We start from the raw sequence: 128,924 nt of genomic DNA on the forward strand, positions 1-128,924 counted from the left end.
GGTTTTATTTCTTCTCTTTTTAAATACTTAAGGTGAATGGTGAGGAAACCTTCGTCCTAACAAAACATAAGCCCCAAACAAAAATAGAATAATAAGCAAAATAAAAGTAAAATAAAAATAACGCTCGGACTTGGTTCCTTACAATGTTAATATAAAATGATAGATAATTATTAATCCTCGATCATCTGTACATTTTTTACGTCAAAAGTGCGCAAGTAAATAAACGAAGTTTACTACAATTTTTTTTGTTATAAAATGGATAATTTAAATGTTTTAATATAATTGTTTTTTTCTTTTTAACTTTTTTCACCCTGTGAGCACTAAGAGCTTTTAGCAAGCCCATTAAGAGTTCGGCCAGGCTCACAATGGAGCGGCCGGGTGGTGAGGGACGGGAGCCGACATATCCGGTCGGACCATCCCCGAAAAATTCCTGGGGATTTTTCGATCCGTCCGGATTCGAATCCGGGTCCCCAGAACGGTAGGCTGCCACCTTGACTGCTCGGCGCTCACTTACTATTATTAATGATGTCAAAAATTTCAAATTACAGAGATCTAAGTGCCGTTTCGATGTTTGCAGTTTAATTATAAAAATAGGCACATAAACGATTCATAAAACAATATGTAACATAGTAAACATTTGTTTCCTTAAAAATAAATAAATAAAGATGTCAGAAACAAGCTAACATTAATAAAATTTTTCCTTTCCGGCAAGGTGACCCGAAACCATAAACATCTAAATGGAAGGAAATCAGTAATTATTTAACCACTAGGCGGTGCTGCAACTTATAAATCTTGTCGTGTGACGGGAGACGGCATGATAAGCTGTTCTACTTGTAAGGTGAGTTGTTTACAAATCCCAATAACCAAATGTAAGTTAGCAATTGATATATTTTTTTTCTTTTTAATACATATGTATATTTTATAAACTTATACCCATAATATTATCATCAAAAATTTAGTCAAATATGTTTAAAAGGACACAGAATACGTTGGAAACAGAAATTATCAATAGGGAAAGTACAATTCTGAACACGTGGTAGTTGTGAACATAAAACTATAATTTTTGGAAAGATTACGTTATTCATGCAGCTTGTACTCAATTGACTGTATATGATACAGCATTGGAAGAATATATAAGAAGTACTGTACATCCATTTATGGTTGTTGAAGATGAGTTCAATTGCAGTTCTGAATAAGGCAGTGAGATATCAGAGCTGTGGACCGTGCCCATAGGAATGAAAAAGTCAAAGGAACCGACGGGCATGGTCTACTGCTCTGCTAGGGTCCTGGCCTCCTAGTTTGGAGCTCCAATTGACAATTGTTTGTTCAGCTGGAAAAATATTGATTGATAGAGTAATCAATTGGTCTTATTCTTCCTGCTAAAAGAATAGCTCAATAGCTTATTGTGATTTCAAACTTAGATTACCTTATCTTGGTTTTAGTTGTAACATATTTCTACATCTTATCTTTTTATTTCATTCTGACAAGAAACAGACTGCATCTTGCCAATATTGACTGTATCTAATAAAGTGTATATTATATTATATCTTGTTATAGTTGGAAATATTGCAAATTATAGCACATGTTTAAATTCAGTTTCTAAGATATTCAGAAATGAAAAGATTTAAGCTATTTTTTTCTGGTTTTTTTTCTTTGTCATGCCAACAGCTGTTGAGTGATTGATTGATTGGTCTAGCATGATCGATATTTTCCAATTTTCTATTTTTGTTATTTTTATTATGTACAGTACATATTAATTTAATTGTACAGATTAAGTGCAAAGATGTCATACAAATTTATTTCTTTGCATTTTGTACATCATGCTAACTGTATACATCATCATTTAATAGCAAGAATCTATTTGCATGTTTATATGCTATTAATATAAAATAACTTCATAAATTTTTTGAATTTTGTGTTTTTTTTTTTTAGAAACATACATAATTTCAATGACTTTTTGTAGTGGTAGCTAGCATACAATCTTTGTATCATCTTTGTGCGTTTAATTTTCTTTGTGGTCTGTTTAAGATATGTATTTCTTACATTATTGATAATCAATATTATAAACATAGAATTGTTATGATTCCTTCATACTGTACTAGTTTTTCACAATTTTTTGTTTCAGCGGTGACCTCATTTTATTGCTGAAAGTTGGGACATTACCCGGGAGTTCAGTCCTCCTGGAATTGCAGCCTGTGATAGTTAAAACAGGAAACACAAACAGATAAAATAAATTAAAATGCAAGGCCTAGTTCTATGTAACTAACTACAGATCATTTAAATCATGCTAATGATTTTTAAAATATATATAGTGTGGTAGTGTGTATTTTCTTTTATAAGTAGTTCCTAAATAATGTTAAACATTTTTTGTAATGATTCTTTTTACAAATTAATGTAAGTTCATAAATTAACTATTAATAAATCAATGTCATATTTGAAATTTTTTTTAGCATTAAATTTAGCTTAAGTTTCCTTATGACTTTGCAGGGAATATTTCCTGTTTATATTTAAACAGTATTCTAGTAAGCTAAAATTTGATATGTTTGGTTAACACAAAATAATAAAATATGTTTGTTTTTAAATTGTCAGTAGTACTGTTATCTAGAGAATATGAACATCCATTAACTTGAGTAAGGCCAAATGATCTGCTGTTTTCCTCTAGACAAAATTATTGAATATTAGATTATTATCATAATAGCCATATTATAGAATGATATAATCCAGCAGATTGTTTGGTCTTTGTAGATGATGTCTTCTATAAATATGAGATAAGATTGTGTATTTAGAGATTACATTTATATATACTCAAAACTAAATTTGATTAAAATATTAAAACCACAAGACTATACTCTATGATATATTGAGATGTTTTGAAAATATAAAATTTTGCAAAAGTTTGATACACAATACATAAAAGAAAATAAAATAATAGAAAAAATTGCAGTATGTAAAATGAGCCTGAATAGAATATAGTATAGTTACTTAATAGATGTCAACACAGTTCACATTTTTAAAATATAAATAATAGAAAAACATAAATAGAACACGTTATAGGAAATACCTTATTGCACAATTGACCTTATTAAGCATTGAATTGCAGTTGCACTGTGTGTAATAAAATTGTTTTATTCTTTTTTGTTAAAAAGTATATGTATTAAGTTTTAATTATTAATGTCATGTTGTATTTATTCTGGGGAATAGAATTAAACAGAACTCAATACAGGGCAGAGCTGAAGAAGTAAAAGTGCTAGCCTGGGATTGAATCTGAGCAGATTGAAGAATCCACTGGTCTGTCCTAGATATGTTAGCCTCATCCCTTGCTAGCTGTTCCAATAATATACCTAACCAAGCTCATAAAACTTAGGCTGTGGAAAAAACATGCACTTAAAATATTCAGGTCAAAAAATGAGAAATGAAGGAGAAAAACAGTTTAATTACTGTAAAAATTAAATCTTTTTTACAGGAACTAAATTATTTCTTACTTTAATTCAATAAGGAAATCATAAGATGAAAATTATTGTTAGAATTAGCAGAATGAAAAGACAGCTTTAATAATAATAATGTGTATCTTATTAATAAAAGTACAGTAGAGCATCGATTATCCGACCCCCGATTAACCGACCGCGTTCTAGTCGGCAAATTCAAATGTCCGCTAGTGATGTGGCGCTACAATATTTGGTTATGTCTTGGCTACTTTAATATTATTTTTGTTAAATTTTTGCATGTTTTAGCTGACAGCACTGGCTAGACCATGAAAGGGAGACTAGTATTTAAACCAGGCCTAATACACTATACTAATAATGTATTTTTTCATACTTTTCGGTTATCCGACCAACCCCAGTCCCCAATTGAGTCGGATAATTGATGCTCTACTGTACTTTTATTTTCATATACAGTATTGATAATGTAAAGAAAATGATTTAAAATTCATTTTTTAAACTATAATTTAATATATTACTCAGAGATGTTTAACTTGCAAGCCATCAAATTTTACCATAAATATGGAATTAATTTTAATTTTAAAAATATGTTAGATTAAATTTATATAATTGTTTATCTAATATAATATAGTTCATATGCCTTTAACCCACTTACTTAAAATGTTTGAGTAGAAACAGACTTCTTACTGAGAAGTAAATGGTACAGTTTTATTTTTCTTCCAATAATTTCTTCTTGTTTTTCTGTTGTTACCAGAAAAATATGAAATAATGAAAAAATCAACTAAATTATATTTTACAAGCCATCAAAATTTGATGTACACCTGTGAAATAAACCAGCATACAAATGAATCATTTGAAAATGCCATCTGGCTATTTTTGAGAGAGGCTATTCATTTGCTTACATTTTAAACTGTTGTATGTTGTCTTACTGTTTATATATATATATAAACACCAATTAACCTGATCTTTAAGGTTAATGCCAAATGATTTCTGGATTATATTGAGCTTTAATTATAGCCCAATATAATCTGCCAATCGTTTGGTTCGTTTGGTATTAATCTTATTATTTGTTTTAAAATTTTTAGTATATGGTTCAAATAATATATAATGCTAACATCATTTTTATATAGGAGTGTTTTAAATTATAAATTGCATTGTGAAGTGATATGAGACTGTGGTGCAACTTTAACGGAGAGTGGTGGGATATCCTGTTTCTACCTTTTGTAACCCAGGCTCTATGGAAACAGAAGTATCCTGACGAGAGGATTGATTCATTCCCTGTGTTATCAAACTTTTGGTTGTTGAAAATTTTATAATTTTGTAAAACTAAAAGTTTGATTTTACACAAACTACAACATTTATTTATCAGTGTAAATGTTTAATCATTATTTATTTAAAAACTCCATACATAAAATTAATTTTTAGGAGGAGGGATAACATTAATTACTTTGATTAATAAATTATATTTACACCAAATAGACTCAAGTGAGTTGTTGTTGAATAGTTTATGAATTCTATCAGTCTGATCATTATAAATAACATTATTAGTACAGATAACTTTATTAGAAAATGTTGATAGACACAAATGCTTAAATTCCTCACAGTCAAACATATAGTGGTTCAAAGTTGCATTTCCATTATTGCAATAAGGACATATTTCTGATGAACATAGATCAATACACAAGTGCTTCCACGTTAAACAAAACTTGTTAAGGCAAATCTGGATGATCATTTTTTTTTAACTATAAATGGTAGCTGGTAATAATAGATGTAAAAACACTGGTTGTTGTCTAATATTCCTGAGTACCATGAATGATACTTAGCCTTGAGAACCCTGTCACCTTCTTCTCTCAGGAAAAGATTGTCAAACTCTGTAAAATTGTATTTTTATAATATTTTAAAACTTTTGAGGATGAATCTATTAAAGAAAGTGAGATACCTATTCTATTAAAAAGACTCTCCAGTTTTGTGAACGAACTATAATTTAGTGATCTGGTCAATGAAAACTACTTCAAGGTTAGATAAGCCTTGTATTCCAAAGAGGATAGGTCAGAAATTATGTTTCTCAAAAAGTTTAAGGTTAATTTAACAAAATGTTTCCAGGGAAACTCAAGGCCCAATTCAGATCTAATTGCGTATAATGGGGTCGACCTCTCAAGACCAAAAAGACTGCGATAGAACATCAGTTCAATAGAGTTGATGTCATCAAAACAAAAAGGCTTCCAAAATGGCAGACCATAAGACCAACTTGAAGTAAATAGAGAAGCTGCTAGTTTCTTACACAAAGCCATACATCTGTTCTTAACCCTTCTCAAGATATTTATTTTAGAAAATGCTTTACCTTTAACATAAGAAGTATAATTTAGGAACGAGCCAGTAGCTGAGAGATGGATCCCCAAATATGTAATTCATTAACAATACTAATTACTCTTCCATTTACAAAAAACTTATCAGCCTTTCTCGGCCTTCCACCATGTCTAAAAGTTATTATTATCGACTTGAATAAATTTATATGCAAACCCAAAGTAGAAGATTAATTAAATAACTTGTCCAATTTCCTTTGGGTAGTGGATAAGATCATGTATTGTCAGCAAATTGAAGTAAGTGGACATCATAATCACCCAAGGAGATGGAATCTTTACTTAAATCATCAAAAGCTTTTACCATATCATTTACATAGCAAATTAACAGTATTGGACTTAAGGAATCACCTTGTGGTAAACCCTTTTCTAATGAAAAAGCATCAGTAAACCCAGCACTAATGGAAATCCTTGCTTTTGGTCCTGAAAATAAACGTTGAATTATATCAATAAACTTGTCTGAAATCCCAAGCATTCTTTATTTTGATAACAAAATCTTCAAAATGACAATATCAGTCTTTTACGTAGTCTATAAAGACAGCAAGTAAACGTCTTTTCTTTGAAAGTTGTCTACAAATGGAGTGGAGAATCAGAATATTGCTCAAATGCTCTTTCGAGGTTGGAAAGCGAATTGCACTGGTTGAATCAAGTTCTGCTTTCTAAGCCATATACTCAATCTATTTACTAAAATAGATGTGAAAATTTTTCTAACTAAAGGTAGCAACAATATTGGGCGAAAGTTAGCAGGCTCGTCTATTGGATCTTTTTTATGGATAACCTTAATTTTTACCTCCAACCACAATTCCGGAACTTTAGCAGTGTCATAAACCCGGTTAAATAACTTAACCAAATAAGGAACCAAAGTAGTCCTAGAGTAGACAATTAAAGACGGTGAAACATTGTCTACCCCAGGAGCAGAGCGGATTTGCATCTTTTGAATCACTGTATTCACCTCTGAATCAGAGATGGGAAGGTCTAAAATAGGATCCACAACAAAAGAAGCCATTGGTAATGGCAAAATTGGGGATAAATACGATGTGTTTAAACTAAATAAGCATTGATAATAAACCAATCTGTCAAGGAGATCTCTTGGTCTGGTATACTCCTAACCAGGGGTGATATTCAGCGGGTTTGCACAGGTTCGGCCGAACCCATTGTTAAAATTTTCAGTTTTCTGAACCTTGTTAAACACACGGAACATTTCTCAGTGGTTTTGTTTTTTTAAAAATATATATCAAAATATACGTATTATACTCTGTAATACTACTAAACTAGAGCCTTATACCCCGTTTGCACTGAGCATTTCAATCTAGATTGTGAACAAACTCAAAGAATTTCTCTACAGATTTCCTTAGTAAAAGTTTGGTAACAGTAACTGAAATCATTGACCAAATTGTAGCGAATGATCCGGATTTTGAAAGGAGTGCAAAAGCAAGATGAGGTGTTTTGGATGCAATCTCCTGCTACTGACATTTGCTTAATGAAAGAAAAGGAAGTGACAAGTGACAGTATATGACTTCATAGCAAAAAAATCAAGAATTTCAGAAGAGCCAGGACCTTCATTGCAAAAAATGAACTTTAGATTTCTATGTGCATATGTTTGTGTTATTTAACATATATTATAATGCAAATTAATATAATAACTTAATAAACAAATTTTACTTCAATTTTATCTTTGGTCGCGTGTTCCCCTTTCCCTATTTACTCAGTGTTAAAATGACCTCATTTAATGCTGTTTCATTTAGCACTTTGTCATCTAGGAACACATCCCCCCCATTAAGCAGGGTCTTACTGTACTTACTGTTTTTCTCATTATACTCTACAATTTTAGGTTCAGGTCAAGAGCAGATCCTAACTATGGCAACCTAAAATTGTAGGGATTTTAATATTTGAGATGTTCATTTCCCATTTTTCATAAATTCACAAATCCATTGTATATCAATTTCTAATGAATATATTATAAATAAATTATATTTTGTTTCTTTATTTCCTTTATCTGCCATATTTTGATCACTTTCTAGTTGTCTAACATTGCCCTGTGATTACTAAGAGGTCCTTTTTTAGCAAGTCTATTATGAATTTGGCCAGACCATAATGGGACAGCTGGATGGTGAAGGACAGGCCTGACATATCTGGACAGACCAATCCCTTAAATTCCTAGTTTTATGATTTATCTGGATCAAATTTCAGGTCTCCCAGAATGGTAGGCTGCCACTTTAACTGCTTGGTCATTTGGTTGTCAAATAAACAAAGGATATAGGTTCATTTCATTTGAAATGGACTATCGTTGGTTTGCTTAACTCTTTAAACTCTGAAAAGTTATTCTTCCTATATACCGGATACAAAATTCTTTTTACCCGTCAGATTAATGTTTTGTGGTGGAGGATTTGTAAAGCAAAACCAGTCAAGCAACTTTGCCTTTAACTGATTTTGACACGAATATATTAAGGCAATTTTGGCCAATCTTGTGTTCAAAGAGTTAAGCTGTTTTACTAAGCAGTAGTCTTTCTACATGACAATTGTGCAAAAGTTATAAAATCCTTTCACTGTGAATTATATAAAATGGTCATAAATAATAAACCTCTACATGCATTTAAAATTTTCAAATGTAGACCTTATATTGCAATTATAAAGTTTGTAGATTTATTGAAATCATGGAATTCTAAGTAATTTTGATAATTGAGTTATTAGAGAATTCTATGTATTCCTGTCTTGGATTGTCAGAAAGCAGTTCTATCATCTGACGGTAGTAGTTGCCAGAGAGACAAGCAAAACACTTATGCATAAAATTTGTTGCCCTGAATTTCTGTTAAATTTTACTGTTTTTAAAGCCCTCCATCAATTCTGATTCGCGTATATCAACTCCAGTTTAAGACATTGTTGGATTTATTTGTGGATTTTTTTCTTATCTTCAGAGTCTACTTGTAACTATATAACTAACAGCAAACTTTAATGTATATACTTGTAACCTGTTTATTTGAATTTCAGAACAAATAAATCAAAATGTTGTTTAACATTAATTAGAAGAGGGTATATGTATATAATTTAAGCTAGATTTGCTCTAAATAATGTAACAAACTCATTATGAAAGGAGGTCTAATAATGTTAAAGCAGATAAAAAATCATTTAGATATTGCATTGTGTTTTCATAATATAAAAATAAAGAAAATATTAAAAGAAGTTGTGTGTTTTAATTAAGAAGCAAAAATCAATAAAAATTGTTAGAAATATTAAAGAAATGAACAAAAATTTGTTTATGTAATCCCTTGTTTTGTATTTTGATCACTTAAGACTGTCGATAATGTAGAACAGTAATTCCAAAACTTTGAAAAGTTGTGGACCCTTTTATGAAAGATATTTTGGCAGATCCCTACTTTCAGCTGTTAGCTTTTAGTCATTAATTAATAAACTACAATAATAATGAGCAATTATTTATTGTGACATTGTCACAATGCTGGACTGCAATTTTTAATCATGTGTTTTTAAATTTATTTAATTTAAAATATATGCTCTCCACCTCAAATTAGTAGTCTCTTACCCCTGTACATAATACTTTTTCTGTTAGCAAGCACTGTACATCCTTCTTTTCCTGTTAGCAACAGTCATTTCGTCATCTATCTAACTCCTTACAGGGAAAAATTTTTGAATTCAAATAACATGATTTCTGGTTCTTATCAAAAGTTCATATACAGTTAAATAATAATTTTAAATATGTGCTAAGTAATAAAATAAAAGTATTTTTAGAAAATGGGCCTGGGAAAGGGAAGACAAGGAGGAAGTGTTCTAGATAGTAGTTTCAAGGTCATTTGATCTCACCTATTAGTTTAACTTTTGAAAAGATGTACAAAGGGTTAGGAATCATAAATGCATAAAAAGGTATAAGAAGATATATAACTGAATGCATTCATCCTTACTTGCCATGGCTAAAACTATACATTAGTTCTATAATATATATATATATATATATAAAATAAACTTTTCGAATCTAAACACTAACTACATGTTATAATTATTAAATGTTAAATTTAATACTGCAATGGATAATAAACAATAATGTGTATATTCACATTTTTCAATTGCTCACTTGAAATTAACTTTATACAATGCTGCTTTTTCCAGATGGAAAATTCAAGTAGTCCCAAATTGACGGAATTCTGTCATAATTTGGAGATTTCTTGCAATTCTAATGTCACTTTGGTGGCACCAATAGATGAAGTTCTGGATGTTTTCCAGAAACAATATGTGAATAGAATTTTGTATTTATTAAACTATAAAGTTTAGCCAGAAAACAATATTTTATAGTTATTTTAACAAGCAACTAATAAGTTCTGTAGTGAAGACATTAGAATCAACTACCTACAGACACTTTGCAGTGACTTTGCCTAACTTCTGCATAATCTTTCAAATGCACTTCACTATAAGCATGTATAGATTATTTGTTTTTATGTGGGAAAAACAAACTGCATAAGGAAAGAATAGAGTACTGTAAAAATGGAAAATGTACAACTTACAGTATGTAACATTACAAGTATTTAAGAGACAAATTATACCAAGATGGAAGGTATAATTGAGCAATAAACATGGTTAAAGAAAAGACAGAAAACAGCACTTTATAAATAGTAAAATAGCATTTTTAAAAGACGAACATTTTTTATATGATCATTACAAACTTTAGATTGCTAGTGGAATATATACAGGAGCTTCTCTACTTACAAACATTCAACTTATGAACTTTCAGACTTGCAAACAATTTGACCGTATGTCTAAAATTTAAATTTTGCATGAATTCTAAAGTTCTATTGCCAGTCATGGGATGGTGCCAAAGTCAGTCTTTAGCCAGTAATAAATAATAAAGTTTTAATAATTAATATTGATCTATTTTTATTTTTTTGTTTTTGCACGAATTCTAATGTTCCATTGCCGCTGGTGAGGTGACATTAAAGTTGGTAATGATGGAGTGAGTTTTTTTGCTATTGTTTGCAATTTTTATAAACTTTTACGATTGGTGTTTCAAATATGCATAAAAAACATGATAGTAAATCTAGCAGTGGAGGTAAATGCAAGAAGTGTCACCCTATTACCGTTAAAATTAAACTCAACATTATAAAACTAAGGGCATTAGATAAAAAAACCATGTTTGAAACACCTGCTACTAAGCTGTAGCAAGCAGGTAAATGAGCATAATGTATTCTATTAAGTACATTGAAGACAAATCAAACACCAACAATACATGGTTATTCTGTATACGGATGTACTTTTTAAGTTAATTTTCAACTTAAAACAATACCTCAGGAACTAATCTGTTTGCAAGTAGGGGAGCACCTGTATTTTAAATAATGCATATTGTTGTTTCAAAAAAGAATTTAATATCAGAAATTGGTTGTATGTAGTTAATATAATTATTTTTAGTGATTTCTTAATAATATTTTACAATTTAAATTCATTTTAGCAGTTTAATTCAGTTTAATAAAAATGATAGTTTAATGTTTATAAAAAAATACTTTGCAATTACCTGTGTGTAGTTTTTTTTTTTTTCTAATTACATTTCCTTCTTTTGTAGACAATTCAAGGACAACTAAGGTAAAGATAGATGTAAAACTGAAGAATGAGTTTCTTTTAAATAGTGCATTTATTAAAGCTGTTATTACAAAATTGCTTTATTTAGTTGTTAAGATGTGTAAATATTGTTAAAATGTTATTTATATATCTTATTAACTAAATAAATATTTATAAAACAATAGTCATCATCCAAACTTTATTTCTCCTAATATTTTTACTTGAATTTGAAAGTAAATTTAAAGAAATTGAATCCGGTTATTTATCTATAATTACCCTGTTTATTAGACAATACATTTTTCAAGAAAAGTATAGATTTATTCGATTAAGTTCTCTGGAATTACAAATAATGAAGATATTTTAGCATTTGATTTTAATATATTAAAGAAGTTAAAAATATATAATTATAGTAAATAAAAATATAAATAATAATTAAATGTAATGTAAAAATTTACTGAAATGTAACATGTTGCAATTGAGCTAATCAAATTCGTTGTGAAATATTTTAACGACTTAGGCACATTGCCATAATTTAAAATGTATCCAAAAATCTGCAACGTCCCTACTTACAGTTCAAGATCTTTTGATAGGTAAATGATTAATTCATTCCTATTATAGTCTGTTGAGTTTTCGTATTTAGTCAACCGTTTATTTGAATTAGAAGTATTTTTATTCATGTTTATTGTTTGAATAAAAATAGTTTTTATTTTTTATGAATAAAGGTTAAAAATTATTTAGTGTACAGCTGAACTTGTTTAAGAAATTTAATTTTTTTTTTAATTTTCAAATGAGCTTCATTATTTACTTTGTTTTTATTTGATTAGAAAATGGAGATTCTCCATTTTGTTTTATATATTATATTTATTGTATTGTACAATTATATATTGTATTATATATTATATATAAAAATATTGTATTTAAAGATTGGTTTGTTAATGCATCGAAAGATTTGCAATGATTTGTAATTGAAATATTCAAATAATGAGACATTTACAATATGAACTGTAGTATTACTATATCTATTGAATAGTAAGAGATAAAATTGGGGCTATTTTAAGCACTTTTGGGACCTCAGTCTAATTTCTGAGATATTGACAGATACAAAACAAAATATAATACGAAATGAATTTGTCCCTGGAAAAGGATATCAATTTTGATTTTTCTTATTAAAAACAGTATAAAATTATAGGATCATAAACCTCAGAATAAGTCCAACAGGAACCAGGTATCACTTTTTGAACATTTTTGGCCTACCCTGAAGGCTTTCTTCTGCAATGTTAGAATGAAGGACTCTGGAGTAGGCCAAAAGCCTTTGAAAAGTGATATTTGGTTCTTGCTGGACTTATTCTGAGGTTTGTGGATTTTATAATTTTATATTGCTTTCATTCAATTCAGACATTGAGGAATTCTTACTTATTAAAAACATATGTTAAAGCACTATTACAAATTCTATATTTCTTGTTTGTTAATTCTAAAGGTGGAACTATTTTGTAAACACTAAAATTAACACCTTCCTCTCAATTTTCAACATTCACTGATTAAAAACGAATGTTTTTTGGCTACATGCAGTAGCCTGCATCAGGTTAAGCATTATACGTTAAATATAGAATCTGCTTAACCTGACACGGGCCACTGAATGTAGCCAAAAACATTCATTTTCAATCAGTGAATGCTGGAAATTGAGAGGAGGGTGTTAATTTTAATATTTCTTCTTGTTTGTTATTTAAAGATAAATTGCAAAACTTTATTTTTCATGACCTTAATCTTAACATAGTTTGAAGGCAGATGGTTAGGTAGGTTGTCATTATCGATCCATTGTCGATAAAGGTCTACCATGTCTCTCTCCTCTATCACTCTCATCAGAGTTGATACTTCTGTATTCGGCATCTACTTGCAATCTTTAAATTGACATCCACCTTCCCTATAATTTAGGAACCAAATATGGAATGATTATTGCATTTTATTGTTATATATATGTTACATGTCCTTTTCATGAATTACATTTGCATTATATGGAATGTTCTTCAACTGGCTCTTGGTGGGTTGTCTTCAGAAAACTAAGTAAAAGGGAAATGAAAAAAGGTTGAAGATAAACTGAGAGCATTTTTCAGCACATTCTTTGAATACAAATAATTTAGTTGCATTTTCTTAAGGGAAGAAGGCTTTGGTCTGGTATCTTGCTCACCTGAGAAGGATAAGTATCTGTTTGCAATGAAAGCCTTGCAGCCAAACAGTACCAGTCCTGATTCTCATAGGTTGCACTCCAACAAACTGACTAATCTCATTTATATATTTTGGTTTTGAAGAGAGAGTTATTAAACAGAAGTAAAATTTTTATTTCCTTATTAACTTGAAAAATTAGATTTATGTATTCTGTTATGAAAGATATGATTGTAAAGAAAACAAATGAAAATTATGAAATAATATCATACCATGTTTTAATACCATTGTGATTAGAAAACGTTCTTCATAAATGAATATTCTATTAATAAATTTAAGGATAATTTTCTCAAATGACCTTCATTTATGTTAATTCATACGTCTGTCCTGGTATACAGCTGTGAATACTGAATGAAGATAATGAATAATAATTTTAAATTAATGTCTACTAAATTACATTAAGTAAAACCTGTTCAAAATAGAACCTGAATAAGACACAGACCTGCCAAACTGGGAAACATGTTTTGTATGTGTGATTCTGGCTTACCCAGGTTTTACTGTAATATATAATAAAAACTGTACAATAATATAAAACAGTTATGTTAATTATCTGACAATTGTGAGATGTACATCAGTCAATACAGTAAGTGTCAGAGTTTCATCTCCATCTGCATTTAAATTTCTTGTCTACTACCTCTAGGAAATGTTATAAACAAAAATGGAGAGACTGCAACAGAGAAGGCATTTTGTGTTCTGCAGTTTGCAAAGTTGGAATCTCTCATTGCTGTGCAACATGAATAATTTTCAGGGGCTGTAGAATTACGGCTGCTATGGGAGGAATGACGATGGATGTGCCATGGCAAGTATTCAAGAATAACTATGTCACATTTGAAACTGGATGTTACTAAGTTATAATTAAGATACAATGCTGCTAATATCCAGCAATAAGCTACTTTACATTTGAGTATCTGTTGGTCGTGTGACATGAGGTGCACACGTTAAGAAATTATGATGGACAAGTGTGAAACTTAGTTTTTTGACGTTTAATGCACTTTACTTTGGATAATAATTAACATAATTATTATCCGAGAATGAATAATTGCAACAATTTTAAAATAGTAGCATTCTTGTACGTTCTTTGGAATTAAGCATAGGGAACTTTTCATACAGGGACACTTTTTCCATCAAAAAGTGTTCCTGTATGATAAGTTATATATGAAGTCCTCAGCAGTGGCGTAGCGTGGGTGTCAGCCGCCCCCTTATTTAAGTATTTTTACAAGATATAATTATGTATTGTGAAATTTTGCCGCCTCCTATAAGTGCCGCCCCTGCCGCCCCACTACGCTACGCCACTGGTCCTCAGTTGTTATATATAACAGAGCTGGGAAAGTATGACAATTGGTCAAACAATGACCTCCCTCTTAAGATTTCTATTTTTGGATTCTGGACCTTGAAATGTCAAGAAATGCAAAAAAATTTGAGGGGTTTTCTGTATGGTTGTTAGTGTGTGGGGGGACACAATTTTGTTCCCCTCTTTGAAGCTTAAGAACTCATGTGCTTTTTATCACAATTCTGAAATTTTCAGGGAGGTTTGTTTATTAGGGGAATCGATACTATTAAGTTTTGATGGTTAAAGGTTGACAGGGTGGGGGTGATAAAGAGGTGGTCACATATCATATCTTGAGTAGGATCAGACTTAATGACAATTTTACATGTTATTAACATTTACAATTTTTTTAAAATAAAACTTGTCCCTGTTCTCAAAATTAAGCTTTTTGCCATTTTATAACAATTAAAAATATAAAAGTTTATTTAATAAAATATCATAACAGATGGCACAACCACAAATTTTAAATGTTGCTAGGAAAGTTAAGCAACTCATTGCTGGATTTTTTGTTTTGAAAGATGAAATATATTATCATTAAATGAAGTTATATTCTCTAAAATTTATAAAAAAGATTTTATATTTTGAAATATTTAAGATGTATTAATTTTATATGTTAATATTATGGCATATAGATTTAGGATTATAATTTAGGAAACAATTATTCACAATTAAAATTAGCTTAAAAAATTTAATGCTACTATTAGAACTATTAGAATTTGTTTAAGGAAAAACTTGCATGAAGTAATTAGTAAATTTATTATTTTTTTCCTATTCCATAAATCTCATTAATTATACATAGAGAAAAGGCAGAACTTGATAAGACAAAAATAATCATTATTTATTATCTAAAGCTTTTCCTTTTAATAAATAGATAGATTATTATCATTCATTTGGAATTAACAAAAGCAGCAGCTTTAAATTTATTTGAAAATGAATTAATTATATTAAATTAAAGATGACGGATTTGAAAATAAAAAATAACAATAGTTTCATTTCTTTTTACTTAGTATATTCGTTACTTGTATAACAATAAAAAACAGGATAGAAATTTATTGCAAGATGTTAAATATTTAGAAGACAAGGAAAAATTTTGCTGTCTTCTTTTGGGTCCTTTTCGATCACAGGTGTTCAAGATCACAACAAAGTCCATCTTCTATTTTAGGCTTTTTTTGTGCTTTATGTGTAAAATTATTAAGTTTTTAGTGTCAGTATAGTTTAAAAAGTGTAACAATAAAAATCAGGATGGAGTAACAACCACATAAGTTACTAATACCAAATGATCTGCCCAATTTTATCATGCTATATTATGGCTAATTGACATGGATACAAAGCAATTTGGTTAGAGGTAGGCAGTTAATCTACCATTAATTTATTTATAATTATAATTATTAAATTTCTCATTTTGTTTTGGATTAAATTTCTCAAATTGCTTTATTTTGGATTATTACTTAGCCTTAATATAGCCCAATAAAAATCTGGTAGATCTTTGGTATCGGGGTGGAAATTTGCTAAAACGGTATTTGTAATTTGAAGATAAACACAAATTTTGGAGTCTTTAGTTTATCCTTTTCACACTAGAAATATAAGCTAACACAATAGGCCAGTTAAAGTAAAGACACAAAGTTCAAACTTAAGCAATGGCCTAGTTTCCTTTACCAAGGTCTAAGTGATTGCTTTTGACATGATTAACAATAGTTTGAATTAGTCAACCATTTGCTTGAAGCCATAGATTAGTTGGCACAAAGGGTCATCTAAGCTTCAGTTCAGGTTAGATCTCATTTATCAAAGATGCTCAATTGAGTCACCCTTCCTATAGTGTGAAAGGGATAAATTGTGAAAACTCCAAAAGTTGTGTTTTTTAACTACAAATATTTATTTTAATCTGTTATTAAAGTGTTTGTTAAAAAGTTTGGAAATTAAGAAAAAAATCATCTATTTTTGCTATTTATGTAGTTTGATTTTTATAGCAAAATTCTGAATTCAAATGCCGAGGTTTTTTCGTTTTTTGAGCTCACAACTTCTGCACAATAATCAGAAGTTGAGTTAATCTCTAAAGATCAGCAATTCTCAGTTATCGATCCACAGAACAATTAAACTGAAACATGTGGATCACTTGTGCCCCATCCACTTGTTATCCTGTTAATATCATTTTAAGTAATGATAAATTGTTGCCAAAATACTTTATCTGGTAATCTAATGCAAGAGATATGAGTGTGTAAAAAAATGGGAAAAGTATGATGGTCCTTTGACTAATGGAATCATTTTCCAAGATGCAATTCTATGCCATTTGGCCAATCTTTTATTCCAAAATGTTCTAAATTATTTAATTAAAATTTTAAAGTTGGTTTCTAATTAGTATTCTCAGCACAAGATGGTTGCTTAGTTACCTATTTTTATTAAAACTAGTCATAAAACCTAAAAACCAGCAATTTTTTAATAAGTGCTAATGTTTTCATCTGTGTTTAATGGGCATCATCAGGAACAAAATAACACCTAAACACTGTGTTTAGGTGTTATTCTGTTCATGTATAGTTCCAGTTTACTTGTGCAGTTGTTGATTTTTTGGGCATTATCAGGCAAACTAATCCCCCAGCTGCTGAAATAACTGGGATTGCCATGTATGTGTAAAGAGGGGAAGGAGAGGATAATAAGACTTGTAGTTCAAAGAAAGACTTCTGTGCTGTAGGGAGGGAGTCAACATTGCTAAAATTAATAGCAGTAATATTGCAGATGGCCTTATATATTATAGGTCCTTCACTCATTTGTTGGACACATGCAATTCATTGGACCCTTAAATACTTATTGCCTTAAATATTTAAGGCAGTTGTGTATATATATATATGGATTCAGGTTGTTTAATATATTTATATAGAAAATACGATTTTACTTTTGGGCTTAATCAGTCCTCTAATGAGTATTCTTACCTGATGTAGATCAAAGCAATGCTTTTCATTACATTTATGCTATTTTTGACTTAATCAAAATAATTATATTAAATTTAATAATTTAATATTTCAGGTTTAATACAGAAGAAAATTAAAATGCCAACAGAGTATTTTAAGGTATGTCAGTTTAATTAAAAGCATGGATATTTAAGAAAAAATTATGCTATTAATTTTCTTTTTAAATTGCAGGTTTTACAGACGGCTCGGAAGGCATTTGCTAGTGGTGTAACGAAACCGGTCAAATTTAGATTACAGCAACTCGAATCACTTCTTAAACTTTGTGAAGAAAACGAGGAAAAGTTAATAGAGGCTGTTAAAAGAGATTTAAAAAAAGTACTAAATTTAATGATTAATAAATGATTTTTTTAATGATATAAAGACTAATAAATGTCTTTTTTTTTCTAGTCGAAAATTGAAATTAGACTTACTGAATTGGAATATTTGAAAAATGAAATTCGAGGGGCTATTTATAACTTGACTGAATGGGTGAAACCACAATCTGTAAGTACTAAAAATGCCTCTAATGTTATTTAAAAAAAAATGATGATCAGCTTAATGAAAGACCCAATTTCCATACATGAATATATTTACTAAAGCCCAAATACTTGATGGCTGGATGACTAAAGTGGTGAGGGGATCAGCTGACTGCCTGCAATCAAACTTCTTATGGGTGGTCTATTTTGAAGATATTGGACCCCATCCCTCATCACCTGGCCATTTCCATTATAGGCCTGGCCAAACTCATATTTGGATACGATTAAAATACTATCTTTGTGTTGACAAGAACATGGACATTCACAGAGGGGGCAAATGGGGCACTTGCTCCTTCCTAGAATTGAGTAAAAAATTTCAGAAATTATAATTGCAAAACTGAATAAGATATGTAACATTACACCCTCAACCATGAGACACTTTCTCTTTTTGTATAGGTGCAGTACTGTAATTTATAATCTACTTGTGGGGGGAAAAGCCCCAAAAATTAAATACATCAGTAAATTTAAGTAATTTCATTTTTTTATTACTAGAGGAATTGAGTGTATTTTTACCATCCAATTTTATTATAAACCACATTGACATTATATACTTCGACAGCTGACATTTTAAGGCTTATTTGTAAAAAATTTTGTTTGATTCTGTACAACTGTTTTTTTTTCCTGGGTGTCCCATCAAATTTGGAAAATCGAAAGCATCATTTTCGGCGTATTTTGCTTTTTTATAACTAAAAAAATCAAAATCAAACAAGAAAAAAATTGTGGTACATGTTTGGAGAAGATGTGCTGAGAGAAGAAAGACAGTGCCAAAACTGGTTTACAAAATTGCGTTCTGGCAATTTTAATATCAAAGATACACCACATTCTGGATGGCCATTTGAAGCCAATGAAAACAAAATAAAGGTACTGATTGAAGCAATCTGCTGTATAACAACACATGAAATCACTAAGAGATTAAATCTGTTAAATTGAACTGTTTATTATTACTTAAAACAAATTGGTTTCATTTCAAAGCTCGATATGAGTTCCACATGTTATTAGAGATGCTCTCTATGGTAGGATTTTAAAGAAGTTTGTTTTTGAGCTTTCACCAGACAATTTAACAATTGATTCAAAAGTGTACTGCCATCGAGTAAACAAATTCAGTAATATCATCAAACAGAAAAGGCCAGAATTGATCAAGGAACAAAGTGTAGTGTTTTACCATGATAATGCCAAATTTCACACAAGTTTGGTTACTGGTCAGAAACTGTTATAGCTTAGATGGAATGTGTTATCACACCAACCACATTTGCCAGATCGGGCACACTTAGATTATTACTTGTTCCGGTCTATACAAATTTTTTTTAACTGTAAGACATTTACTTGACTGTCAAAAATCACTTGGATCAGTTTTTTGTAAACAACAATCAAAATTTTTATGAATGTGAGATCATGCTACTACCAGAAACAATGACAACAGGTATTTGACCAAAATGGTCAATATATAATTTAATAAAATATTTATTTATTATAAGAATGTTGCGTTTATTTTTCTATGGAAAAAACGAAATTACTTTCCGAACAACCCAATAACTATTTGTCTCCAAGCTTTGTCCCTCCTGGAAAATTTTCTGTGAACACCCATCACATTAGTCAAAAATAAAAAAACTCAAATACTGTATTGATTACTAAATAACTAAACATATGACCCAAAAAAGTCTGCATTGGATATGTGGTGATTTGGTTCAATTTAGGAAAAATTTTAATAATAATAAACCAAAAAGTCTTGCATTTAGATATTTAGTTTAATTTAGTATGATTTTTAAATTCAAAAAATAAGTGAAATTTTTTTTCTATTATAACAGTTTACTGATCAGAATAAAAATTACTACACTGGTAAAATGCACAAATATTCAATGGACTAAATTGATGTATAAAATTTTAAAGACTAGAAAAATACATGATAAAAATCCTAAAAATATTGTCATATGTGGTGATAATTTATCATACAAATGGAGTTTAATTTATAACTACATTTCTTTTAGATAAGTGAAGAATAAAACTATCATTCAGTTTTAGTTAGAAACAAAAATAAGACATCTTATATATCTGAAAATTTAAAAATAGTCAAACCTTAATCAAACTTAGTACCTCTAAATAGCCCTACCTTATAAATTGCCAATGAATGAAGCTTATAAATACTGTATATCTTCATAAATATTAAAGAACACTTCAGTATCTATGAATTGCTAAATATACAATTTTATATGACAAATGATATTTTTATTACTAAATTATGTGGGTCTCAAACTTGTTACAAACCACATACCATTATCATATATCATACTGTATGTAATTTTTATCTTAATACTTTGGTGTAGTATTGTACTTGATTTTAGTGCGAGCTTCAGAGACGAATAAATGGTGTCTGCACTCACTGATTGACTAAATTATTGTAATCTTCGTATTGGAAAGAAATAAGATATATGAAAGTAAAATTAAAGAAACTCTTTGAAAATTTAGTTTTATTCACAAAATATTTTTTTGTGAATAAATTAAACTTGGAAACTTGCATAATAAATGCTGTGTCATTTAAGGAGGTCCAATTTTATGTGGGGAAATCCTGTAGCAAATTTTAAAATTTACATATCGATAATTTTGAAATAAACACGTCAGTAATGGCTGAAAATTTTTCTAAAAATCGGAAAATTAGAGAAATGTAATATTAATGGTTTGTAAGTATATCTTTTTGGAGCAATACTTTTTCTTAATTTACTTTTTCATTTGAATATTTTAATTTTCATAATTTCAAAACTTTTTATAAATTGTTTTATTTTGTTTACAGACTGAAAAGAATCTCGTCCTGCTTATGGATGACAGTTTTATACATTCTGAACCATTTGGAGTAGTATTAATTATAGGACCTTGGAATTATCCTGTACAGTTATCACTTGTACCTTTAGTTGGAGTAATTTCTGCTGGAAATTGTGCAGTTATTAAACCATCAGAAATATCAGAAAATGCTGCAGAAGTATTAGCAGAACTACTTCCAAAATATTTACATCAGGTAAATTTTATAGCATTGGTTGACAGGATTAATACTAATTTCCAATTTTTTATAAACTGACTACATTGTTTTATTGGAATGCTAGAATATTGTGAAGTACTCGAGGGGACCTACAAAAATTTTTGTTAAAATGAAAGTTTGTTGTAAAGAAAAAGTGTATCTAAATTATTACGAAGGCTATTTTTTAAATAAGGTCCGTTTTTTAATAAGAAGAAAAATACTGTAAATATCATTAAAATATATTTTTTTCCATATTCTACATACTTTTATCTACTTTTCTACATAATTTCCATTTTGTTTAAACATTTGTCATACCGCTCAACAATTTTTTGAATTCCGACTTCAAAGAAATCTGCCACCTGTCGAGAAGCCCAATCCACGACTGCAGTTTTCACTTCTTCTTCGTCGTTGAAATGTTGACCACCAAGGAACTCCTTTAAGTATCGAAACAAGTGAAAATCACTGGGTGCAAGGTCTGGACTGTGTGGATGATCGTATCGAGTCAAAACGATAAAGTACTGTTTAATCTTTTTGTTTTGTGATCGTCAGAAAGCAGTCTTGGAACGCACCGAGAAAACAATTTTCGATAATTCAGTTTCTCCAAAACAATGGTACACAAAACTGATCTTGAAATCTGTGGAAATTCAATTGATAACGTTGAAATCGTGAATCGTCGGTCCTCTCGAATTTTGTTATCCACATCACGAATCAAATCTTCAGAAATCAGAGAACGTCGGCCAGGGCATGGCTCATCATGCACATTAACTCGCCCATCCTTGAACATTCTTACCCATTTTCGAACTTTACTGTCACTCGTAGCATTATCACCGTAAACTTCACAAATCTGACGGTGAATTTCTGCTGCTGCCAAGTTTCTTGCATTCAAGAATCGAATAACAGATTGTATCTCACAGTTGGCGGGAGACTCAATTTTCTTAAACATTTTAAACTTCTACAGCTCAGCATACAGACAGACGATATGGCTGCAAATGGCGTCAAAACGCGCGCCAAGCTTGCTCGGAGCAGAAGTGTATGCATACTGCCGTGATTGCGCATTATTCTTACTTTCATTCACAAACGGACCTTATTTAAAAAATAGCCCTTGTATTAAAGAAGTTAAATAGCTAAGTAAGAAATCCATATATGAAACAAAGATGTTTTATATATGTTATTTATTATAATATCAATGTGATAATGTATTAGTGTAGTTTAGTTCTGAAGTCATTGATTTGTGCTTGAATCATGTTTTTCCTACACTGTAGTTTCTGATACCAGGAACTCTGTGACACTTCTCTTTTCAGATATTCCTCCGTGCCGTCTTACCCTTGTGTCTTAAATGAAGAATAAGATAAATAATAAAATTAAGTGGTATAAATAGCCATCCTTACATCTGTGACCATGACAAGTTGTGGCTGTTATCGAGTTTAGTACAGTTGCAACTCATTAGTTAGTTCTGAGATCATCCATCTTTCTTGGATACAATTGTTTACCAGTTGGAAGACAATAGCAATGAAGATAAAGTAACAAAATTGTTATAGTGAAGTGAAAATTGTAGGAATTCTATTGCTGGGGGACTGACAGAAAAAAGGACATTAAACTGAAAGTTAATTGTAAATATGTTTGTACAACTAAAATATTTTTGTGAGATCCTATGGAGGCTGGAATGGGGAAAATTTAAAAGTATGCTATTCTGAAGAGATTTTTTAGAACATGATTCTACTGTATCATAACAGTATAGGTGTAAAGCGTGAAAATATTAGAGTCCAGCAGTGTCCCTAATATTTTTCATCTTTACTGTCTTATCTTCAGGTCTGTATTTACCAGTGGCGTGCCGTGACATTTGATGATAGGGAAGCCGTGTTTTGTAAGAAGCCAACTTCCAGGGCAATCAATTAATTGCTTGTCAGTAATGGTGTAGGGTCCATTCGTATGCGAGTAGTGGCGAGGAGACAAAGACGACAAGTATCTAACAAAAACCGTTTATTTTAACATAAAATAAACATACACTATGTACAGAATAGTATGCTTTAGGACAATCAGCTGTTCAGACGTCCTGGGCATCGATGAGGTTCTTTGATCTTCTATCAAAGGTGGCCCTGGGACAGTGGTGTTGACAAGTCTGAAAGGTGGTGCGACAGACCATGTTGCCGACACCAACAGACAAAGTCTGAAGTGGCAGGGTTACATCTTGGCAAAATAGACGAGAAACTGCCTCTTTTTTTTTCTTCTTATGTTAATACATGGCATTTTGGTTATTCAGAATGTTAACCGAGTGCAAGGTGTCCTTGATTGTCAAGGATTATATCAATTCCGGCTCTTCCAGCAGGGTTTTATTTATGTCCCTAATTCCCTAATCTTTTAATTATTTAACTACTTCTTAGTAGAAATAAGTTGAAACCAGTTACTTTGTACTTGAATATCTGTAGTCTTGGGAAAAAAAGTGGAAAGACAAATTTTATTCACCAGCTAAACAGTGTGAGGTTGGTGCTCTGTAAAGTGCATGTGCCAATGCCTATAATTTGGCTGCTTGGAAGCTGACCTGGTTTCGACAATACAGTGCTTTCATTCCGCCACTGATATTCGAATATACAATAGCAATCTTATCGATTTTTACATGTAGTATAGAAATTTGTAATATGATACATAATGCAGTTATAATAAAATATTAATTTTAATTAATTCAAAGTACATATAAATTTTCATATTTTAATTTTAGAAAATACAAGGGAAGTGGTGCTTCCACCGCTTCCAATGACAGCATGCCACTGGTATTTACAATGAAATCTTCAAAATAAACTTTATATGCCATTAAGTTTAAATAATTTTTGATCTTCTGATAAAAAAAGGAATTAATTGAGAATCAAATAACCAAAAATGTACTTGCATTGAATTATAATTGCTCATCACTTAAATATTTAAACTATTTAAGTGATGAGCAATTATAATTGTTCAATAATTTACATTAATTTCTTTTAAGGATTGCTATCAAGTTGTAAAAGGGGGTGTTCCAGAAACTACTGAACTGCTGAAGGAAAAGTTTGATTATATCTTTTTTACCGGATCCACAACTGTTGGAAAAATTATATATCAGGCTGCAGCTAAAAATTTAACTCCAGTTACATTAGAATTAGGTGGAAAAAGGTATTTGGTTTTTTTATTTCTAGTTAAAATCTACTTTAAAACGTGCATGGTTTTGATAATGTGCCCAAACTACAGGCTCTGAGGCCAAATCCATCCACTGGCACACATTAATCCAGTTCACAAACATATTTAACACATCACTTACAAATATTAGAAATAGGCCTATGCTTTGTATATATAGAATATAAAAAATATTTGTGGTTTGCTTATCTATGACTTGGCATGCTAATTGAAAAGTTCTGACACTACCATACTAAAAGAGAGTCTAATAAAAAGCTAATAGATTGGTTATAATTTGTCTTTAATTGAAATAGTGTGTAGTGTTTTAAATTCATAATAAAAATGATCTAATTAGTGATTAAACTTAATGTTCTTTGCTTAATGAATTTTGCTAAAATAATATTTATTAGATTAATAGCAATGTGCAAACCTAATATGAATACACTCTTGCATTCTGTCAATATAGATACATTATTTTAAGATGCTTTGCTTTAATGATTTATTTCATTTAGATAATTTTATGATTATTATGGCAATAGCAATTACAAAAACATTTAAATAAAGTAATGATTTATAGCATTAATTACTATTAAATGGACAATCTTTATCTAAATGTGCAAATATTCTTTAATTTGTTTCTATTGTCATTGATCATTTATGTACAGCTCATGTCATGTATCTTGTCCAGGCTGTAAAAATGCACAGTAGCAGGAACCATTCTATTTATTTAGTGGAGGGAAGTGATTGTTTGTTGAATATGTGATGAGGTCTCTGTGTTACTTAAGAGGCTCTTGAACTTTATAAAACTTCCAGAGCCCTAATTGAGTACTGTGCCTGCCTGGCCAAGTTATATGAAACTATCTGTACTATCATTTGAAATGTATTGCTAGGTTAATCTTACTTCTTAAATAAGTTTCTTATTTTAATTTTTTAGTCCTGTATATTTGGATGACTCCGTAAATATGGATATGGCCTGTCGGCGGATAATTTGGGGGAAGTTATTAAGTTTGGGGCAGACTTGTGTAGCTCCAGATTACATACTGTGTAATGAAGAAGTGCAAGATTTATTTTTGAAATCATCAAAAAAAGTTTTGGCTGAATTCTTTGAAGGTGATCCTATTGATTCTCCAGATATTGGTAGAATTATCAATGATAGAAATTATAAGTAAGTCATAATTGTGATCATGTAAAGAAATGGCTTAAGTAATGTTAAAATATTCAATAATTTTTTGTTTTAGACGTGTTCAATCATATTTAAAAGATGGAAATATTGCCATTGGAGGGAAAACAAGAGATGAAGACCAATATATAGCTCCAACTATTTTGACTGGTGTAAAGAATGAGCATCAAGTGATGAAAGATGAGGTACTTTCAAGTGTCTTATATAAATTTGGTTATTGTAAGTAAATATTTAATTTTAAATTAATTGCAAATAAGTACAGTGGGTGATTGGTTAACGAACAAATCAGATAACGAACACTTTTGTGAAAGATTTTTATGTTGAGACAACGAATACCTCACAGAACAAACACAAGATGAAGCAACGTAAAATAATGAATACTGATTGGTCTTCCCTTGTCTTCAGGCAACAATTCAAAACTTTTCGAAATGCGGGAGATGTCGATGCTCAACCCAGTATATGCCGATCGGATAGTATTCCTCCAAACTTAGAAACTCTCCCTTGTAATTCCAGCCTTTTATTTTTCTGACAGAAACAATTCTTTTATAGTATTCATGAGACTGTCGGGCGGGCACTCATTAAGTATTGCGTGGGTTTTTATTTTTGAAAGATGAGAGTATAACAGCATAGTGTAGAGTAGGCAGATGTCTGATGTTACTGGGAAGTATGGCTCAAACAGGTCTACAGTAGGCTGCAGTTCAATCTTATCTAAGAAAGATACAGTATAATCAAGAAGACTCAAGCAGCTTAAGGAGTAACAAATATCACATCTGAGAAATAAAGAACATTGAGGTCATAATGGAACCTGAAACTGATCTGACGACAGAAGAATGCCAAAAACTCTTGAATGAAGAACACCAAGAAACTCGGCGAGATAAGTTTTTTTGAAGGAAAGGATTAATATCTATCTGCTTTTAAAGATGTTTTGAATTCAGATAGCGAACAAAGTCTTGGAACAGATTATGTTCGTTAACCGATCACCCACTGTACAATTTTTCACAAATTTTGGCTTGGCTGCTTCGATACCCAGTAGCAAGGAAGTCTTATATTGGTACAGTAGAGTGTCGTTTATCTGAATCAATTGGTGACTGGGGTTGTTTGGATAACTTATTTTTCAGATAACCGATTATGTATGAAAAAATATATTAACTTATCCCATGTTGAAATTTTTCTCCATTGCATGTTACTTTGCATTGAATTTTCATCAATGTTAAGCCTAATGTAAATTTTTTAAAATAATAATCGTGGCTATTGTATCATTATAAATTACTTCTTTATTTTGTACAAACAAAATAAATATATTGAAAAATATAAAAACAAAAAAAATTATACTTTAGAAGTTAATCCTGTTGCAAATTTTTTTAATGGTATCACTGTTCTTTTTAATGTCTGATATTGTGGCAATTCCAACTCCATAGTTCCAAGCTAAGCTTGATTTATTAGCACCACACTTCAACTGATCTATTATTTTAAGTTTATCGGAAACACTGAGAACAACACGTTTATGTTTAGTCGCCATTGTGAACGATACAACAACTACAGAATGATCTGTTACAAGTATAAAATTCACAGATCCAAAACTAATGTCTCTGATGGAAACTGATTTCGATTCAGCATGACACACGTCCCAACATACAGTCTTTTGTAAAAACACCACACAAAAGTGCCAGTACTGCCAGCTAAAACACACACACCAACAAAAAAATATGGAGTAGCCAAAGATTGCAGTGCCACAGTACTAGCGAAAATTTAAATTTGCTGACTGGAACGCTTTCAGTTAGTCGACGTTTGGTTGATCAGCATTCGGATAAACGACGCTCTACTGTATATGAACATCTTAAGTCATTGGTACATTTACTCTTTAAATACACTAGAGACCTGTTCAGGTAACATGCTATCAATATTCATGTAATTACCTGTAAATTTTGTTATAAAGTTATAAAATCCATTACAGAAACGCATAATAATCTTACTTTTTTTTAATAGAAAACTCTCATTTATACAACTCATTAAAAAGTCATCATGTATTATTTTTTATATATATCTTAACCTGATTCACTAACAGTGAATGCTTTTTAACTATTATTGTGATTATATGAAGGATTTAGAAGAAGAAAACACAGCAAAAGTCCAGCAATGTAAACACTTTAATAGATAAACAAACTGTGTCATTGATATATTGGCATATGCACTCTGATTTTTTTTATCTCTTGGCTTTAATAACAACAACATTGTTGGTGGACAACCATTCAGATAGAAGTCCAAATAGATTTTATTAGTGGGATGAAAGGTATTGTTGTAAATGGTAAAGACTGTTTTCCATCTAAAAAAAATTCCTTGTGGGTCTAATCCCTTCCTTTAACTAGATTTTTGATGTCAGGAAAAAAATGCCCCGATTTACAATATTGAGCATGCATTGGGTTACATTTGGTTGCTTCCAATTTATAAACTGAAACATTTCCTCCCTGACATTCAAAATCCAGTTGAAGGAATTTTTTTTAGATGAGAAAACAGCTTTGTAATTTTCTACTAATAAAAAAAAAAATCATGTACAGTACATTTCTCTCAAATGCATATGTATCTCCTCTCTTCAGTCTTTTTAAATTTTTTAACAAACATACATAAGATATCCAGATATACTAAAATACAATATAAATTAAACAGTTATGCAAACAAACAAACATTATTTAAATAATTAATTTATTCTTATTAAGATACATACATTAAATGGAATTCTTATTTGTAACGCCAATGAAATAAACCCAATTAGAAATTAAGATCCTGTGACACTTTAATTTCTGGTTATAACATTCCTAAAATTTAAATAAATACATAGGTTTTATATATATATAATATAAACAACATAACCTTCCTTTTAATCATATTAATTGATCCTTTCAATTAGGTGCCTAATTCTTTTAGTCCACTGTATTAAACATGCAGGCAACTTTTTTATTTAATTACCATTTATATAATTTTAAAATTTATTGAGAGGAAACTAAATTGTACCTGTTTAAGTTGTTAATACTACATTAATTATTCTGATTTATTAATATTACATTAATTATTCTCAAATATACAAGAGTTCCAATTACTATCAATTTTTAAACCCATCATATCATTAATTTAGTTTTTTTTTTCTGGTACCTTAATAATTTCTAGGAGTTTAATATGTTAAAGAGAAAATTATATAATTTTAAACCCTTCAATATAAGAATTATACCAGAATTTAACACAATACAAAGAGAACAAAAAAAAACTTAAATATCGATAATAAAATAAATGTTTTAGAAAAAGATAATGTAATTTACAAATTTAACTGTTCATGTCCAAAGATCTACGTAGGAAAAAACAAAGAAAATAACGAATTAGAATTGAATAACATATTTGTGCAGTAAAAAGTGATCAGCAACTATCGGCAGTGGCAAAACATTGTAAACGATCCAATTATTCTATTATTAAAGAAGCTATAGGAATATTAAAAACTATACTGGATATGTTAGAGAAAAAGTTATGTAATTCTCTCTATAACATATCCAGTACAGTTATTTTTATACAGCTATTTTCTATTTTCTTACTTTTGAAATGTTCTTAGAAAAAATATTTTTCCTTATATAATCATGAACATTAGAATAATAATTAATGACTGCCTCCATATTATAACTTTTTGTATAGTTATGGATTATAATTTTATAATCTATTCAACATTATATCTAAAAATGGCAACTTCTGATTTATTTTGATGTTTAATTCAAATTGTATAGCCCTACCTATTTTATTAACCAATTGTAATATTTGTTGTTCGTTGGTTATGTTTCATATAATATCAAGCAATCACAGACATAGCAATAATATGTAACAACAACAAAATTATATAATTTTTACATATAAAATGTCAGATATTTTAAAAAAACAAGTTGAAAATTTATATTTAAATTCTGACAGATTTTCGGACCAATATTGCCAATTTATCTTGTCAAAGATGAAGATGAAGCTATTAATTATATAAATGAAAAGTAAGTATAATTAATAGATATATTTTTAATTGTTTTGATAAATACAATGTAATTAATGTTGATGGCAAAGTGGTTAATGTTTTGTTAGCATAGAATTTTGCTCAATAGCAAGTTTTTGTTTTGAAACTGTCATCTTGGAAATAGTTATATGGTTTAGTGATCATTTGTTTTATAGATCATTAAATTTTGCCTTGCTGCTATTAAGTAAAGGTGACTATGCATTTAGTATTTGCCAACAAGGAATGGGAGAAGTGCCAAATAGTTACTATTGGTTGAGAGTAAATTATCTGCACTACTCTGTATTTGCCAAATATATGCTTTGCTGAATTCCAAATGTGAGGAGCCACTTTAATTATGTAGTGGCATAGTGGTACTTAATAAGTGACACATTAAAATGCTTATTTTGAAAAAGCATATTAGCTGAATGTAGAAAATTTTTAAATTTCATTCTTCAGTTAAATAAAATTACTTTAATCTTTTAAGAATGTATTATATTTAATAAAGAATTGATTATGAAATACTTAAAAAAAAATTTATTTTCTGTAGTGAAAAACCTTTATCTCTGTATGTTTTCTCCACTAAGAAGAACATTATAAATAAATTTATGCAGAAGACAACTAGTGGAAGTCTTTGTGTTAATGATACTGTTATTCATCTTACAAGTGAGTTTTATATATATTATTATTTTAAACAGAAAATGTTACTTGTATCTGTTTGTGTTTATATTTTTAACTATATTAAGTATTATATTAACTTAAATACAAGTTAGATTGTTTTCAAATTTAACCTGCAATCATATGAAACAGTGGCAATTTTTATTCACCCACTAGCTTTTTTTGTGGACATTTTTCACCAAGTTGACTTATGTAACTGTGCTTCCATGATATCCTCATGCTACATGCTGTCCATTTGTGTAAAAATTTCTGTTGAAAAAATTTTTTCTACTTACCACAGGCCCTTAAAAACCCACTGTGAAAAATTGCCATCTTATGCATGTTATCACATATTTTTGCATCTTATCACAATATTTATTGTTACATGACTGCATGGATAAGGTGGAAATTTTTTTCTCATTTATGGTGACCTGATCATGCAGCAATCCTGTAAGACTGCCAAGAGGTAGTCATGATGTCATAGATCAGTGGTTCCCAACCTTTTCTAGGATGCGGAACACTTTTGTGAGCAATTTTCTTTAGCGGAACACTTACTTAAGTTCATATGAAATAAAATAACTGATGACAAGCTTGTGTATTAGAATTGAGCAGTTATAATTCAAAATCTCTACTCATATTATTAACGCCAATTCTAAGACAGGAAAAAATATACCTAAATAACTTTAATGGGAAACTTGTGCCTGATGTTTTTTACATATTTCATTCAGTTTTTATCATTGCCTTTATCTTATTCGAAACAGTAGTACACTCCATAAGTACGAGTCGTACAGTACAGTACATATATATTTAAGTTTATGAGAATTTTATGATTTTAATTTTTTGATATTCGGCGGCTCATACGATTGTACACTTTCCGATTTGCGACTAAATCTGCAGAATACTTGGGAGATGCTTACGGAACACTAGTGTTCTGCGGAACACCAGTTGGGAACCACTGTCATAGATGTTTGTCAGCTGTGTGACATAATGATATGTCAGTCTGCAAGTCACTATGGCTTTGAATGCTTGTCTCTGTAAGATAGCCTGGGGTGCCAAGACCTTCAGCAATTTGAATGTATTTGTAGCTTTATTTTCTACATGAAAAATATAGAAAAATCTTTTTTTCCTGCTTCTTCTGAGAAACACCTAGCCCTTCCATCATTTATTTCCAGCTATACTTGTTTCACATTAGCCCACACTATTGCAAAGTTTGGAGGATTTCCTAGGAGCCCAGTCAAGGGCTCTAATTAAACAGTGTATGACACAAAATTTGATACATACAGGGAAGGCACATTACAGTATAGATCTTCAGATTCAAGGAACAATTATGTACAGCATCAGTTGGGAATGTGCTACTATCAAAATCTTAACTATTTGGAAGTAATGTCCTGCTAGTTTTCACATGTGGATCACCCAAATGAAAATGAAACTCATTTAGTGCCATTGTTTCAATACACAGAGCTTTGCATTTGTGCCAGTAAATGACATTGTATATCAAAAAGTAAACTGTTATCATCAGAAAGTATTAGTGTGCTGTTTGCACTTGCTGAAGCAATAAAGTTCATTAAAATTAAATCTTGGCTGATGGTATTTACATTAAGTTACATATAAATAAAATACACCAAAGCTATAAAATTGTCTTCGCTTTCCATCGTTACAAACACCCGTGACATCTGAAAACAATTTTCAGTTAAGGAGGCAACCTTTGTTTATCTGTATTTTAATGCCGAAGCAAGTTGATTATGTATTGTCATGACATGGATATGCCCAATCACATACTGTATTTATGTTACACAAACTCAAAACAGTTGTCAAGAGTAAGCAACCTGGTATATTGCAAAATAGGTTATTGTGTTGCATGACAATGTATGCCTACATATGGCGATAGTGTGCAAGATTTACTGCAGTGCTTCCACTAGGAGGCCTTCGACCATCCTCCTGTAAGGTCCAACCTGTTACCTTGCAACTATATCTTTGGGCTACTGAAAAAAGTTTTCAAGGGCACCAGTTTGCTAACAATACTGAGATCTGAGACACCTTTGAGACTGGTTCTGCAGCCTACCACAGACATTCTTCACTCAGGGTATCCAAAATCTAGTGAACTGGGACACTTGCTTGAGCCAACATGGAATCTGTGTAATGGATATGTAGCCACTACACTACTACTATTACTTCCTGTATGTTCATGTTCCAACTAATAAACCATTACATAAAAAAAAAAATAAGTCTCACTTTCATTTGGGCAACCCTTACCAACTTGTATATTATACATATATAATATAAAAGTTATTTTGATGAATGATAATTTGATAATGCTTTTATTTTTTAATAATTTGTTTGCTATTTTGTTAATTATTATAATTAAAATTAATTAATAATCATGTTTTTAATTGTAAAGTTGATGCTTTACCTTTCGGAGGAGTTGGCTTCAGTGGACTTGGAAGTAAATATCATGGGAAAGCATCTTTTGATGCTTTTTCAAACAAGAAATCTGTTCTCATTCGAAATTTTAATCCCATTTTAGAAAAAATTGCAAGGTAAATAAATGAATTTTAAGTATTAATTTTAAATTATAACAAAACAGATATTAATGCTATTTATTATTGATTACTTGCTTTAATCTTGTGATGCATACCCACATTTTTAAGACGTTTTTAATGTTGTTCAATAATGACAGTGTGTTTTTAAAACAAATTTCAGATTAGTGTCTTTCTTTTTCTTTTTAGCCTATAAGTTGTCTTATGATTTGTCCCCAACAATTTAAATATTTAATTTTAATACAATTTAAATATTTTTTAACAAAACAAAGATTTATTTTAGGATAGTTTTGTTACAAAGAAAATTTTTTTTGTTTCCATTATGATCAAATGAGTTAATGATAAAATTATGCTGTCAAAATCATTGATACCGAAGTAAGAATCACTTTTGAAAGTAGCAAATGATATACAATCTTCACTCCAAGCTTATCGAATAAAAATGTACTTGAAACATATTTTAAAATGAAGATTTTCGCAAATTTTCTTTAAAAAATTTTATTTTCTGAATATTTAATGAATTAAGGATTATCCAACAAAAAAATTGTTGGAGTAAGATTTAAACTCACTCATCAGCTAAACACATTCCTGAGTGATGGCATTTCATATGCTTAATCACTTTGAGAGTTGTCAGTTCAGATCTTGTTCTAAGTCGTCATGAATTCAGTATTTAAAATTTATTTATTAATATTTAGCAGTGATAAATTTATTACTACAAGTATACATGTCAGGTTAGTAACAAATACAACCAATCCAATAATTACTTCAAATATAAAACAATTGGATTCCTTTATCAAGCTACTTAGGCTAAATAATTACTAAGAAATTTGGTATGTGGTAGGTAGTTTGACTTCTGTCTTTTATTGGGTTGCAATTTGAAAAATTGTAGACCTATAATTAAATTTAATAATTGTAAATAATTTAATTAATTTAATTTTAGAATAATCCGGAAGAAAAGATAGTCTGAGAGTGGGACTCAAGTCTGCTTACTGTGCTGATGCATTGCCAGTTACACTACCCAGACCTCTGTCTGGTCTTGGCTTCCAGACTAAATAATTGAGTGACCAATATGTAAATTAGTTTATTAATTAATCAATTCAGATGCAAAGATCAAATGAAGACGTTGGTAGCATAATTGGTGATGCATCAACATGGTAAGCAAGAATTGCAGGTTAGGGTCCTGCTCTGAGCCAATGTTTTCTTCACATTATTCTAAAATTAATTTTCTTAAATTTAAAAATTATAACGATTTGGGGATTGCACTATCCACAATGTACAGTTCTGAAGGAAGTGTTGTAATTGTGTGCATATGTTACAGTAAAAACCCATTTTTAGTTAAAACGTGTTTTAACTAGTTGAAACTAGTTTTTACTGGATGTCATTGTTATAACTAGAATTTACTGCTAGTCAAAAATGAATTTGAGTTAAAACTAGTTTTAACTAGACAAAATGGGTTTTAACAAAATGGCTTAGTAAAAACTGTTTCGACCAATGTCATTCAGCTAACATGCTCCTATAGTGTATGATGAATTTTGTATCACTTTAACCCTTTTCCCCCGCCATCTTGTTTACATTTATTTTGCGATCCCTCCTAAGGCAATGTAGGTCAGTCAGGTGATATTATTTTAAAAGTTCACCAAAAATCAAATTATTATTATATCTATATGAAAAAAATCACTTACATTTATTAATATCTTTAGTTTTAAATACCATATTTTTCAATACATTTTATTAGAAAAATTTATAAGAAAAAAAAATAATATCAGAACTGACACACAAACTTGATAATTTGTAACATTTTGTGAAAATTAACATTGTCTAGTTACATAGTTGTTTGCTGGCACTGAGCCAGAAAGACGTAGAATATTGTTTTGTACAATTCGATATAACACTTATGCATGTATGTTTATTCGTTGTGAAATTATCGCACATTATATCAAACATTTGTCTGAAATCAAAATTTTATACTGCTATCAACTAATATAATGAATTATTATACTTTATTCACTTCATATCGAACGAAATTATATCTGTTGTTAATAAATCTTACAAAAATTGATATTTACCAAAGTAACGATGAATCGGTACCCTCGAAATTTTGGTTAAAAGCCAGGGTACCGATCGATCGGTGCCTTCAGGGACAAAGGGTTAATTAATGTTAATAACACAGATGTGTGACCAATATTTTCAATAAATATCGTATTAAATAATACAAATGTTTTAATCCCAATCATCACTTTATTTCCCCCAAACATATTTATGTAGCTAAAATTAGTTTTAACTAATGTTAAAAGTTAAAGCTAGTTTTATCTAAAATCAAAACATGTACAGCAGTAAATTCTAGTTTTAACTAGACAAAACAGGTTTTAACAATGACATCCAGTAAAAACTAGTTTCAACTAGTTAAAATGCGTTTTAACTAAAAACGGGTTTTTACTGTAACGCACACATGCTTGAGTTATTTTGAAGTATAATTTGTTGTAAATAATACAAGCAAACTACAATAAATTTTATAGTATTGTAGTCAAATTGAACTATTTGATTGTAAATAGTTCAATTTGGTTGCATGGAATTTTATAGAGAAATTAATTTTTAATACTGGAAATAGAAGTTGATAAGATTTATGAAGCTCTCTAGTTATCAATATTTTTCATTGAATGTGCACTATTTTCATAACTAAACCCTGGCACAAATATACAAACAGCTGATAACAGTGTCAGTGTCTTTATAGTTTAATTATTGATTAATTTAATATATGAAGAAGCTTTGTTAAATGTATATGAAAAATTATTCCAATATGACAAATGATGCAAGGTATTAATAATATATTTTCATTAAACAATATTTATGTATCCACTCATTCATAAAACATTATGGAAATATTTTACTGAATACAGGGTCTTTCAAAATGAATGCTATCATTTTAAATCACTGTAATTATGTTACTTATTACCAGTGAAATATGCCACTTACAAAATTGTAATGGTTACACTATCAATTCATGTATCTTGTCTGAATTCAAATGTCTGTTGTTTACTATGTCTAGGAAGTGCCATAAGTGAAAATGGCAACTCCACAACAGAGAAGGTGTTTTGCATTCTGTGGTTTGCAAAGTTGGAATCACTTGTCATCGTGCAACATGAGTAATTTACTGGAGTCGTAGAATTGTGGCTGTCGTGGGAGAAGTGACAACAGCTATGTTGTGGCAAGTGTAGGAAGAATTTAAGTATTGGTTGGATGCATGTCATTTAACATGAGGCATGCTCACTGATCAGTTGTAATGGGCAAATGTGAAACTTAGATGGTTTTCTAATGTTTTAATGTTCTTGGATAATAAACACAATTATAAACAGTTTTAAAATGGTAGAATTCTTTTTTAGAAGACCCTGTATTTTAGAGCAGAGAAATTAGGTTGAACATAACGTTTTATAAAATAAAAAGTTAAATTACTTTTAAGCAGTTTTTTAATTTTTTACGTAGCGATCGCTATCCTCCATTTTCCGAAGCCAAAAGCAGTCGTTTAAGATTTCTTTTAAAGAAGAGAAAGAATTACATACCATCTTGTTTTCCTTACTTAGCCGTTTTTGTTTTGGGAATGATGTCCATTGTTATCTTAAAAATAGTTTTCAACGTAAGTATTGATTACTTTAATTTTAAATATGAAAAAGTAAGATTTTATTAATTAGAAATTGAGAGAAATTGAACAGGTACAAACTCTTAAATTAATAAACTGATAGATAGGGTAATGTAATCTTTGATTTTTCTTTTAAATTTGAAAATAATAGCAGAGTATAGATTCAAACAAATATTTTTACTATGTATTTGGCAACAATCAAACCAAATTTGGAACACATTGATCTGAGTGTGTGGTTTTGATTTTCGGGGAAGAAAAAGTGAATTGTTTATGCTCAGAAGGATTGCTAAAAGCTGTCAAACATTAGTTTTTTTATTAAATTTTATGTTTCTTTAACTGAAATTTTGGTTTTTTTGCATTTGTTATACTTTAGGATATTTTATTGTTATTAATGTTATGCTCGTAGAAATTTCAGTTATTGTTTGGTATTTTATTGATATTTGTATTTTTAATTTTTAATTTATATATATGTAGATGATTGTTTTTAATTTTATATTTTTCCTTTAGAGATGTTAATTTCTATATGGTGGAAAGTATTATATTTGTAAGAAGCTGACTTGCTAGTAAATGGATGTAGGAACAGCAAGGGGTAATGATTGAACCGAAAGAGAATAAAAATTGTTTTCATGATTTAGTTTATTATTTAGGACATTTATGTTATTTTTACCTTAAATTATGCATATTTGCTATTTTAAGTTTATCAAAATGGGTATTGTTTAGAGTCTGGGAATGGATCAATTCACTTTCCATTATTTCTAACTGGAAAAATTGGTTCAGATTTCGAACAATCTTCTGGAATGAATTAAATTTGAAGTACGGGGCACCACTGAATTAGTTCTGTAAAGTACTAAATCAAAACCAAAAGAACTAAAGTACGATGTTAAGACCTAACGGGTACCTTACACGGGTTCGCGTAAGAAAAAGAAGCCAGGCCTGGACTTTCACGGCTCCGAAAAAATATAACTATAATTAGTCAATCAAGTCTAAAGGAAAAATCAGGTTTTAATATGAACTAAGACTATACAAATTAGTAAATTCCAAAACACAATTTATTATATAAAGGACACGTCTATTGAACCGACACAAAAAAAACTTATCAATTGTTACTTATAACTAGTCCCCTGAGACTTCCGACAACAAAAATCTAAATTTAAGACTATTTACAATTCAACCTAGGCTTTAAGCCTATTCGTCACCTCTACTATAAGAATCCTTTTTCCAATTTCCTTTCTGTCGAAAACTTTCCTATCTCCTTCCTTTCCAGTCTGGGATCAGCTGTTCGAACCTTGATTTCAATCTCGCTAGGTAGTACACCTCTCTTGCAATCAGTGGAAGCTCACCTCGTTCTGTGGTCGAAATTCGTTTGCTTTATAGTTGTGAGGTGACGTTACAAGTGCTTGCTGAAAACCACCCCCTCATTTACATACTTAATGGCTAACAACGGTTTATTTTTACCTGGTCAGCGGATGTTTACAATTTACTAACGACTTTACAAAAAATGATTAATTGAAAGTAGTTACACAATTGAGATGTTTCTAAGTCGTTAAGTATTCCTAATTCTAAGTATATGTGTGGACTCCCTTTTTTTCCAAATCGGATCGTTTGTTGGAACTTCCGATTTCGGGGGCGCAATTGTGCGTTCGTTTTTGTGCTATGGCGCTTCGTCGGTAACTGGTGAGTTATTCCTTTTTGTCTGTCCAGAGGATGAGTGGGGAACTTTCGCCCTAACTAAACATAAGCCCAAAAATAAAAAAATACTCATAACGAAAACGAAAGTATAGAAAATAAAAATACAGCTCGGACTCAGTTCCTTACAGTTCTTTATAAATATTAATAAAATGTGGTAATAAAACATTAATTCTACCAAATTCAAAGTGGTTTTTAAAACTGGCTTGGCATCAGGTAACTGGTTTGATTAAAACTGATTGGCCAATTTTTGAGAATTCTTCCATTTTTGTCGGCACTACTCCAGATAAGTCATCAGGATAGACTCAATTACATTTGATTTCTAGTAATTTGTTGCTTGTTTTGGTGTGGTATTTTAAGTTTACTTTATACCAGTAATTAATTAGATATAATCACTTAAAGTTAATAAATAAAAATTAACACAAAAATTTCTTAAAATTTAAGTAATGTTTTATTAAAAAATCTTAACAAAATTCTCTTTAATTTATTCAAGTATATTTATTTTTCAGGCTGCTGACTGGAACGATAAATTACCGAAGATATTACAGTAAATCTGAGCAAATTCTGCTTGATAGTTGTGCACTGATTACCTAATAAAAATTCACAATTTCTAAAATGAATTTTATATTAAAATCATATTTTTCTTGATAAATTTCTATTGTTCGAAAGAAACAAATTCACAAAGAAGAGTTATTACTGCTTATACCATTATATTTATATTGAAATATTTGAATAGTGTCGTTTGCATTTATAGTTGCTATTATTTCAATGACATAATCTATATTCAAATAATTTTGATTTTATGTACTTTAAAAAATAGAAAAGAACTATTTAATATACTTATTTCTGTCATCTCCAGAACTCTTGTCCTGTTCTCTCATTTTATATGTATTGGTGCAAATCATTACAATGATTGCACTAATAAGTATTATGTTTGATTCCTGTTAATTTTTTTTTGTTGTGCAAAGTTTTGTAAGATTTTATTTTGAAGCTATACAGTTAAAATGTGATAGTATTGTTACATTATAAGATATGATAAATTAAGTATCTTTTTACTGTTCGGAACAAAAATTTTAAAATAAACATGCAGATGTGTGTACCTGCATTAAGCCCAGACTCAAGATGCCAAACTTTTACAGCACTAAAAACTAAAATCTATAGTAGAAAGTATCATTATAATCTTTCATTTTCTTAGTGTTAGAAATTAGAATTAGTATATCACACTTTTACAAATTAAAGATGAATTGATATTCCAAAATAGTTCACAAAAATTGCATAAAATAGTATGAATGCATCTATAATTAAGTTGGCTCAAATTGGCACGATTCTGAGCTGGCTTTGTATAAAATGTAAATATTGATTGCATAGGATATACTTACCCCTATTGCTGTATATACTTGTTTGATTAAAAAAACATATGAAAAATGTCTTAAAATATTTTAAAATTAAAGTAAATGCTCTATGAATGACAATTAAAACAGTGATTTTTACATTGACACAAAGTAACTAAATAATTTTATTGTATCTTTTCTTATACTGTACTTTGTCTCTTAAAAATTCTCTTATCTTTTTTTTCTTCCTAGCATGAAAAAAATACATAAAAAATAAGAAAAATAGTGATTATTTACTTAATCATAGCTAAATACTGTAAATTGCAGTGTATAAATTGACTTTTTAAGCTTGAAAAATCTCAGATTATGACCAATAAATGTAATTGGTACATCTTATTATTAAAATCAAGATTGGTTGATTTTAATAATAAGTGCAGAGCCCAAACGGTTAGGATTTGAAAGTTGAAATTTGATAGTCAGGGTATGTCATGAGAATGTACACAAGAAGAGATTTTTCAAAATCCCTCTAGGGGAGAGGGAGAGGTTTAAGGATTATCCTGAGGAACTTGGTTTCTACTGTACTATTTTAGATGAAGTTTTTGCTGGAAATTGAACATATTTTTTTAGACTAATTAGAGAATTTTTAGATAGGTCTTCAAAGAGGGGGGACCTAGTTCTTGCACCCAGTGAAAACAGGTAAGTTGGCTATAATCTAATAATCTTAATCTTCACTATCATTACTTTTAGCTCGAGCAACACTGGGCTCATCTGCTATATATATATATATATATATATATATATAATTATATATATATATAAGTTTTACATGCTGTATATTTGGGGTGGCCAAATAGATAAAACCACCGAACACTGGTGGTCAGTTGTGGTGTGCACTTGACCAAAGGGCCAGCTGTGAAGTTTTTTTCACGTATCTAAGGCCTAAATTATTGAGGCTGTTTCCTGTAGAAAGTCCTCATGGGAACTATTCCACCAAACCAAACTAACTAAATTTTGTAGTATGTTCTGGTTTAGCCTTAATTTATAAGGTCAAATTGAACTCAAAATTCTGGTATAAGTGCCAAAATTTACAGTCTGCATTGAATCATTTTTTTTGCTCCTGTTTAAACATAAGTTTTAATATAATTGTTTAAATAAAATGATACTAATTTTACTGCACATCATATATTTGCATAATTTATGTTGTAATTTTATATTTGTAAATTAAATATGCACATTTAAGGGAACATAACATCTATGCAGTCTTTGTACAAACAAATGTTGTTCTACTGACACTTTTATAACAAAATTTTGTATTAATCTGTCCAGCTGAACAAAATAACAAAATCATTAACAGATGTGTTAGGTATAATGAGTTTTAGGTTTATATCATTTCTAATTTAGTATTATTTTAAAGTATGTTAGATCAGATCTAATTTAGTATTATTTTAAAGTATGTTAAACTTGTGACATTTAGACCACATGCAAATTTACAGGACTTCTACTGTGCCTGATAAATATAAACAAGTTTAATGCATAAACTTATCTTGTATAAGTAACAAAATATATATATCTATCTTGAGGAAACCGTGTTTTGTATTTTCGTTTCTTTTCTTTTCTTTCGAAGACACAATGTAGTGACGTAAACTTAAACACTGGGCGAATTTTTCATCCTTTTTATTCGGTTGGAACGCTTTTTTATTACATAACGCGTTTCGGGCCGATGCCCCTCTTCAGCCAACTAAACATTAAAAAGTGAGAGATGACTATATACAAATATTTAAAATAAATATCGTGACAGTATACATAATTAGTTTTTTAGAGGTTGTTACCTTCTAAATCCTGGTAAGAGCTTGTATACCGTTAAAAGCTGGTCCGTACCTCATTCGGTAGTTTAGACGGATGTAATAGTCCAAGGGTACGAATCTTGATAAAAATTCCATAAAAAAGGAAGGTTTAGTATCAGTCTGTAGAAGTATACGGGGTTATTCTTTCACAAATCATATTCGTGAAACCATACCTGAGATTCGTCTTCCGGTGTGTTTTTTACGATCTGTTACGTCATTTGCATAGCGACAAATATTAAAAATACTAAAAGCGGGAAAAAATAGCAATGGCCACGTGCTATGTTCTAAAAAAATCACCGCTAAACCCCCCGAATAATTTTATCGGAAAAGAAACCTATTAAAAAAAAAAGGAACATTCCCCTGCTAATGCTCGACCAGACATATGCAAATTAAAAACAGATCGTGCTCCGCAGTTGAGGTGGAGGAGTACGAGCTCAGTGTTAGACAACACACCGGAAGACGAATCTCAGGTATGGTTTCACAAATATGATTTGTGAAAGAATAACCCCGTATACTTCTACAGACTGATACTAAACCTTCCTTTTTTATGGAATTTTTATCAAGATTCGTACCCTTGGACTATTACATCCGTCTAAACTACCGAATGAGGTACGGACCAGCTTTTAACAGTATACAAGCTCTTACCAGGATTTAGAAGGTAACAACCTCTAAAAAACTAATTATGTATACTGTCACGATATTTATTTTAAATATTTGTATATAGTCATCTCTCACTTTTTAATGTTTAGTTGGCTGAAGAGGGGCATCGGCCCGAAACGCGTTATGTAATAAAAAAGCGTTCCAACCGAATAAAAAGGATGAAAAATTCGCCCAGTGTTTAAGTTTACGTCACTACATTGTGTTTTCGAAAGAAAAGAAAAGGAACAAAATATATATATATTTATGGTGCGGTTTTTTATATATTTTTAAAAAATCAATCTTTTAAAAATGCATAAACTTATGCAACGTGCAGTTTTAAGAGAACCTTTTAAAGTAAAATGTAATCTTCTGAATAAAAAATTTCCCATCTCCTGTGTTAGATTCCAACTTTTCTAGATAATTTTATGTTAGGTTCAACTAAACAATTTCTATACAGAGTGATCCAGAAGTCTTTTGACTTAGCCATTTCTGTTGCCCTGTTGAAGACATTTATTATTAATACACATTTATTTACATATGTGTATACATAAGCAAAAATCAGAAATAGTAAATTTGAGTGTGTCCAGTTTACTGTTACATAAAATAACCATTCCAGGGACCAAGAATGTAAAATTTATGTCAAAGGACTTATGCGATTTACATACCGGGTGATCCACAAGGTAATCAAATCTGTGTAGTTTAATTGAACTTACGAGAAAATAATAAATATTTTTTATATATACATGTACTGTACTTATAAGTCTGTATAAGAATAAAGAAATAATCTCTTTTACTATGTACTGTACCTTCAAGCATTTATTACCTTTATAAGTCTGCTTAAACCATTTAAGTTTTATTTTTATTATATATATATAATAAAAAATATATTGTGTAATTTGCATAATTTTTTCTATTTTGTTTAGTTTAATTAATGTTAAATAAATGATTGTATTTAATTTTACTTTATGAAATAAAAATAAAAATTTAAATATTTGATACATACATGGACAAAATGAATTAGGTCTTTGTATTGTTAGTTTTGATTTTAAGAGTCATACATTTGTTTCTAAAACAGAATATACAGGTACATAACTAAAATACAGTGAAACGTGAAAGTCAGAATTGCACCAGTGGCATGTTATCCTACTGGCAAAAAGTGCAATTGCCTGGGGCCTCCTTGTCCAAACTGTCTTTTATAAGAAAAAATTTCCCCCTCGAATTTCCCCGAAGAAAAATGTCTGAAGTCAACACTTCAGACATTTTTCTTTGGGGGGCCTCCTAATTCAAATTTGCTTGGTCCCCACGAAGCTATAACATGCTGCTGAATTGCACTAAACACTGTAAAATTTCTGATTTAAGTAGATTTTTGTCTTAGGCAAGCTGGGACAAGAAAATTCCACTGAACATTTTTTAAAACTAATTTTTAAAATAAACTCAAAGAAAAAGGATTTAGAAAATAAAATATTGGTGCATTTGTTTGTATTCTCAACCGAAAATAAAGGTGTGTGCCAACTCTGCACGTTCTAAATGGAACATTAGGGGCCGTCCATAAATTACGTAAGGTATTTTGGGGTGGGTGGGGGTCGAGGATTTCTTACTCGGGGGTAGGGAGTGTTATAGATCTCGTCTTATGTAATAATCTTATTTTTTGATCCTGTTGAGTGGTGGAGTTTTGAATTTGGCTTAAATTTGGTGGTTTCTATTAAGAACACTCATTGTACTAACGCCATCTCTTGTGATGTGATAGAATAACAACACTAGCAGAATCACGCTCTACACATTTTTTATCATGGGAGAAAGGCCGTGTAGTAGTATCTCTGTTTTTTATATTAGAATGAGTGGAGCACTCCTATGGGTGTATAACACTAAGATTACATAAACCCACCTAAAATTATCATGCTCAGTAAGTTGTTGAGCAGTAGCAAGCATTAAATCTAAGTGGTGATGAGAACCTGCATTCAACACTAGGAAAGTAAAGTATTGTTATTGTACCAGTTTTACTGCTCAACTATTGTTGATTCCACTTTTGCATAGTGTTGTCATAAATATAATTTTTAAGGTTGCTGCGTGAGAGAGAGATGTGAATGTAGTCCAATTCAGTGTCCTTTGCAGCTGACTTAGCCTCAAAGTTGGCTTTTTCATTTCCTAGTATGCCACTATGGCCAGGAACAAATATAAAAGTTACCTTATTGTATTTTATGAAATCTTGGCCTCTTCTGTATTTCTGAATTATTAAACACTAGTTTTATAGTGTATTTTGAAGACACCTGGCAAGTTTTTCATCAATTAAAACTAGTGTTTAATAATTCAGAAATACGGAAAAGGAGTTTCAAAAAATACAACAAATCAGCAAAAACTAGAAACACCAAGACTCAAACAAGAATGCAAAGAAGTCAACACCAGGATTACAAACAAAAAGAGAAAATACAAGTTGACCAAGGAGGGGCATAGCCTGAAATGCCTACAAAAAAAATGTACCATATCAACTCAACTAAATAAAGATAATTGATGAAAAACTTGCCAGGTATCTTTGAAATACACTATAAAACTAATGTTTAATAATTCAGTTATCTTATTTACAAGATTTTTAATATGGTGCTGGATATATGCAATTTTATTGCTATTGCTATTGGAATTTAATAGAGCTTTTAGTTCAGTCTGAGAATCACTGTAATGTTGATAGACAAAGTTTTGTTTTGGTAGTGAAGTGGCCCAACTGAACAGCTTGGTATACAGCATCTTCAGCTTGATAGATGGAGGTATGGGGAGGGTATCTGTACCTTCTAACATACTTTGGGCAAAATATGTCAGTTTTCAGGAAGATAGATACGTGAGCCAACATAAAAGTACTTTTGGACTCATCTGTGTAGATATTAATGTCTGCATGGTTATGCATAGAGGAAGCAGATTATCCCCAGGGTATATTTGGTGTCACCTTGGCCACAGGGTGACGATAAGAGATAGGGTAATTGCAATATGATAGCATATGAACAGCCATAGATAGGAGTAGAAACTGTTGTTGAGCCTTGATGTTTGTAGTTCTGATGTAGTAGTTTAGAACCTTTTCTACAATACATAGTGGCAAAGGAAGGAGCTCTGCTAGTATCAGAGAGGCATTAGTAGAAACAGTTCTGCAGCACTTTGAAATTTTGATGGCAAACTGTCTTTGAAGAGAGAGTAATTTACTTGCTACTGAATTTTTACTAGTTACATGACCCCAGCTAGAGGCAGCGTATAGTAGCATTGGTTGTATTGACCCATTATATAGAGTTTTATCAGCTTTACGATTTAGTCCCCGAGTGCACCTAGCACATTTTAGCAGCATGTAGTTTATTTTCTTGGCCTTAGCCAAGATATAATCAATACGGAAATGGAATGTGGTTTCTCTCCATTCTCTCGTTTTATTTTGTATGAGGTTTCTGTTTACACGTGCACTAGCTAGTCAATCTGTCAAGTTTTCACAAAAGATTTTATGAAAATTAATATAAAAATGAATATTATTACATTGATTAATGATGATGATAAAAAGATTGTTAATAATTAAAAAATAAAGTTCTTAAAATAAATTGTTCATTCGAATTCATTAAATTTTTATATTTTTAAATTTGTTCACATAGCCTTTAGTTAATTAATATGTACTATTATTTATAAATTAATAATTATATATTTTGGACCTAAGGTTTTTAGGGTTTCATAAAATTTTTTTTTGTTAAAATCTTTCTAAAAAAATCATGCCTAAATATTACGTAAGATAGGGAAGGGGGGTATCAAAGAAAATATTACGGTTTCTTACACGGCCCCCCCCCCTAGAATGGCCGAAATCGCCCTTACGTAATTTATGGACGGCCCCTTATGTGTAGACTATTTTCTGTGTAAGTGTGGACTTTTAGACAAAAATGAAAAAAAAAAAATTAATACAGGTATACCTCGGGTTACGTCGTTTCGAGTTAAATCGTTCTCGATTATCCGTCGTTTGTCCCAAAAAAAGTGGAAAAATAAAAATCAAGTTTAAGTCATTTTATTCGACTTCACCTCTGTCCGTTACAAATATTGAAGTCGTAATATCACTAGAAAAGCGTTAAAAAGCGCACAAAATCATGTTACTTTTATTCTTATTTATTGTACAGTATATAAAATCATAGTAAAATAGAATTGAAATATCAGGGTCAACTGTTAAGGCTGACGATGTAATCAGAGCCATCTACGTCCGCGATGTAAATAAATTTTGAAATATTGATAAATTTAACATAAATTAGTTTTTTCTACTATCGCAAAATAATTTTAACAACTATTTGTATTTAACCTTAAAAAAAAATCAACTTATAATGTCTTAGAGAAACCACATTCACAAATAGTCCGCGATGTATTGTAAACATCACCAAATTGTAAACATGTACTGTACATGTATTCGAAAATTTAGATTACTTTTTTCCTGTACTGTATTAAAAACTAAAACCTTATTTGTTTGTAAGCTTAAAATAGATTCTTATTAACCATATATTATTAAAAGTGCATTTATAAATAAAATACAGAACTTGGAATGGTTATTTGTAGTTTAGCCTAGTGACAAGTGAATTTGACTTGAGTCATTTTTCGACTTGAGTTGCTTCTCCTGGAATCAATTACCGACGTAAGGTGAGGTATACCCAGGGCCGGATTATCGAGTAGGCAAAGTAGACAAATGTCTAGGGCCCGTAATTCGGAGGGGCCCGGCTTCAGTGCAGAAGATTTCTCTGTTTCAAAACGAGTTAAAATTATTTAAGAAATTCGATAGGACACAAAAGGCTGTATTTAAGAATTCCTAAGCTCCGCCCGACTAAAAAAAAAAGTCAACAGCAACCCGTGCATCAGAAGTAATGTACAGTACGCACCATCTAGAAATATTCCTGATATATGGTTATGATTTAGTTTCTAAACCTAAACTTATACGTCGCGACATCGCATATTCGGTATAGCGTTCAAGTTGCTCGAGTGCGAAGATATTACAATTGAATAGTATTTTATAAGAGTTAAAAAGGGTGACATTACGATATCCGCACCGGGTGTCACCCATACGCTACGCTAATGTCACATTATATAAGATTTGTTTAGAAGCAACTTATTTAAATGGGGCCCCAATTTAAATTTTGTCTAGGGCCCGCTAGAGGCTTAATCCGGAACTGGGTATACCTGTACTAATTCACCTATCATACCCGATCCGCACTGGAGTCCATTTGCATGGAGAGGAATAGAACCCGATCCGAGTTCGAACCTTGATCCTCATGATGATAGAATAATAATGAAACAAAACTAAAATATGTGATGTCTACAAAGCATTCTAGGAGCTGTCCATTGATTACGTGTACAGCTTGAGGATAAGGTCAAGTGCACTATTTTATAAGATGGACACGAAGGGGAAGGCATTTTATACGTGGGCTTTTTTTTAGTGGTGTTACCGGGGCTATATTTAGACGTTTATTATTGAGGGAACGTGGACGCTGATTTTTGCCAACCTACGAAGGCTGGTTCTACTGAAATCTCCTCAGCCCCCCCGCTGCCGAGTGGATAAAATCGCTGAACACTTGAGGCGTGAATCCGCGACCAACTACACCAGTGGGCTGGCCACGTGGAGTCTTCTGGATTTCCTTCACGTTTGTAACCACTTTGAGGAAACTAACCCTTATTTAAGTCCTGTGAAGCATCCCAATTAATTCCGGAAAAAAAACAAACTATTTTTCGGAATTAATTGGGATGCTTCACAGGACTTAAATGAGGGTTAGTTTCCTCAAAGTGGTTACAAACGTGAAGGAAATCCAGAAGACTCCACGTGGCCAGCCCACTGGTGATGCGCGAATTAAGAAAATATTTAGAAAACAGTCTTTTCTTCAACGTCGGATCCATAAATGTAATTAAAGGAGAAATTTGAATGACGGATAGAAATTGTCCCGAAATCATTTGTTCATTTTTAAAAATTGCATAAAAATAAAGAATATGAGCTGCGGGCAAGTGGAATATCGGAAAATCATCGCTAGATTCTACTTTCATGTAAGCAGTGGCGGATTAACCATTAAGCTTAGTTCACACTGAGCGCGATTCGAATAACACGTCAGACGTGACGTCGTTTCCGGCGAATTTTACCATTTCGCGAATCGCTTCGAAGTTCGGAACCGTCGAGCTTTTCGCTAGCGAAAAAATTTCGCCACCAATCGTATTCCCACTAGTTGTCACGTGGTTCTTTTTGTTTAAGCTAATTCGCCGAAATGGTAAAATTCGCCAAAACGACCTCATGTCTGACTTGTTATTCGCTCTGTTTTTCGCCTTCGCCAGCGAATCGCGCTCAGTGTGAAGTAATCTTTACGCATACGGGAGCGGAAGCGATTTTCTTTTATACAATCAGAATAAGCAAAAGCACAGTAAGCACACGCTCTGATTGGTCAAAATTTCTCACGACCGAAGCGCGACCTACTCTAACGATGGGCGATAGTTGTAACCAATGGATTGCAATATTGAACTGGGCAAAAATGCATTCTATATACTGTCGAATATTTTGAAACAAAGTACACTTTTATTATACTCGTACTACTTACCAGCGATTTCAGCCATACTAACGTTTTCCTTTCTTCGTATTTAAAGTCACGAGGACTGCTAAACCAAAATTTTGATATTGAACTTGATACCGGGATTGCTTAGATAGGTCAGAAAATTACTGTCCTGATATATCAAACCGAAACTAATACTTACAATAATAGTTATTGGCACAGCACTAAGTCCACTATGTAAAATGAATATAATAGAGAGGTTGAGGCGCAAGTACAAACGTTAAACTTAAACCGTCAAACGTGTACTTCTGTTTGCCGTACAAGTCCAAGTAAAAAACCGAGCGCTCGTTCACATCACGTGACTCAGTGAACGCGCACTGACTCACGGGAAATTTGTTGAAAAAAAAAATGGCGGATACATTTAACATCGAGGGTCACCAGCAAAGTTAAACAGTTTAATTTGTTTATTTACAAGTATTTGTAAGATGTTTAATAAAACTAAATTATTTTTAATTAGCGTTGTGTCTCCTACCGTACGATAAGACTAGCTCATATTTTTGTCGAGGGAAGTAGTGGCTTATGTAAATTCGAAAGCAGCTCGGAAAATTAATTTTTAGAAAATTTACAAACGTATTACGCTGTTGATGGTAGAAGATCATACTTTTAACCACAAACACGAAGTTTAAGCCGATCGTCTACCCGCCATTCTAGACGTAGCAAACGCCATTATCGACCGTATAGAATTGCCATATGGCGGCGCTCGACATCAGACGTTCACGTTTTGGGCTGAATACGTGCGCTACCACCCCTCTACTCTTCGGCTGCAAAAGATTCCATTTCTACTAACGGAGTCTTCTATAGCAAACCAATTACGGGTTCTGCCGGGAGGTGATGGACGAGGCCAGACATCGGACGGATCATCCCCGAAAAATCCCTGGGAAATTTTGACCCGCCCGGATCGATCCCTGGTCCCCAGAGTGGATAGGCTGCTACCCTGATCTTTCGGCCTTTTGACCGTGTTCTAACATACGTTTGCCTACGGATAATACGCATCACGGCCTTGTGTTTAAATTTGTGTATATGACCTGGAAGTTAATACATTGTTTACGTAAGTTATTTATTCTGGGTCTAGAAATACTTTCGTGTAGCTACCAAATGCAAATTTTCTTTAGGAAGAGAATAATGATATATAGTAGATAATTTCGGTTTATAAAGATGAATAAATTGGCATTCTTTGTCACGGTATGCCAAAAACAGCTCCTAGGGGCGCCCTTATAACATTATTTATATTGTTAATTTAAATAATAGCTATTATACTGAATATTATACTGTAAAATTATTTTTATTTGTAATTTAGTATGCCTGCATCGGGCCTTTCGAGTTGTTTTTCTATAAATTAGTAAAAATTACAACTGCGATTACAATATTGATTAAAAACCTGTAATGGAGAGGTTGCGGCCGAAGTCATCATCTCTAAAACGTTAACGTCGAACGTTAAGCGCCGCCATCTTGTAAGCCTGTAAGTTTGACAACGGCGTTTAGAACGTCAAGCATGTTCCAAATGCCATTGTCAAACTTACAGGCTTACAAGATGGCGGCGCTTAACGTTCGACGTTAACGTTTTAGAGATGATGACTTCGGCCGCAACCTCTCTAATAAAATCAATATTTTTACTATTGTCTTATATGCAGTGGCGATAGTCAGAGAGTTCGCACAGGTTCGGCCGAAGCCGTTGTTAAAATTTTCAGTTTTCCGAACCTTGTTAAACACACGAAACATTTCTCAGTGGTTTTGTTTTTTTTAAAAAAAAACAAAAAAATATACGTATTATACTCTGTAATACTACTAAACTAGAGCCTTATACCCCATTCGCACCGAGCATTTCAATCTAGATTGTGAGCAAGGTCGGGGACTATGTCTTGGTGCGATCTCTCTCGACCGTTTCAATGTCGACCGAAACGAGGTTTAATCGCGATCGATTCAAGAGAGTTCTTGAAACTAGATCCAGTCATAAGAGATCCCACAATCTCACGCGCGCGAGATAATACAAGATGGCTGTGGAATACGTGTCGGGCTATGGACAGCGAAATAAAAAGGATATTGTATTTCGACAGATGTTGACATCTGTCTATTATCGGCAGTGCTATTTGGGGTAAAAAATTTCTCTGCCTAAAAAAAGGGGGGTCGACAGCACTAATATGCTATTGTTACCTGGTCTTCGCCCAGGGTCCCTTACGTTCTAAATACGCCACTTATTATTAGATAAATACAATACCTTTTTCTTGCGATATATTTCTAGCCAAAACTTCCATTTCGTTTATCGGTGATTGTCAGGGGAAAATTTTCTGCTAGCGAACCCTTTGTTAACTATTTCGAATATCACCACTGCTTATATACATATGGGACTGACTCATCAGTGCCCGAGTGGATAAAACCACTGATTGTTGGTCGTGGGTTCGCGCCTCGCCAACGGGCTGGCCACGTGGAGTTTGGGTTTTCACGTTTACAACACCTTAATAGGGGCTAGTTTCCTATAGAAAAAGTCCTCCTGAGAGGCATTCCTCTCGGCAGATCGCTCACGTATCGCATTGCCGTACAAAACAATGTCATATGTACTGTACGTACAGTAAAAGTATATGAAAAAAGTTGTACGTTTTATGATTAATCAGTTAATCTGTTTTTGTGCATAAAGAATATAAGCTACGTATGAATTAAAACTTACATATATATAGTGTACTACCTATAGGCAGTGCACTAGGATGATAAAGTTATCAACCTAGTACATTAAAAATAATCGAATTTGATTTTAAGAAGCGTTAGAGTAAATTTAATTAAAAATAATACTCTACATGGAATACAACAGATTATCAAACTTATTTGTTACTTTTACATACATTTTCATATTAATTCCTACAAGTATTCATCAGTATGTTTGATGATAAAAGCGGATAGAATTTATTTCACAAATAATACAGTGGTATCTCGTACCTCGATCGTTTCAGAGTTCGAACGATACTTCTACGTTCGAACTGTGCGCGCAGTAAAAGAAAATGCGCTCATTGCGTAAACTCCAACTGTAAAGTACTAATTAATTTTTAGACTGAACGACAAAATCGTTGTCGAGTGCGAAAACGATCGTTAGACTTACCGACCGTAACCTAACGAGTACTTTACGCGGGTTCGCGAGAATAAAGCCAGGCCTGGACTTTTGCGTGATCTAGAAATTATAACTACAATCGAAACTAATAAAGAACAAATCAAGTTTAATCTGAAATAGAAAAAAAATACTATGTACAAGTTAGTAAAAAACCAAAAAACAATTTATTTGTCAAAGGACAAATTCTTAGTCCCAACAAAAATATAAGATAACTTGATAACTATGGTGTATTTCTATTCCCCTTGGAATTCCGACAATTTAAAATCAACTTACTACTATGTACTGTACAATCAATCAATCAATCTTATCAACTATGACTATCCGTCACCTCAAATACTAGGAATCTTTTTATCCGAACTCTTTCTAGTCGCCAAGTACTTTTCCAATTCTATCGATCTGGAAATCACCTTCTCGAACCTCGCTTTCGATCGGTCAGAAGCTCACCTCGCTCTTGATCTGTCAGCTTAGTTGTTTTATACGCTGTGAGGTGACATTACAATTATCTTTGGGACCACCCCGTCATTTACATACTTACATGACTAACAAGAATTTTTTTCATCGTTGTCTGGTCAGCTTGTTTCCGACAATTTACTAGAGACTTTTACATCAATAATTTGTCTGATAAATAAAAGTACACTTTCGAGATGTCTCTTTAAGACTTTTAGTGAGCCTTATGTTAAGTGTCTGTGGGGTCTTCTCCCCTTTTTCCGTGTCGGAACTTCCGTTCGAACTTCCGATTTCGGGGAAAGCGCAATAGCGCGTTAGTTTTTCCTATGGCGCTACGTCTGATTCGGTAACTTGGTTTCTTCATTTTCGTTCGTTATAGAGGGTGAGTGGGGAACCTTCGCCCTAACTAAACATAAACCCCAAAATAAAATATACGTAAAGAAAACAAAAATTAGAAAATAAAAATACAGCTCGGACTCAGTTCCTTACACAACTGTTGTGCGCACGTGGTACACGTGAGGCGGACCTGGTGGCCATATTTGAGATGCCGAAGTCGACAGTGTGCGACCAGTAAATGCAATTTTCATTTTATTATAATTACTGTATTTATCGTTTGCGTTTTAATTTTATTATTTAGGGCATTTAATTGTGTTATTTTTACCATAAATTACGTGTATTTGCGTTTAAGTTTATCGAAATGGGCATTGTTTAGGGTGGGAACGGATTAATTCAATTTCCATTATTTCTAATGGGAAAAATTTGATCCGGAGTTCGAACGGCCTCGTGAAACAAATTAAATTCGAAGTACTTGGCACTACTGTAATACAATTATGTCAAAAATACTAGAAAATACCTTAAAAATGGGGTATAAGTTGTTATTAGTTATATAAATACAAAAAGGAAACTTTAACAAAGTGCTAAAATATTTTTAATATCACATGAACGATTTGGCTTTGTTTTGTCTGCTTTATGTACAGTGCATACTTATAAAAATAAAACGGAATATGTAATTATTTTGAATTGTGTATATTAATTGTATAAATATAAAATCACAAATTGAAAATAGATATTTTTAATTTCGTCGCCAGTTCGCGAACCGAACTTGCGTTTACCCCAATACGTTCAAAAACAAACTGTAATCGTTCCCCTTTTTCAGCCCCCAAAGAAGAATAATGTGGAATCCTAACATATGACAACAAAGTAAAAAAAAATTAACCGTAAACGATCATTTAATTCATAAATCTGCTAGTGACGGCGCTGTGAGCTTTTTTAGTTTTTAAACTATCCCGTGGGCACTAAGAGGGCTTTTTCTATATCCATTGGGTCTTCGGCTGGTCTAGAATGGGGATGGAACGAGAAATTATCCGGAAATTCTCGGTCGAATTCGATTCCGGATTCCCCGGAGCGATAGGACGACTCCTCGATCGTCTCGGCCGTCGGCGCTATAAGCTTACTTTACAAATTTAATCCCGCTACGGTTTTATCACTGTCGTCTTCATCATTTATAGACGTTATAATATTACTTTCAAATAAATAACGCCACATTTTTATACCGAAAGACAATTATAAAAATAAACAATAAAATGCATTCGAAAAAAAAATCGCCATTAGGTGGCGTAAACCAAACCACATCTCATTCGGCCAATGGAGTATCTGATGTAGTGACGTCACCGGCAGGTAGCGCGCGATTTGGAGGAAGTTTGGTCGCCATTTTAATGCCCATCGTCTGTTAAATCACTTTTGTTTTGTTTTGTTTATACCACGGTCAAATGAGACATCGACTGTACCCGTATTCATTCGGTAAGTACGATTTCCTTTACGTTAAACGCCATTTTTCCCATTACAAACGTCACCCATGCTTTATACTGTAAACGTCACTTCCACTCCGAAGAAAATGAAATCAAAAAATGAACGATATTTAGGTAATTGCATGCATTAAATATTGGTAAAGAATGCCAGGAAACTTTATCTGGCTTTTGTAAACAAGTTAAGGCTAAATAACGTGTGATTCTTTGTTTGGTTGTGATAACGTCGGCCAAAATGAATCTGCCCCGTCGTTTGTTCTGTCGGCAGTTTTCGCTTTTTATGCGCACTACGTTTATTTTCCAATGATGATGGTGATGATGTTTCGTGCGTTTAATTCCTCTATCGTCGTCGTCTCTACTTGGAATTATGAATAATTATATCTTCATAATCGTTAATTTCTTTAACATCTTCACAATATAATTATCGTCTTTATTACATTGCCTTTTAGTTTCCTGTCGTCTTTAGTATGTGTCTATCATCATCATCATCATCATCATCATCCCTTACTATAATCCCCTTTAGTTTCCTGTCGTTTTCAGCATGTGTCTAGCATCATCATCATTTTTTACAATTATTTTAATTTCCTTAACATCTTCACAGTATGATCCTCATCGTCCTTTACTTCAATCCCTTTCAGTTTCTTTGTTGTCATCTTTAGCATACATATATTGTCATCATTTTCTTATTACAGAAATTGAAAGTATGAGAAAGAAATGTAGTTTCTGAAAGTTAATTATTATAATCTCTTAATTTCTGTTCAAAAGTTAACTTTAAATTCTGTCTTCTATTAAATTCTATGCCTCCTAATTAAATAATGCTATGTTCTTTAAATGAAGGTGACATATCTTAAAGTGTTTTAACATTTTTATTTGTTGTGATCTTTTAAAATTATCCATTTTAATTTGGTGCAAGTTGAGTAGCGATCGTAGGACGAGAACAATATAAACTACAAAAAACTTCTTTGACTTTGATGGTCAAAACTGAGGTGAAATTTTCTAGAATAAATGTCTAAAAATTATTTTTGAGCGAGAAATTTAATTCAAGAATAAAACTTTAGTTTAATCGAAGATAAATTACACAGTATGAATCGTATTTTCTGAGATTAGACGATGCCAAAGAAGTCGGTTTAGTCGGAATTTTTATTGTTACTCTGTCCTGTCTGCATCGATAACATTTGTTTACTTTAATCAATTTTTTCTTACACTAATTTAGGTGTGATAAATGTTCTTATAATATAAACAAATTAAAAGGTTCTCCATAAATTTTCTTTTTTAAAAAGCTTTCTCTTTGCTGTTTCAATGACGGAGCAACATATAAATGTGTAGTCATCAAAACTACAAAGATATTTTTAAAATGAAAAGCGAAATATGAAACTAGCTGATTTGTCAAGTTTATCTAGAATTTGCTGCATTCATTGATTAAAAGGAAGTGAGTGGAGTGGCATGAGAATATTAAACTATCTCAGATTATGTTTTGGTCAGACCTTTGGCTGCTTAGTGAACGATTTGAGGGTGACTTGGTAATCATTTTTGCCCATTTTCAGATAAATCATATTATACTGTTATTAAGGGATTGATCTACTTTATTTTTTTTTTATGGGATGCAGATGAAATTTCTCTGAAAATGTTTGCTTAGAATGGTATTATTTTAATGATTTTCAGCAAGAATTACTGTAATTTTAGCCATAGCCGAATTTTATAATAAGCTGCATAAGAATTCTCTATATTTAAAGAAGCTTGTAGAAGTATCAAGCGTTGGCTCATCAAACAGAAATAAAATTCATTGATAACATTGCCAACAAAATCAAAATGATATGTATTATTTTCCTGGTTAAATTACCCACTTCCTGTATGATTATAATGTAAAACATTTGAGTGGTTACAGCTCTACATGAATAATGGAATTTGAGCTTTCAAAACAGCTTCAAGTTCTATAAACTTAAAACTTTTAAATATATTATCTTATAAATTAAGTACTTAGAATTAAGAAGAATTTATCGGCATATCAAAGGCATTAACTTATCATTGGGTAAATATGGCGGGCGATTATTTGTCATAGATAGATACATGGTAAGAGCATGTTATGAAATATATACTAAACTAAAAAGTACATGTTTATTAATTCTAGCAATTAGAAAAAATATATATTTCTTTCAATTTTAAAATACTAAATTTAATCTTTGATTTTTAACTGCTAGCAGAATAGGGTTTTAGATTGTTTCTTGGATCTCCATTAATCTATTAAACTCAATTAGCTTCTTTAAAATTTGATAAAAGAGGAAGTGGAAATTGAAGAAAGGAAACAAGACTTAAAATCATTAATTTATTTGGATTTAAGATTGAGAATGGATTTAGAATAAAATGAGAGGGCCTGTAACTTGCCTATCATAAAGCATCTAAGAATTTATTGTGCCCTAGTTAACAAATGAATAAACTAAAATAATCATCATCGTGGAGTTGAACTTTGTCATAAGAATATGTAGCATTTTATTTCTAATTTATTTTGCTGCTTCGCTTGTTTTTCAAAGGAGGAAAAACAGCAATTATTACTATCACTTATGCAATAACAAGTTATATTTGGATTTGATTACACATTTCTTTGACTAATTCATATATATATATATTTATTTATTTATTTTCCTGATTGTGAAGTTGGCTGTTAATTCTATTAGCATTTTATAAAGTCTAATTTCTGTTTTTTTTTTTTCTTTTTATAAATTCAGAAACATTCTTTCTTGTCATTTTAACTTGAACTTATTTTATCTTTTTAAGGATGTTTTACATTTATATCTTGAGATATTCTTAGATAAAGTAGGAATTTATTATTCTGGCCTCATTCCGATTCATTTGCCTTTTACTAAGCAAACGAATACTATTCTGGTTTGAAAACCGAATAATTCAGGATGCCAAATCTGCAGTTTTTTTACTTCGAGACCGGTAAAAATAAAAGTAAACGAAAAAATTTTGATGGATCATCATTAGTATTGGAGATTTTTATTTCACTAGATGATAAGCCATTCCGTAAAGCATTTTGTGTATCATTGTCTACAAAACAATTGACAGTGATGCTGCGTTTCTTTCTCTAGTTTATGTTCTAGAATCTATTGTGTGTCTAGAATATTAAAGGATATATTTTATATCTGTTTATATAACACAGAACATCCCAACTTAAGTGACAAAAACATCAAAGTCCTCTCTTATCATTGTATTATACATTTCTAACAGTATATAAAGCACGTTTTCTGAAAAGAAAAGTTTTATAACCACGAATTTCGAGTGTATCGTGAATGCTTGTAACCTTGTCTCGCATTATTTATAAAGATTTTACGATTTATCGTCTCGTAAAACGTCACGATGTAATAAAAACGATGCTAGGAGTTCTTTTCAAGGAGCCACGCGACCATTCTAGTCTCGAAAAGTTCGAGTCGGGTGCGAGATACGAGAACTTTTCTCTCTGGAAAACGGAAGCTTCTGCCACTTCAGGACGAGTGTTGTATCTTAACAGCTGAAAGATTCTACCCCCCTCTTTTCAGAGTTTCCACTTCCGTTTTCCGAGATTCCATCTGCCTGGAGTTCTTTTGTTTAACCGGATGTTCAACTCGATGTACGCGTAATGCGGGTAGAATATATGTTTCCATTAATGCAACTATTCTTTATATAATGGTTTTTTTCCCCCAACGTTAAAAAAAAATATATGAGATTGTTTCCATCACGCAGGCTGGAAGCACGTGTTCAGTCAGGCCTTGTACTACAGACCCTTGTTCGTAAGTAAAATTACGATCGCGTTTTGTTTTTCTTTGTTTCTTCGCTTTTGTTATGAAACTATCCGTCCTTTCTGTTTTATTACCAGAGTTTCTTGGAATTTTTATTAATTAAAAGTGATTTAATCTACTCTAGTAGTTACGATTATTTCATTTATAAACCCGCAGAAGAGGGCGGCGGAAATATAAATCCGTTTTTCCTCTTCTGTGGGTTTATTTTTAGTTTTTGTAGTTTCTTTCGTAGTACTCCACCATGAATGAGTGGCAGACTCAACTATGAATGGAACTGGTGGTCTGCCATTGTGTCGCTTCAGGGCTTTGCCGATAACTTACTTTCCGTAGCAATTTCGACTGTTTAAGATCAGTTTTATTATTAAATTCGATCGGAATTTTATCCGATTCGTCAGTATGCTCCTGCAGATTAATATTTTTCTGCTATTTCCGTTTATCTATTTTATTAATACAGTAGTAATATTTCCACCCGCGATGGTCCACCGGCTTCACTCGCTGTTGTCTATCATCTTTAGTGGCTTATTTCATTCGTATATTTCCTATACGAGTAGATTCGGTTGGAGGGGAAATTTTCTGTGTCGTCCAGTTTTAATTTTTCCCACCTCGAATTAATCATTCCCGTTTATTTTCTGGCGTAGACTGTCATTTTTACTTTGTCATTGTCTCGGGTCGTGGGTTACGCTATATTTTATCATTAGAGTGAAAATCGGGGTGGCCAGCTGCCTATCTGTCTAGCAAAGGGTGCCTCTTTAGTTGGCGCGTGTCGCTTCCATTGTCGATGCATCTGGTGCCCGAGAGGGGGGATAAACATCTGTACCATTTGTGTAGGCGTCTCAGCTGGCCAGCTTCTTCCTCTGACCGTGCTGAGTTTTTCTTTATATTTTTCACCTGATCGAATCTATTAGTCTCCGGCGTTTTTAAAGGCTTCGCTTTTCATTTCAGCTCGAATGGATCATTAACTTCTGGCGATTCCCCAGCATGGGAAGGAACAAGAAGCACATTAATAAAGGAAAGTGGACGAAGGAAGAGGTAAAAAAAAAAAAATGGCATGGAATTACGGGTTGTGTTAGAGTGCTTGTTCGAATTTTGAGAGTGGTTTTTTCCCATGTCTATCAGGACGAAAAATTGAAGAAGCTGGTTAACATTCACGGTTCGGACAACTGGTCACGCGTGGCTCAGCATTTTTCGGACAGGACCAGCGTGCAGTGTCTTCAGAGATGGCAGAAAGTGATCAACCCCTGCCTCATCAAAGGACCTTGGACTAAAGACGTGAGTACGATTCTTTTTTGTTATCGGAAAAAAAAGGAAATGCGAGGAAACGGGGTCATACGTGAACTATCCAAAAATGATCGCAGGTGTAATTAACTCTAACGAGAGTTTTCTACCCGACTAAAGGTAACAGGTGGTAGGAAGCAGTCCACTGACCTGTGTCTCCTACGTATTATTCTAAAGAGGAATTGCGGTTGAGATTGTAGCTTCCCCCTCCTACGCCTTAGGGTAGTCGGAGTTAAAAAAAAAAAATATATATATATATATATGTATGTAAGGGGGACGTTTACACAGATTTATCGGTGGAACACGTGACACGGAGCCGACTTTTCTCGGGATCGATCAAAGTTCCATCGTGACGTAACTCAATAGATACGGCATCTGCCAGTTAATCACCGCGTCTGGTTTCGACTACAAACGGGTTTATGTACACACGAAGGAGGTTTTTATCGGCATTGTTCACGTTTTCAAGGTCGTGTGCGATGGATTTCTAACCTGACGTAGGCGGTGTATTCTTGTACGAGGGTTTTAGTCGACGCCCTGTTTTTCAAACGTGCTGTTTCTTTTATTATTATTATTTTTTTATTCCTTAAACGAACGTTAATTGTTTCGTAACTTGTTAACGGCTACGACGTTTATATATAGAAAATTATGAAATAATATAAAGTTAAACTTCGTTGATTTTTCTTCTGCTTAACGAATTTTTGTCGCTTGGATAAGATTTTTTTAAGGCAAAAAAAATTAATGATTTTTCGAAAATATACTTCAATTTGATAAAATTTTTGTATCAAAAGATCAATGTAGACGCCCTATTTTTCGTATTTTTCTCAATAGATGGAGTTATGATACAAAAATGATATATTAAAATCAGTACGTCTTTGGATTAATTAAAGCACCATGAAAAGCTTAATTTTTGAATTGACAATTCAAAAATTAGTCATTTGTCTTTAGAGTTTGGTCGTTGGTCAGATGTATAATTGGCCCGCTGATGTGGTGCCTGCAATAATTTGGATCATTTAAGAAAATATTTGATGTGTGTAAAAATTTTATGGTTTACATAAGTATGGATGGTAGGATTGAATGTTCTGGTTGATTAATAACATTGGTCCTTGTCCTTGTAACTTTATTATTGGTTAATACTTTTATGAATCTTGCTGTGTATTCAGAATCTCCAGTGGTTGTAAAAATACCAGAATTTATGAAAGATTTACTAATTTTGTTTGTCGTCATCTATGTGTTTATGTACTATGAGTTCACTGACTCCGCAGAAAATCAAAGCAAATTATGGAAATTCTACATAAAATATGAGAGTCGACGCCGATCTGTCAGACGTTTTTCGAACTTGCTCTGTGGGATCCTCTGTGCCAGAGGTGACCGAACGTGCTTGGCAAACTTACAAAAACTATTTTGCATGTGTAACTAGTATATACCAAGTTTTAAAAGGAATTTATGTGGCCACGATGTGAAATTATAAAGAATGTCATGGGAAACTACGATGGCATGGTAAAGATGAGGAAGAGTTGTATGCAGCTCGGAAGCTTTGGTTTGGCTGCTGCGGCTCTAAGCATTCGAATTGAATGGGATGATTGAAATATTCATTTGATTGTTCCAAGCCAGTCTTTTATTTGGATTTTGTTTAAACATTCAAGCAAATGTTTCCTTTGTTCTTGTTCAATTCGAACAGGTAGACAATCTGATTATATGATGGAATCCCCAAAAATATTTTATTCATTCATAAATGTCGACTTCTCTACTTCATATAGCATTTCTGTAATTTTCTTTTATTTAATACTAAGTATGCAGACAACACGATTAAAGTTACATATAAATGAAGATTACAATTATTTAAAGCTGTAGATAAATTTTATTACATGAAAGACTAGTTTGTTCTGATTTCAATATTTAACCTCTGACAGAATATTATATGATGTAACAATAATAAAAACTGATAAAGCAGTTGCAAAATCTATATATTACTATAATTGTAAAATTATATAATACTGCCAAACTTTGCTTGAAGATGTTATAATTTTACAATGGGAATTGAAAGATGCATCAATTGAAGTGACTGTGAAACTTATACATGTTAAATATTCAATTTATGGTAGCTGAATAAAGTCTTACAGACAGAAATTATAAATGTTTCAGCCATTTAAGGAAATCGTTTTCATTTTACCAAGAAATATTTTAAAAATTTGCATAACAATTCTTTCAGTACATTAAAACTTTTTTCTTCTCAAATCTGTACTTGAAAGGCTTAAATTTTGTTATGTTTATGAATCAAAAACTTTCTGATTTAAATATAAAGTAATTAAGTTTAATCGAAATTTTAAGTATTGGAAATTTCTTTTCCATTCCAGTTGCCTTTAATCTGTTCTCAAACCTCTTAAAAATAATATTTATTTATTTCTCCATTATTACAGACAATTAAGTTTAAATATTCAATAAACTGTTATTAGTTTTAATTAACTGTTAGATCACACTTACCCACAATTAAAATCTTAGTTTTGGAGTGTTTAATTAATGATTCATTCAGTTTGTCGTCTATTAATTAGATTGAAAATTACAGATACTAATTTACTTCTTAATGAAATAAATGTTTTAATTTAATTATGTAATATTAACAATTTTAAATGCAGTTTAGAAGAGTACAGAATATTCTCTAATTATAAATCTAAATTAGATAAGTACAGGGGGAGTGGAAAGTAACTATGCATTGAGAAATTTGCTATAATTTCTATATTTTTAATGCAAAGATGAAAATTATTAGACATGTACCTTATTAAATGGAAATATGGATCCCTTAAAATTTAATGTAGGCACTGGTTCCATCTACCTGCTACACTTTTTTCTTGGATGGTGATGTGGATGGAGGCCCATCTGCAAGTGAACCCATGGTCGTTAGCTTTGAATGACAATTTTTGATAGTTTCTGGACTAATTATGGCACGACATCCCTTCACCATATACCACCGTCTTTGTACGGCTCATAGTGGGCAGTAATCCATGCTCATTCCCAAATAGACAGGCAGTCGGCCATCTTTTTTCCACTGTGTGTGCTGCTTCTCTCGGTTACCATCTGCATCATCAATGTGGGAATTATAAAATTCCATTGACTGATATACATGCGTGCACAAATTTTATTATGAAGGCATTATTATTACAGAAGTTATAGTGATTTCTCAATGCCTGGTTACTTTTCACCTACCCTGCAGATTAAATGCTATTATAAATTGCTAGCATTGAAACTACAGTTTTCAAATTATAACTGTAAATTATGTTTTACTAGACTATATTTTGGCACAAAATAATATAAAAGATTCATTTTCTCTGCAGAGAACTGCATTTTTATTATGAGATATATTAAAATATTGTTTCAACTGTTTTAATTACATCTGTTTCCTGTCTAGGAAAGAAAGCATTCATAGAAATGACTAATTTACAGGAAAAAGTATTAATGAAAGACATATAAACTATAATGATGCTAATTTTGTTGGGGAGAGATAAACCTTAAATCCGTTTCCGGTTTATATTTTTGAAAAAATGTGAAAAATAAACTAGTTTATCTTATCCAATTTTTTTTGAGCATCTTTGAAATTGGGTTGCTTTTTTGTTTTTTAATTTTCAGAAATAATTAAAGTACTTTCTGTTTCTAATCTGAAGAAATTTGGCAAAAGAAATGTTAGTGGTATTCATGGCATGTGGCCTGATGAGTAATTGCCATGATGTCACTTTTGCCGGCATAATATAGAATCTGTGGCTGTTAATTATTATAATGATGGAAAATCATTTCAGTTGAACATTCTATACCAACATTTATCTGGAACTTAATTCAAAAATATTCAAATAGCATCACGCATGTTGAAAGTTGCATTAATTATTGTCACAGTCGTTATCTATAGGCTGGGTAAATTTAAATATATTAAGTCAATACGTTCTAGTATAAAGGCGTAATGCGAGTTCCATAATGATGACAGATAGCACTTTAATTATTTTTATGCTTTCAATCACAATTAATCATTCATAGTTGATTGTGATAGCTACTCATCAGCGATATATCACAAATTCTCTAATTGAATATTTTAAGTGTACATTTTCTGGAGACTTTGTTTCATTGGCTGTGCAAAATTCTTTGCTTGTGAATGTAGATTTAATTAGAATGTAGAAATTTATTGAGTTAGATCTTATCTGTATTAAACACAAAACAATTAAATCGATGAGAAAATTTTTAAAATTGTTTGAAATATTATTGTCATAATATTCATGAGCATTCACAGAAACTTTTTTAGGGGGGGCAAAGCTTATTGGTGTAATTTATCTAATCTTTTAAGTTTTTTTTTTCACAAGTTGGCTATAGAATATGGTATTGCATTGATACAAAAAGACAGACAAAGCATCCAGTGATCAAGTGTGTAAGGTTATTTATCTCACTCTTATGATTATATTTGTGGAATTTTTTGCTCAATTCCAGGGGGCAAGTGTCCCAGTTTCCCCCTTTATGGATGATGATATTCACAATTTAATGAGAACAAAAAAAGTTTTTTATACCGACCTTTTGAAGATAACAAAAGTGATGGCAATAGACAAAAGTAGTAACGCTTCATTGGATTCTCTTAGAATACATTTAAAGTAGAGAATGAATAGAAATTTATTAATAAACATGGTCAATTAATTTTGTGTTAATAATGGTTGGAATATAGAATGTCGAACTTATGGTATGGTTAACTTCAGTTGTGAGAATAGAATTCATTATGCAAACTAACAAAGCGAATATTTATAAAGGATTCTTTTTGTACAACTCTGCTTAATGATAAATAGTTACATCCAGAAATATTTGTTATAACTGATTTTTTTATATATTTAAATAATGATAAAATGTAGCTAGTTTCATACAAATTCATTTACTCCATTTCAGTTTGTGTGTATAATTAATTTCAAAGGCTTTATTTTACATTTTTAGAGAGATCTTTGTATTATATCAGGCTGTTGGAGTCTCAATAAGCAGTTTTCCCTCATAGTTAGGAATTTTAGAATCTCAAGTTTATTTTTGTACATCATTATATTTGTATAAAGGATGTTTGGATTAGTTTTGTTTTTGTATTTCAAACTTAATGAAAAAAATATTTTACTATTGGTAAAATTTCAATTTTCAACAATTAGAATATATCTAATGTTTAATTTTTAGGAAGACGAAAAGGTTATTGAACTCGTAAAAAAGTTTGGTGCAAAGAAATGGACGCTCATTGCAAAGTACTTGAAAGGAAGAATTGGAAAACAGTGTAGAGAGAGGTTTGTAAATTGTGTGTAGGATTATGTAAAAAATTAAAATTTTAAAATGATAATTTTTAAAAAATTGTTCTCGTAGATGGCACAATCATCTAAATCCCGACATCAAGAAGACAGCCTGGACAACCGAAGAAGAAAGAATCATATGCAAAGCTCATAAAGAATTGGGAAATCAATGGGCCAAAATAGCCAAACTCTTACCTGGAAGGTAAGTTTAAAATACATTATAGTATATACCTTTTTGTTGAATAATTATGCAAAAAGAATATTGAATAAATGGAACAAAATGAATAACAAAATTATAGAAAATTATAGAAAACAAAAACGAAATGGAAGATATTTTAAATCAAGATAGTGTAGTATACAAGTTAGAATGTGCATGTGAATGCTTGAAAATATACATAGGAGAAATAAAGAAAAAATTACAAACAAGACTGAAAGAACAAGTACAATATATTAAACACAATAATGAGAATTATGTAACAGCTAAACTTCGTATTTCTGAAGAATGTGAAATTAATGCAAATCAAGTAAAAATACTGAGGAAAGATGAAAATTAAAAAAAAAATTAATAGACAAAATCAAAAAAGTAAAAATAAGTGTATTAATGAAAATGATGGAATGACACTGCATGAGATGTGGTTACCTGTTTTGAACACCTGATGATGCACGACAATGAATAGATATTTACGTGTCAGCGAAACTAGATGAAGGATACAGATTATGAATTAAAATTTTATTGTCAAATACCAAGTTTTTTTCTATTTTCCGATTTGTAAGATATTAAAATAAGTAAAAACCTAAAGTTATTAAATAGTAAAAATTAAAATTTTCTTCCTTTTAACAAATATATTAACATGTTGTTACGTAAATTTCTAACTTTCATTTTATCTTAATTGTAGGGGCAAGATAATTGTGTAAAATATACTATATATTAGTAAAAGTATTTTGATTTGTAAAACAAAGTTTAAACAAGTTTATGTTTTAACAGAATTATAACCAACTGAGGAAGGGTATATGGCCTGAAATGTACCTGTTGGTTTAATAAAATCTCAGTGAACTTTCCAATTGAAAACTGTGATAAGTCCTTAAAATTTATAGCAAATTACATACAGCAGTTCAAAAGATTTAATACATTGTCATTTTATGAATTTATTTTTAAATAAACTATAATGCTAAAAATAAAAAAAAAAAATTTTGTAATATTTCTTACATAATAGAACAGACAATGCCATCAAAAATCATTGGAATTCCACACTGAAGAAGAGAGCAGAATCTGGGAAACTCGAAGAAAACATCAAAAAGAGGACGTCCGGTCGAGGCTCATCAAAGTATTCTGTCGTAAGTTTAAAGTTTTAGTAAATTACTTTTCCAACTTATTTATTCACATATATCATTATATTGTACTTCACTGATTTCTCAAATTCTGTATTATTTTCTACATCAGTTTTACTCTTGTGTAAAGTGATGTGCTACAAACTTTCTTAGATTGTGATTACGTGCAATAGAGACAATTGCATACAATTTTTCATTATAATCACATGATTGTATGTGTAAGGAGGGAATTTTCTGCCCATAAATCAATTTTGGATTCTAAGAAAAAAACCGAATATCTGTAATTGTTTAAAATCCAATTATCAAATTTGATATTTAACAATATGTCTTGCTCTCAATATATTTTTTAATATATAAAGAAATATTACAAAGGTTTTTTAGTGCAGTTTTAAATGCAAAATATTTTAACAAACTCTGAATATATACATGACACAAGAAACAAATTGTTACATATAAAATTAATATTAGTGACATTAATACATCCATTACTATACTGATATTTTTTTAAATGTCATTTGTTCTTAGAATAAATGTAGACTCAGATGGCCAAGCAGTTAGGGTGGCAACCTACCACTTTGGGAGACCCAGAATTGAATCCTAGACGGGTAGAAAAATCCTAGAAAACTTCTCTAGGATGGTTTGTCTGGATACATTGGGCCCTGTTGTGGATCTGGTTGAACCTATATATGGACTTGTCAAGGCATAGCAACCAAAACAAAACTAAAATTAAATAAGTGTGTCAGTGTCAGTGTCTGTATTCAGGAATTTCCTAACAATGTGGCATGTATTCAATATAGTGGCCTTCTGTAGTGTGATGTATGTATTTCTATTCAATTGTAATGTGCCCAGGCTTTTGTGCAGTGTGTGTGGTATGACACCTGTAGAGGAGAGAACAACAGGTACAATAAGCACTTTATCCATCCTCCACAGATGCCTTATTTTCTGGACAAGTACTGTATACTTGCTAATTTTTTCGGTTTGTGTGTTTTGTATATTATGAGTGTTTGGAATGGATGTGTCCATAATGTATGTGATTTTATTGTGTTTGTCAATGAGTGTGATGTCTGGTCTGTTGTGGTAAATTGTTTTATCTGTGATTATGGCTCTGTCGTAGTACATTTTGTGCGTGTTGTTTTCCAATACTGTCTGCGGAATGTATTTGTAGCATGGTTCATGGATGTCTACTAATTTGTGTTTCTTTGCAAGCTCTTGGTGTATAATATTTGCTACTTGATTATGTCTGTGTAAATAATCTGCCTGTGCCAAGAGCTTGCAACCAGAAGTCATGTGTTGTATAGTTTCTGGTATATTATTGTTAAATTTTTTCAATTCCCATGGACACTAAAAGGGCTTTATTTATTTATTATTATTATTATTATTATTATTATTATTATAAATATAGCCCTTTTGAAAAAAATTAACAATAATATACCAGAAACTATACAACACATGACTTCTGGTTGCAAGCTCTTGGCACAGGCAGATTATTTACACAGACATAATCAAGTAGCAAATATAATACACCAAGAGCTTGCAAAGAAACACAAATTAGTAGACATCCATACTAAAAGGGCTTTATTTATTATTATTGTTTTTATTTTTTAAATAATTATTATTATTATTATTATTATTTAAATAATAATAATAATAATAAAGCCCTTTTAGTGTCCATGGGAATTGAAAAAAATTTTAAGTAAACCCTCCCAATTATGATCAAAGGCGACCAAAAATTTTCAAAAATATCGTACACTACTTTGAATCTTATATTTATGTACTGCAGCATTTACATTTGAAAATATTTTCATTTATTAAGGTTGCCTCAAAGTTCATAGAAGGGCATGGTGCATTGACCACTGTTGGTGCAATAAAGATGAGGCAGCATGTCGATGAATCAAGAAGAACAAAACAAATGACTAACACACTACTTTCAAAATTAATTGTAACTGATTTTTGATAACTAAGTTCAAATAAACAGTAATCATATTTGTTAGTCTTATTTAAAAATTACTACATTCCCATTCACATTAGTTCATATATGGGAGAGTCTATTATAGAATTTTCCAAATGAAATGACATGTCAGAAGAGAAGAAATTTGAAAAACTAATCAGAATTTTAATTTTATATTTTTTGAAAATGTATTAATATTTAAACTTGCTGTAGCTCATTAAAATTTAACATTGTTATTCTTTTGATTAGAATAAACAACAAAATGAACATCTGTCTGCAGTCATTAAAACTGAAGATAACAATTCTTTCTACGAAGAAGGTAAGTCTGGTTTTATAATTAAACAACTCGAATCCAAAAGTATCAGTTAGAATTATTTACTTAACAATTAATTATTGGGCATTCGTGCAAAATTTAATAATGTTAATTTATTTTCTTTTCTTTGACAAAATGGCTGTATTAAATATTTAAAATTGAAATTTGCAATCATCTAAAATATTCTTATTAATTAATGTCTCAAGAAAAGACAAAAAATTGTACAAAATTAACAGATATGAGAATCGTGTGACATTTTCTTCTGCCTGTCTAATTTCCTTATACAATTAGATGGGCAGAAGACTGAGAAGATTAAAGTGTCGCTCCAGAGGACCCAGGATATAAAATCCATGTGAGCAACTTGCCAGGAATTTTTTGCAGACGATTGTGTTTCCGGATATGTCAGCATCCAGTCGTTCCCGTAAAAATGGCTGTCTTGGTAATCATGGGGCAGAGTTTTAAAAAAACAAAATTAGGAAATAAATTATCAGTGCAAGAAATTTTAATTGATTGGTTTTCTCGTAAATAAATGAAATAGTCACAGAAAATAAACTTTATGTTTGTTGTAAGTTTCGAGAGACTAAATATAATTCTTACAATGAAGGATGTAATTCAGTGAATATAATAATACTAGCAGGTAGGCCCAGCGTTGCTCAGGCAAAAGTAATGATAGCAAAGATTAAGATTATTACGTTATAGTCAACCTTACCCATTTTCACAGAATGCAAGAATTGGGTCTCCCTGTTTCCAGACTAATTAGAGAATTTTTAGATGGATCTAAAAGTATGGTCGATTTCCTGCAAAAACGAAAAAAAAAATGCATCTGCGTCTTGCACGTTGCTTTCTCTTAACACTTCCATTGTTGCTGGAAGTGTTAAGCCTTAATCCTGTCCCTCTCCCCCGTGGAAAGGAATTTCAAAAAATCCCTTAGTGTGCATTCTCGTGATGTGCCCTAACTGTGCACCAAATTTCAACTTTCAACTCCTAACCGTTTGGGCTCTGCGCTTATCATCATCATCATCATCAACTCGTCTTGATTATATATATAGATATGGTAGAGCGTCGTTTATCCGAATCAATTGGGGACTGGGGTTGTTTGGATTAGTGATTTGTTCGGATAACCGATTATATACGAAAAAATATATAAACCTGTCCAATGTTCAAATTTTTCTCCGTTGCATGTCGCTTCGTGTTGAATTTTTGTCAATTTTAAGCCTAATGAAAATTTTTATAATAATAATTGAGGCTATTGTATCGTTAAAAATTATTTCTTTATTTTGTACAAACAAAATAAATATATTGAAGAATATAAAAACATGAAAATTATACTTTAGAAATAAATCTAGTATCAAAAACGTTCGATTCAGCACGACAGAACCACAGTTTGACTAAAAATCGTTTGGATAACCGGCGATTCGGATTACCAGGGTTCGGATACACGATGCTCTACTGTAATATAAAAATAACGACTTGCAGTACAAATCAGAAGTTCACATATCGTTAATCTGGTCCTCTCTCTCTTAAGATTTCCATGTCTGGTCTCAACTTTTATCTATCTAACTCTGTTCTCGAGATTAAGGAAGGACAGTGGGAATTTATAAGTTTACAATTTTATCAAATTGCAGCCCAATAAGTATCCTCCAGTAACCAAGTGGATAAAATCACCAAACACTGGTAGTCACTTGTGAAGAAAGCCCAGAAAACTCCACGTAGCCATGTCCAACAGACATGGCCATGTGGAGTTTTCTGGGTTTTCTTCATGTTAGTAACACTTAAATTGGGGCCAGCTTTACATAAAAGTCTTTCTGGGATGCATCCTTCTTGACAGGTTGCTTGGGTGTTGCATTGCCATGCCATAACCAAATGACAAACCAATTTTAATACCTTTTCTATAAACATGATATTTACAAGGACATACTTAATTACCAGGAAACCTGGACATCCCACCCCTCTCTTGATTTCACCTTCCCTTATTAAACTCATAAACCCATTGCCCCGAACTTCTTTCACTGATACTGCTTAAAGATGTTCTAATGTTCAGCCATTTTAATGTATGTGGAACAAGGCACACCAATTGAAAATACAAGATAGTGTATTTTCAATTGGTGTCTTCTTGACCAACCATTTCATACCATCCAAGTATGGTGATAAACATAACAATGGTAGGCTAAAATAACCAAACTCTTTATATGGTTTTTGTTTTAGTGCTTGATTTTACATAACTACAAAGGTTATCTTACATAAGAGATTGGTCACTTGGTGTGATAAATCCTTACGTAAGATAACCTTTGTATTTCTATTATGTAAATCAAATACAGTGGAACCTCACTTAACGAGCATAATTCATTCCAGAGTCTTACTCGTAATGTGAAACATTCATTAAGCGAAACAATTTTTCCCATGGAAATTAATGTAAAATACGATAATGCGTTCCACGCCGAAAAATATACTCAAATATTTTATGTATAATGTTTATTCAAAGAAAATTATACAATAAACATTGTTAAGGATTGTTAATCATCATCATTTTTTCTAGCACGGAATGAACCAACCTGAAATACGAATTTGATTTGCAGAAAACAAAACAAAAAAAATCACAGATATGTTTGATAAACACACCAAATGATATGTCAAATTCTTGGGCCATGTAAAGGCTATAATTAAATATTAGAAATTAATTAATTTGACTAGAAGTAGGCAGTTATGCTGCCATCTCGTATTAAATTTAATGACAATTCCAAATTAAATTTTAGAAATGTTTTAATTCAGACATTTCTAAAATTTAATTTGGAATTGGTCATTAGATTTAATAAGAGATGGCAGCATAACTGCCTACTTCTAGTCAAATTAATTAATTTCTAATATTTAATTATAGCCTTTACATGGCCCAAGAATTTGGCATATCGTTTGGTGCATTTATTATATAACAGACTACGGTTGTTGATATTTATATGTAATATGTGTTGGAAAAAGTTCAGAAAAATGTGTGATCACAAGCGACACTAAGACACTAGCTGAACGAGTGCTAGATGGAGCATGCACACAATCCGGGACTTCCCCTCTCCTAGCCACTCGTTATGCAAAAATTCGCTTGTTAAGCGAGTTATTTTTTCACAATTTATTTTGCTCATTATGCGAGGTGCTCATTAAGCAAGGTTCCACTGTACTATAATATAAGGGTTAGAACTATGAAATAATCTAATAATCTTAATGTTTGTACTTATTGCAATGCTGGACTTACCTGCTATCTCATTATAAAATAATCTACTTTAATTAAAAGAAATATAATATACGTACAATCGTACAAATAATATACAGTAAGACCCCGCTGAATGCTGATTCAGTATAATGCAGTTTGCTTGATGCCTAAAAAATGCTCAAAATTTACGCTGATTCAAATTAACACTGTATTTCATTGATTTGTATATAATATGATTATTCCCAAATACAAACCAATCAATCAGCAAAAGGTGGCAATTCGTCATAGTGCTGTACTTCCCTTAAATCTGTATATGTTTTGTTCAATTTTGGGAAAAATATAACATAATGGATGCCATAGGAAATATCGACTTTGCTTGGCAAGAATTAACTGATAAATGCGTGAACGGGATGTGGAAGAAATTATGGCTGGAGGTATTCAAGAAATCTCATTGAGAAGAGCCTATCATTATCGTTAGGTTGACAAAATTGTCAACTTAATTGATACAGGAGATGTAGACAAGCAGGATATTGGGGAGTTACTGCAGATTTTTGGTAAGAACCTTACCAACGATGACTTCAAGAACTGGTAGAACAAGGAATTTGTATAGAACTGGAAAATAGAGATTCTGAAGATGAAGAACCCAAAAAATTTCTCTACAGTTTTCTTACTAAAAGTTTGGTAATGATAACCAAAATCATTGATCAAATTGTAGCGAATGATCCAGATTTTGAAAGGAGTGCCAAAGCAAAACGAGGCATTTTGGATGCGATCTTCTGCTCCTGACATTTGCTTAAGGAAAGAAAAAGAAAGCAACCAGTGAAACTACATGACTTCATCACAGAAAACAAGAATTTCAGAAGAGCCAGGACCTTCATCACAAAAAATTATCTTTACAATTCTGTGCACATATGTTTTTGTGTTATTTAACATATATCATTATGCAAAAATTTATATAAAAATAACTTAAAATTATAGTAAAATTGCTTTTTTTTTTTTGCTTGTGTGTTCCCCTATCCCTATTTACTCTGTTAAAATGGTCTCGTTTAACACTTTGTAATCTAGGAACGCATCCCCCGTGTTAAACGGGATCTTACTGTATTGTATACTGTATGATAAATTAAATATACAGTAAGACCCCACTTAACGCGGGGGATGTGTTCCTAGATGACAGAGCGCTAAACGAAACAGCGTTAAACGGGGTTATCTTAACATGTAAATAAGGGGGATACGTGAAACAGAACAGAGAATAGGAAAATTTATCAGTTTTTTTGTTTTATTTTGTAACATTTATTGTTAAATACTTTTTTATTACATTAATTATAGACTTATTTATTGCTAATATCGATATTTATTCATAAAACATTCATGAAAATAAAAAAAAAGTTTGAATAAAGACGTTATGTTTGTGATGAGGAAGGTTCTTCCTCATTTGACATCTTTTGGTTTTTTGTGAAGAAGTCATCTAACGTCGTTTGCTGTTTCCTGTTTCGTTCAGCAAGCAATTGTCGATAGCAAGACATCGCATCCATGACACTTCATCTTGCCTTTGAACTTCTATCAAAATTGAAATCATTTTGTATAAACTGATCCATTATTTCCGTTATACTGGCTAAACTTTTTTTAGAAAATCCGTTGAAAGTTCCTTTTGTTCCTCATCTTCAGAAACGCTAATTTTGTCATCTTCATGCACCTGTTCTACTAATTCTTTAAGATCGTCGTTAGAAAAACTTTTTCCAGTTGTAACTTGCAATAATTCTTCAATATCCTGCTCATTTATATTATCCAACTCTGTTTCATTAGCTAGCTTGACAATTTCGTCGACATTAACAATGGATTCTCTTGTGTCAACATCCTTGCTTAGCTTCGGCCATACTTTCTTCCATACTCCTTTCAAAACATTTCTCGGTCACCTCATTCCAGGAAAGATTGATGTTGTCTACAGCATCCATGATATTCTAGTTTTTCCAAAAATCTCTAATGGATTGTTTATCTGCTCCATCTGTTTTATCAATCAGTTGTCAGAATGTCCGCCATAGATAATAAGCTTTAAAATTTGATATTATGCCTTGATCCCAACACTGCGTGTGATCTTGGGTAATTCCAATACTACCGCGTAATACCGAAACAGCGTTAAGTGGGGTCTTACTGTAATTCTATTACAACATAACAAGATATAACAAAACATATATTATCCTTTTTTTATTAATGTGCATTTTGGCATCAGCTACATCTTGGGATACATTTTGTAATAAAATTTTCGAATGGAATTTAATTTTGAAAAGTAAAATGTAAAAATACTTTTCTGTAATTCTGTTTTATATCAATAAACAAAGTTTTTATTTCAGTGATAACGTCCGATCTTCCTCCAGTAGAGTTTCGGTATATTAACCATCCCATGTCTGTCGAAAACTCCGAACCATTCACTTACAGTTATCAGAGCGGGCAGCTGACCGAAAACTTGCAGTACAACTATGAAGAGCCAAGATCTGTCGAGACAAATCCTTTAAATTTTCTGTGAGTACTGATTCTGCATCATGATACGGAATGCTTAATATTTAGATTTTATGACAATATCATAAAAGCTTCATATAGTAGAAATTGATAATATTAAAGTATATTTTTCTGGAAAGCAATTCATAATTTTAGGTAAATGGTATTAACTATACTTTATGACAAGTCTTACTCACAACAATAAATATGAGTATAAATTCAGATACTAACAAGGGGACCTCAGGAGGTTGTCGTCACCGATTTCAACAAAATTTTGGGGACGTGCAGTATTTACTCATACTGAAACTCTACCAAAGCCGCAGGACCTGCTATACTCGAGGAATCACGATTAGAGGTTTCCTATAACTATTAATACCTACACAAAAGTGCCGTTTACACATTCTATGCAAGATTCAAACCTGCATAGTAATGGTCTTTGCACAATGCCTTAATTAATCATACCATGCCATAAATGTGTAAATGTTGCTTCTATGTAGGTATTAATAGTTTTAGAAAAACTTTGTGATTTTCTTGAGAATGCCCGAATAGCGGGTCCTGCGGCTTTAGTAAAGTTTTTAAGTACGTGTAAATACTGCACACCACCAAAATTTTGTCGAAATCAGTGATGACAACTTTCTGGGTTCCCCTTGTAAGTGCTTAACCTTCACAGTAATAAGAGTATTGATTAGTTTATATATTGTGCACATAAAACTTTGAAGATTCTATAATATCACACATATATAAGTGTGCGCATGCAGATATGTGCTTAGAATATACTTGTATTTAAGAATCTCAAAGTGGCAATTGTGGTTTTTGGTTTATAGCTGAAATAGCTTACAAGATGTGTGTCTACACTCAGTGGTCATATTTTCCGGATGTGGCCACATTTTTAAAATAGTGACCAATGAAATTCTACTAATAACAATTAATATTGTTGCATTATGTTCTCAATAATTACTGTTGATTTAGTTTATGAAAATGTTAAATCTGCATTTAATTCTTAAATTTTAACAATATCTTAATCAGAGACATCGACATAGAGGAGCTGGATGTGTCGAGTCCGAGCATGGATGCCTTTCCCAGCATGGATTCGTTCGGAGACCTGAGTGTCCTGGATCTAGTGAATGGCACCGAAGTCACTCCCTCTGTTACCCCCATCAAATTCCACGAATTTTCGCAGAAGAAACAATCCGTCGGTACGAGATCTTTTTTCAAATTATGAGACAAAAATAATCTAAACGTTTTATTGCAATGCTACCTAATTTACTAGGGTTTAATTTGTACTAACATTAACGTTCTTCATTCATTTTTAACACTAGTGTAGTATATAATAAAGCAACAAACACAAAATTGGCATTGTAGCCAAAAATTACGTTGCACATAAGTTGGCAAAATGTCAAGCAAATGAGGCATGATAGCAGGTCATCCATGCAAATGTAATGCGCTATATATATGTATGGTGAAATCATTTCTGACAAACAACTGTCTGTTAGGACCTCTAATGGCGAGGAAGTGTTCTTGATACATCGGTAGCTTATGGGGCATTGCAACAGAGGGCCAATCGTTTGTGTTTTTGTCACATGTATTCATGCCTGTTTTTCTTTAATTTTGGATACAAGTGTAAATTTTAAATAGGCAGAATTAAACTTTCATATAAACAATTTATTCCTAAATGGCTACATTCTTTGCTATGAATTTCTATTGCTTTGCTTGGAAAATATCTTATTCTATTATTCTATCCTTTGTAGAATTTGGTTTGCAAATGAATGCTCCATATCTTGTAGTTTTGCCCAGAAAAATTTTGTTGCAAATTAATCAATTTTTGGGGTTTTTAATTTCTCATTTCGAATAACGATTGCTTGAGACTTTAGCTAAATTAGTAAGAGAAATCTTGAAAATTGGAAAGTCAAGATCATGTTTTAATCTTCAGACTTTCTTGAACTTTTTAAATTTGCATTATACAGTCAAACCTGTTTTTATGTGGTCTTTTTTTGTGCGATTTTTTATTTGTGCGGTATAGTCGGCAACTAGTCTCATGCGTTTTGTCATATCTCACGTTGACTTATTATAGCTAAATAAACTTATTATAGCAATATTATTTCATGAATATGCGAAAAATGAAATAATTTATTTTTTAAGTCAACAAAACACCACCTGGACAAAAATATGTAAAACAGACGATAGGCAAGACGATGCAGTCAAGTGCTGACATCTGTTGTCAATAAATTCTATTTCGTACGGTTTTGAGTTATTTTCTATGTGAGACTTTTTTTATGCGGTCCCTATTGTCCACATAAAAAAATATTTTTTTAATTGTGTTGCGAAAATATTTTTTATAGCCACTCGTGAAGTTTTGTGTGATTTTTTTTTTTTTTCTGTGTTTTTTTTTATGCGGTCCCTATCCACCGCATAAAAACAGGTTTGACTGTATATGGATATATTAAAAATTTATTTTGTTCATCATAACAAGCTTTTTTCGGATAATATAAAATTTGGGGGGGAATGAAAGAGATATATTGTGAAACTGATTTTTATTGTTTTTTTCATGTGAAGATTCAGAAATAGTAGTATCATTCATACCTTGTGCATTTAATCTGATGTCTCCACCTGTACAAAAATCATTCATCTTAAGGGATGTTAATATATGCAAATTTTCATCTTTTATATAGTAAACATCTTAGTGTTCAAAATGGCTTGTGAATCTGTTAGATCCATGGACGTGGACCCCAAATCACCTAGAAACAAATAAATCTTGTAAAAAGTTAGAAACATAAATTTACAATATGATTGTTATATCATCTTAAGAAGAGTTTTTAAAGTGACACCACCAAGTTCAATTTGTCAAAAGAATCCAAAGATTAAGGCTTGGCCCTGTTTTATCCAATAATACAACTTTTAGATTTTTAGCTTCAGTTTGGCAGAAATCCAATAAACAACAAATTTGAAACAATTTTAATTTTTCTGTTTTGTTTTTCTGTTGCACTTTATAAAAATGCATTATTCTTGGTTAAACGAGTTGGCAAATTACGAGTTGTCTCATTTTCGATATTTTTGAAAATGGCTACAAAGGAAAATGTAGTGATGTATTCAGAGCTTATTTGTAATTACTTGAAAGCAGCATCAGCTTTGCTCAATTAGTTTTGGCGATTGCTGCAAGTTATCTAGTAGCATATTCAGATAGTGCTGAGCCTACTTGTAGCCAAAGCAGAAATTATAGATACCGAATTGCTAGATTTTTCAGATTTTTTTTTCCTCTAGCAATACGGAGCCCAGACCTTGTGGGGAGACAAAAGCAAAGCACTTTTCAGCGTGCAATGAAAGTTTAATTGATGCATCATTTTGTTCTGTTTTTAAAGGAAGATTAGAACAATGCTGTATCATCTATCAATCAACTTGATGGTGATTTTAACTTAATACTTAAAACAGCCTAGATAGTTCACAAAAAATCAAATCTGTTTCGGTAGTGAACTATCATGTCAAATGCAAACTGAAATCTAGAAATTAAACAAATTTAAACTTTCAAAATATATTTTTCAGTGTTTCATTTTATTTATTATATTCTAATGGCTTTGAAAAATAAAATAAAGTAATTATTCATAAATTTCTCTTTTTTAGACTGCAAATTTGACGGGAGTATTTTGCAAGCAATAAAAGATGAAGGAGGCTACAACGGACTGATACCCATCACTTCTCCTCTAGTGGCAAAACTGTCAACTCCTCCCATTTTGAGGAAGGGAAAGAGACGTTTCGTATCCTTTTTGGTCATTTTAATGTTTTAAGCTCATGCTTGTTCCTTTGTTAGTTTCCAAACAACAATTTAGGAAAGATGTCTGTGTCAATTTTATAATTGAAAACTAAATAAAAATATGCACAACCATCTATTGGAAGACACATGACAGATTGGTAATACACAACAGAGAGGATAAAAGGTCTGTAATGAGTCTAAAAGTTATTTTCATAAAAAGTTCAACATGCAAGCTTTGTTAAAATGCAATTGGGCATTTTTGTCTAAACTAAATTGGAATATGATAATTTTGTTGTAGTTGGTAGGAAGTTGAATAACTTATTTCCAGAGTTTGCATAATTTTCCCAAAATGTTTGTGCTTAACTCGAGAATAAGACTGTGCCGGTCAGAATAATGGAAAATCAAAATCTGGACATCCTACAAAGTATGGATCAACCCCTCGAGACCTTGGACCCAAAAGTGGAACCACAGTCCGATTTTGAGGTTGCACCCCAAATCAAGATGGAGTCAGCTGACCAGCAAGAGTCTGTGCTTCCCGGCATCGAGATATTCTACAATTCTGCCGATCGCTTTCCGCCGGACGGAGACGTGGCGGGCTGCACGGAGGACCTAGGTCTGACAGAAGAGATCCCATTCCCCCAGTTGGACGAAGCGGACCTGGACTCCGAGACATTCTCCATTACTCCGGCAAAACGGTCACCTGTCAAACAGTTACCCTTTTCACCATCGCAGGTAATTAAAAATGCATGCCAGTACTCCAGCATAAGTAAATGCCTCACTGAGATGTAACTCTGGTTTGGTTTCTTCATAGTTTCTAAATAGCCCGAACATTGGCTTCTCTGCCATCAGTCTGACGTCCACGCCAGTATGTAAAAAACTAACGTGGGAACCGACTTCCTGCCTCGATGTGCATTCTCCCATCTGTAACAGGTAACTTAAAATACAAGATTACATTCTCTACTGCAATCATTACATTTATCTTGTAAATACATATACCCTCTATCGTTTTTTTATAGGTCATGGATAATTTAGTAATTTTACAAAATGCCAAAAACATGGTGGAGTACGTCCATTTTGAAGAGAGATTTATACAAGGGGAGTCCAATATTAAAAAGGTACAGGCCAAAATTACACTAACATTTATAATTAAGGAAATTATTTAATACATTTCACAAAAACTACACACTTTTGTTTATTTCTTGACATAATCACTGTAAACGTAGAGACATTTATCCCAGCGCGATACTAGTTTGAACATCCCTTCACAGTACTGTTGCATGCCAAGTTGCTTGAAGTAGTCCAGAACGGTGTCTATCCAATTCCTCCTGATCTGCAAAGCATTTCCCTGCCAAAAATTTCTTTAAAGGTCCAAATAAATGAAAATCTGAGGAGGAGCTAAATTTGGACTATACAGAGGATGTTGCAGGACCTCCCAATTCCCCTGTGCCAATCACAGTTTGATTTGATTTGACATTTGAAGTATAGTCGAGATTTAACCCCCTCGGATTTTCATTTATTTGGATCTTTAAAGAAATTTTTGGCAGGGAAATGCTTTGCAGATCAGGAGGAATTAGAAGACACCGTTCTGGACTACTTCAAGCAACTTGGCATGCAACAGTACCGTGAAGGGATGTTCAAACTAGTATCACGCTGGGATAAATGTCTCTACGTTTACAGTGATTATGTCAAGAAATAAACAAAAGTATGTAGTTTCTGTGGAATGTATTAAATATTTTCTTTAATTATAAATGTTAGTGTAATTTTGGCCTGTACCTGTAATATTGGACTCCCCTCGTACATTATCTAATAGTGTGTCAAATGATATAAATGCATTCCATAAACCCAACCTATGTGGCAGAGAATTAATTTTTTTTACATAGTTATCCTTGCTTTAATTAAGACACTGTTGACTGTGCCATTGCAGTTTTGGTACAGTAGTACTCATAGAGTTTAAAAATAAACAGATCAATGTTTATTGGAAGATGATGGTTTAAATGAAGCCAAGTATTGTTCTTATACACTGCTTGTTGAGATGATGCCAAGATCAAATACTTATGATTTCACATCAACATTTCTAAAAGTAATGGAGTAACTACACACACGTAGATTCCAGAACATTTAGACCTTTTGTAATGGAAAAATATGTTTCTCTAGGCATATTCCATACCTTTACTTTTTAAACAGAAAAAAATTATTCATCTTCAAGTTAATGAAGAGGCATAAAAAACAGCTTGTTGACAAGCTGTTTTTTTAACATCATGTTAAAAAAATAGATGTACAGCTGTCTGTTTTTTTTAACAAGATGTATGACATATGTTACTCTGAATTACATCTAAAATAACTGACACACTTGTTGAATAGAAATGAATTGTGGCAGTAAAAATATCTTTCAGAACTTTTAGAATAGGAGAAGAGAAACAAGAAAAATAACAGCATTTTTGGTCAATATATAAGATATAAATTATAAAACACGACTTACTAGTATATTATTGGAGTTTCAGATACAACATTTAATATTTATGGAGAAATTAAAAATATCATCGGTACTTACAACTAATAAACTTTTTCAAATTTCAGTTCGGTGCAGACTCCTCTCTTCCATAATTCTTTACTGGACACGGACCCGAGGACGCCGACTCCTTTGAAAGATGGACTGTGCTGTGAAAAGAAAGAAAAGGAGAAAAATAGTTGCGCCAAAACTTTGGTATGTTAACTTTTTTGTCAAATATGGAATTAAAATGACTGTTTTAATGGGCTGTCATCTTTCTAGGTAAAGGAAACTTTATTGACAGTCAAACAGGTAAATAATTTGTAATTGAATGAATTATTATTATTGATATACTTATTTTTTGGATAAATATAACCGGCATCAAAATTCCTTGTAGACAAGCTTTAAGACTAATAACGAAAGTTCGATCAGTGCGATAGTTCCGCAGACGGAAGTGAGAATCCTACAGGAAAGTTCACAGTTTTCACTTAATTCTCCTCTGGTCCTCGAGAATGGAAATGGCGGGAAGAGAAAAGACAACAAAGAGGTTTGCTGCCAAAATCTTTTACAATGGAATTAGAGAGGAAATTTGATTGCATGTTTTAACAAAATTCCTGAACATTTAATTTCTAGAATGTTTCACCTGTAAAGAAAGTACGAAAGAGTCTCTATCAGTCTTGGTCGATTCCAGGAGACATAAATGTACCGGGTTTGGGCACTTCCTTATATCTTCAGTCTTGTGAACTGCTGATGAATCCAGAGACTCCGGTAAGTTTTGTATCGGATTAATAATACATTAACAAAATTGAAACACTTATTGTAATTTTTTAAGTTACTAACTGAAATCTCAATACATGTATTTAAATTTAAAATATGCCTGCAAAATTAAATTTAACAATCTACACTAAAATTAAGGTTGGAACAGAATATTGCTCACAAAACAACATGCAGTGTATATTCCTACAATTTCTATATAATTTTTTTGTCTTTAATAACTAATGGGTGGGTGGCACAACAGAGCCTGTAAATTCCTTTAAAAAATTAAAACAGAACCAACTGGTAACCAAATCAGGTGCACTGCCATTATTATTGTTCAGCAACTACTATATAAACACAAAAGTAATTAGTTATAAACTTAACAATAAATATTTATGTAATTAAATATACACTTATTAACAATAAATACATATGAACCAAATATACAATGAATATTAATCATAAAATATATCGACAATGAATTTAAAACTAGTTCACTGCACTATATTGCAGTGCCTCTAGCCGGCAGGAGAATTCATGGCCGACTTTGGGCAAGAAGGGGTACCCCATCTTGCCCCAACGTGCACTTTTCATACTGACTGCAAACACAGGTCAACTTTATTTCCAAACTAAACAATTGCAATCTTAAAGGTTACTTCGAATACCATAATATCTTCATCTAAAAGGTAATGTAAAAGTTCACAATGATACTTACTTTGTAGTAGGCATAAAATTAGATGAAGTATTGCTGAAACATGGAAACGTGTCTTACTTCCAAACAAAGAGTGATTCAAATGTTCTCTCATCCCATGATTCTTTTTTGAGGTTGACATTTAGTTCCCCAAATAACAGCTAGAGGGAAGTACATTAACTATGAATAAACAGACATCCCATCTTGCACCACCTTCCCCTACTTGTCAGACTTCCTGAAGTGAAAAGTACACTTATTCAGACGGATTTTTAATTTTTCTACAAGTTGTCAACCTTTTGAGATGAAAAATGTGAGAAGAATTGAAGTATTGAGGATGCAGTCAAATGGTTTATAAAATGTCTGATTTGGAGTGGACTTTGAGTCTTCTGCCGAATTTTTCAAATTCACTAAAATATCAAAATTTCCCATGCATAGAAACTGAAAATGGTACTGTTTGCATCTTCAAATGAATTCAGCTATCTAGATTATTATTAATTAGACAATGTTTAAATAAAAGAAAGCTATCCATATATTGTAAATAGGCATAATTTTGGAACGGCAGCTTCTATAATAAATAAATAAAAAGTTTGGTGACTCCTAGTCTAGATATGACTATTAGAAAAAATATTTTAAAAAATGGGTAGATAAACAGTAGTTAATACCGGTCACCAGATTAGTTAATAATTTTTGTACTGATCAACTTGGTGAGATAATTTATATCATCCCAAACTATCGTAAGGATTGTTAACGAACCGTTTCAATAGACTAGTACTAATTTTTGATCCCCGATCTATACAAAAGCTTCAATATTCGTTTTTAATTTGCTATTTCGTATATTATAATGTAAATTGTTTATCTACAGCATTTAATACTTGCCTTCGAATCTCCCATTTTTGCCTATTATGTACTTGGTAAGGTGACAATTTACAATGAACAACTGCTCCTAAACTCAAATATTTTTTAAAGTGTTTAATCGAACATTTCAGAATGCTTGACGGTAAAGTATCAGTGATTTATATTAGATTTACCGAAAACGTGGCGAGGAGCACTGACAAATAATATTACCTTCTTTGGTGTTTAACGAGTTCGAGAGAAGTATTTATTATACAAATGTCACTCGTTAAGTAGCAGTTAATCTTCAACAACGAAACTTGTTAGCGTATTGGAATACAGTATTTTTTCTAATCTTCTCTTGGACTTCTCTCTCGTGTTGTAAAGCACTTAATTTTAGTATCTTAGGAAACCGACTATAATTATGGTCGGTGAAACTTCCGTTAACCTAACGGGTACTTTACGCGGATTCGAGATTAGTTTGCCAGGCCTGGGCTTTTAAGCGTGCACCGAAAAATTAGTAATAATAACGATAAATATCAAGTCAGATCAAAAGTTCAAATATATTTAATTAGCAACTAGAATGTACTACGTACAAATATCAATAATCCAAACCAAATTTATTAACGAAAATCAACAAGTCAACCCGACAATAAACTCAGCTACTTAGCTTAACTTAATAGTAATTCCCCTTTGAAATTCGACAATCAAATTCTTAGAAACTATGAACAAAATCTCGTACTAATTAAACGTCTATCCGTCACCTCACTATACGAAGAAAACTATTTTCTCAATCCTTTCGATATCGTCAAATCGTCAATCGAACTCCTCTTTAACACCTTGGATCATCCAATTATCAATCTGGACTTCTATCAGAAAATACTTCGCTTTCGAATCTACCTCGCTCTCAACGTCGCCTCGATTTGGAATTCACCTCTGTTTGGAAATCACCTCTCCTTCTTCGGTTAACGTACGGGTTTTATACTGTGAGGTGACGTCACACTTGAGCTGGGTTACTCCCCTTATTTACATACTTAGTTGCTAATATTAACTTTCTTTTCTGGCAGCTTTAAGTTTCCGACAAAGCTTATAAACCGTTTACAAAATATTTATCATAATTTTCTGGGATGTTTAAGACGGTTTATCGAGTATTTCTCTACTAGTGATTGTGGGGACTCCCCCCTCCATTTTTTTTTCTCTGCGGACTGTTACTTCCGCCGGGCAGCGCAAGTGCGCAAGATTTTTCCTACGGCGCTTATTTCTCCGTGAGTTGTTTTATCTTCATTTTTCATTACTAACAAGAGAGTGGTGGGGAACCTTCGTCCTAAATAAACATAAGCCCCAAACAAAAGATAATAAAACGGAAAAATAATAATAAAATAAAAATAACGTTCGGACTCAGTTCCTTACAGTGTGTTTCTGGACGTATTCCAGGCTGTTTGTGGATTAAATAGCGAAGAAAAAAAAAGTAGCCATTTACGAGATCGAGTGAATAATTGCATACCGTGTACAGTACGTATTTGCGACTTTGATAGATTTCGGTTGGCTGCTCTTTGACAAGACCAGAGAGGAGAATCATACGTGGTTAGCGGCACAAGAGAATTCTTTATGAATCGTGACGACGTCGAATATAAATTTTGATTCGTTTTCCGATAAATTAATGGCACTCGATAGGAATATATCGTACAACTGTTAGTAAGTTATTTCGCTGTATTTTATGACGTACTGTACAACATCCTCATCACCTAATAACCTAGGTTTTTTATGATAATTAATTAAAAAGAATCCGACAATGAGTTGCGTAACTTTCCCGGCTGTTATGATATTTTTTAAATAGCGTTTATATTTATTAAATCATAATAAATAAAATTGTATGTGGCGTCATCTGTTACGAGATGACAGTATGAAAATTTTTTATAAAATGGCAAAACGCTTAATTTTGAGAGTAGGGACGAGTTTCATTAAAAAAATTGTAAATGCTAAAACGAGCAAAATCTGCATTAAATCCGACTTCTCTGGAGAAATGACACGCGTTTCCCATTCCATCGACCTTTGATACCATTAAATTTTGATGGTTAATGCCCCCTCATAGACAAGCTGCCGTGCCAAGTTTCGTTTCTTAATCTTTACCCTATCTCGAGATATTAGCGAGGTTGAGGCCAAAGTTTTAAACGCGAAAACGTGTACGTCGGACGTTCAGCGCCGCTTTCCTGTAAACCTAGTAGTTTGACAATGGTGTTTGGAAAGTCAGTGGAATCGTTCCCGACATTCCAAACGCCATTGTCGAACTTCTAGGCTTACAGGAAAGCGGCGCTGAACGTCCGACGTACACGTTTTCGCGTTTAAAACTTCGGCCTCAACCTCGCTACTGTTTTCGGTTCACGGGACTCAAAACGCGGAGATTTGAAAAAAAAAATCGAGGCTCAAATTTGACACAATTCCAATACTTTCATGTGTTATTTACACGGGAAGCCATAAGTAAAAGGCCAATCATTTTGAACGCAAAGTGTGCATTGTTACAGTGCCGCTTTATCTTTACAGAGCAAATCGTTGTTTAAAGACGAGTCCGTGCTGTTCTCTCCTCCATCCATCATAAGAGAGACTCTACCCGAAGAAGTGTTGCCCGCACTTAACGAAGCCTTCATAGACAGGACCGTCTCCAAACCAAAGGTGAAAACAAAAATTTCCTTCGAAATACCGAAACACTAAAACGTTATTTTTCTAAGTACAGTGTGTCCTTCCATTCTTACTAACATTCAAAATAAACGAAAGAATAGAAATTAAATTATTACTACCTTTTAAATTCAGGCCCACTTTCAGAATAAGCGCGTGGCTCAGAGAATTCAGTTCGAAGACCATCCCTGCAAGAAATCGGTTTTAAAAGTGAGTTTTTAAAAATTGAATTTTGTTGGTTTAAAATGGCGACGTGATTTTAAATTATATTATTATTTTAGATAGAGAGATGGCAAACGGTGGCAGTCGGACGCACCGAAGACCAATTGGAACTGACAGAACAGGCCAGACAATTGATGAGCTCCCTCCGCACCAGATCTTTAAATTTATAACCGGAACAAAAAAAGATGCAATTTGAATTTTTTTTCTTATACTTTGTTGTCGGATTTAGAAACGAATCATGTTAAGAAATCTTTATTTTTCTTATAATTATTTTAAGGGTTCATTTCAGAGAATATCGTGTAGTATAGAAAAATTATTTTACTAATAATTTTTAATTATAAACGCCCGATTAGGATTACGAGTGCGATGATGGTGACGAAAAGTCACGAAAGTCAATGTCACAAAAAAAAACCAATCATGATGATAATGTTTCTTCGGATTTCTGAGAACGAAGGGAAGAAAAAAATTGTGGCATTATAACAGGAGAAAAATTATTTTGTAACATATATTTTTTTGTAAAATACTTTATTTATAAAATTCACTCTTGTGTCTTTTCGCCGAAAAACACCGGAGTATAAATTTTGAAGAAAAATTATATGAAAATTATTATTTTATTAGATTAAAAAGTTTATATTTAAAAAAAAATGTACCTTTTTGTCTGGATTTCTCCAAGCCGTTCTGTAGTTCTTGCGAATGAATTGTATGCACGACAGGCAAAATACTTTTTTAAAAAAAATGATAGAAATTGCCGCTTTTCCTGGTCAAATTCTAGCGTTAAGGCAAGACTGCAGAACGGAAGCGAAATTTTTCCGAAACTCCCTCGTTTTAGCGTAGCTACAGGTCGTACCTGACTCAGAAGGTATATTAAACGGGTTTATCGCAGCAGCACGACTGTGAAGTTCTGTTCCTGAACTTAATTTCCTTTTGTTTGTTCGTTGGTTCATTGTGTTTAATGCCACAGTGATGATAGTATGATGCACTAACCGATGAGTGTGTGATAAGAACGTGTAAAGTAGATTGTATGATATAAAAAAAAAAAGCTAAAATGTACATAATGATGACGAACAATGGTATTTACGGGGATGTTTTCCTCGTTTTTAATCGAATTGTCTAACCTGCGTGTCTTTTTGTGTGTGATAATTTGCTGAAGTATAATAATTTGTATCTTATACCCATGCAGGATAAATATTGCTTGGTAAGATGTTTTGCACCCAATAATCGTACGATTTTACTAATTTGTCGGCTGCATTTTTATCATGTGTATCAGATGTGGATATCATTAAAACAAAACTTTTTCAATTGAAAGTATTAACCTTGTAATTTTAGCAGTTCAAACCCACCGAGATACATCAAAGACATCGATTCCGTATTCGACTTGTGAAAATCCTCACAACTAAGTGTAATCTAGATACGATCGCGTCCTGGACAGATGAGATGCTTACGTTTATCTAGTGGAGATTAAATTCGCTCATTCGAATCGAAACGTATTCCTTATATCGACGTATGACTACAATTACTAGGCCTACTCGCGATCCGTATAATTAAGAACGTTATTTTATACAATACTTAGGGCTCGGTATAATCATAGAATTCAGAAAAAAATACGGAACGTAGTGTAAACCATTTTACAAAATACGCGTTAAGAATAGTTTAGAATCTGAACACTACGCGGTATACGAAGCATTATCGAAATTAAGAGGAAAGTCGAACAAAAGATGGAATTGGATGAGATTACAACACAAGATCCTCGCTTACAGACAATACTCCAGACTTCCAAATTTGATCCAGTTCCCCTACGACGGAAGGCCTTCCGAAGTTGCGCAAAACTGCGGAAGCAGCAGCCGGTCGCCACGCCAAGTTATTAAATCACAAGCATTTTCTTGTACAGTAGAGAAATGGCGAAGAATTTCGATCCGTTCGGCTTCCGAAACATCTCCCGATTCTACGGGAAGAAACGGATTATTAGCGAAGTATGTTTACTGTGTTGTGGACGGAAAGAGAGAGAAAACAGAAAACTTGAAAGTAAAGCGGCCGGAAGAGGAAACCACCCGAAATGGGATGGATAAAGAGGAGGGCTTGAGCAGAAAACGTGACCAGATACCTAAAACTTTCGCGGTGTTCGGTGGAAGCGAAAGACGACGATGCGGTCACTGACAGTCGTCCGGTAGGGGAAAACCTTTTTAACAAAACCAAATTCGTTAGGCCGGATTTCCATTCGTAATTCGAGACGCGCGGCCATCTCGTTAAAGTACGAAACCGCGCGGAAGTCGAACCTACGGATGGAATACACTCGCCAGACGTTCCGTACCATACAAAGGAATATCAGAGAGCCACAAAAGGCAGTAGTTTTGCACTTTGCGGACAGACTAGCGCTACCAACGGAAAACTAGAAAAGAGGGAACGCATTAGGTTTCTTATCGGTTTCATTTCTGAAAAGAGACCGGGGGATGCGTCGACCCAACGTGATCTCTATTCACGCGGAACTGAAAAGTTCGACCTTTGATTAAGTTCTTCCCCACCCTAACGAAATTTTCTTAGGCGCGGATCGATAAGACGTCGGTAAAGGTGTTCCCAAATAACACCTGTTGACTCACCGATTAGTTAAAAAGCCTTTTGTCGAATGTCTGCTTTAACGGCTCGTTACCAAATTTACACCCCCCGTAACGCGGCTTTTCCGGAACGTGATCTAATCGGAGGTCGAAGTACGACTCCGGAACGGAAGTCGTACTTTGACCTCCGACACGAAAAGGCGATAAGCGAATTCGTCTTCCGGGTGAATGTTATTACGAATCGCTCGTATTTGGGTTAACGGGTTACGCTATTTATTCGTCTCCAGCCGCCCGACACGTAACTAGAAATTACGTATATGCGCCACTTAAATACATCGCCAAAAATGGGCAATAATAGATATTCGCTACTCTGTAGTACAACGTTAGGTTTTCCCTAACTACGTAACTTGCAAAATACAGCATTTCTTATAAAATATACAGCTCGTTCCAGATATTTCTACGAAATAAAGCAATATTTCGGGTTAGAAGAAAGTTATTAAATGTATAAAATATGGCAACGAAACGGTCGAAAGTGAATATTCACAAAACGAAGTTTCTATCGGAGTCTCAAAAATATTTGTTAGAATTTATTCATTTCATAGAAATTGTCGGATGGACTTTGAGTTAAGGTCTGCAGCTATCGGATTATCAAGATTGAAGAGGGATAGTTACAGAATAATAGCCCGTACGTGTATGCAATATACATATATATACATAGTATCCAACCCCGACATTAATATATTTTACCCCACAAATAATGAAATATTGAAACACATACAAGTGTTTGGAAGGAAAAGAATAACGAAAGCGAGAAACTTTTTCTTTGTATATTTGTGATATTAAAAAAAAAAAAATATTTATTTCGTTATTCTTTCGTTTGACGCATCCGAGAATAATACCGAACGCCATTTCTTACCACGCGGTCAAAGGGTGCATTTCTGTTATATTAAATAAATGAAGAAGAGTTTAAAATGGCTTCGATAATATATCCTTTTTTATCTTAAAAACCTATAATTAAAAAATCCAGCAACGAGTTACCTAACTTTCCCGGCAAATGTTACATCTAAAGTTGAGTGTGGCGCCATCTGTTACAATATTTTATTTTAAAAACTTTTTATATAATTAATTATTACAAAGTGGCAAAAAGCTTAATTTTGAAGGTAGGGACAAGCTTTATATATATTACATATAAATGTAAATGCTAATGAGTAAAATCTTTATTAAGTCCGACCCTACCCAGATACGACACACGATCCCCCTCTATCTCCCCATCCCCTTGACCTCTAACCACTAAAATTTAATAGCATCGATCCCCTAATACGCAAACGTCCCTGCAAAATTTCAGAAATTTTCGACAAAAATCACAAGATTTAAGCTTCAAATTGGGTGAACAAAATCGGGCTCCCCACACATTAACATCCATGCATACAGGAAACCCCCTTTTTTGTGCATTTCTGGACGTTTCAAGGTCCGTCCAAGTACAGAAGAATTTTGTATAAATTTCGAATTTATTTTCATTATTTGAACACAATTGGTATATACGATTATTATTGGATCGGGCATCATCGATTCGCTCGTGACAGGCAGTGCTCGTTCTTTCAATTTCTCTAAGTTACAGGATGGAATTTTAATTCTCTGAATAAACACGCGATTTATACCGTTTAGATTGTATACAAACAATACTTATCAATTGTATTAAATATTAAAATGGATATTTTCTTTTATTTTTTAAATCGATGTCAGATTTTTCCTTCTAAAGTTCATTTGTTTATTACTGTAAACTTATATATATTAATAAACTGCGGTGATGTTTATTAATTACTATTTTAAATACATTTACATATTTTGTACGCTTATTTTTCTTCGTCCGAATAAATTAAATCATAAATAATAGAAGAATATATGGCAAGTCCTATTCAGTAATGACATTGTTGTCCTACTTCGCGTGACTCGAATTTGAAACTAGAGGGCAATCTGTACGTTTAATAATTGTCGTGCGAGTTTCTGTAACATGATTAGAAATTCGACCGATTAAAATTAAAAACATCGAATGCAAAATACGAAATTAGTCCTCATAAAAACCTTCAGAAACAACAGAAGACGAGAGAATGGTCTTTAAAATGGCGATCGAATCGTCTCGAGAATTAAAACAAAATTTTACTCTACTATATGAAGGGAAAATGTGGAGAATATAGGGGAAAAGAGAGCTATTTTCCCTAGACTTAGCGACCCGACCTGGCGAGATATTGGAATGGATGATGGCCGTTAGGTTGCAACAGTAACTCGGAGTTCTGCCATGTTTGATTTAAAAAAAAGTGGAATTTCAATTAAAATCTGATCGAGAGACAACATAAATTGATAGCTTTATACACGAATGTATTACGAGAACTATTTTTACTGGGTGTAAAATAGTGTACAGCGAGTCCTCGCTTAACAACGTCGTAACCTCGACGTATTACGAAACCAATTTTACCAAAGGCTAATTGATATAACAAGGTATAATTCGGTTATTGTTATTCTAATTGGATGGTGTTTGCCATCTCCGGCATTTATTTCCACCCCGCAGAATGCAGTTTACCGTCTACAATGAAAATTCGACAGCGATAATCGTAAATGATTACAAATGTACTTGTATAGGCCTACTTATTTCCTCAACGATGTTGAGTGAGTACTTGACGATGAGTTATTTTGATTCTTATATGTAAATAACTTCAACAAAAGAATTAAAGGGTATCAAAATGTAAGATGATATCTGTTATCGTTAATCGATGGTTTTTCGGTGTTTATGTAAACAAATTCTCGAAAATTATTATTATATTTCACAAATTAATTTACATAAAACAATGTTAAGTATGGCTCGTATACGGTATAGAGTAAAATATCACTAAACGAGATAATGTAGAGAGACGATAGAGGAGTGCAGTTTCCACACACTACCAGATATTCCTTTACTATAATTTACTAAAAAAAATTCAAAAAATACTACAAAAATAATGCATTTTTCAAAATTAAATAAAGAAAAAAAATACCAATAATTACGAATTTAACATAAAGGAAAATTTTAAAAAAGGAATAGATTAAGTATCATAGATCTGTTATATAGTTTTATCATTAGGAGAAGACCAGCTTTTAATGTTAGAACTACTGTAGTACAAATGTACTTAATCTAGTATAGTCCTACTCCAGAAGATAGCCACAATTTTAATTAATAAAATTTGGAGAATCTCAAAAAGCGACTATTCATTTGAAGCAGAAATTAGAATCGAGATTCAATCGCGGAGTCGGTGTTGTCACGTCAATTATATTTCTATCAAAATTTCTGCTTTCTAACATTAGTAACCTGAAATTCATTATTTAGAATCTACTTTTTTAATAAAATTTGTGGAAAACGGCATTTTCAACAATTTATGTGGTTAGGAAAGTCAATACAGAGATGATTATATTTATTATGGTCTAAGCTTTAGTAGTTGCTTCAATAAATAAATCTACGAATGCGACAGAATACATTCAATTTTATTTATTATTAATTTAATAACAATTATATTTACATAATAAGTTTTTATATTCCAAACCACTTTTTTTTTGTTCGAGCTACCAATTTCTGGGGATTACTTTCAGATTTTCGTCGCGCAAGAAAAATTCATACGAATAGAGAAAGAACATGACAATGTATATATAAGTCAATGGCCGTTTTTGTAATGTGAGATCTTTCTATGTAAGTTTATATAATATATAGCGGTGATATTGTATAATATGTAAGATTCTAGTTACCCGGAACAACACTCAACGGCGATAAACATACATTTGTGAATGTTTGAAGCTCTAAAATACTCCAGACCTTAGACAGAAGCCTAGTTTGCCCACGACTGTTTTAAGTCTATAAGAAAATAACGACTACTTTTTACGAGGACAACTATATACTGTATAATTATAGGATGGCTGAGAGAGGGGCAGTATCTTCACTGACACGTGTCAATAAAGGCTTGTATGGATATAAGAAAAAGTGAAAACGTGAAAGTCAATTATTTTTCTTTTACCCTCATTTATGTCTTATCTTTCTATTGTAACTACCGCAAATTATTCGAATTAAGCGATGAATACTAAAACAAAATATATTTTATTAAAGTTAGTATTTTTACATTTGGCATATATGAAAATATATGACCAGATTTAGATATCTTTTTATTCTTTTAATGATTTGCATAATGCTAACACGCCTGCTATACCCTTATGAAATTATAACAATAGGCATTTTTTTAAACTGACTGTTCAGTTGTGTCTCGTATATGATTCAGGATGTTTGTAACTTCGCGGACTTTAAAATTAAACTAAGACTGTAATATTTGCAAATTTATACAAAATATGAAGCAAGTATCGGTATGCATCTAGAATATAAAACTTTAAAATGGCCCTTTAGAGACATTAAACGAAGACCGAGAACAAGTATCAGAAATAATAGAATTGACGATTAAACAAGGGAAACCCTGTTTCCACATATAAAACCACAAATTAAAAGTAAATGTTTACGAAACGGAACGACGAAATCTTTCGGTGTTATCGCAATTATTATTTTAAATTAAATTCGTAATGATTCTCGGTAAGTTTATAATTCTTCGATATCAAAGAAGAAAATAGAAGTTACATAAAGATGAAATAATCAAATTTCTGATCGTAAATCTTCCGTTCTGACGTTTACTACCGTCTCGAATGCGATAGCAGGGGTAACGTCACGTGATAAACCCGTTTCGTGATGTCACAGGCCTATGTTGTGTGATTGCCTAATTGAGTCAAATCTGTTGTGTGACTGCATGCATCACGTGTACAAACACTTTCCCTTCTGACTATATACAAACACGCTCAGGTAAGACCGTATTCGGGGGGAAAACGCGATTAATATACTGTAACTAGTATAGGTATATATTAGGTAACTTAAGAAAGAAGCTGTTTAAAAAATGTAAATGTTTGTGCCTGTAAAAATCTTAATATTCTAAGTCGCAGCTTCGGAGCAAGATTTGATATCGTTGGCGTAGTGTTTACTTATGATGATCAATGGGGCAGATATAGGATAGGAAGCTGGTGAATTCATGCGATTATAACGGTTAACAAAAGTGATTTTTGAGCTACAGGAAGCCGAATCACATGCTATAGTATAAAGCACACGAAACAGTGAATAAACACGAAAATGAATGATGCGCTACCTACACTCAGAGCTGATATCAGAGCGTATTGTATTGATACGGGGATATAACAATTATTTTTATACATTCAATATAATTAATATAACAAGAGAATATTAATTCTTTAGATAGACAATTCTATAACTTAAAATCGAATTTCTATTCTGTAAAGCATTGACGATTCACGAAAAGATCGGAGTGATAATGTAGCATTCAGCATGAAAGAATAATTAGGATTAATGTATGTACGCGTTAATTATAAAGTTAATTTTAACAAAATTTGATACTTTATTACATAATTTAAGTATAAAAACTTAATACCATTCCAATATGTCCCTATGTAGTTCTAGGTATACTTGCTGTTTGCACGTAGCAGAGTTTAACTTCATATAATTCATCGGATAATTAAACACCATAAAATAATTTATTTCCACGTAAAATTGGCATTAAAATAGTGAAGCTACTAACGGAAGAACGTTAAGTTTTTCTATCTTAAAACTCGACGAAGCAAAAGATAAATGTAAAATAAACGGCATCAATCAGAGCAGGAAATAAGACTTTTTTTAAATCTTTACATCTACTCTTTTATGTTTTGTAATATAAAATCGTGTTATTTCGGTCTGCAGTTGTTCTCGAGCAGAAGCTGTGACTCGTTTCGATAGAAACAATATTGCACAGCACCTGTTTGATTGAGGAATCAGAGCAGATAAGGGATAATATTTTTTTCGTGACCGAACTCGATAACTGATGAATTCTTCTCCCTCTTCCTACCTCCATTCATAAGCAGATTTCGAAAGTATAACGTATGTATTTATATATGTATAAACTATTCACGCTATAGAAGTTATCAGAGGCTTTAAACATAGTTTATCGTTATTTTCAGATGAATAAAATCAGCAATGGAGAACGTTCCACCGGTAAGTCCACCTACATTAATTAAATTCATTCCAGATATGTCATTTTACTTGGTAAAAAATGTGAAATTATAAACATATGCCGCGTTTTTTATGTAAAAATTGACATTTAATTTGACTCCGGCTTCGTGTCATATGCTGTAATCAGGTCGTACTCGACCCAATTTTCCAGTACAAAAAAAAGATATATACTTCTAGAATCCATCGAAGACATATTGAGAAAGTTGTAAGGATCGTGTATGTAAATACTTATATTCGTTTTATACAAGTAAATTCAAATGTCGGAGAGGTAACTGACCATAAGCATTATCATTTTTCTAGTAGTAGTGATGCTTAAACGGGAAATAACCTAGGGGCGAACTAAAATGATGAAGTTTCGCAGGAACAGGTTCTTACATCGACATCAAGAGCGTGGGAGAAAGTAGATCTGTTATCCCCATTCCTGACTCGACTCTGCATTCTGGCGAAAAACAAAGGGGGGGAACTGATGTTTAATATATCAAAAATATGTTTACGGCGAAGTAAACACGAATTTAAGAAAAATCAAAACCCCGTAGACATATGAGGAGACAAGAGGAATGGAGTCTCCTATCAGTTTTAAATTAATGCTTTAAAAAACCCACAATGGCACATTTTTTGGTAGAATTAGTAAACGAGGATTAGCGAATTCAATAATGTTCCGGTATAGAATATTGTCTCGTGAATAATTAAACAATTTTACGTAATAATTAAATGCGTTATCTGTTTTTATATTTCCATATGTACATTATATTTAAGCTGCTTCAAGGTCGTAGTGCAGTAAATGTAATTTTTGCAATGGGGTGGAGTCTAAACAAATGATTACAGTTAACGTACATTGAAGGGGGGAAAAACTGTGAAAGTGGACGTAACGATTTCTTTAGAAAACTGTCCAGGAAACGTTAAATATTCGTCTGACGAAAGAATAATAAAATATATTATGTGAATTTATATTTTGTTGTTATAAGTATATGCACTATCAGCATGCGTACCAGATCTACGATGCGAGGATTTAGAAGAATTAATAATGCAAAGTGTATAGCTGCATCTTCATTAATATTTATATTTTCTTACAGGGACATTTTAATTCAGAAATCTTGTTCCTATATCATTTTAAATAAGGAAGAATATATGTAGAAAGTGTAATATCGAGGAGGTAATGAATAGTAATTGATAAAAATTCTTTCATTAAAAAAAAAGAAACTCCGAAACAAACTGAAAGGCCAGTTTAGAGTAGAATCTATTAAAAAAATATGTTGTAAGTGGGCTTAGTTTATTCTTATTGTTATTATATTTAAACGTGTTTCTAAAAGTATAAAGTATTTATTACAAATAATTTTAAATGCTAATGTCATCTTTGAAATATTTTTCATGGAAAAATTAAAGTTTTTTCTACGTATACATGCGTGCGTATGTATAAAATATAATTAGTGTTTAATAATTATTAATAGGCCTACAATATTCTATATAAAGTTTGGAGAAACATTTTAACTTGATTTTATGATAAAAAATAATCAATATTAAAATTCTAAATCGAGAAAACTTACAAAAAATGACTAAAATTATTTTATTAAAATTTTTATTAAGCTAAGAAGAAAACTTTTAAAAAAAAGATGTCATGGTTGGGGAGGAACTGTTTTCACTCTATTGGGTTAAACGGTGTTAGATTTATTACCATATTTACGCAAGTAGCAACATATTTTTTTAAATGACATATGCCAAAATTTGATTATTTACACACTTCTGTAGTGAAGCAAATGGCATAACGCGCGAGAAAATCTACGGTACAGTCCTGAATATGCAAATTAGAAAGTGTCACAGCTCCCTTTTTATTTATTTTTTTTCTAAATAGCTCTAAAAAAATTATGGTGATGTATAAGTTTACTGTTTGCGATGAAGAATGACTTGGCACTGAGCCTGTTCGATAATGATAACGTAACTGCTGCTCTAGCCTTGTTTACTTTTAGTAATTATAATAAACTAAACAATCGATAAATAAGAATGATCTTACAGATTTGCTTCTTTTTTAAATTTGCTTTTTATGGAAATAAATCTACATTTTATTTTGGTGATGTTTTGAAGAAAACGAAAGATATAACGGTTCGACGAAGGCGATCGAGATTAAAAATTTAAATGAATACTTCAATAATTTGACGAGTAAAGGAATAGCCGAGCAATACAATGTAATTAAGTGTTTTCCAGTTTATTATTTTTATAGGTTATAAATTAAATTATCTGAAATAAAATATTCATGTCGTTGTTCAGAGTTTAAAATTCGGTCCGACAAAATCAACCGAAATCGGGAAGAAAGTGGAAAATAAAATGAAAAATAGATACATGGATTTATTACCGTGTAAGTATCTTTTTAAACAGAAATTATATAGTTTAATTTAAAAATTTAACTGTTTACATTGCAGTTATACATATAAATATTTTAGATGAAAATGAAGATTGTTTATTTAATCATAAAAATTATAAAAGAAAAACACGCGGGCATTTTATATCCACAGCATGCTGCAGACAGTTTCGTGTCTACTTACGCTCCATGTGTTCTTTTGAATACTATACTGTACATATATTATATATACTTACATATATGGGATGTATGTATATTTGTATATAGTATACTGTATATATTCAAGAGAATTCCTTTCTGTTACGGTTCTACAAGAGAAAACAGTACCCCATAGAGTAATAGTTTTTCAAGAAAGACTGTAGAGAATTGTTTTTCCTTGAGTACTTTGCTAGAATCGGCTCTTCATAGAGAAACGAGCAATCAATATTCTATGGAATATTTATTTTTTCTTGAACCATAGAAGAGGGATCGACGAATTCACGAAATGTATTGTAAAAATATAAATGACAAAAATTCATTATATGACACATATTAGAAGCAAAACTAATACACTATTTATTTTATGAGTACGAGGAAAGTTTTTTCTAATTAAGTTTTTACATTACGTCAAATGGGTCCTTATATTAATTATATAAGACAATATACAATAAACATAGACACGTAACAAGATAAGGATAATCTAATAAACTGCAAAATACCACCGAAGAGACTCGATTTTCTTAATTACTTTTTAATATATTCTTTTTAGATGACGACACTCGAGTGATTTTAAAAAACCACCCGAAAGAAAATTCGGAAGTATCAGATTACATTAATGCCAATTATATTGATGTAAGTCAGATTTCATTCTATTCGTGAGCCTTTTATTTATTTTTTTTATTCCTCATTAAAAATTAACCAATGAAAACTTTTGTTTCCAGGGTTACAAAAAAGCAAAAGCTTACATATCCACTCAAGGTAAGATAAAAAAGTAAATATTTATTGTGCGATCTGAGAACAATGGAATGATATAATCTAAATCTAGGTCCATTGGAACGAACTATAATCGACTTTTGGCACATGATATGGCAAGAAAAAGCTTGCAAAATTATCATGGCTGCCAATATTATTGAAGATTGCAAGGTAATAAATAAAACAGATTTCTCGAAAAGCACATTATCACCACTATTACCCTAACGTATCTATAAAACTTGCAGAAAAAATGTGAGAAGTACTGGCCAGATACAACAGCTTCTTACGGAGATATTACTATTACTTTACAGTCAGAAAAATGCTATCTAGATTATACAATTCGCAACTTTCTGCTCCATCACGTAAGTAGATTTATATCCTTGCCTTTTTTTATTGCTGAAGCGTAATGCTGCAATAAATTATATTTTAGAAAGACGGAACGAGTAGACACATCAGGCAATATCACTTCACGGCATGGCCAGATCACGGTGTTCCTTTATACCCCTTATCTTTAGTAATGCTTCTGAAGGCTGCAAAAAAGTATCAGCCGTTCTGCGAGGCCCCGTTAGTTCTTCATTGTAGGTACGTGACGGCTCATTTAAATGAAATGTTACTGACACTTGACCTCTTGTTAATAACAAGCTTACTATTACTAGCGCCGGCGTAGGTAGATCCGGTACCGTTATGCTGTTGGATGCGGCTATAGATATGGCAGAAAACGAAGGATACGTAGACATCGTCAGCATGTTAGCAAAGATGAGGCAGGGCAGATCAAATTTAGTAGAGACTGTGGTAAAAGAAATATTTTTGAAGTGAATTTTATAGACACGATTGATAAACATTAACCGAAACTTTACACTTACTGATTCTTTACATTCTTTATTCTTCTTTTGTTGCCGATACGCGTATCGGCAACAAAAGAAAAATAAAGAATGTAAAGAAAGCCTAGTGTCATGTATAAATTACACTTCATTGTGTCGAGTAAATAAATAATTAACCAATACACAAATTTTATTTTTCTAGGAGCAATTTACATTTGTATACAGAGCCCTAGTCGATTACTTCTGTGGGGAAGTCCCGCAAAAATCGTGCGACGAATTTCAAACTTATTATAATTTGAGAGAGAGCGAATCGTCCAAAACTTTATTAAAACAGCAATTCGAGGTATAATTTACTCATTAATAAGTTTTATTAATCATTAGAATATTTATTTCTGTGTTTAAACAGAAGCTGAAAGCACTAACATCAGTCGAGACGTCCGCATTATCGGTTCAATCTCGATTTTATTTCAAGGCTCCTAACAGTTTGACGAGTACTGCTCCTCTATTACTATTATCATCGTCAATTTAAAACAAATTCATTTCTGATAAAACATTTTTTAATTACAGGAGAAACAGCGCATAATTCGGATAATTGCAAACAAGAGCTGAATCATTTCTACGTTAATGTAAGTGATCTTTTAAGTATAACTAATGTCGGAGCGAACTGATAACAATGCGATTTACAGGGTCACGGAAAACGAAATGCTTACATTGTAATCCAGTATCCAAAAGTAGAATGCATTCATGAATTCTGGCAATTAGCATACGATGTAGAATCTAGAATTATTATAGTATTTGGCCAAGCGAATAGCCAAGAGGTAAAATACGCAACACACATCAATTTTTCTCGAACTTGTAGCACGTTTATTAATTACAATATCTATTCTAGAATAAATATCCTACGTATTGGCCAGAATCGAATACATTACATCAAGGAAATTTAAAAATCGATTATATTACTTCCGAATTGAACTTCGGAGTACTAATTCATACGTTCAATCTACGAAATTCTATAGAGGTGAGTTTGGTAATTATGAATTCCTAAACATAGTTATTAGTGATGCGAATGTGCGATTGTTTTCTTTACAAGCGAATTGTTAATTGTCTACGTCTTTTAATATTATAGCGTTGAGAGAGGAGATGGCCTAGCAATTTCCAATAAGAGTTGAAAATAGCTCTGGAAAAGTTTTATAAATTTTCATGTAAATTCTAAATGATGATAATGCTTTTTCGGTTAAATTTATTGTTGTATGTCATTAACAGACAGTTTTAATGAAAAATAGTTTTATTTGTGTGTTGTATATACGACAGGAAATATATTATTATTATTTAACGTTTTAGTTTTAATTCTGGTCACAGATTTTGTTTGATTGCAACCGAAATTTTTCGCTCTATTTTGCATTTATCTAGCCGCAGACTTCTAGGGTAATAAAGCAGTGTCATATTCTGGACTGGGACGAGAGCGAAGATTGTCCACCTCCAAAAAATACTATAATAAACCTATTTAACGCATCAGAAACGTTGTTAAAAGGAAAACCTGTCTTAATAGTCTACAAGTACGTTTTAAGTAAGCCGAAATTTCTTTGTTAAAGCCAAACAAAACAAAAAACATTTTCTAAATTCTTTTAGGAATAATCCTTGCTGCGCAGGATTCATCTGTGCATCCTGGATCATCTATCGTCAAGTAATCGAAGATCGCTTAGTCGACGTCTTTACCGCAGTTAGAACAATCAGGAGGAATCAACCTTCTTTTATTAACTCGCTGGTAATTAATTAATTGTTATTTCGTTCGACTTAGCAACGAATCGCATTCGCAAATTCATAGAATTTTTCATTTTTCAGGAAAGTTATCAAAAATTATATGACCTAGCATCGAGTATCGTAAACGAGAACAATTCCAAATTGTGATATTTAATCAAAAATTATGGTTGTGTACGATTTTAATACGCCGAAAAAACTCTTTCAACGTGTTGTATTAACGACTTACAACTTCGTTTTTGATTGTTTGAAGCGTTGCAATTAACTTTAATCGGGTAATTAAGAATTATAATAAGAATAATCAGCTAGCTGATGATAAAATATTCTAGAAAACTTCAAAACATAAGTGAGATTATTTCCAATTCTATATGAACTCACTCTAACTAGACTTGACTAACTGGAAGCGCAATGATCCTCTTCCTAATAATCCATTATTAGGAAGAGGATCTTATCTATTATTTTATATATTTATAGATATAGTCTTATTAGTTACGAGATTTGTGATCAGACCTTTTCAACGGAGAGTAGAACTATTAATGTATCATAATATAATAGTTTAGTTGTAGATTTTTCAGTTTAAAAAGTTCTTCATTAGATAGATTATATTTTATTAGCTCAGTTCGTTAGTAAAAATCTGTTAAGAATTCCTCAGGAGTATTGGGAATCTGTCAAGGTATCCCACTAACCCAATTAGCTAATGACTTATACGCGTCATAATTAGGTAAATGGAGATTAGTTACTAGATATAACTTACAACTTTATCATAAATTCAGCTTAATCTTGCAAGTTCACTTTCACTAACGATGTATAGTTCTAAATCTTTTTAACGTACCAATTATTCAATATCTAGACCATCACTAACGATTATAAGGCGCGAATAATCAAAATTTTTCTTTTTATGTGGCACGTAAAAGATGGGGGAGAACCAATCACGTTAATGTAATTGTGGCAAGTTTCAGCCATCCTTACAATGCCAGTTATCAGCTCATTAATTGATAAATGCGGGTAATAAAACCAATTATCGGTCTAGAAATTACTTAGGAAGCGTTTTCTAACCATTCACACATTTATAGAAGGTCACGCACAAATGTGATAATTAATTCTTTCCTTATTAACGAAAATGACGATTGTACTGGGGCGTTACTTTGATAACTTTTTAAATATTATAATTATTTATAATTAAATCATTAAGCATATTACTTATTTATTACTTTTTTGTACAATTAAAATTAATAAATTTTGTATAGTACCATTTTAAAAAGTCCTGTAATATTTTATAAAATAATAATTTAAAAAAAACATTGAATTAACTCACCACCACTAGATGCCACTAAACGAATCTGCCAGTGAAAGGGATAAAAAAAAATATGTTTGTCACATTGATGGTCCACAATAAACTGTTGTGTCCGGCAGGTTGTCATGGCTACCTTATGCCACGTGACTTATCACATGTCGTTCCATCTGCTGAAGGGTTAGAAGCAAACACAAGTCGGTGGCATGTGGTTCTGGCTACTCGCAATTAATTTCTTCTCTGTCATACGTACAGAAGATACAGGTAAGACCATTTTACTTTTCTATGCTGAAATGAAATAAATGGATTAGAAGATCAGTGTCGAAGCACTTACAATAATTAATTAATTAATATCTTACTATAATATATCAGCATTATCAGGAAACAAAACTTATTCCTGAAGAACTACTTTACAGGGGGGAATACATATAATACGCATCGCAAAGGAAAAGTATCATTTACAGGATAATGTCCCCGATGAGTTCGACAAATACTTATAAATAAAATCGATGTTTAATTAAAATTTTTTAAAATTTAAATGCCATTTCCATTAAAGAGCCGTTGAAAAAAAACACGTGATGATAATCTGTTTATGGTGATACGTAAGAAAAACATGGCGTGACATCGTTTGATGACAATATAGGACGTCACACGTTGTTGCTCCACTTATAAATTTCTAGTATTGACCAAAGTCTTATTGAATTCTGTACATAAAACGTTTGTATAAGATAGAAGAAGAATGTAATAACTCATAGAGGATAGATTGCTCTGTACAACAAAGACGAGTAGTGATGATAAAACTAAAATTTCTAAAAGATGATGATTAATAAATCTTTAGTTTTCATTGAGATTTAAAGAGAACTAAACTGTATTGTATGAAATAAAGGTAAAGATGTATAAAACTTTCTTTTAACCTATTTTAGTATTATAGACTTTATATTTTAGATATTGTTAGATTATTTAAACAAAAATGAACTTCGAGATGTGTGAAAATCTTACGAATAAAAATTCCATTTACAGTTAGAAAAACTAAAATGAGATAGAACAGTTAACGTAATAATTATACTTTTTTTGAAACTAGTTGCTGATTTACAGGACGTACTTAAAAAAATAACAAAGTCATTAGTTTTAGCTTAACATTTACATCTTTATATTATAAATTATGTTGATTAACAATAATTTCATCATCTTCATTAAGGAAGTTCATATTTACGACCTGGAAATACTTTTCGGCTTTTAACCCTTTTAAATCCGTAATTAAGAGAAAAAATATAATATTTTATATAATTGTTTAATTTACTTCATGGAAATTCCTTTAATGTAAATTCTTCTTTACAACAGAAAGACGAAATTTCCATAAAAATTGTTGCCTAATTAATATAAAATTTATTAAATTGTCAGGAGATGATAGAAACTCCCGTTTAATGCAGAAGAATTTGTAATAATTCAGCTCATCTATACAATTTAAGAACAAATTAACATCAAGTATTATCTCTAAGTTAACGTCGTATTTATAGAATTCGAATCTCTAAGGGATAGAGACGAGATGTAACGCTCTAAAGAAATATTAATCACGTTTTGTTTCACTTTCGTTTGCGATTAAATTAACACGCCAAGTAAATTCACGCAATGCTTTTCAGTACCTTAAGTGATTTTGTAGCAACAATAATAAACACACACACACACACACACACACACTTGCAAAATTAATGAACATTAAGGTAATTAGAGTTTTTAACAAAGCCCGAAATTCACTTTAAAATGTTGCTAGAAAACAAGATATTTTTTTTATAAGGGTATAAAATTAGGATTTAAGGGTTTATGATAGCTTTAAAACACCCTTAAATCCTTATTTTATACCCTTAGAAAAATTATAATTATATATTAAAACTGGTTAAATAATATAAATTTCATAGAATAATGAAATTTTTGTTAAGATTTTCAATTAATTGATTGTTTTTTCATTGTTAATGTGGAGTGACTTATTTTGCTCATTGAGAATCGCCCTGCATCTTTTGTATAAATAAAAATCACTTTTAACACCTAAAACTTATTTTTCAGTTATCTTAAAAATCCCTGCATTGATTTCTATCCTTTATTTTCCTAAAAATCCTATCCAATTTAAGCAAAATAAGCATAATATTTTATACATTCGCATTCCATAAACGTCAGTTACTAAGTTTACTCTAGGGCAAGTATACAAATACGATCGAAACTTAACTTTATGGCTATACGTAGTTTAGTATCGAAGTTACGATTAGAAGACGGGAATCAAAACAGTTAACCTAAAAAGAAGGTATCGAGCATCACGTTTCTATAATTGATATCTACCACAGCTTATATCACACACATCTAATATCTTATAGCAAAATAAATGTGTTAGGTACACAGCGGAAGTCATTGATCTGGAGAGGTAAATATTTAAAGCGATAATAAATAGAGAACGGTAATCAATAGTGACGTAACTGCTAAAAACGTGGAATCAATGGAATGGATACTGTGATGCGGAAGTGGACGAGTTATTGTCGGCTATAAATTCTGTGTTATACTCATTTGGCGTGCCATCATTCGTATATAAATTTGCTGTGTTTTAATACTACAATCGTGGTTATGGCTTAGTAAATCCCTTTGTTTTTCTCTGTATTCTCGGAATATTATCGCCTAAAATCGCTTTACGAAGAAACGAAAGGCGAATTATCGTAGAGATATTGTCCTCTTCGAAACTAAATTACCAATTTGATGAAGATTTAAGGTCATCTAACGGTTTAGAATTTCCGTTCGACACGAGTTTTCAGGGCGGATCGTTCTGTTAAAAATGCAAAAATATCTGACCTGAAGCTTCGACTTTATATTGTTAGTAATTTTCGTAATAAAACAATGACAGCCAAGTAACTTTCGGTGTTATTCGAGCGGAAAACGAAAAGCTCTATTCATTTACGACGTCGTCACTCAAACGAATCGCGTGTCCTTCTCTCAGTCCAGCGAAGATGAAGGGGGGATTTTGGCAAAGCGTGAAAAAAGATCGAGGCCGCAAATCGCACGTTAAAACTTCCCATTTTGTCCCGAAAGTATCGAAAATAATCAGAGTAAAACCTCATAAATGCAATGACTTTCAAAGAAATCGTTCTACTTTACCATCAACGAAATGAAACCGATAGAAATTATAATAACTTTGACCTCTCGACCGAGACGAAAATCAGTGATCCTGACTCGATTTAGCGAAGCGAGAATTAATTGGGTTACTATATAACAAGACTAGTTAATCGATACTTTGTATAAGTTCCTGGAGATTTAAATCGCTATATCGGGAGTTGGGTTACGAAAAGTTTAATGATTATTTTAGTTAGATGTTAATCAAAGCTTATATATATATATATATATCAAAGTTTCAAAACTCAATTTAAATATATTCACGCAACAGACTTTTGATTGTTGATTACCTTAGTCAGAGGTTCAATATCCGGATGAGAATTTTCTGTTTAACTCTGTCAAACACGAGTATTTGAATTTAAAATATGACTTATTATTATTATTTTTTTTTTTTAAGAATGTACGCATATCCTAATGAAAACTTCTTAATTCAAATATATAGTTTAACTGAAAAATTTCTGCGAGGGTTACATCTATGTAGACTTTATAAGCAAGCCATTCCTACTAAAAAAATCCAGCAATAGGTTGGTTAACTTTCCCGGCGAAAAAGTGAAAACTGTGTGTAATGCCACCTGATTTTATATTTTTAATTATTATAAACTGACAAAAAGTTTAATTTCGAGAGTGCAGACGAGTTTTATAAAATACTGTAAACTCTAATAACGAGTAAAATTTTCATTAAGTCCGACCCCACTCAAGATATGATACGTGACCTGCCTCTATCTTCCCATCCCCTCGACCTTTAACCACCAAAATTTAATAGCAAATCCCTCTAATAGCAAACCTCCCCGGAAATTTTCAGCAAAATTTCCAGCAGTTATTAAGCTTCAATGTAGGTAAAATAAAATGATCGGATTTGGAGTTATCAAAGCGTATATAGGGCCTATATACTTCTCGAGAATTTAAAATACTTTAATTTTAAAATCAAATGAATGTAAATGATTAAAAATTCACCTTGTACAGTACTTATATACAAACATATAAATTCATAAGGTAAAATTTAAAACCAGAAATATGAATTTATATTTTTTAAAAATGTAACTATAAATTTCATTTAAAACAGCAGACATTTTTCTTTTAGAAATAAATTCAATTCTTCACCACTAGAAAGAGAACAATTCATTTTTATATTAAAACGAACACGAAGAAAATAACGTTATTTATATAGGACTATATTCACTTTACATTACACTGGGAACGTATTATATTTTATTAGAATCTCTAAAGCAGGAAGAAACTTCAACAACTAAATAATTACTTTATGTTTCTAGATAAAGTGAATAAATAAAAACAAAACTTGAAATATTTAAATCAAAACAATAAATTAATAACAACGGGGCAACCGAAAACATTTTCATTATTTCTAATTACACAGATTAATATCCAGAAAGAAAAAATAAATTTATTGATATGAAAACATTAATTTTTCATACAAACAGATGTTTTTTTATGAATTAAAAAATAATTAATACAGCAAGTAAATAAATTTACTAGGTACTGTACATCATTCGTATGTATATAATTCAATTTAGTTGCAACCTGTACATTTTTAAGATCAGATTTTTAATTTTTCATTTTTTAAAAATGTTTTTATTTATTTATTTAATTCTTCTGTGACGTACGTATCGATTGCTGTTTCCCAGGGTTACAAACAAGTCTTAAAGAATATATATAATCAATGACCGAAAAAGCCACGTTCGACTATCTTAACCACTATTTTGTAATTTGCTTTAAATCGATAATTGCAAAAAGTATATGATTAATTTCTACATGGCGATCAATTTTTAATTATATTTGTTTCTTCGGGTCAAATTTCTATAAATAATTTTTTAAATGAGATTCTAAACGTCGATTTTATTAACGAATGGCTTGTAACGTGTCGAATATAGCTCACTTGATTTGTTACAAAGGTATTTATTTAAGTTTATAGAGAAGCGAAAATTGTTTTATGCTAAACTTTTTATATCGAATCGATAAATTCCCTTCGACACGCTTTAATCATATTTTATTCATGCTTGTTTATATAATTTAAATGCAACTAGAAGTGAAATTTCGAACGGCTTAAATTAAATATGTTCGAAAGGGGGTTTTCTTAAAGTGCTGTTTTGTATGGTAAGTACTTTTAAGAACAGACATGTGAGCAAAATATAAATAAATAAAGGTGGATAAACATGCTAGAAATATAATATTTTGGTACTTAGAGTAAATTACTTATATAAAATTTGGTTTTTTAGAAAGCGATCGAATTTTGATTCCTCTACACATTGAATTTATTGCTGGAATTTTAGAGTTAAAAAGAAAAAAAGTACAAAAACTTTTCCTTCTACTATAATTTTCGCGTTTTAACGATTTTTCATTGATTAAAGTCCGTCGTGATGATGTCACATAACAGTTACACGAGAGCGGAAATGAGTGACACTCGTGTATTTCCGTTGCCGACAGATAATTCGTTTCGAGTGTCGTTATAAAAAGCTAGCAAGGGCTCTTGCTCGACTTTCCTGACACTCGAACACGGAGTTAAGGGGATGATTAGGAATTCGCATAGTTTTCAATTAAACTATGATATAAAATTTAACTAATAACAAAAGGTTAAGAGGAGTAATTCTGTTAAATCATGAAAAATTTCTGTTTAAAAAAAATTAACACACATTAGCATAAAGTTAAAATCGTGCGTGGACCATCTAGTAGCCTACGAGATCTTATTTCAAAACAATTTTTATATTATTATTAATTATTATAAAAGGCAAATAAGGCTTAAATTTGAGGGTAGAGACGAATTTTTAAAAATTGTAAATGCCAATAAGGAGCAAAATTTTTATTAAATCTGGCCCCACTCGAGATAATACACGAGATATGTTACTTGACCATCCTCTACCTTCCATCCCTTCCCCTGTAACCACCAAAATTTATCATCATTAGTGTCTTATATATAGAAATTACCCTCCAAGTTTCAAAAGTTTTGGTTCATCCAGTCCTGAGATATAACGCAAAATATACGCTGGCGCGCGCACAAATTTTAAAAAGAATTTTTACATTTTTTGTACAAAATTTGATGGGTCAAAATTTGACCAATCACCATACTTTTCCTATGTTATATTTTATAACAACCGGGAAAGTAAAGCATTACTAATACAGGCCTTGTACGCTACATAATTGAGTTCCATAAGCGGAACTTTTTAAAATAAAGATGAAACACTCATAACAGAAATGATAAACTTAGGCCTAAATAAGCTTAAGTTTCCACAAATAAGTTATTTTAAGGATAATTTCAAATAAATTGTATAAAATCGGTGTACTTTTTATGATTTAAAGTGCAGAAGTAATGATACCGAACGGGTTCTAAAGGTATTCCAAAGGAGGACTCGCCAACTGAAGTGTTTTAAATGTGAACTTGCTAACATTTCTAATCATTATCTTCATTGCATGACGGCGAGTGAAAGAAAGGAGTTTATTATTTATTTTTTAAAAAAATATTACAACAATATACATCAAGGTTCGTACGTCGATCTTACGTAAATTTCGGAAAGATTAAAATAATAATCTAGTAAATTTTAATAAATAATTGACTTTGTCTTTCGGAAAGTTTCTTACTTTTAAGAAATAAAAATTTATTATTTAAAAAGGTAATTTTTCATAATTTATAAAAATTTCTGAAATAAATTAAGATAAATTTACTGTAATAACACAATTTTTTTAAATATAATAATTAATAAATATCATCTTTTCTTAACGTCTTTTAAAACTTGTAGAGAAAAAACAGTTTAGTTTTTTTCTGTAAGTTAATAGGCTATATATTTTAATTTATCAGATTATAGATAATTTGCCTTTGAATGGGGTAATGGAAAATGCCATAAAATTCCAATCATCAAATTAACCCTACGGAAACATTTTCCTTTTATTAAGTTTTCGTATTACGTTTGGAAATCTAATTATATGTATATAGGCCTACATAGAATTATGTATAAGGATATATTTATAACTGTACTGCGTATATCATTACACACAGCATATACTGTACAGTACGTATCTATGATATTAATTAGGTACACGTAACGATATTCCTAATATCGCTTCTTGTCTGGTTAAATTTTTCATGTATTAATTCCCTACCTTTGATTCAATAGTAATTTTATTTCTAGACTTATTTTTCTTGGTGTAATAAGTCTAAAATAAAATTACTATTGAATCAAGTGTAGTGAATTAATACACGAAATATAGGCCTATATATAGCCTACATATATAACCATATCTCAATATGTATATGTATATATATATGTAGGTATATATATATATATATATATATATATATGTATATATATAGGGATATGTACTGTATATATCCCTATCTTGTATATGTATATATAATGTTTATATTAGATTAGGCCAGGTCTATCGTGGACGTAACTACACGTAGGTAGGTATGTAATATGTATATTACGTCGATATTCTATAATGGAGTGGGCGCGCGCATAAAGGATGACCCAAAAGTCAGTTAACTGTTTCATGTGATATCTTCACCGTCTACATTACTATTGAAAGTGATTACGTTTTTTTTCGCTGTATTAATTTGAGTAATAGTTTTGGTTATGAGCCACCCTGTATTTTATGTATTGAATTATAATGAAAGGACTTGTTCATTAATTCCTATTATTGATAGTTTATGAGTATTTATAGAGATGTTTTCACGATGAAAACGTAGGTAGACTGAAATTCGTAGAAATGTACGAGTATTATTGAACTTGCTCTACATTTTGCAAGTTCAATATATTAACAATTAATAACAATTTTGTGCTCTTATATGATAAAATATACAAAGGAAACACCTGATTGTCTCGATTTATTTTATTAAATAAATCTATTTATACATTGTTGTTATTTTCAAATTACGCGGCTTGATTTTGATGAATTATGCGTAAACAACTTGCAGATAATTTTAATTTAATTTCGAAAATTATTAATAATATTGATCCTTCTTATTTACTCTTATAGAACGCAATAAAATTTAAATTTTCGCTTCTTGAATGAAAATTGATTTGTTCCCATCGTTTAATCAAAACATGAAAATTTTCTATACTAAAAAAATAATTTAAAAAAATGTTAATATTAATTAGCTTCAACACTTCAAGCCTTATATTCTAGATACACTTTAATACTGAATTTTTGTTTATTCTTCGATATTTTTGGAGATGTTATTTGGAAACTATAATAAAACTTTACAACAGAATTTAATTTCTAACAAACTCAGGAATTATAGGTATACATCACAGTTTCTGTAGAAATTAATCAAATATATTCTATAAGGTCCACTTTGAAATATTATGGCACGAATTTAGTAGAATTTAGGATCTATTTTTTGAAAATCTAAAGCACTAGAAAGATTCAAACCTTTTTTAAAACAAAAGTCTTAAATTTTCTAGAATGGTTTTCTTTAAAACATATTGTAAGAATAAATTATTCTAGAATCTTTAACTTACGTGTAAAAACTATATTGAAATGCAATATTCACGTAAATACTATTTGCTGTATAAGCAATCGTAATTTGGTTTATATAATTTTGTATGTTTTCACTTATTTTAAAAATTATTATTAAATGTTTTCCCATTACCATAGCGTACAATCGTTATACTTTTTTGTGTATAAAACTAAAACGACTTTCAAAATTCATCCTTAAGATAGAAAGTAAGGAAAAATTGAGTTGATGCATGTGAAGTAAGTAATTATAAGTTTCAATAGAAACAAATTATTACTTAAATGAAATAAATTCATCATAAATTATATTAAAACGTTTGAGTGTTAATTATATTTATTAAAAAATCGTCATTATTATTTTTCAAATAACTTTGAAAGAAAATAGGAACTACGAAGGGAACAGAAATTTCAAACATTTTACATATATTATTTTGAAGTTCATTTCACAATCGTTAAACATTTTTGTTACTGATCTTCAAATCTTGTGGTTACTGTAAACTGTCTATTTATTAATCAGTTCACATAAAAATTACTTATCATAGCTGTTGTAGATTATCTTAAGTATTATTGCTCTGATAAAACATGTTATTTTATCAATACATTATAGATATTCTCTATCATTTAATTTCGATAAATGAAGGGTTTTTTTATATTAGAAAGTGTTTTATATAGCTTTAATTGATTTAATTTATATATTTTAATTCCAACTTTTCAGGTTTTTAGGATAATTAAATGTAAAGAGTAAACGAGCATTTATTTTATTTTGACATGGTCACAATGCCGGGCTGTAATTTTTAATCATAGTTTTTATTTATTTCATTTAAAATATACGTTCTCCACTTCTAATTAGTAGGGTCTTGTCCCTGTACGTCATACTTTCACTGTAAGAATAGTCCTAACTACTTTCGGAGAAAAAGTTTTAAAATAACCTGACTTCCAGTTTGCATCGGAAGTTCATATATCGGGGCCTCCTGCCTCCAAAGTCCCCATATCTATACTCGTCTTTCATTTATCTAACTCCGTTCTCGAGATTAAGAAAAGACAAACGGACGAATGGACGACAGTGAGAATTTGCAGGTCTAAATTTTTCAAATTGCAGCCCAATAAACTTTAATTTTTCTAGATTTAAGGACTAGAAATAATAATAATATAAAAATATTTTACGTGTGTTTAAATGCGTCTAATATTTTCTAATGACTTTATACAGTTAAAACAATGAACAATGTAGTTGTTATTTTAACTTCAGTGTTCAGAATTCTATAATGAAAATACGACAATAAAAACTTTTAAATACGATTAAGCCATTTGAAATTATGATATTCATCTGACAAGATTTCTTAGCAAGAATTAAATAAAATAAACGATTATGTATTAGAATAGACAAATATATCTTTTTGATTAAAAAAATGAATAAATGAAAATTAATTCACGTAAAGATTAATTACTCCTCATATTAATTTTAATACCATACATCCATTTACGCAAATTATAAATTCTCCAATATGCAAATTAAAGCCTGTAGAAGATAAAAATTGTTACGTCTTGCCAAAAAATCCGCTTAAAAATCATCTCTTACCAACAAAAATTCTAATGGTATTTCGTAAACATTTATCGATTCAATAAGTTGGAGAATCGAAAGTCAAACAACAAGAAGAGGATCTTGAATCCAAGTGGAATCCAAGGACCTTGATTATCTATCCAAGAATTGTTAAAAGATTGTGCTTTGGTATCAAGAGACTGTATGACGTATCCAGAAAGCTCGTGTAAGATCGTTCGAGGATACTATAATTCACACGGACCATTATCTTGCCTTAACAGAAATTTGTAGCCAGATAACTTTCTTTAGCCTTTTTTCAGCTGTTGAGGCAGCAAGCTATATGTACCGAAGTAAACAGTTTAATGTGAGTAGCTATTGTGTAAGAAGAATCGTGTTTTTATCCTCTTCTCTTTCATTACAGTTCGATGGACTGATACAGACATTATCATCTGGAACAGTTGGCATTGTATGGTTTATATTAGGTTTTGTCGATTGTTGTAGAGTTCCAATTTACAGTTACAGGCCCTGTTTGCATATGGCGCAGCTTGATAACGATTTCGTTGATATATTGATTGGAATGCTTGATCGGTCAGCCAAATCGCCGGGATCTGAATACAATAGAACAGGTGTAGAACACTCCAGAAACGCTTTGTAACTCTTCGATTCCGCCCGAGAAATCTACATAATTTAAATACTACTTTCAATGAGCCTTGGAATTTATGACTTGCGGAATTAATAATCTTGTAATCATAACTCGTCGTGTGAGTTACACCGATCATATTCCTTATTAACGTATATCATCATCAGCTAGCATCTTAATTTGGATCTCATAATCAGAATCAGAATTTATCAAAATGAATTTATTGTATTTAACTGTGACGTTTCTTGGTCTTATGAGTAAATGTAAAATACTTTATATATATATATGTGTGTGTGTGTAGAAAATCCTAATATATTGTTAAATGCATTTTATTTTACATATCTGTGTATGTATTGTCTACTTGGATCTTGTTTATTAATAGGACTTATTATACTGGTGTAGTTTCTGATTAGCATTTTGTTTTACTTTTCAAAAATGACTCTAAATTTTGTTATTATTTTCGATAAAAATAAGTTAAACATCAAGTAGATTTTAAAAAATAAAAAAACATCTTTTATTTCTAAAATAAGAAGCCCGATTTTGTTAGAGAATTAATTCAACTACATTAAAAAAATATGTTATAGCTAAAATACAGTGAAATTTTATTTTCATCTACAAAGTGATTAGTAAAAGTTTTTACTAAACTATAGTATAATATATAATTAGCATATATATTAATATTAATTATATAAATATTAAACATAAATATAACATAATTATTAAAAGGTAGAAATAATATACTGTAGTATATACTAAACTGTAGGATGTGATTACAAAATACAAGGTATTCCAAAAGTGAATAGAACAACGGTTATTTTAATCGACTGATCGGTTAACTGACTATTGGATCATCTCGTATTTTTCATCCTTAATGCCAGCAGCATATTTAAATTTAATATAATTGTAATGGCAATATTAAGACTATCAATATAATTAATGTACCATAAAGCAAAGAAAATATAACTTAGGTCTTTAGTAAAACTGGAAACAAGTCCGAGATATTTTAAATTAAATTTTAATTGTATAAATCATAAAACGAGATTTAAAAATAGGAAAAAACAAGACAACTGGCAATTAAAATTTCATATTTAAATATTTTTACGATAATAAAAATTTAGAAATCGCATATTTTTAAAATAAAAAGGCTAAAAATATCAGTGGAAAAAAGCCAAATCTAAAAAACATTTTTTTTTGTTTTTTTTATTTAAGTGAAATTGTTTGTTTGTAAGAATAGTCCATTTTAAAAGAACATTTTAAGTATTATCCGACAGAGCGCGAATATTGACTTAATGCTACACGTAAAACGTAAACAAACAGAAACGAAAGTAAACTCGAGCAACCGCATATGTATGTGCTTAGACTATAAACTTTTCTTTCGCATTTTATGTAGCTCAAAAAGTAAAAACGAATAACTAAAATAAAAAAAGTACAACGTAAAGTCATAAAGAACTAGACAAATGATTTTTACAATTTTAAACAATAACAACATAATTATTATTTTATTTCTTAGAGATCAAGATAGAACGAGGAAGAAACGTCAGACTAATGAATATTACGACAAAAATTTCTTTCGTTTTAAGTTCTTTTAAAGATAAAATATCAATTTGGAAGGAAATAAAAGAATCACAAATACTCTCAAAGAAGAAAAAATCAGATTCAATGGATATCGATCCTAGATTTATCCAACTAAAACTTTGATATCGATTCACATCTCGATTTTTTCATCAAAACTGTTTACCTAATATATTGAATGTACCATAATTACACTATACTACGACTCGTTTTTTTTTTTTTTTTTTTTTTTGCTAAAATTTAGCAGAAAATATTTTTACTGTAGATATTTTTTAAATCATTCAACAAAACAGCGAATGAAAGCGTGGATGAATTTTATTTATCCATTCTTGTGTTAGATATTGTAAGAATACATTACACACATACATAAATGACTATTTGATAAATTCGAAAACTAGTGGCATGTGATTTACGAAAGAAAATATTATCGAATCAAATAAATTCACAGTATTATTTTGTAAAGTCTGATAGACAAAATTTCATATTATTTATTAACTACTTATTAAGTATTATATTCATTCAACACCTTACTAAATCTCTATAGCCTATATTACTCAAACACAAGAGAGTGATCATTTAAAGACAATATACAACGAATAGCACATAAATTTAAAAGCACAACTAACATTTTCTACTATTTCATAAATTGTTTTTTTATTACTGTAAGGAGATTTTCTTCACGAAACGAACATTAAGATTTTAAGATCTTTCCTCGTTTGACAAACTCCTGCATAGAACAGATTATCTCCAATCTCGACTTAGTGCCATTTGTTCGCCTCTGAAATTGGCACTAAATCGAGTACGGCACTAGAGTTTGTCAAACAATGATTATGTATAAGTAATGGGGTCTACATGTATGTTGAAAGTGATTGGGTGATAATGTCATTTGCAATGCAAAATCGTGCATCTAATGATTCTAGATACTGAAAGTTATCTATTTAATATTTATGAGGAAAATCCGTTTACGAGTATTCATTGACGCTTTACATAGGGCGATATATCGAAATTTGAGTGTTTTAATTTTATTAAATAAGATTTTATTCACGATTTATTGATAAAATTCTTGACTTAGAAGATATTTAACTATCGGAAATTGTATTAATGTTTTCTCTGATACAATTGGAAGAAAATCAAGTAGAGAAGGAAGGAGGAAAAAATTTCATAGTGTAAATTTTTACTTTTCATTTTTATCGAAAGGTTATCGAAAGATTATTTTAATCGCAGAAAAAAATCATTATCCTTATCTTAATTGTTACCTTTTTATATTCAATTCTGGTAATATAATATAGTAAAACAATATTTTTTAAAACATTTTATACAAAATTTTTTTTAATATTAGAATTGATAAAAATTAACTTCCCTACTAAGTCATTTTTCTATATTTTGTGGCGTGTTTTGAAACTGCTTTTATAACAAGCCTCTTCCAATTTATAACAAAGTTAATCAAAATCTACATTTAATCACCCATTTTCAAATCGAAGAAAAGTTAAATTACGGAAAAAAGGGGAAAAAATTATTATTGATGAAAAATACCTCGATTTTAAAAGTATTTAATCATCTATAGAAATTAAATTATAGTCGAAACTCGATATAGCACCATCCTTGTGAAGCGATAACGAAGAGTTTTAAACGAAACCTCCCTATAAATATTAAATATATAAGTCTTGAGTATCTCTGAATGTATGATTTTGTATTGAAACCACATTGTAAATATCAATTTACGTAAGTTTCAAACTCTTAAACTAAAACTTTTGTCTAGACTTCGTCACTATACATAATTCGTATTGTTTGAAGTACTTTAGTTTACTACACTCGATTTATTGACAATTTCGGAGGCGAAAGTAGGTAACCTTAAAGGAAACTGAAAATTTTCATATAAAAATAGTATTATATTTGTGTCTTTTCAATTTTATAATTTTTTTTATTATGTTTTTATCAGGCTTTAATCAAATATTTCTTTCATATTTGAAAGCAAAATGCTTACACTCATAATAAGTTTGATAAAATCAGATGATATGAGAGGTCAGTTATGTCAAAAAATAAATAATATGTCATGAAAAACGTAAAAACATTTTATACACAAATGGAGCAAAAACGTGTAAATCACAGGAGTATAAGTAAACATTCAGCAAAATTACAGGAAGTAAAGGCTGTTCTACGCGCACGCAATGGAGTAGAAATTGTAGATTTTAAACAATGCTTCCTTTTATCTCGCAAACGAGAACAACAAAACCAAATTTTACATACTCGCTTCCAAAATAACCTCAAGGCATCCAACCAGGCTGTAACTGTTAGTTTCACAATATCATTCGTCACACCTATCATAACTTCCTTCCTGCTGCTACCTGCAACAAAAATCTTTCATCTGTTGTAGGTTTTTTCCTCTTAATTTCGTTGTAGTTATACTTTAACGACTGGATCTTGACCTAAAGATGGGATAAGTATTCCTTTTATTAAGAACGAACCGAATATAAGTGTGAGGTTGCCGAATTCGAGATTTCCAAATGTCAGGACTTATCGTATGTGGGGTGAAGGAAAGTGAGGCAAACAGCTGCAGTGACAAACAAACCCGTTTATTTACACTAAGTCTTACAATCTAGTGTGTCTTGCGTGTCTTGTCTTCTGGTGGCTCTTGATGGTTCGGTTGTTGGCCCCGGGGCAGACAGTTGATGCTCGACCGTGGGAGGTTGTGACGAATGGTGAAAGCCCGAAGTTCAATCGGATGGTGTCCACTTGTAGAGGCAGGGAAAAGTCTGGACAGTTGATTATAGTTGTTAGCTGGGAAAAGTCTGAACAGTGGTTGACACGGACAGAAGCTGGGAGAAGTCTTCACAAGGGGAGGCAGAGAAAAGTCTGACAAGGGGAGGCAGAGACAAGTCTGCTTTGCCCTTGAGATCCAGGTTTTTATAAGATCTTTCTCCCCTGGATCTCCAGCTCCTGATTGGTCGGTTTCCTGTCTCTAGGCAGACGACCGACCATTTCGAGCTATCAAAGGTTTAAATTCGACACTGTGTTTTATTCCGATCAGGGGAATTTAATCGCAACTTGAAACCTCTGCTCGTATTCAATTGTTTCGAATTCTTATAAGTCTGATACATAATATCAGCGCTGCATCTCCTTTTAAGGTTAAAAAAAGAACATTTTTCTCTCGATTAATAGCTTTAATATTTCCCGATTCAAAGTATCCTTCCAATTTCTACGAGCATCAGAATCAACAGCTTGTTCCCTTGATTTGACATTTTTATGATATCAAAAACACATGAGCTCGAGTCTCGCTCGGGCTTCACATAAGGATAAATTATCATAAAATACATTCAAAAATCTAATTTACAGTTAAATTTGCAACTAGGAACATTGAACATTTCGAAATTTAGATTATAAAAAATGTCCAAACATTACATTTTGTAAACGTAGTCGACAGTACTCAGTTTTTTTTTTTGTCACTATTCACTTATACTAATAAAACAAATTTTAAACACTTTAATAAATCCACTATGTCTCTTTTCCAATAATTAAATCGAAAGTTCAATTGAACTTTCGATTTAATTATTTTAAATTACACTCAAGAGACGTTTGTTATCGTTCCTTTGAGTATAAAAACGAAGTCCAGTCTATAATTTATGTCACGACGAAAATTCGCGATTGTTTAGGAAAAACCGAACGGCACTACACAGTAAGATGGTTGCGTGCCCGAATAAAATGCAAAGTTCGATAACGACATTCTTTTTTTCTCCTTCCAAAGCACTTAATTTTAAAAATCCATTATGTACACATTCTTCTGTAAGTTTGTAACTTGCTCTGTAACATTTTTAAACAGATTCATGCAGTCGACCCCTCGGTTTAACCACCGGAGATGGTGTTGTGTTAACGTCGAAAGCAGATGATTCCGATCCATCTTCGGGACGTCTAAACAACGAAGATGGTGCCTGGTGCTTCAATAATGACACAGTCTCTGCAGAACTCGCAAGTTTGGAGGTAGAATTCGATCAAGAAGTTTTCATCAGTGGTGTAGCTAGTCAAGGTCCTCCTCTATCAGTGGCACCAGTTGATTACAATCACATATTAGGTTTTGGATTATATCACAGTTTGGATGGTAAAAAATGGATAGGGATTAATGGTGGAATCTTGGTTAGTAGCTTTTTGCACTATAAAATTGCTTTTGAAATTAGTTTTGACGTTATTTTATTATAAATTTCAGTTCTTTGCGCAAGATAAACGCAACACTTCCAGTGAAATCACTTACCATCTCGGAAATTCGATCGAGTTAGCCAAATATATGCGGTTCGTCGTCTCCGGAATAATAATTGGTGGAGAGAAGCTATGTTTAAGATTCGAAGTTTATGGATGTTCCACGGGTTTGTGTATAGTAAAAGTATGGTAATTTTTAATTAAAAGTGATCGTGAATAGAATGATTTTTATAAATTTTTAGAGGTAATACCCCAGAGCCATTTACAGGCTGAGATAATTCATTCGGGTCAGTTGTTCGTGACGTGGGAAATTCCCAAAGCCAGAGTCACTCTTGGTCAAGATGATGAATATTTACCATTCTCACCAACGACGTATATTTTGAAGTACAAAAATGGAGAAAGTAAAGACGAGAAAACCACTTCATCGACAGAAACGTACATTCAAAATCTTCGACTGGGTGATGATTACCAGTTAAACCTGTATTGCAATGTCAATGGTACAAATATCGATTGTCGTTCTATCTCTTTAACAGCTTGTAAGTTTTTAATTATTATTTAACGTCATTTCATGTTAAAATATTGTCTAATTACTCCAAAATTTAATTTTAGATCCTCCTTGTGGCGAATGGGTATCCTACAAACGTCACTGTTATCTTCAGGTTCCGGAAAACGATTTCGATAGTATTTATAAAATTTGCAACGAAGAGACGAATAATCTGGGTTCATTTAGTACAGCGGATCAGCTTCATGAACAGAAATACATAAATGAAGAACTGCTAGAGGACAGCAATACTTTTTGGTTGCTTGATTCCATTTGTAATTCTGTATCACCTGTCGGTAAGTTTTTAAAAATATTTTACGACTTTATTTGCTGTTATTGTTGTAGAAATAATAGTAAAACTGGAGAATACGTTGAAAGATAAACTTACAGACCACACAAAAACAAAAAATAAGTCGGGTAGAATTTCACGTGAAAGATTAAATGGCAGTATATACAGAAAGTTTGAGGATAATCGAATGTTCGCTCGAGTAATTTTTGATTTATGAGATTTTTTCATGACATTATATCGTTGGACAGTTGTATATTTAAAACATAGAGGAAAAAAATTAACAACTTGCTACTTCTCTGTACACAAGAGATAAACATTAATTTTTATTTTGCTGTTAGTCCTTTATATCTTCTACTAACAACCTTCAAATAACCGTATCAAAGTCATCGACAAATGAAACATGCACGAAAATACTAAGAATCAATAATTGTTAGCAATATCGAGTAGTAAACAAAAGTAAAACTTTTCGAGCAGACACTCAAAGTATTCATTTCATAATAGATAAAAAAAATGCAATACACTGTTTTTGTATTTTTAATATAAAATGAATACTTACAAGAGTATTTTTGTTATTTGCTTTAAATATATGACGAAAAGCAATATTTTATTTAAAAAAGTACCCAATTCAATAATTTTATACAAATTTGAAAGCTAAGAAAAGTTCTAAAGGAAAAAAGTAATAAACGCTATATGTTCAGCGTATTACTTTTTCTCTTAAACATCACAAAATTCAATTATTCTTATCTTATTAGAGAAAGCTTAAATGAGAAAAAGCTGGCAATTTTTGGGCTAATTTAAGTAGGACTTCTAGAAGACGATTCAAAATTGTGATTGTAATTTAATTAAATTTTTTCTCGTGCTCTTGTGTGAAAGATATTATTTGAGAACTATAATTAGAATAAGCTAATCCACTTTAAACATTTAAATTATTAGCTTATTCTAATTATAGTTCTCAAATAATATCTTTCACACAAGAGCACGAGAAAAAATTTAATTAAATTACAATCACAATTTTGAATCGTCTTCTAGAAGTCCTACTTAAATTAGCCCAAAAATTGCCAGCTTTTTCTCATTTAAGCTTTCTCTAATAAGATAAGAATAATTGAATTTTGTGATGTTTAAGAGAAAAAGTAATACGCTGAACATATAGCGTTTATTACTTTTTTCCTTTCTTTTTTTTTTTTTCTTTATCCATAACCTGTACGAACAAGTGTAAGACAAGAATGGAAGAAGGGAAAACTTTAATTTACAAATAATTATTCTTATATTTGTAAGTACCAATAATGTTTACAAGTTATAAAATTTTCAATTTTCATGATTTGACAGGTTACGTTCAAATATAAAATCGTCTGTTAGCGCTTTATACAGTGGGCGATCGGTTAACGAACATAATCCGTTCCAAGACTTTGTTCGCTATCCGAATTTTTCGTTAACCGATTATCGATTTACCATAGGTTTTAATGGGAATTTGATTAATTCGTTCTGGATACCCCAAAAAATAAAAAATATACACTTTCTTACTACTTTTATTTATATGTAATAATAAAAATACATATATACAGTCTTGGATTTTTATTAGTCATGTTTTTTTCCGTTTGTGGGGGTTAAAGAATCTGTCTAATGTCGATTGCTTTTCTCTCTTCTTCAGGAGTTTTCAGAAGTAATTAATAGCATTGTCATTGTAGAGATCCCCTAAACCTATTAACCTCAACCTGGTTTGGATACCATCCTAAGATCGTTGTTCTCACATCCTCCCACTTCTTCAAAAGGTCTTTAATAGCAGGTATCGGCATTAATCCTCTTTTTCAGGAGAAAAAAAAAAAAAAAAAAAAAAAAAAAAACTTATCTCGCGAGTTTCTTGGTGTTCTTCATTCAAGAGTTCTTGGCATTCTTCTGTCGTCAGATCAGTTTCAGGTTTCATTATGACCTCTTCAATGTTCTTTATTTCTCAGATGTGATTTTTGTTACTCCTTAAGCTGCTTGAATCTTCTTGATTACACTGTATCTTTCTTATATAAGATTGAACTGCAGCCTACTGTAGACCTGTTTGAGCCATACTGCCCAGTAACATCAGACATCTTCTGCCCACTCTCTACCTATACTGTTATAATCTCATCTTTCGAAAATAAAAACCCACGCAATACTTAATTAGTGCTCGCCCAACAGTCTCGCGAATACTATAAAAGAATTGTTTCTGTCAGAACAATAAAAGGCTGGAATTACAAGGAAGAGTTTCAAAGTTAAGAAGAATACTGTCCGATCAGTATATTCTTGGTTGAGCGTCGATGTCGACGTCTCCCGCGCTCCGAAAAGTTCCGAATTGTTGCTTGAAGACGAGGGAAGACTAATCGGAATTCATTATTTTACGTTGCTTCTTCTTGTGTTCGTTCTGTGAGGTGTTCGTTATTCGAACATAAAAATCTTTCGCGAAAGTGTTCCGATTTGTTCGTTAACCGATCACCCAGTGTAGTTAGCTCATTGTGTAAGATACTATACTACACATACAGACTAAATATTAGAGAAAAATGAATACTGGCTTTTGATTGTTGCAGTTAATTGCATTCAAGATTGCTGATGAAAGTACTGTATGTACTGTACATTAGGAAAATTTCTAAAAACGTTCAACATAAAGAGCCATTTCTTGCGAAGTTTATAACAATCGATTTGGAAAGATTAATAGTAGTTGAATCTTATTGAATATCCTAAATATCTTAGAATCGCGTAATTACCATACTTTTAAAATAAGTAGAAAATGCAACTATTCTTTGTTATTTATTCGGCAAATATCTATATTTAGAAAATAATAATAAAGTACGAAAATATTCACTTTTAACCCTTCTTATAACCTGGTTTCTACAAAAATTCTTTAAGCTTATTAATATATTGAAATGATGCTGGAAATTAGCTACAAGAAAAATAAATTGGCCGAACGATCGAGTCAAACAATCGAGCGATTTAACTGAATAATAACGATGTGACATATTGGATAAAGTTAAACACATTAATAGAAATTACTGGAAAAGCTACACACAGGAGATTGCTAGGAAAACAATGAGTAAAGTGAGTTTCTAAAATTTCATTTATAGGAATTGCTAGAAAAATTGTATTGATTGAAACTGCTTAGAAATACAGAATAAGAAAAAGGCTGTTAAAAATTTATAACGACAAGCTGTTTATATTAATATATGGGTGTGTTTAGTGTAGAAGTTCACAAAATTTTAAAAATATAATTGTAAGAATTTCAATTTAAGAAATTAACAAGTTTAAAACTTAAAAAGTTTGTATAAAGTATTATATTCCAAATAAAAAGCAACTCTTAATTTTAAAACGAGACTTCATCGTAAGCATCGTTGATTTTTACAAATTTTAGACGGAATCATGCCTAAAAAAGCAAATTTCGAATTAACTTTTCAATGAATAAATTTTCAAAAAATGGATATTATATTATATTGCATTTATTAATAAAATTATCACCACCATAAAATTTAAAATTTATTAAAATTATAAAACGGTCAGCGAAAATTCCGATTGACAAGAATGGAAGAAAGAAAGAAAAAAAATTCATTTAAGCACTGAAAAACTCGCTTAAAATACATTAACTAGTAGCACGGAATCGATTAAGTTGTTTTCTTGCGCTAAATAACCTTCGCCATATTCGATAAAGTGTTTACAGCAGATACATTTTACACGGTTGGCAGGATAGAGAGCCGCATCAATCAATCATAAGGTAGCGGCAAACGAATGGAAATTTGCTATTTTTCAATGTCGCTAAGTCGCATCCACCAAATTTCTTGGATCGTTCGCGGCCCAATATTCTTTCCAGTTTTTAGTAATGGATCGATAATCGACACGTTTTAGTTTAACGCTTTACTGGATCTTTAAGATCGATGTGCGAATGGTGAGTGTCAAAACTAGAATGCCTCGCCTGTTGATCTTTCTACGTATCGATTTACTATTTCTGTTCTTCGAGTAGAAGACATTGATAATGGCACTGAATCATTGGCAACGAAAATTCATTACGGACATCTTTTAATGTGTACAACGACTTGTTTTAGTAACGCAAACAAATCCTTGTATACTTTAAAATTTTCAATTTATGGTATACGTGTTAATGCATTCACGTAAACAGCCAACTGAAATGTTATGTAAACAATCGCTTTTTAGCCTACTGTTTTAAAATTTATAGGTCAAGAGAAACCCTTCTATCGTTTATAAAATTATAATTGTCCATAAAATAATTTATAAATAACACTAACACGAAAAAACCATAAGCAATGCTTGACCTCGTTTATTAACAATCAATAAACTGCAACATTTAAAATTGATATTCAGATTTAATATGAGAAATCTTTTTTGAATATTTTTCATAAATATTTTGTTTTTATTATGGGTAATACACGCTATTATTTTAAGAAATTATTATATCTGATATGATTTTGGCGTGTAATAGCGTTATGAATGTGCCTGTACGATCCATTACTTTGTTTACGTCGGCGTCAAAACAATATTAAACTGGTAGCTGTGTTATAAATTAAGTATATAAAATTATCACGTTATTATATTTGGTACTGAAATATATCACTGATCTGCATAGATTAATAAGTTATATTAAGTATCGAATAAATTTAAAGTTATATAAATTTCAAATTTTATATTTATACAGAATAATTCTTGCAACTTATACACGAAAACTTTTTTTTTTTGGTATATTTAATATAGTTTTTCATTGTTTTTGTTAAAGTACTTCACACATTACTTTTCTGACTACTTTTTTTATTCATAATACTTTAGCATAGCTGCAAGTAAACATCCTATAAAACAGAAAAGTGCATCGTACAATATCAGTTGCATTACTGTAATACAGTATTACACTAATTTTTTAATATATTTTTCTTTTTGATAATTATGTAATAGTTTTAAAGAGAGACTACTGTGTATGCAAATTTTATGTAAATCATTTGTAGTTAATTAAAGACAAATTATAATGTTCAAGACAATATAATTTTCTAATTTCTAAGAAATATTAAAACTTACTTTTATATTTTCGATTTATTTCATTAAAAGTTTAAAAAAAGTTTTTACACATTATATATTAGAACATTTTAGAAAACTTTGAAACAAAATGGCTATTGTTAGATTTTTTTAATGTTTTTCACATTAAAACAATTTAATTTCTATTTATAAGGAATCTACAAGAACAAAGTTCAAAAAAATTAGTCTCTATAAACAAAACAACTTGCAGATATATTTGTGTATTCTACTTAAATTCAAATCCATCTACAGTATTCCTTTTCTTTCTACGTTCTGCTCTATTCGGCGGCTGCTCGAACAGCCGAAAATGTTCGATAATTAAATAAAAACTTTGCTGGTAAAGGTTCGAGTGATTATTATTTTAATTCTTGTTAGTGCATCTGATAACATTACAGAAAATCATTATAAATAGTATGTCATTGTAAAGCTTAGTGATAGCAGTATTAGTTGCAAGCCCATTTTTAGATATGTATAACTCAGAATAGGTATTAAGCCAAATTATAAATGCTTGAATTTACGGCGAAACTGCCCTTATTAACCTATTTTGTTTCATTTTTATACCTAACTCAGCAGGTCTTCGTATTCTATATTTACTACAAATATAAATTTCACGTGTCTACTGCTTTTTTTCAATATAAAAAACAAACAATAAATCAGAAATAGTTATAGGTTCTAATTTTATCCACGTGGTTATTGTTTGTTCTGTTTCGGTTGGTTCTTTTCGAGCTAAAATTTGGGGTGTTTAAAAAATTTTTTTAAATATTTAAATTTTTAAAATTGGATTACCAACATTTTTAGAAATTTGCTACTTTAATAATTCTTTATATTAAAATATTTTTTGAGTGATTTTTTAAACAGCGATTGCTTATTTTTAAATTAATTCATTTTTTAACATTTAATTTACATTCATTTTCTTCTTTTCATTTCATTTAATTTACTTTTGTAACCGCCTATAAATTTAAATTATAACATTTTAGATATTACAACTTGATTTAACATCTGATTTAAGTAAGGAGCTTAAACATCAAGAATTATTTGAATTTTGCATGTTGAGTATTTGATTTTATTAATCGAAGATTGAACCATATTGTATGTAAATTATGCAGAAGTTATCATCACGAACAAGGAACAGATGAAAGTATTATCTCCTGAATAGAGGTATTGAACTCTTTCAAAAATGGGAGGGGTTGATGATAATACATCTTTCTTATTAAAGTAGTTACACTTGTTCGAGTATTTATTATCGATATAATATTTTAAATATAATAACTTTTTACATTCTTTTTTATGAGGAATTGCTGTTAAAAAAATAATAAATTTATAAATTCAGGCATTGGATTTAACAATAAGATATATTTATATAATAGATATGACTGCTTGTGGATTCATCTTAGTCTTTTATAGAGAAAATGGTAAGCACGCAATTTTGGAATAAAATATTTTGTACTAAATAAGAACTGAAATTCGACGTGTTACAAGAGAAACATTTAGTCGAACATAATTAGCTAATAAAATTGAGAAAAGCTTTCATTCATTTCTAAATTAGGAAGTTTTTTCTTTTTCATCGTGATGTTGAATGAGTCTATGGAAATTTATCAATACTAGACATTGAATTTTTAAGGACTTGTTCAGCATTTTCGAGTTTTGATGCTTAAAACATTAATAGGAATAATTTTATGCTTTGTAAATTATTTTCTTCACTGTAAAAAGTGTAAAACTCATACTATAATGAAAATTTAAATGATTAAATTTGCTATCTCTAGTTAAATAAGTGCATCACATCAAGTTTAAATTTAATATTTATCGTGAATCATTTTAATGTTATATATATTTGTGAAGTTTAAACCATTCGATTTTATTTTCGTATGACAGATTCGTTGATAAGGTAAGATTCGCTTTTACAGAAAGACTGTCACTAATTTTAAAATTTTCGTAATTGTTCTTATACACTTTACTATTTCAATATATATTTTAACAGAATAATAATTATTTACATAGAAATTATATTCATAATATGATTTTAAAATGATTACTATATTCAACCTGTTTAATTTTCACTCTTTTCGTTCTTTTTATTCATTATTACATTTGTTAACGATAAAATAAAAAATTTTGACACTCGTTTGCTCATAAATGCTCGACAATTATCACATGGAAATCGTTTGAACAGAAGACTCGAAATTTTCATACTTGTTTTTAGAATTTTATATATTAATATTATGATTAAGTTTCGATCTAAAAATACGGGATGCTAAAAAAGAATGCTTAAAATGCTAGGAAAAATTTGAGTGTTGCAAATTTTGAGTAATTTGTACATAGAATACAATCTTGCTAATCCAATGTAACCGTTGTTTCCATGAAAAGGTTAGTCATGTTCCACATCCCGTTTTCTTGTTTACACGGGCTTCATTTCTGTACACATTATTTCATGTCAGAAGCCGTATTATTTACCTCGTCTACAAAAAGAATTAGCACCGAGAATAACAGATCATGTCATTCATTGCCTTTAGACCTATACACTTTCGGTAATCCGACACTTTCGCTAATATGGCACGACTTCGTGCAAGCAATGCCCAGATTAGTGGATAAATATACATTAGACTCTGTATATATCGCAGCATTTATTTCAAGTAATTGACATTTTAATTTTCCAAAATATTTTTTACACATATAGCAATGGATTTATGTAAAATACCTTTATATACCAGTAATATTATATTAGAAAATAATGGCAATTTCGAAACCATACATTTTTTCATTTACATCCTTCAATTAGCACATTTACCTAATTCTATATTTCAATTACGAAATACTAAAAAAATTTAAAACATTTTAAATTAAAATGTTTATATTTTTTAAAGTTTATAATATTCTTTCTTCTCTTCTGTAATCATATTATTATTATTTAATTTATAATTTATCCGTAGTGTATTTTACAAATATAGCTAAAAAACCAACCTGAAACAGATGAAAATTATCACTTTTAATTCTGATGATAGCTCAAGTCACCACAAATAAAGAATTAGATGTAACTACAGATTTTCATATAATAAACAGTCCTCTTCGGAAGAAATTCCTGGAAATGTCATATAAACAACATAAATAACATCTTCCGTCAATTTTATTTCATTATTAATATAAATCAAATACATTTAGACAATTTAGAAGTCGATTCGTTTATTTCGACACTCGTAAAACGTCTTGGGAGAATTTTATAATTGTCAGTCAAACGAAATTGTGTTCAATCATACTCTACTGAATACAACTGAACACGTTAGTTCTTCTGAAGACGTAAAACAATTCCGGAAGTATTTAAATGTCAAATAAACGAAATTGACCTTTGAAATAACATAAAATAGATATTTACCTTAAAAATCAATAATATTAAAGGTTATATCTATAAACACATTAGTTTTCTTATTTGTAATGCTAAAAAAATAGTTTGAAACGCATATCGACATGTGTTAACATTTGTATTATTAATTATAAAAAAAAACATCAGTGAAAAATGTAAAGAGAGTTAATAGAACGAAAATTTGAATTTTCATTATTATTATTAAATTTATGAACCAGTTTTATGCTCTTGAGAGAAATTTAATTCCATCAGAATTATTTACATTTTATCAATATACTTATGATACATATCACCAATAGATATTTTATCTTAATTCGTTAATTAGAACAAAAACTTCATCGACCTTTCGAAGAGATATTTTATCATTACGAAGCATTTAATGATGGAATACAATTACTGTATTAACATAAATACTTTTAATGGATTTGTTCGAAACTATCGAAAATTCACATTTTTTTAAGTGGTTTTTTTTTTGTTTTGATTCTTTTATTGTTGATGGGGAATCTGTATAGAGATCTTCGTTCGCAGGAATCAAATTTCGTACTTAGTGAATGGCTGAGGATGACGTTCTCTCAGGAGAGATTTTTATTTCTGCTTTGCACCTTGATTGCCTCTATATGAGGAAAACCTAAAAGAAACTACTTCGTGAGATATTCTGCTGCAAAATATTATTTACGTCCCACCTAGTTTTATCAAACACTCAAAAATTATCCTTACTTTTTTTGTAAAGATTCTTTTCAACTGTTCGCTAGTCTTTATATTACTTATATTTAGTTAACTCATTAAATTCTGTTACAGCTTACCATGCAGCATCAACCGTTAGCATTAAAAGTCAGCAAGTGGCTTGATATTGACAATAAATTTCTCGTTATATAATCATTTTTATTCCCCTCGGCAAAGAGAAAAACACTAATTTTAGCATCGTTTTAGGATTCTGTGCCAACTTTTTAATTTTTTATCAATTTTTGAAAATCATTCATCAGTGTAGGAAACAAGTTTTAAGAGTCATGTCTCATTACAGGTAGCTTTTGAACCTTTAATCCCTATAAAATGTTTGGTCATACGGGCAGCGCTTCTTTCAGAAAACGTTCTCCAGTGATATTTTCTGATCTGAAGGGTGACAAATGCAATTTGTCGGTCAATTTATATATATATAGTGTGCTTTTACAAACTGTTTATAGCCTACGAGGTATTGTTCGAAGGATTATTTACATATTTCAACAATAAATACCATACAATTTGGGTTAATTTAAATCTTAAACCCTTTTTTTTAAATTCAAGCTAAAAACAGACGGTAGACAACTTGGAGATAAAATATAATTCATTAAAATGATCGACGATGGCTGGAATTTAAAAAAAAAAAAGGATTTAAGATTTAAATTGACCCAAAATGCATGGTCGTTATTGTTTAAGTATGTTTATACGAGGTTATACAAAGAGGTATTACACACCAGGAAAGGATTAGACGTTGGTTTTTCGGGCCTCAACAAAATCTCCAGTCTTTCTTAATCCTTGTGAAAATCTTTAATATATTGATAGAAATGGCCTACAACTTTAGCAATGGCTGCAGGGTGTCAGAGTTGCCTGGCTGAAGTGAAATTTAGTCTTTTCACAAACCCTATTGTAAGCCTATAGTGTTTGTGAGGCTGTTAAGCCCTGTTGAACACTTAATTGTTAATAATACATCAAATTAGGCCTATAGTGTAGAATGTAATGGAATTACCGAACTTCGCTTACATCGCGTCGTTAAGAATGAAAGGTTTACACGAATTATAATTTTAAATAAATATTAAAATAATTAATTAAATACCTTTTTTATATTTCTGAATATAATATTTTAAAATGTTTTCTATGGAGTCGAATTATGAAACAGACGAAGTGTGACTACTCAATGTTTGCGTAGCGACCTCTAGTGGAATTTTTTTTACTGTAAATTTAAATTTTAAAATTATTACTTATATATATTTTACAATATTAAATTAATGTACTGTACGTAAAAAATATGATTTATTTAAACAATCTTTAGCGTTGTTTTTTTTTTTTTTTTTTTTTTTTTTTGCAATTATAAAAGTTTATTTAAAAAGAAATTACAAACATTATAAATTTTAATCAGCTCTTACCTCCATGGGGATCCGGTTTCGAATCCAATCCGGACTTAACGCGGTATAAAGAAATCGGAGAGCCCCAATGGGGAGTTCAATGAAGTTTTGAGGCCCTTTGTTATAAATACTAAACAATGCTAGCAAATCAATTTATTGCTTAATTTTAAAAAATACTAATCAGTCAATCGTCTCCTTAGAAACAAACCTCTAAATGTCTAGAA

The 128,924-nt window shown here is 31.2% G+C and overlaps 3 protein-coding genes across 12 annotated transcripts; all 3 read left to right on the forward strand.

Moving 5' to 3' along the window:
• The first annotated feature begins 790 nt into the window (after window positions 1–790).
• LOC136989478 (aldehyde dehydrogenase, dimeric NADP-preferring-like) lies at window positions 791–38,852 on the forward strand. 8 transcript variants are annotated; one of them, XM_067287641.1, is made up of 13 exons: window positions 791–838; window positions 17,922–17,965; window positions 18,038–18,181; window positions 18,254–18,349; window positions 21,167–21,388; window positions 24,366–24,529; window positions 25,464–25,694; window positions 25,768–25,894; window positions 29,655–29,725; window positions 30,272–30,387; window positions 32,777–32,915; window positions 36,393–36,543; window positions 38,742–38,852. In XM_067287641.1, exons 2-13 carry the CDS (start codon window positions 17,945–17,947, stop codon window positions 38,781–38,783), a joined length of 1,524 nt encoding a protein of 507 aa, XP_067143742.1. In that variant the 5' UTR covers window positions 791–838; window positions 17,922–17,944; the 3' UTR covers window positions 38,784–38,852. The 8 variants fall into 8 exon arrangements, with proteins under 8 accessions (XP_067143742.1, XP_067143744.1, XP_067143738.1 ...); XM_067287643.1 differs by having other exon boundaries at window positions 824–869; XM_067287637.1 differs by lacking the exon at window positions 791–838 and adding an exon at window positions 964–1,017.
• A 14,966-nt stretch (window positions 38,853–53,818) lies between these two features.
• LOC136989475 (myb-related protein A-like) lies at window positions 53,819–86,299 on the forward strand. Of its 3 annotated transcripts, none has more exons than XM_067287630.1 (19): window positions 53,819–53,968; window positions 58,689–58,775; window positions 58,863–59,015; window positions 64,200–64,303; window positions 64,380–64,508; window positions 65,521–65,641; window positions 67,833–67,902; window positions 73,444–73,612; window positions 74,615–74,784; window positions 77,204–77,337; window positions 77,709–78,065; window positions 78,145–78,263; window positions 79,911–80,037; window positions 80,104–80,133; window positions 80,219–80,368; window positions 80,455–80,589; window positions 84,641–84,769; window positions 84,908–84,982; window positions 85,054–86,299. In XM_067287630.1, the coding sequence occupies exons 2-19, from the start codon at window positions 58,725–58,727 to the stop codon at window positions 85,162–85,164; spliced, it is 2,334 nt and encodes a 777-aa protein (XP_067143731.1). In that variant the 5' UTR covers window positions 53,819–53,968; window positions 58,689–58,724; the 3' UTR covers window positions 85,165–86,299. The 3 variants fall into 3 exon arrangements, with proteins under 3 accessions (XP_067143731.1, XP_067143733.1, XP_067143732.1); XM_067287632.1 differs by having other exon boundaries at window positions 84,920–84,982; XM_067287631.1 differs by lacking the exon at window positions 53,819–53,968 and adding an exon at window positions 57,395–57,737.
• Window positions 86,300–92,314: 6,015 nt separating this feature from the next.
• On the forward strand, window positions 92,315–100,799 carry LOC136989493 (receptor-type tyrosine-protein phosphatase kappa-like). Its single transcript, XM_067287669.1, has 19 exons — window positions 92,315–92,404; window positions 93,347–93,523; window positions 93,604–93,637; window positions 95,735–95,835; window positions 95,918–96,005; window positions 96,757–96,839; window positions 96,929–96,965; window positions 97,033–97,130; window positions 97,205–97,321; window positions 97,390–97,541; window positions 97,616–97,751; window positions 97,983–98,123; window positions 98,187–98,271; window positions 98,348–98,406; window positions 98,467–98,598; window positions 98,670–98,798; window positions 99,191–99,336; window positions 99,410–99,545; window positions 99,623–100,799. The coding sequence occupies exons 3-19, from the start codon at window positions 93,604–93,606 to the stop codon at window positions 99,686–99,688; spliced, it is 1,740 nt and encodes a 579-aa protein (XP_067143770.1). The 5' UTR covers window positions 92,315–92,404; window positions 93,347–93,523; the 3' UTR covers window positions 99,689–100,799.
• Window positions 100,800–128,924: the final 28,125 nt, after the last annotated feature.

The sequence above is a fragment of the Centruroides vittatus genome, unplaced genomic scaffold, assembly GCF_030686945.1.
Source record: "Centruroides vittatus isolate TY-2023 unplaced genomic scaffold, ASM3068694v2 scaffold_576, whole genome shotgun sequence".
Lineage (NCBI taxonomy): Eukaryota > Metazoa > Arthropoda > Arachnida > Scorpiones > Buthidae > Centruroides > Centruroides vittatus.

Excerpts from the sequence above, each read along its gene's own strand:
- LOC136989478 (XM_067287637.1), top strand. The coding sequence starts at position 966 with ATGTTTAAAAGGACACAGAATACGTTGGAAACAGAAATTATCAATAGG. Across the intron at positions 25,895-29,654 it reads ATCAAGTGATGAAAGATGAG|ATTTTCGGACCAATATTGCC; the intron begins GTACTTTCAAGT and ends AAATTCTGACAG. Across the intron at positions 32,916-36,392 it reads ATTTTAGAAAAAATTGCAAG|CGATCGCTATCCTCCATTTT; the intron begins GTAAATAAATGA and ends TTTTTTACGTAG.
- LOC136989475 (XM_067287630.1), top strand. The coding sequence starts at position 58,725 with ATGGGAAGGAACAAGAAGCACATTAATAAAGGAAAGTGGACGAAGGAA. Across the intron at positions 59,016-64,199 it reads AAGGACCTTGGACTAAAGAC|GAAGACGAAAAGGTTATTGA; the intron begins GTGAGTACGATT and ends TTTAATTTTTAG. Across the intron at positions 80,134-80,218 it reads CTTTATTGACAGTCAAACAG|ACAAGCTTTAAGACTAATAA; the intron begins GTAAATAATTTG and ends AATTCCTTGTAG.
- LOC136989493 (XM_067287669.1), top strand. The coding sequence starts at position 93,604 with ATGAATAAAATCAGCAATGGAGAACGTTCCACCG. Across the intron at positions 96,966-97,032 it reads AGCTTACATATCCACTCAAG|GTCCATTGGAACGAACTATA; the intron begins GTAAGATAAAAA and ends ATCTAAATCTAG. Across the intron at positions 97,322-97,389 it reads GCAACTTTCTGCTCCATCAC|AAAGACGGAACGAGTAGACA; the intron begins GTAAGTAGATTT and ends ATTATATTTTAG.